Raw genomic sequence first — 130,312 nt, forward strand, 5'->3', positions numbered from 1 at the left:
TTGGTACTCTTACCGATATTGATTGACTAATATAACACATGAGTGTGTGCATGTAGCATTTTTATTGTGACTCAAAATAAAATTATAGGAGAATCTTCTTTTGTATTTACGGTTCTATGGTTTGATATCTATCTTTAGCTACCTTCAGAAAAGTAACAGATTGTATCATAAAAAAAGAAAAAGGTTGAAAACATTAAAAATTGTTGGTTTCTTCTAGACTTTATTTGTAATCATTGGAGACATCTTGTATACTTCTACCATGTATTATTTATTAAGTAAATATATATAGTATTGATAGTCAAAAAAGTGTTGCGTTTTTTTACCAAAATGAGCGGACATGTACATAAAACCTGTTTAGATATATTCAGACCACCGACACTTATTTTGAAATATAGGAAGGACAGCCCTAGCAAGAGAAACCAAACCTTCCAGCTTCCTGCTTCACATGATGACACGTGACCACTTTTAGGCAAAATCCTTAATTTGCTGCATCGCAGAAAAAAAAGCCCCACTTTTGCTTGATTGAAGCAAAAACGGTTCATCCAGAAAATAAAATTAAAAAGACTCGTCGAATACAGACCTCGCTGGAGACTTGTTGGAGACCTCACCGGAGATTGTAGCACAAGAATTATACTAAAGTAGTAGAACGACGTAACATCTGTAGCAAAAAAATTATACTATTGTAGTATCGAGAACGACCCCTCCCGGTGGACTGCTGCCAGCATTTCAACTCCTGCAGACAGCACCGATACGAACTTTTGGTAGCATCATTAGTGACCGTTTGTAGCACCGTTGCTGACCTTTTGTAGCATCACCACTAACTGTTGGCAGCACCATTCGTTTAATGTTTGAAGCACGCCGTTGGCAATTTGGAAGCACCAACGCTAACTATTTGCAGCAGCATAGCCCTTCTTTTGCAGCTCAACCGAGCACCATTCATAGCATCGCCACTCTTTCTTTGCAACTCTGCCGCCGCCCACCGCTCTCCCCACATCAACCCCCTTTTTGCAGCTTCACCGCCAACCACACACGACAGGACGGACCAGCCTTTGCAACACCATGCTGCCAGAAATCGATACCGGCAGGTGCTACCTCCTAGTGTGTGGGGAATGATCAGGATCCTGCCCAACACTCCGGGCAAGAGCTCCATCTCGTAGCCGGCATGGTCTCCAAGTGTCTAAGGTTGAAGGGAAGGGGTCATGAAAAAAAAGATAGAGGTTGGTGGTAGGACGTCGAAGAAGCCCGAGGCGAGTAGCAGTAGGCCATGTCCCCAAGGGAGGATCAACATGCATGAGGAGTCAGAGTAAGCGTGGCGGCTTCCGGGGAAGACGGTGGCCCGGCCTTTGGTCTCCTCCTCAGACCCGGCGATGTGACGTGCCACGCGGAGGTGCGCCCACTTCATAAAATTTATATAAAGTAGCAAACTTGTGGAACATTTGCAGCACCGTTGCCGAGTGTTTGCGGCACCGTTGTTGATGATTTGCAGCTCCAGCGAGCAGCCTTTGCAGCACCGCCAATGCTTATTTGTAGTAGCGCTGCAGAGGTTTTGTAGCATCATCGATGCCCATTTACAGCTAGCCTTTGCAGCTCCGGTGAGCAGCCTTTCGCAGCACCGACTTCCTTCATTTATAGCTCTAGCGAGCAGCGTTTATACCACCGCTGGCCACCCTTTGCAGCCCTGGTGATAGAGGACTGGCTGCTGCCTGAAAACCGCTAGACTGCTAGCGTAGTACCACGGGGCAAGCTCCATGCCTTATGAGGAGGTCGACGGTTGCCGGAGTGACGGGGTCGGAGCTCCAGGTGGCGGCGTCCTCGTCGGAGGCCGTGCGAGCAGGTGAGGACGAGGGTTGGAGGTGTGTGTGGAGCACCGGTGCCACTTGGTGGCGCGCGGCTTGAAAGGCAACAACGGAGCTCCGGGTGGCGGCGTCTTCGTCGGAGGTCGTACGAGCAAGAGATTGCGACGGTAGGAGGTACTTGTGGAGCACCGGTGTTTGATGACGCGTAAAGCACACGCTCGTTGGGAACCCCAAGTGGAAGGTGTGATGCGTACAGCAGCAAGTTTCCCTCAGTAAGAAACCAAGGTTTATCGAACCAGTAGGAGTCAAGAAGCACGTTGAAGGTTGATGGCGGCGAGATGTAGTGCGGCGCAACACCAGGGATTCCGGCGCCAACGTGGAACCTGCACAACACAACCAAAGTACTTTGCCCCAACGAAACAGTGAGGTTGTCAATCTCACCGGCTTGCTGTAACAAAGGATTAACCGTATTGTGTGGAAGATGATTGTTTGCAGAAAACAAGAGAACAAGTATTGCAAGAGATTGTATTTCAGTAAAGAGAATTGGACCGGGGTCCACAGTTCACTAGAGGTGTCTCTCCCATAAGATAAACAGCATGTTGGGTGAACAAATTACAGTTGGGCAATTGACAAATAAAGAGGGCATGACCATGCACATACATATCATGATGAGTATAGTGAGATTTAATTGGGCATTACGACAAAGTACATAGACCGCCATCCAGCATGCATCTATGCCTAAAAAGTCCACCTTCAGGTTATCATCCGAACCCCCTCCAGTATTAAGTTGCTAACAACAGACAATTGCATTAAGTATTGCGCGTAATGTAATCAGTGACTACATCCTTGAACATAGCACCAATGTTTTATCCCTAGTGGCAACAGCACATCCGTAACCTTAGTGGTTCTTGTCACTCCTCCAGATTCACGGAGACATGAACCCACTATCGAGCATAAATACTCCCTCTTGGAGTTACTAGCATCAACTTGGCCAGAGCATCTACTAATAACGGAGAGCATGCAAGATCATAAACAACACATAGATATAACTTTGATAATCAACATAACAAGTATTCTCTATTCATCGGATCCCAACAAACGCAACATATAGAATTACAGATAGATGATCTTGATCATGTTAGGCAGCTCACAAGATCCGACAATGATAGCACAATGGGGAGAAGACAACCATCTAGCTACTGCTATGGACCCATAGTCCAGGGGTAGACTACTCACACATCACACCGGAGGCGACCATGGCGGCGTAGAGTCCTCCGGGAGATGAATCCCCTCTCCGGCAGGGTGCCGGAGGCGATCTCCTGGATCCCCCGAGATGGGATCGGCGGCGGCGACGTCTCAGTAAGGTTTTCCGTATCGTGGCTCTCGGTACTGGGGGTTTCGCGACGGAGGCTTTAAGTAGGCGGAAGGGCAAGTCAGGAGGGGGCACGAGGGCCCCACACCCTAGGTCAGCGCGGCCAGGGCCTGGGCCGCGCCGCCCTATGGTGTGGCCCCCTCGTGGCCCCACTTCGTCTCCTCTTCGGTCTTCTGGAAACTTCGTGGCAAAATAGGACCCTGGGCGTTGATTTCGTCCAATTCCGAGAATATTTCGTTACTAGGATTTCTGAAACCAAAAACAGCAGAAAACAGCAACTGGCACTTCGGCATCTTGTTAATAGGTTAGTTCCAGAAAATGCACGAATATGACATAAAGTGTGCATAAAACATGTAGATAACATCAATAATGTGGCATAGAACATAAGAAATTATCGATACGTTGGAGACGTATCAGTGTTGCACGGAGACGTGCGGCTTGGAAGGTGGCGGCGAGCAGCTGGGAGGCGGCGGCAGCGAGAGGCATGGTCGCGGTGGTGGTAGCCCACCAACGATTCGGCATCGGCACCATGGCTGCACCTAGCGGCAGCGCGCGGAGTATTGGAGGGAAGCGCGTATTGGATCCTCTTCTCCGTCTCTGGGCGGAAGCGCCGGCCGGAGCAGCACCGGCGTCAAGTAAAACTCTATCTTCCCGCGTCAGTTACATCTAGCCACGATGGAGAAGAAGATAAGATTCCCAGAGGTGGGCCCTAGCCACACGTCGGTAACATCCCACCAACTCTATCTCCCCATGCACATGCGCGTGATCTTAATAACTAGGTGCGGGTGCGAGTCTCAGCCATTCCCTTGCACGACTCCGCGTGCCGCCCGGAGATCCTCCGACACCGAGCCCACCTCCCGCCCAATCTGCGGCGGTATCCGGTGTACACCGTCGACTCCCTGATGTGGAGCCGGTAGTTCGAGGCCATGCACGACGCTCGACGGTAGATGACCGAGGCGCACCTCGAGGGCCTCAACGACGACGATGTCAACTACGAGGCCTACGAGGCGTACCAACCACTACCACCACCGCTCGTGAAGGAGGAGGAGTATGTGCCAACGAAAGAGGATTGGTCGGGGTACACCTTCCCCATGCCGCGCCACAGACGATCCGACCGTTCGCAATGCCGCGGGGGAGACACCTACATGCATGCCTAGTCGTGGACCGGCCGAAGGACGACGACGCGGACTGCGAGCCCATGGAAGAGGATCCCGAGCTGACGAAGGAAGATGTCATCATGCACACCATGGCCATCTCCAAGGCCTTGGAGTGCGCCCGGTGGATTGGCCTCGAGGCGGCGATCCAGGCGTCGCCACCACCGTCATCTCATGCGTCGGAGAACCTACCTCCCTCTCGACCATTTTGCTCATGGACCTAGCGCGGGGATCTATTCCACTGTTCCAGAGGAGGGAGGCGACGACGATGGTCAGAGACGGAGATGGTGGCGGCGGGGTTGAACAGTAGGAAGAGTTACCGAAGTCCACGTATGTACTATCAGTGGGCTTATGGGCTAGTGATGTACCAAACGAGGTAATCATTCTACTTAGTGTTTTGTGCAACAATTACAATAATATATGCTGTTCTATGTAAAAATAAATCATAGTTGTAGTTTGTGAAAACATGTCCCAATATTTGGTGTTCCGTGCAATTTGTGAAGAAGATCGGAGGGCCACACACCCGGAGGCTCGCAGCGTCGCAGCCCCCGAAGGAATCAAAGCCTTTTCCATAGAGGAAGTGTTATTTACTAAAGGAATAATTTGTTGTCACGTGGTCGTATACCACACCTTGCCAAATGCCATCGACTCACCATGATTACGGCTCGACCGGCACGAGCTTGGTCGGTGTCTGCTCCGAGTCCAAATCGCAATCCAACCCGTGTCCGTGGAGGATTAGAATCCGTTTGGTGGGGCGATGTAAAACATCCATCACCTCTCGGAATCGGCAAGAGTTCCCGGCCGGGCCGGTCAATATAAGCACGCAAGATCTTGTGCAAGCTAGGTCTCGTTCACGATCACGAAAAAGGGCTACAGACTACAGGAGAGGCGATCGATCAATACCCCGCGCGCCTGCCGGTCGATCGAGGATCGATGGCCATGGCCATGGACATGGATGATGAGAAGCTGTTTCGCCAGGAGCACGGCTGGTCCTTGCAGCTCAAGTCCGGGCAGGAGATCACGCTAACCCCGGGCTCCAACGAGGCGAACGAGCCCCTCTGCGTCACCGACGTCTTCCTCGTCGACCCAGAGAGCGCCGCCGGCCAGGGCGTCGTGGCAGCCTTCGTCGAGATCGGCACGCGGAACATCTTGCTCGCGGCGCTGTCGTCGGAGAGGCCCCGCGTGGCGCTGCAGACCCCGGTGGTGCTCGTCCAAGAGGGGGTATTTATGCTCGATAGTGGGTTCATGTCTCCGTGAATCTGGGGGAGTGAGAAACCTCTAAGATTATGGATGTGCTGTTGCCACTAGGGATAAAACATTGGTGCTATGTTCAAGGATGTAGTTACCGATTACATTACGCGCAATACTTAATGCAATTGTCTCGTTGTTAGCAACTTAATACTGGAGGGGGTTCGGATGATAACCTGAAGGTGGACTTTTTAGGCATAGATGCATGCTGGATAGCGGTCTATGTACTTTGTCGTAATGCCCAATTAAATCTCACTATACTCATCATAATATGTATGTGCATGGTCATGCCCTCTTTATTTGTCAATTGCCCAACTGTAATTTGTTCACCCAACATGCTGTTTATCTTATGGGAGAGACACCTCTAGTGAACTGTGGACCCCGGTCCAATTCTCTTTACTGAAATACAATCTACTGCAATACTGTTCTACTGTTTTCTGCAAACAATCATCATCCACACTATACATCTAATTCTTTGTTACAGCAAGCCGGTGAGATTGACAACCTCGCTGTTTCGTTGGGGCAAAGTACTTGGTTTGTGTTGTGCAGGTTCCACGTTGGCGCCGGAATCCCTGGTGTTGCGCCGCACTACATCTCGCCGCCATCAACCTTCAACGTGCTTCTTGGCTCCTACTGGTTCGATAAACCTTGGTTTCATACTGAGGGAAAACTTGCCGCTGTACGCATCACACCTTCCTCTTGGGGTTCCCAACGGACGCGTGCTGTACGCGTATCAAGCTCTTTTTCTAGCGCCGTTGCCGGGGAGTGATGACATCTTCCAAAATAAGCGAGCGTTCATCGTGTGCTGGAAGATTTCAGTTGTCTAGGTATACACCGTGAAGGAAGATGGCACGGTCTCCTACGGTAGGCAGCGGACATGCACGACATCATCGGGTTTGGTTGGCGGCATCGACTCTCCGGCAGGGTGACACTTGCATGGATGACGGCTGTCGCCCTTGACTTCTAAGGTAGCATCATGGCAGCAGTTGATGGTCTATCAAGGCAGAACACGCTCATGAGTCGAACTGGATTTTACAAACACCTAATTGTCAGTTTATCCAAACTTGCAAAGCATATACAAATCTCAAATAATGTGTGGCTAAAATACACAGATATCTCCAATCGGCAAACATTCATTCAAAATTTAATTAACATTGGTATTATTTATCTAGAATAATCAAGCAACCGAAAAGGCTCCATTCCAACTAAGGATTTGTAAAACAAGATAGGAGAAGAGAAGTTCCCGTGTGTTGCATAGCCGATCTGATGCTGAAGCTTTAGAACTTCTAAGAAAATCCCAATACTAGATGTGCGGAAGCCATTTGAGTTGGCTTGAACCAGTGAGTGAAGGGGAATGAGAAATATAAGGCTAGGAATGGGGATTTTGGGGAAGAAAGAGAACCTAAGCTATCAGCTATGGGGAAATTTAGAAACGAATCGTGTTTTAGGCCATGACAAGAACAAGGGGATCAAGAGTATAAGAACTACGAAGGCATCGCCTACTTGCTGCTGCCCGGCTCGCAGTTTGGGTAATTTGTCCATTACAAGAACAAGGGAATCAAGAGTACCTGTTGCTGCCCGGCTCGCACGACTAGCGCTCCTTCCCTCCTAGCGTCAGGCAGGCAACATCTTCCTCTCCATCTCCTTCTCCGTTTCCTTGCACTTGGACGGCCGTGAGGGCGGAGCTCATTGGCGTTCAACACAGCCACACGGTCGCCTAAAGTCCTTGCCAACCCTCGCCTAGCTCGTTCTCCTTGACAAGCGTGGCTGGCCTCTCCTCTCCTCTCCTCTCCTCGACAAAGATCAAAGTCTAAGTCGGTCGGTCGCGGCTAGCCGCACGCGGCAGGCTCTCCCCTCCTCGTATTTATAGAAGGAAGGTTATGGTTTGAGGCTTGAATTTTGATGGAATGGAGGGAGTGGTATGGCGGGAAGAGGATAAATCAATTTTGGTTCTACTAGTCGCTTCCTGTTGTTAACGATGGGCATAGGCGAATGGCTAAGACGCAAGCTACAGTACCATGGATTCATGACAGTGGATGGTGGGGCTCATCTCGTGATACTAAACGCTCATATAAATTGATGCAAGGAGATCAATGCATTTTAATTAGGTGGTGGTATGGCAGCCAGGGAGCTGTGCATGCGTCAGAGGGCTCTTCTTATTCTGCATGGTAATCAATCATCACTAGTCCGGTGGACTCTCCTTATATATTCTGCATGGTTAGCATCACTGGTGCCCTCCGTATAAGATGGAGTGCCCATCCAGCTACACAATCGAGGAGGCACGGCCATGGCCTAATTTCTTTGGCTATTAATAAATGCATGGCCTGGAATCTGAGGAGTACTACTGCTTTTGCTCCCTCTCATGACCGCTTCAAAAACTCTCCATATCTCAAGGAAACTAGTAGCACCAAAATGATCCAGAAATATCTTCCATGTTTGTTTCAAATGCTAACAACTTCCAACGATGAGTGGATCGCTCAAGTATAAGCGAGATAATTGTGTAGTGGATCGCTCAAGTATAAACAACACAACTTTTATTTCATTGCCACATCTGAGTACTACAGAAAGCAATATTTCTGTCGACTCTCACTTTGCCCAAACAGCGCCGATGTCTTCCCCTAACCTCCAATTTGTCTAAGTCATAGTCACACGCGATGTGTCTCCAATGGCTTGTTCTTATAGAGAGACCATGAGGTTGGAGGGAAAAGTGAGGAACCGGGCTTTGAATCTTGATGCAGGAGGTGATTAGATTAGATGGCATGGTCGAGCTGATTATAGCAGAAAACGAGGTTGTGATTGTCTCTTGCTTGCGGGATACTATAGGTCACTATAATAACTGCTGCCTCAAGCCCTCAACTGATTTTGGGCTTCCCCTCCTAATTAATTGCTAGTTGTTTCCATCCATGAATCGCTTTGATTCATCCCTTTTCCTACAACTGTTTTTATCTTGTTTCTTAACAGTACGGCTGGAGTTCCTGCTCTACGTGTACTTCGGTTAGTTTTTTTTTTTTTTTGAGAAACACAGTACAAACGCAGACGCTCACATACACGCGCATACACTCACCCCTATGAACACACACACGCACACCCTACCCCTACGAGCACCTCCGGAAGACTGAGCCGGCGGATTAGATCTTGAAATTGACGAAGTCACCACAGGCGCCTCGCTGTCGACGGGAACGTCGCCTCCCACTGAATGAATATTCCGCCTTTATGAGACACACAGATGTCAAACCTGGGGTTTGAACTCTGGTGGGCTGGGGGTATAACCACCCTCCTAACCACCCAACCTCAGATTGGTTCTCTACTTCGGTTAGTTTGTTTTCTTCACTGATGGATAATTTTCATGTAATTGTTGAAGGCACAATTTCTCCCTAATGGGGTTGGTCATATAGACTTGCTTTGCCTCAATCGCTTCCTCTTTAATTATATGGTCAATTGCATGCATCTGGTAGGTTTCCTTTGAGCTGCAAGCTCTAATCGATCAGGATAAGTGCCACTTCTTAACTCTGCAAAGAATACAAGGCACAGTTCAAAAAAAAAAAGAATACATGGCAACTGGGGAATTTTCCTGTAACGTTCATCAGGCCAAACGTGAATAGGCAACTCGGGAATTTCTGAAACTAAGATTCATCATAACATATATTTCGAACTTTAAGATGTGCCCTTTTTATTCAAATTTTACTCATTGACTCGTTCAGTTTACAACATAGACACACGTGTAAACCTGGAGCAGCTAAGCTACTAGGAGCCAAGTGCAAGCTTCTTCATGCATGAGTAAGCCTTCTGAGATAACTGAAGCCGTTGCATGCATCCTTGCAGTACAGACCATCTCATCCATCGCAAGATCACCAGCCTGGAGCATAATCGAAGTCCCAAATTCCAGTCGCCACAAGCACGTTCACAAGCCGACTATCAGGGCACTAATATTACATGTTCCTTCCACTAGCTGCTTACCATTCAGAACAAGAGGAAACAAGCCTCAACTCAAATAATTGTAGCTGAACGCACAAGGCTGTTTATGCACAGCTAGCAAGGATCACCAAAAGATGGCACAGGTGGAACACAACCATTAACATGCAGCTTCTTCTTGGCTTTTCTCATGTGTACAAGACAGGCTCACAAGTGGCCATGCAAATTTTCAACTACTCTGCCTGTCTTCTCTATCGTCCTCCATCCTTTTCGATGTCCTTGACAATAAGAACAAATGATTGGTCAGAACATCATATTTAGCAAAAATAAATTTACATAGTTTCAACTTAATCCACAAGAGAGACAGCAACACCGCAAGGCTCAACCAAAAGAAAAAAATCTGCCACATGTTAGCATACTAGATATGCGAGCATGATTTCAACCGACACAACAGTAGGGACTTGCATGGACTTAAAAATACCACAACATATATCAGTCCTAAACAGTTTCAAGATTTACCATGGCAGCCAGAGCAACAAAAACTTCCAGAATATAATGGCTTTACTACCCACGATAAACCAAACATTGTTTTCTCACAGAAGGTCCTGGATCTAATATGGTCAAGTGACAGATGTATCAACTTTTTAAAAAGGAATCTTGAGGACTACATGCACGGCAAAATCATATAGAGCAACGCAGGATGCACCCAACACTACTTTCCTAAAATGTTGACAATAGTTTGGAGGGTCAATGACGCATCAACTAACAAGTATGAGCAGCCTTCCTCGGTCAACTTCCATCACCCTATAACTTGAACGCAGTGTAAGAGATAGTGAAAAGAAAAGGAGCATCAATCATATCAGGCACCTGCATGTCTCACCTAGGATTCTCGCAAGTTGAGGCACCTCGAATGCCGCCGAACGCCGAAGTCGAGCCCCTGGAAAGACATTGCCTCACCTAGGATGTTCGCCAAGTTGAGGCATCCAAAGATCCCGCTCTTCTGCAGCGAGCACCCACAATTGGCAATAGCTCTGTCTTCTTTTTCTTCAGCATATCCTACATATACACAGTGGATCAGTTTATTGACGGTAGGTAACAGAGCTATAGCGCACAAGGGAATGCAGCTGCCAGACAAGCTATTTGACATCACACCAGTAAATTCAAGATGAAAATTAGTACATGCAAAACTAAAGTAGATCCCTGCAAAGATACTGCCCTAACATATAGAATTCCACATGGATACTGCATCATCTTCTTCAGGACTCATAACCGAAATAGAGTGCACACTCATTTACTACTGCAATTTAGAAAATTTAGTGCTCATTTATGTGATGAAATAACATGTAAGTAGTATAGAAGTACTAGCATATATAAAATAGCAAGCAGTTGTGAAATGAAGACTAGTTCATCAAGGTAAGAAAAACAAAGACAACCAATAATGTTCTACATAAGAAATAGTAGAGGTTAATTTGTACATGAAAGCATTCCACCAAATTAAAGATGGAACCAAAACTGTTTGTGTCACCAGAATTATCAATTGCCAGCAGCGATTACATACACAAGAGCAAAGCCTATATTAGTATGACTCTAGCTAATATCATTGTTATTTCATTGTTAATGAGCACAAACAAGAACCACCTGATGGTCATAGAACAACATATTTGGCTACATTAACTACTCCATCCTATGGTATTGGACTGTCCCTATCCTCATCATGTTCTCTACCCCGTTTTGAGGACCAGTCCAGGTAATTTTGACAACAAGATCGTAGTGCTGGGGTTGCACGGTGAGCCGTCATCCCGCTGTCACGGTGAGTACAACAATGGGCTTCGACCACGCCATCGGGGCATAGACCAGTGGCGGACTCCAAGGGCTAGGAATGAAGGATTTATACCTCTCCTTTGGCAGAACCTAGTCAACATCCTGCAGCTAGGCTGGGATAGGGGTGCCTCTCATCATTGTTAACAGAGACAAGCTGGCGCATTTAACAGGACAAATAGCACATCATTGTTACCAGAGACAAATTCATGAAACTAAGACTCACTTGCACATCAACTAGATCAATATGGTTTCTACCAAATGTACACATGACGGAAAGACCAGCGGGTGTTAAATTCAAACAAAGGCAGGACACAGTAGAAAGAAAATTCCAACCTGAGAGTCTCAGTACAAGCAAGAGAGTTCACAGAGTTCACAAACTTGAGCGTTGTTGTTGACGCTCAGCATGAGCACAGACAAAGGCCCGTGCTGAACTCATCCTCCTTGTTTACCTATTGTCAGAAACGATAAACCAAGAACAAGAGGAGACACGTGTTAGTTACCACTGTTAAGCATGCATGCATACAACTAGCTGAGACAACAAGGCCTAAAAGCCAAACAAAAAGAGGGGAATTCTTTGCTGATTCTAGATTGTTCTATCTAATTATCTATGCCGACCATAACACAGTTCCAGCAAGATCATAACAAAAGAAATTCGATCTGAGACAACAAATATGCTTATAACCAGCTAAACACATGAGTAAGGGTAACAAGTACACACGAATTCCATGCTCCAGGGCTATCCATTGTTATTGCACCTAAGTCTAAAATAACATATTTTGTGCAACAATTACAATAATATATGCTGTTCTATGTAAAAATAAATCATAGTTGTAGTTTGTGAAAACATGTCCCAATATTTGGTGTTCCGTGCAATTTGTGAAGAAGATCGGAGGGCCACACACCCGGAGGCTCGCAGCGTCGCAGCCCCCGAAGGAATCAAAGCCTTTTCCATAGAGGAAGTGTTATTTACTAAAGGAATAATTTGTTGTCACGTGGTCGTATACCACACCTTGCCAAATGCCATCGACTCACCATGATTACGGCTCGACCGGCACGAGCTTGGTCGGTGTCTGCTCCGAGTCCAAATCGCAATCCAACCCGTGTCCGTGGAGGATTAGAATCCGTTTGGTGGGGCGATGTAAAACATCCATCACCTCTCGGAATCGGCAAGAGTTCCCGGCCGGGCCGGTCAATATAAGCACGCAAGATCTTGTGCAAGCTAGGTCTCGTTCACGATCACGAAAAAGGGCTACAGACTACAGGAGAGGCGATCGATCAATACCCCGCGCGCCTGCCGGTCGATCGAGGATCGATGGCCATGGCCATGGACATGGATGATGAGAAGCTGTTTCGCCAGGAGCACGGCTGGTCCTTGCAGCTCAAGTCCGGGCAGGAGATCACGCTAACCCCGGGCTCCAACGAGGCGAACGAGCCCCTCTGCGTCACCGACGTCTTCCTCGTCGACCCAGAGAGCGCCGCCGGCCAGGGCGTCGTGGCAGCCTTCGTCGAGATCGGCACGCGGAACATCTTGCTCGCGGCGCTGTCGTCGGAGAGGCCCCGCGTGGCGCTGCAGACCCCGGTGGTGCTCGTCCAAGAGGGGGTATTTATGCTCGATAGTGGGTTCATGTCTCCGTGAATCTGGGGGAGTGACAGAAACCTCTAAGATTATGGATGTGCTGTTGCCACTAGGGATAAAACATTGGTGCTATGTTCAAGGATGTAGTTACTGATTACATTACGCGCAATACTTAATGCAATTGTCTGTTGTTAGCAACTTAATACTGGAGGGGGTTCGGATGATAACCTGAAGGTGGACTTTTTAGGCATAGATGCATGCTGGATAGCGGTCTATGTACTTTGTCGTAATGCCCAATTAAATCTCACTATACTCATCATAATATGTATGTGCATGGTCATGCCCTCTTTATTTGTCAATTGCCCAACTGTAATTTGTTCACCCAACATGCTGTTTATCTTATGGGAGAGACACCTCTAGTGAACTGTGGACCCCGGTCCAATTCTCTTTACTGAAATACAATCTACTGCAATACTGTTCTACTGTTTTCTGCAAACAATCATCATCCACACTATACATCTAATTCTTTGTTACAGCAAGCCGGTGAGATTGACAACCTCGCTGTTTCGTTGGGGCAAAGTACTTGGTTTGTGTTGTGCAGGTTCCACGTTGGCGCCGGAATCCCTGGTGTTGCGCCGCACTACATCTCGCCGCCATCAACCTTCAACGTGCTTCTTGGCTCCTACTGGTTCGATAAACCTTGGTTTCATACTGAGGGAAAACTTGCCGCTGTACGCATCACACCTTCCTCTTGGGGTTCCCAACGGACGCGTGCTGTACGCGTATCAAGCTCTTTTTCTAGCGCCGTTGCCGGGGAGTGATGACATCTTCCAAAATAAGCGAGCGTTCATCGTGTGCTGGAAGATTTCAGTTGTCTAGGTATACACCGTGAAGGAAGATGGCACGGTCTCCTACGGTAGGCAGCGGACATGCACGACATCATCGGGTTTGGTTGGCGGCATCGACTCTCCGGCAGGGTGACACTTGCATGGATGACGGCTGTCGCCCTTGACTTCTAAGGTAGCATCATGGCAGCAGTTGATGGTCTATCAAGGCAGAACACGCTCATGAGTCGAACTGGATTTTACAAACACCTAATTGTCAGTTTATCCAAACTTGCAAAGCATATACAAATCTCAAATAATGTGTGGCTAAAATACACAGATATCTCCAATCGGCAAACATTCATTCAAAATTTAATTAACATTGGTATTATTTATCTAGAATAATCAAGCAACCGAAAAGGCTCCATTCCAACTAAGGATTTGTAAAACAAGATAGGAGAAGAGAAGTTCCCGTGTGTTGCATAGCCGATCTGATGCTGAAGCTTTAGAACTTCTAAGAAAATCCCAATACTAGATGTGCGGAAGCCATTTGAGTTGGCTTGAACCAGTGAGTGAAGGGGAATGAGAAATATAAGGCTAGGAATGGGGATTTTGGGGAAGAAAGAGAACCTAAGCTATCAGCTATGGGGAAATTTAGAAACGAATCGTGTTTTAGGCCATGACAAGAACAAGGGGATCAAGAGTATAAGAACTACGAAGGCATCGCCTACTTGCTGCTGCCCGGCTCGCAGTTTGGGTAATTTGTCCATTACAAGAACAAGGGAATCAAGAGTACCTGTTGCTGCCCGGCTCGCACGACTAGCGCTCCTTCCCTCCTAGCGTCAGGCAGGCAACATCTTCCTCTCCATCTCCTTCTCCGTTTCCTTGCACTTGGACGGCCGTGAGGGCGGAGCTCATTGGCGTTCAACACAGCCACACGGTCGCCTAAAGTCCTTGCCAACCCTCGCCTAGCTCGTTCTCCTTGACAAGCGTGGCTGGCCTCTCCTCTCCTCTCCTCTCCTCGACAAAGATCAAAGTCTAAGTCGGTCGGTCGCGGCTAGCCGCACGCGGCAGGCTCTCCCCTCCTCGTATTTATAGAAGGAAGGTTATGGTTTGAGGCTTGAATTTTGATGGAATGGAGGGAGTGGTATGGCGGGAAGAGGATAAATCAATTTTGGTTCTACTAGTCGCTTCCTGTTGTTAACGATGGGCATAGGCGAATGGCTAAGACGCAAGCTACAGTACCATGGATTCATGACAGTGGATGGTGGGGCTCATCTCGTGATACTAAACGCTCATATAAATTGATGCAAGGAGATCAATGCATTTTAATTAGGTGGTGGTATGGCAGCCAGGGAGCTGTGCATGCGTCAGAGGGCTCTTCTTATTCTGCATGGTAATCAATCATCACTAGTCCGGTGGACTCTCCTTATATATTCTGCATGGTTAGCATCACTGGTGCCCTCCGTATAAGATGGAGTGCCCATCCAGCTACACAATCGAGGAGGCACGGCCATGGCCTAATTTCTTTGGCTATTAATAAATGCATGGCCTGGAATCTGAGGAGTACTACTGCTTTTGCTCCCTCTCATGACCGCTTCAAAAACTCTCCATATCTCAAGGAAACTAGTAGCACCAAAATGATCCAGAAATATCTTCCATGTTTGTTTCAAATGCTAACAACTTCCAACGATGAGTGGATCGCTCAAGTATAAGCGAGATAATTGTGTAGTGGATCGCTCAAGTATAAACAACACAACTTTTATTTCATTGCCACATCTGAGTACTACAGAAAGCAATATTTCTGTCGACTCTCACTTTGCCCAAACAGCGCCGATGTCTTCCCCTAACCTCCAATTTGTCTAAGTCATAGTCACACGCGATGTGTCTCCAATGGCTTGTTCTTATAGAGAGACCATGAGGTTGGAGGGAAAAGTGAGGAACCGGGCTTTGAATCTTGATGCAGGAGGTGATTAGATTAGATGGCATGGTCGAGCTGATTATAGCAGAAAACGAGGTTGTGATTGTCTCTTGCTTGCGGGATACTATAGGTCACTATAATAACTGCTGCCTCAAGCCCTCAACTGATTTTGGGCTTCCCCTCCTAATTAATTGCTAGTTGTTTCCATCCATGAATCGCTTTGATTCATCCCTTTTCCTACAACTGTTTTTATCTTGTTTCTTAACAGTACGGCTGGAGTTCCTGCTCTACGTGTACTTCGGTTAGTTTTTTTTTTTTTTTGAGAAACACAGTACAAACGCAGACGCTCACATACACGCGCATACACTCACCCCTATGAACACACACACGCACACCCTACCCCTACGAGCACCTCCGGAAGACTGAGCCGGCGGATTAGATCTTGAAATTGACGAAGTCACCACAGGCGCCTCGCTGTCGACGGGAACGTCGCCTCCCACTGAATGAATATTCCGCCTTTATGAGACACACAGATGTCAAACCTGGGGTTTGAACTCTGGTGGGCTGGGGGTATAACCACCCTCCTAACCACCCAACCTCAGATTGGTTCTCTACTTCGGTTAGTTTGTTTTCTTCACTGATGGATAATTTTCATGTAATTGTTGAAGGCACAATTTCTCCCTAATGGGGTTGGTCATATAGACTTGCTTTGCCTCAATCGCTTCCTCTTTAATTATATGGTCAATTGCATGCATCTGGTAGGTTTCCTTTGAGCTGCAAGCTCTAATCGATCAGGATAAGTGCCACTTCTTAACTCTGCAAAGAATACAAGGCACAGTTCAAAAAAAAAAAGAATACATGGCAACTGGGGAATTTTCCTGTAACGTTCATCAGGCCAAACGTGAATAGGCAACTCGGGAATTTCTGAAACTAAGATTCATCATAACATATATTTCGAACTTTAAGATGTGCCCTTTTTATTCAAATTTTACTCATTGACTCGTTCAGTTTACAACATAGACACACGTGTAAACCTGGAGCAGCTAAGCTACTAGGAGCCAAGTGCAAGCTTCTTCATGCATGAGTAAGCCTTCTGAGATAACTGAAGCCGTTGCATGCATCCTTGCAGTACAGACCATCTCATCCATCGCAAGATCACCAGCCTGGAGCATAATCGAAGTCCCAAATTCCAGTCGCCACAAGCACGTTCACAAGCCGACTATCAGGGCACTAATATTACATGTTCCTTCCACTAGCTGCTTACCATTCAGAACAAGAGGAAACAAGCCTCAACTCAAATAATTGTAGCTGAACGCACAAGGCTGTTTATGCACAGCTAGCAAGGATCACCAAAAGATGGCACAGGTGGAACACAACCATTAACATGCAGCTTCTTCTTGGCTTTTCTCATGTGTACAAGACAGGCTCACAAGTGGCCATGCAAATTTTCAACTACTCTGCCTGTCTTCTCTATCGTCCTCCATCCTTTTCGATGTCCTTGACAATAAGAACAAATGATTGGTCAGAACATCATATTTAGCAAAAATAAATTTACATAGTTTCAACTTAATCCACAAGAGAGACAGCAACACCGCAAGGCTCAACCAAAAGAAAAAAATCTGCCACATGTTAGCATACTAGATATGCGAGCATGATTTCAACCGACACAACAGTAGGGACTTGCATGGACTTAAAAATACCACAACATATATCAGTCCTAAACAGTTTCAAGATTTACCATGGCAGCCAGAGCAACAAAAACTTCCAGAATATAATGGCTTTACTACCCACGATAAACCAAACATTGTTTTCTCACAGAAGGTCCTGGATCTAATATGGTCAAGTGACAGATGTATCAACTTTTTAAAAAGGAATCTTGAGGACTACATGCACGGCAAAATCATATAGAGCAACGCAGGATGCACCCAACACTACTTTCCTAAAATGTTGACAATAGTTTGGAGGGTCAATGACGCATCAACTAACAAGTATGAGCAGCCTTCCTCGGTCAACTTCCATCACCCTATAACTTGAACGCAGTGTAAGAGATAGTGAAAAGAAAAGGAGCATCAATCATATCAGGCACCTGCATGTCTCACCTAGGATTCTCGCAAGTTGAGGCACCTCGAATGCCGCCGAACGCCGAAGTCGAGCCCCTGGAAAGACATTGCCTCACCTAGGATGTTCGCCAAGTTGAGGCATCCAAAGATCCCGCTCTTCTGCAGCGAGCACCCACAATTGGCAATAGCTCTGTCTTCTTTTTCTTCAGCATATCCTACATATACACAGTGGATCAGTTTATTGACGGTAGGTAACAGAGCTATAGCGCACAAGGGAATGCAGCTGCCAGACAAGCTATTTGACATCACACCAGTAAATTCAAGATGAAAATTAGTACATGCAAAACTAAAGTAGATCCCTGCAAAGATACTGCCCTAACATATAGAATTCCACATGGATACTGCATCATCTTCTTCAGGACTCATAACCGAAATAGAGTGCACACTCATTTACTACTGCAATTTAGAAAATTTAGTGCTCATTTATGTGATGAAATAACATGTAAGTAGTATAGAAGTACTAGCATATATAAAATAGCAAGCAGTTGTGAAATGAAGACTAGTTCATCAAGGTAAGAAAAACAAAGACAACCAATAATGTTCTACATAAGAAATAGTAGAGGTTAATTTGTACATGAAAGCATTCCACCAAATTAAAGATGGAACCAAAACTGTTTGTGTCACCAGAATTATCAATTGCCAGCAGCGATTACATACACAAGAGCAAAGCCTATATTAGTATGACTCTAGCTAATATCATTGTTATTTCATTGTTAATGAGCACAAACAAGAACCACCTGATGGTCATAGAACAACATATTTGGCTACATTAACTACTCCATCCTATGGTATTGGACTGTCCCTATCCTCATCATGTTCTCTACCCCGTTTTGAGGACCAGTCCAGGTAATTTTGACGATCGATGTCGAGTGCTGGGGTTGCACGGTGAGCCGTCATCCCGCTGTCACGGTGAGTACAACAATGGGCTTCGACCACGCCATCGGGGCATAGACCAGTGGCGGACTCCAAGGGCTAGGAATGAAGGATTTATACCTCTCCTTTGGCAGAACCTAGTCAACATCCTGCAGCTAGGCTGGGATAGGGGTGCCTCTCATCATTGTTAACAGAGACAAGCTGGCGCATTTAACAGGACAAATAGCACATCATTGTTACCAGAGACAAATTCATGAAACTAAGACTCACTTGCACATCAACTAGATCAATATGGTTTCTACCAAATGTACACATGACGGAAAGACCAGCGGGTGTTAAATTCAAACAAAGGCAGGACACAGTAGAAAGAAAATTCCAACCTGAGAGTCTCAGTACAAGCAAGAGAGTTCACAGAGTTCACAAACTTGAGCGTTGTTGTTGACGCTCAGCATGAGCACAGACAAAGGCCCGTGCTGAACTCATCCTCCTTGTTTACCTATTGTCAGAAACGATAAACCAAGAACAAGAGGAGACACGTGTTAGTTACCACTGTTAAGCATGCATGCATACAACTAGCTGAGACAACAAGGCCTAAAAGCCAAACAAAAAGAGGGGAATTCTTTGCTGATTCTAGATTGTTCTATCTAATTATCTATGCCGACCATAACACAGTTCCAGCAAGATCATAACAAAAGAAATTCGATCTGAGACAACAAATATGCTTATAACCAGCTAAACACATGAGTAAGGGTAACAAGTACACACGAATTCCATGCTCCAGGGCTATCCATTGTTATTGCACCTAAGTCTAAAATAACATATTTTGTGCAACAATTACAATAATATATGCTGTTCTATGTAAAAATAAATCATAGTTGTAGTTTGTGAAAACATGTCCCAATATTTGGTGTTCCGTGCAATTTGTGAAGAAGATCGGAGGGCCACACACCCGGAGGCTCGCAGCGTCGCAGCCCCCGAAGGAATCAAAGCCTTTTCCATAGAGGAAGTGTTATTTACTAAAGGAATAATTTGTTGTCACGTGGTCGTATACCACACCTTGCCAAATGCCATCGACTCACCATGATTACGGCTCGACCGGCACGAGCTTGGTCGGTGTCTGCTCCGAGTCCAAATCGCAATCCAACCCGTGTCCGTGGAGGATTAGAATCCGTTTGGTGGGGCGATGTAAAACATCCATCACCTCTCGGAATCGGCAAGAGTTCCCGGCCGGGCCGGTCAATATAAGCACGCAAGATCTTGTGCAAGCTAGGTCTCGTTCACGATCACGAAAAAGGGCTACAGACTACAGGAGAGGCGATCGATCAATACCCCGCGCGCCTGCCGGTCGATCGAGGATCGATGGCCATGGCCATGGACATGGATGATGAGAAGCTGTTTCGCCAGGAGCACGGCTGGTCCTTGCAGCTCAAGTCCGGGCAGGAGATCACGCTAACCCCGGGCTCCAACGAGGCGAACGAGCCCCTCTGCGTCACCGACGTCTTCCTCGTCGACCCAGAGAGCGCCGCCGGCCAGGGCGTCGTGGCAGCCTTCGTCGAGATCGGCACGCGGAACATCTTGCTCGCGGCGCTGTCGTCGGAGAGGCCCCGCGTGGCGCTGCAGACCCCGGTGGTGCTCGTCCAAGAGGGGGTATTTATGCTCGATAGTGGGTTCATGTCTCCGTGAATGCAGGGAGTGTGAGAAACCTCTAAGATTATGGATGTCTTTGTTGCCACTAGGGATAAAACATTGGTGCTATGTTCAAGGATGTAGTTACCGATTACATTACGCGCAATACTTAATGCAATTGTCTGTTGTTAGCAACTTAATACTGGAGGGGGTTCGGATGATAACCTGAAGGTGGACTTTTTAGGCATAGATGCATGCTGGATAGCGGTCTATGTACTTTGTCGTAATGCCCAATTAAATCTCACTATACTCATCATAATATGTATGTGCATGGTCATGCCCTCTTTATTTGTCAATTGCCCAACTGTAATTTGTTCACCCAACATGCTGTTTATCTTATGGGAGAGACACCTCTAGTGAACTGTGGACCCCGGTCCAATTCTCTTTACTGAAATACAATCTCCTGCAATACTGTTCTACTGTTTTCTGCAAACAATCATCATCCACACTATACATCTAATTCTTTGTTACAGCAAGCCGGTGAGATTGACAACCTCGCTGTTTCGTTGGGGCAAAGTACTTGGTTTGTGTTGTGCAGGTTCCACGTTGGCGCCGGAATCCCTGGTGTTGCGCCGCACTACATCTCGCCGCCATCAACCTTCAACGTGCTTCTTGGCTCCTACTGGTTCGATAAACCTTGGTTTCATACTGAGGGAAAACTTGCCGCTGTACGCATCACACCTTCCTCTTGGGGTTCCCAACGGACGCGTGCTGTACGCGTATCAAGCTCTTTTTCTAGCGCCGTTGCCGGGGAGTGATGACATCTTCCAAAATAAGCGAGCGTTCATCGTGTGCTGGAAGATTTCAGTTGTCTAGGTATACACCGTGAAGGAAGATGGCACGGTCTCCTACGGTAGGCAGCGGACATGCACGACATCATCGGGTTTGGTTGGCGGCATCGACTCTCCGGCAGGGTGACACTTGCATGGATGACGGCTGTCGCCCTTGACTTCTAAGGTAGCATCATGGCAGCAGTTGATGGTCTATCAAGGCAGAACACGCTCATGAGTCGAACTGGATTTTACAAACACCTAATTGTCAGTTTATCCAAACTTGCAAAGCATATACAAATCTCAAATAATGTGTGGCTAAAATACACAGATATCTCCAATCGGCAAACATTCATTCAAAATTTAATTAACATTGGTATTATTTATCTAGAATAATCAAGCAACCGAAAAGGCTCCATTCCAACTAAGGATTTGTAAAACAAGATAGGAGAAGAGAAGTTCCCGTGTGTTGCATAGCCGATCTGATGCTGAAGCTTTAGAACTTCTAAGAAAATCCCAATACTAGATGTGCGGAAGCCATTTGAGTTGGCTTGAACCAAGAGTGAAGGGGAATGAGAAATATAAGGCTAGGAATGGGGATTTTGGGGAAGAAAGAGAACCTAAGCTATCAGCTATGGGGAAATTTAGAAACGAATCGTGTTTTAGGCCATGACAAGAACAAGGGGATCAAGAGTATAAGAACTACGAAGGCATCGCCTACTTGCTGCTGCCCGGCTCGCAGTTTGGGTAATTTGTCCATTACAAGAACAAGGGAATCAAGAGTACCTGTTGCTGCCCGGCTCGCACGACTAGCGCTCCTTCCCTCCTAGCGTCAGGCAGGCAACATCTTCCTCTCCATCTCCTTCTCCGTTTCCTTGCACTTGGACGGCCGTGAGGGCGGAGCTCATTGGCGTTCAACACAGCCACACGGTCGCCTAAAGTCCTTGCCAACCCTCGCCTAGCTCGTTCTCCTTGACAAGCGTGGCTGGCCTCTCCTCTCCTCTCCTCTCCTCGACAAAGATCAAAGTCTAAGTCGGTCGGTCGCGGCTAGCCGCACGCGGCAGGCTCTCCCCTCCTCGTATTTATAGAAGGAAGGTTATGGTTTGAGGCTTGAATTTTGATGGAATGGAGGGAGTGGTATGGCGGGAAGAGGATAAATCAATTTTGGTTCTACTAGTCGCTTCCTGTTGTTAACGATGGGCATAGGCGAATGGCTAAGACGCAAGCTACAGTACCATGGATTCATGACAGTGGATGGTGGGGCTCATCTCGTGATACTAAACGCTCATATAAATTGATGCAAGGAGATCAATGCATTTTAATTAGGTGGTGGTATGGCAGCCAGGGAGCTGTGCATGCGTCAGAGGGCTCTTCTTATTCTGCATGGTAATCAATCATCACTAGTCCGGTGGACTCTCCTTATATATTCTGCATGGTTAGCATCACTGGTGCCCTCCGTATAAGATGGAGTGCCCATCCAGCTACACAATCGAGGAGGCACGGCCATGGCCTAATTTCTTTGGCTATTAATAAATGCATGGCCTGGAATCTGAGGAGTACTACTGCTTTTGCTCCCTCTCATGACCGCTTCAAAAACTCTCCATATCTCAAGGAAACTAGTAGCACCAAAATGATCCAGAAATATCTTCCATGTTTGTTTCAAATGCTAACAACTTCCAACGATGAGTGGATCGCTCAAGTATAAGCGAGATAATTGTGTAGTGGATCGCTCAAGTATAAACAACACAACTTTTATTTCATTGCCACATCTGAGTACTACAGAAAGCAATATTTCTGTCGACTCTCACTTTGCCCAAACAGCGCCGATGTCTTCCCCTAACCTCCAATTTGTCTAAGTCATAGTCACACGCGATGTGTCTCCAATGGCTTGTTCTTATAGAGAGACCATGAGGTTGGAGGGAAAAGTGAGGAACCGGGCTTTGAATCTTGATGCAGGAGGTGATTAGATTAGATGGCATGGTCGAGCTGATTATAGCAGAAAACGAGGTTGTGATTGTCTCTTGCTTGCGGGATACTATAGGTCACTATAATAACTGCTGCCTCAAGCCCTCAACTGATTTTGGGCTTCCCCTCCTAATTAATTGCTAGTTGTTTCCATCCATGAATCGCTTTGATTCATCCCTTTTCCTACAACTGTTTTTATCTTGTTTCTTAACAGTACGGCTGGAGTTCCTGCTCTACGTGTACTTCGGTTAGTTTTTTTTTTTTTTTTGAGAAACACAGTACAAACGCAGACGCTCACATACACGCGCATACACTCACCCCTATGAACACACACACGCACACCCTACCCCTACGAGCACCTCCTAAGACCGAGCCGGCGGATTAGATCTTGAAATTGACGAAGTCACCACGAGCGCCTCGCTGTCGACGGGAACGTCGCCTCCCACTGAATGAATATTCCGCCTTTATGAGACACACAGATGTCAAACCTGGGGTTTGAACTCTGGTGGGCTGGGGGTATAACCACCCTCCTAACCACCCAACCTCAGATTGGTTCTCTACTTCGGTTAGTTTGTTTTCTTCACTGATGGATAATTTTCATGTAATTGTTGAAGGCACAATTTCTCCCTAATGGGGTTGGTCATATAGACTTGCTTTGCCTCAATCGCTTCCTCTTTAATTATATGGTCAATTGCATGCATCTGGTAGGTTTCCTTTGAGCTGCAAGCTCTAATCGATCAGGATAAGTGCCACTTCTTAACTCTGCAAAGAATACAAGGCACAGTTCAAAAAAAAAAGAATACATGGCAACTGGGGAATTTTCCTGTAACGTTCATCAGGCCAAACGTGAATAGGCAACTCGGGAATTTCTGAAACTAAGATTCATCATAACATATATTTCGAACTTTAAGATGTGCCCTTTTTATTCAAATTTTACTCATTGACTCGTTCAGTTTACAACATAGACACACGTGTAAACCTGGAGCAGCTAAGCTACTAGGAGCCAAGTGCAAGCTTCTTCATGCATGAGTAAGCCTTCTGAGATAACTGAAGCCGTTGCATGCATCCTTGCAGTACAGACCATCTCATCCATCGCAAGATCACCAGCCTGGAGCATAATCGAAGTCCCAAATTCCAGTCGCCACAAGCACGTTCACAAGCCGACTATCAGGGCACTAATATTACATGTTCCTTCCACTAGCTGCTTACCATTCAGAACAAGAGGAAACAAGCCTCAACTCAAATAATTGTAGCTGAACGCACAAGGCTGTTTATGCACAGCTAGCAAGGATCACCAAAAGATGGCACAGGTGGAACACAACCATTAACATGCAGCTTCTTCTTGGCTTTTCTCATGTGTACAAGACAGGCTCACAAGTGGCCATGCAAATTTTCAACTACTCTGCCTGTCTTCTCTATCGTCCTCCATCCTTTTCGATGTCCTTGACAATAAGAACAAATGATTGGTCAGAACATCATATTTAGCAAAAATAAATTTACATAGTTTCAACTTAATCCACAAGAGAGACAGCAACACCGCAAGGCTCAACCAAAAGAAAAAAATCTGCCACATGTTAGCATACTAGATATGCGAGCATGATTTCAACCGACACAACAGTAGGGACTTGCATGGACTTAAAAATACCACAACATATATCAGTCCTAAACAGTTTCAAGATTTACCATGGCAGCCAGAGCAACAAAAACTTCCAGAATATAATGGCTTTACTACCCACGATAAACCAAACATTGTTTTCTCACAGAAGGTCCTGGATCTAATATGGTCAAGTGACAGATGTATCAACTTTTTAAAAAGGAATCTTGAGGACTACATGCACGGCAAAATCATATAGAGCAACGCAGGATGCACCCAACACTACTTTCCTAAAATGTTGACAATAGTTTGGAGGGTCAATGACGCATCAACTAACAAGTATGAGCAGCCTTCCTCGGTCAACTTCCATCACCCTATAACTTGAACGCAGTGTAAGAGATAGTGAAAAGAAAAGGAGCATCAATCATATCAGGCACCTGCATGTCTCACCTAGGATTCTCGCAAGTTGAGGCACCTCGAATGCCGCCGAACGCCGAAGTCGAGCCCCTGGAAAGACATTGCCTCACCTAGGATGTTCGCCAAGTTGAGGCATCCAAAGATCCCGCTCTTCTGCAGCGAGCACCCACAATTGGCAATAGCTCTGTCTTCTTTTTCTTCAGCATATCCTACATATACACAGTGGATCAGTTTATTGACGGTAGGTAACAGAGCTATAGCGCACAAGGGAATGCAGCTGCCAGACAAGCTATTTGACATCACACCAGTAAATTCAAGATGAAAATTAGTACATGCAAAACTAAAGTAGATCCCTGCAAAGATACTGCCCTAACATATAGAATTCCACATGGATACTGCATCATCTTCTTCAGGACTCATAACCGAAATAGAGTGCACACTCATTTACTACTGCAATTTAGAAAATTTAGTGCTCATTTATGTGATGAAATAACATGTAAGTAGTATAGAAGTACTAGCATATATAAAATAGCAAGCAGTTGTGAAATGAAGACTAGTTCATCAAGGTAAGAAAAACAAAGACAACCAATAATGTTCTACATAAGAAATAGTAGAGGTTAATTTGTACATGAAAGCATTCCACCAAATTAAAGATGGAACCAAAACTGTTTGTGTCACCAGAATTATCAATTGCCAGCAGCGATTACATACACAAGAGCAAAGCCTATATTAGTATGACTCTAGCTAATATCATTGTTATTTCATTGTTAATGAGCACAAACAAGAACCACCTGATGGTCATAGAACAACATATTTGGCTACATTAACTACTCCATCCTATGGTATTGGACTGTCCCTATCCTCATCATGTTCTCTACCCCGTTTTGAGGACCAGTCCAGGTAATTTTGACAGTCGATGTCAGTGCTGGGGTTGCACGGTGAGCCGTCATCCCGCTGTCACGGTGAGTACAACAATGGGCTTCGACCACGCCATCGGGGCATAGACCAGTGGCGGACTCCAAGGGCTAGGAATGAAGGATTTATACCTCTCCTTTGGCAGAACCTAGTCAACATCCTGCAGCTAGGCTGGGATAGGGGTGCCTCTCATCATTGTTAACAGAGACAAGCTGGCGCATTTAACAGGACAAATAGCACATCATTGTTACCAGAGACAAATTCATGAAACTAAGACTCACTTGCACATCAACTAGATCAATATGGTTTCTACCAAATGTACACATGACGGAAAGACCAGCGGGTGTTAAATTCAAACAAAGGCAGGACACAGTAGAAAGAAAATTCCAACCTGAGAGTCTCAGTACAAGCAAGAGAGTTCACAGAGTTCACAAACTTGAGCGTTGTTGTTGACGCTCAGCATGAGCACAGACAAAGGCCCGTGCTGAACTCATCCTCCTTGTTTACCTATTGTCAGAAACGATAAACCAAGAACAAGAGGAGACACGTGTTAGTTACCACTGTTAAGCATGCATGCATACAACTAGCTGAGACAACAAGGCCTAAAAGCCAAACAAAAAGAGGGGAATTCTTTGCTGATTCTAGATTGTTCTATCTAATTATCTATGCCGACCATAACACAGTTCCAGCAAGATCATAACAAAAGAAATTCGATCTGAGACAACAAATATGCTTATAACCAGCTAAACACATGAGTAAGGGTAACAAGTACACACGAATTCCATGCTCCAGGGCTATCCATTGTTATTGCACCTAAGTCTAAAATAACATATTTCTGACCAGCAACAACCAGTCCCAGACATTTGATAGGAGGACACTTCTAAAATCAGTGGCACAACCCATGATTGATATATACACAGTACTGACCACACAATCAATTGAGCATAAAAAAGACAAACCCATTAGGCTATCAGTATCGAGGCAATGTACAGGTACAACATGGCCAATATCACCCACGCAAGGTGAACATACACAAACACCTTCAATTAACCACAATTACAAGAGTTCAACCATCACAGAGCAAACCAAGAGATATGGATTATGGAGAGACCTGGATGGACGACCTGGTCACAACATGCATGGAGAAGCCCAAGTCAAATGCCCTGAGTGGGGTGTCCTGCTTGTTGCCGATGAAAAGCTGCTGCATGAGGGTAGGTGCCGCCACTGCTGCATGACACATATATGGTTCGCCTCCTGGATTCGGTTGAACAGAAAGACGAATCAGTTGAACAGAACCATGCATGAATTGACTTGTGTGTTGGGCAACAACTAGCAGTTTGTCAAGTGACCAAACATCTTTCAGTGGCTAGTAACACTTCAAACTTTATAAATAAAAATATCAATGCAAACTCCTGCAACTCTTATGCAATCATCCAATCTCTACCAGATCAAGCTCGCAATCTAACACTTAAAACCACACGCACTAAATCTTTCAATACCTCAGCATAAAATACACTTGATTTCTTGAATGCATCACTGTGCATTCGGTTGCTCCATTCTAACCCGGGAACTTGAAAAAACTCTAAAGTCGGATCTAAGAAGAGGAAGAGGAGGGACTATACCTGCGAGAAGGACAACATCACAGGGGTGGAAACCATTACCATTGCCGCTGCCACAGGAAATCTCGACACACCCAAGGACAGGAATCCACTTCTTGATATACCCAAGGACCGTACATATAAACATCAACTTTGCACCTGACATGTAAAATCAAATATATTAAAGTATACCAATTTATGAAAGCTCCGACAATTTCATTCAATTTTTCAACAAGGCATGATGATGCATTCCATGACTCAACTGATATAGTAGAAGCAATATTATTGCATCTATGTCTGATGCAAAACATGAGAAAATGGAAGAACCAGAGACTCCCAAAACCACGGAGTCAAAGAAGAGGCCACCGTAACTTGTTATCATTCCAGGTGCCATCTTATCTCCATGGTTACATGAGATAAGAGATCTACATTTGATTATTTGAATGTACAGCATGTCCGTCCCAGGCTGAACCGTTCCCCACCCCAGGCGCCCGATTCTCCATGCCTGGGCCAGGCTAATATCTTGCCGGGGGTCTCATAACATGCTAATGATTGTTTCTAGCACTCCAGGTCAGGTCCCAGGAACTAATATCCCCTAACATCTACATGCAAGCAAGTATTCTCAAAAAAAGTGGCACCTATGTGGAATTACTTTGCATGTAAACATCATGGTTTGTTCTCTATCGGGAAACTAAATCTGGGTAAATTTCCCTTTTAGAAACCAAATCTGGGTAAATTTCCTTTTTAGAAACCCGACAACCAGGGTCTTCACCAACCAACATGAAAAGGCAAATCCGGCTTTTGTCCAACAAAGAGAGAGAAACTTGGCCAGGTACTAATAAAGTACATCTATAGTCACTGTCAAACCCCATGAAAGTAGTAGCAGCGCGCAAGTGCATATCAAGTCAGTGAACTATTTGAAGTCACATGAAACAATGCAAACAAAAAAAATTCGCATAATCATTCGATTGTCCAAGCTATAGATTCTCAAAACACAACCAGTCCACAAGCTCCAGAAACATTGCTACTACGGCAGTGAACAACAAAACAGTTGTTCTCCATGCATAAGTTGGTAAACAAATCTGGGAAGCAAATCACTTCAGTAATAGATACCAAATTTTATCAATGGACTAATCAATAATAGAAGAGAAAAAGTTATATGAAACTTCTTATCGAGAGTATGATTCCACAGAGATGGAAGATCCACTAGCACATTGTCCAATTATGAATAAGCAAGGCACTGTGGCCATGATATCACACATCAAGAGGACATAAAGGAAGAAGCAGATAACCATGCAGAACACTATTATTATTGGATAATAATGGTATACGAAAAATTTCAACAGGCAAGTATACTATCAGGCGCATTGTGTGTAAATGTAAGTAAAAGTCCATGCATCATGCTTCTTCATCAAAAAAGTTCTTTCTTGCAAGATGTACAAGCTAATGAAAATCAGGAGCATCCTTCAAAGAGAATGACACAACAAGAAATTTTTACTTGTGTTGTAACTTGTAATTCCCGCTGCTGCATCTATGAATGCATACTCCTGCAACCCTTATGCAATCATCCAATCTCAACCAGATCAAGCTCGCAATCTAACACTTAAAACCACATGCACTACATCTTTCAATACATCAGCATAAATACACTCGATTTCTTGAATGCACCGCTGTGCATGCGGTTGCTCCATTCTAAATTGGGAACTTCAATAAACCATAAAGTCGGAGCTAAGAAGAGGAAGACGAGGGACTTTACCTGCGAGAAGGACAACATCACAGGGGTGGACGCCATTGCCATTGCCACAGGAATTCTCGACACACCCAAGGACCGGAATCCACTTCTTGATATACCCAAGGACCACCTGACATGTAAAAAATAATATATTAAAGTATACCAATTTATGAAAGCTCCATCAATTACATTCATTTAATCAACAAGGCAAGATGTTGCATTCCGTGATTCAAGTGATATAGTAGAAGCAATATTATTGCATCTATTGTGTCATCAACTAGTCTATTACTTGTTTAATACGATCATCCACATGTCCCTATTTTCTACAGTAGCGCCTTTTCCAGAACATGAGAGATAAATTCTATACTCCTCGTGGTATTGCTTCTCTAGCAACTATGTTTGAAAGCATCATCTTGTAACTACAAACCTTAGACATAAGTATGTGAGGTAACATAGCTTAAGAAACCATATCATGTTTAACCTGAACAACTGCAAACATACGAGATAGGTTGTCTACAGGACATTGGGCACCAAATCAGGAAAAAAAACATCCATTTCTATTTATTTTTACTACCAACAGGATCAGTTCATTGTAATCCCCTAACTGAAAGAAAGCATCATATGCCAGCACTCATAAAATGCATTTTACATCCCACACAGATCAAAGAAGATGCAATCAAAATATCTGTGTTTCAGCTAAATGCATACCACATTTCAACGTATCCTAGAAGAGGAGTAGACCACAGAAGATATGAGGTTCTCGAGCACGCACCGGTGCCAGGGCTGGAGCAGCGGAGGACAAGCGAAAGGCATTGTTGTAGAAGAGCGTGGAAGTGTATCTGACACTTGCCGTTGCAAGTACTCCATGTAGAAGTACCAGACTGTTCACCTAATTATTGTGGATACACTTCTTCTTGCGATAGTTGACACTAGACAGCCCTCGGATGGCAGGAGTACATACTACATAGCACCTGAATTGACATGCAAAATGCAAAATCAGGTTTATTCCCTCGAATTAACATGAATGCATCCATATTTCCTGAGAAAATCATGAACCCTAGCATCAACTACCAAAACATTTTAGACTCAATGTTTTGATCGCTGTGACGCAAAAGAGGTTATTAGCGTAAGAATAACAATATTCTGTTCTTATCATCGTATTCTTAAGCCTAAACCAAGTAAGGAAAATAAGCAAGCAGTCCATAAAAGTGTCCCCTACTCATAATCAAATAATCAGGACTAAACAAGCAGACTAATAACAACTAGACAATGCATCTGGTGGGAATTTAAGCAAAACCAGAAGCAAAAATTGAGTTAAGCTAGATAGATAAGAAGTACCCCCACAGAATGTCCATGGCTCCAGGATGTGGTACCACAGAGAAGAGGCGGACGGAGGTAACCTGAAGAGCTCACAGGAGTGGGGTGTTGCCGAGGCTGAGAATGTCATCACCACCACCGCGGCCGCACAGCGGCAAGAGGAAAGGAGGCAGTAGAAGCCGGTTGGAAAGCCGAGCATAGCATCCACCCCACTGGAATCTGTGGCCTGCACACCGATATTGCTTTGAACCTGAAAATATATAGGGTTCAGCACTGCCTATGCCTATTTAAGCAAGACACAACTAGGAAAAAAAGCATCCTAAAAGTCCACTTGCATTGACAAATGTAGCTCTGTTTTATTAATTAAGTGATAAAAGACGTACATTTAAAGATAGTTGCATTAACAAGTGCTAACCACACAAAGAACGCAACAAAGCTCAGTACGCAGCCACCAAACAAGCAAGAGGCAAACCGAGCTTACATGACAATACAGATAATTTTGATTCTTGGAACTATACAGTGCATCATTGGATTGGCTCATATATAAAAGAGCTACATTATGTAGCTATCTAACAAATTTTGGATAGATGAAAAGATGGCAAATCTGACATGAAAACAAGGTCCGGTGCTACAGAGATTATACATTTATACTAAACATGGTGAGAATGGAAACACAAAATAGTTTACTTCGAGGTCTTCAGATCCAATGGGCAATGAGGCAACATCTACATTACAGAAGGGAAAGCTTAAACAAGAACATACATTCATTTCTGCATATCGCCTTGAACCGCACATCATATACAAAAAATTACACACCAATCAACAAGCACTACACACAGATTCAGAGCTCATCAGCAAGTAATAGGAGAAAGAAGATCTGGGTGAGTGAAGTTACCCAGAAGCGCTTGGAGAGGACAAAGGGCGTGATCAGCTTGTACTTGGGAAACTCGGCAATGAGCTTGTCGTGGGTGGCTTGGTAGAACAACACCGTGTTGTTCACCTTCTCCCTTTGCTTCCCGTTGCTCCAATTCTGCAACCCCAGCCAATACAAACTCAATGAGAAGACAACACTAATAGTCAAATCAAACAAGCAGGGAAATGGGCCAGGGTGGGATTCAACCTTCCACTGCTTGGCGATCAATGCTGAGATTGATCCTTGGGTCATTCTGTCTTAGTAAGCAGGTCATTGACGATGGCAACGACCCTGGCCTTATCGACCGTCCATGCCACATTGGTCGGTCCACACATTCTCCAAGTTGAACCTGCAGCACCAGTTTGTTTTTTGCAAACAGCAAAGTGGTGTCAGCACCAATCTCTGAATGATGAAATCCGAGAATTAGAAGGAAAAGTGCTGGTCAATGAATTGCATAATATCACATGTGGACTTGTAAATTTTACTCCAGCAATTTAAGAATGGTGAAGAGATTCAGAATAGTTTGAATCGGACCAGGGAATCAAAGGATCATCAACTTTTAGTCTTTTGCCTTCCGAAGGGAAGACATGAGGGGTCAGCTACTACTAGTAACCATCCATCTCAGTAAAAAAAAGATTCAGAACAAGAAGAAGATCAATAAACTACACGAGAAAAAAATATGTGTATTTTTTATTACGCCATGGTCACATGTCGACAAACAGATGATTACTATACACGAACATGAATAGATTCAGTGGAGCAAGAATAATAGCATGCAGCTATCATCAGAATCAAATCACAGGAAATAAACGGATGATTCCCCCTAAAAAAATTGATCAAGATTACACAACACCAGTCCAGTAACAACAAGATGACTCCAATCGAAAATTCTTGAATTACATAGCCCTGGAGCTCAAGTCACCAGACCTCCTTAGTAGTTAAAACTTAAAACCTACAAACCACATATATAGATAGTCATTATATCACCCATATGGGGGGTCATCGAACAGAACAGATGCTACCACAAAGCACTTAGAGGAGAAGGAAGGGAGAAATCGAGGCTCACCAGAGGGCAATTGTATACAAGGCCAAGACTTCACCACCCTAGTGGTTGTGACACGGTGAACTCGTCGTCATCACACTAGAAGTCATGTCCATCCAGGACTGAGCAGCATGACAGAGGATGGCGGCAAGGCCGGAGGTAAGCAGTCAAAGCCGCGGGCATATTGTGCATCTATATCTGGCTGTCACTCACAAGACTATTCACCCTCTTGTTGTAAGATATCTACATGCAAAAAAGAAGTGTTAACACGATAATCAAACTCAGAAAGTTCATACTTGGAAGAATATAAGTAATCTAGCTACTTGACTATGATTTCAAAATCTGGAAAAGTTCCACTTGTAGCTCTCATTAAACTCCAACAAAAATAATGACGCTTGATGTCACATGCGTCTGGTGGTCTGAGATGCCAACGTAACATAACAGTGCATCTAGTGACACAAAGAAAGAAACCCATAACGGAGGGGCTTCATGTTGGCATGCTATATGTTTAAAGTTGAACCCCAATGGATGATATTAGTGGCTTCATTTGTATAAAGTGCACTCGGACTTGTGCGATTTTCCTAAATCGGAGGAGGATTTGACCTTTTCATGCCCGGTGCTAAACATAGCAATTGAGCGATAATTAAATGGGATAGTTTTTTCTTATAAATAGCACGTGTGAGGAAGTAAACTAATGTTACAGAACTGATATGAACCATTTGAAGGAATGAAATACAAAAACATGTTTTCTGCTCTATTTTTGCCACCAACATTTCGCAACACAAGCCATTGATCATTTTTTTGACCCAACACAACCACAAATACAAGTTGGCCTTGCATGTTGTTGTCCATTTCAGCAAGTACAAAAACAGGAAGAAATTGGATAGCATGGCAGCAAAATAGATGCTAGCGCAAGAATATATTTTTTGACCTTTTGGTGTCGATGTCAACGTGTTAGAAATGGTGGCAGTAACACCGCCACGGTTGGGCTTGGGCCTCGTGAAGGACAGCCTCCCTGTAGCAGCACAACCAAAACCAGAACGGGCGGGTCACCCAAAACCAAAGCAGCTAGCCGTGCCGTCTGTAACATACTCAGTTGATGGAGTGTTGGTAATGATTTCTAATGAGTAATGACCACAACAAACTACATTGTCCCCTAACTTTCTTCCCTCAAAACTTATTCCGTCCATACAAGAAAGGAACCAGGAACTCAAAGACAATGGCAAAGGACATAAGAGGAACACAAAGTATATTACAAATCATGAAAGAGGGTAAAAGCTCTTGCCCGGGTATCATGAACAAGATTAATACACTACGCAGCAACAAAAATATGTATTTTTAATACACCAAACAGATGATTATTATACACGGAAATGAATAGATTCAATGAAGCAAGAATAGTAGCATGCAGTTATCATCAGAATCAAACCACAGAAAACAAACATGCTATGGTCCCACAAAATTTGATCAAGATTACACAACCAGCCAAGTAACAAGAAAAAATGACTTTAACAGAAAGTTCATGAATTACATATCCCTAGAACTCGAATCACCAAACCTTCTTTGTAGTAAAAAAATAGCAATAAATTAGCCAAATAGTCATCCTATCCTATCACCACAAACCAATATGGGGGGTCATCGGCTCAATGAACAGAGCAGATACTACAACAGAGTAGGTAGAGGAGATGTAATACATCAAAGCTCACCAGAGGGAAATTGGATCCATGGTCGAGACATCACCGCCCCCTGGTTGTGGCACGGTGAACCACCACCATCACACCAGTAGTCATGTCCGTCCACGGCTGAGCAGCGGGATGGGAGTACGGGAGCAAGGGCGGAGGTAAGCAGTCGAGGCCGAGGGCATTGTGTACATCTATATCTGGCTGTCACTCACAAGACTTTTCACCCTCTTGGTGTCAGATATCTACACGCAAAAAAAGAAATGTGAACACAATAATCAAATTCGAAAAGTTCATGCTTGGAAGAATGTAAGTAATCTAGCTACTTGACCAATATGATTTCCAAAACTGGAACCTATAACTCCCACAAAAATGACGATGCTTGATGGCAAGTGCATCTAGTGATGTAAGATGCCAGTGCAACATAACAGTGCATCTAGTGAGACAGAAGAAAGTGACTCATAACAACAGAGGGGCTTCATGTTGGCTCGGTAGTATGTTTTAAGTTGAACCCCAATGGATGATATTAGTGGCTTCATTTGAATATAAAGTGGGCTCGGACTTATGCCTTTTTCCTAAAATGGAGGACTTGGCATTTGAATGCCTGGTGCTAAACATGGCAATTGAGCGACAAGTAAATGTGGCAGTTTTTATCTTCTAACAATGTGGGTAAGGGAAAAAAAACTAATGTCACAGAACTGATATGAACCATTTTGCAGGTTTTGAAATACACAAATGTGTTTCTGGCTCTATTTTGCCACCAAAAGTTTGCAACACAAGCCATCATTCATTTTTCTGACTCAACACAGACACAAATACCAGTTGCCCTTGTGTGCCGGTGCCCATTTCAGCAAGTACAAAAAATAAAATAGGAGGAAATTGAATAGCGTGGATGCAATCGATCCGAGCTCAAGCAAATAAAAAAAAATTGACCTTCTGGTGACAATGTCAACGTGTTCTGAATGGTGGCGGCGAGATAGCTATGGTTGGGCTTTGGGCCAAGCAGCTAGACCTCTCTGCAGCAGGACCACCAGAGCAGGAATGGGTTGGCCACACCGGACCGAAGGAGCTAGAGGCAAGCCATGCCGCGTGTAACATGTTCTGTTGATTGAGAGTTGGTAATGACCATTGATGACCACATCAAATTACATTTTCCCCTGACTTTCTTCCCTCAAAACAAATTCAGTCCCTACAAGAAAGGAACCCAGAAGTCAAACACAATGGCAAAGGACATAAGAGGAACACAAAGTGGTCAGTACCAATCTCTGAATGATGAATCACGAGAAATAGAAGGAATAATGATGGTCAATGAACTGCATAATATCACATGTGGACTTGCAAATTTTACTCCAGAAATTTAATAATGGTAAAGAGATTCAGCATAGTGTGAGGAGGACCAAAGTATCAAAGGATCAACAACTATTAGTCTTTTTCCAGCCAAAGACATGAGGGGTCAGCTAGTACTAGTAAAAAAAGATTCAGAGCATGAAAAAGATCAATAAACTATGCAAAAAAAATGTATTTTCGTTACACCACGGTCACATGTCGCAAAATAGATGATTATTATACACGGACAGTAATTGATTCAGTGAAGCAAGAACAATACCATGAACCTATCATCAGAATCAAACCACGGGAAATAAACGGATTATTGTCCCTACACAAAAATTGATCATGATTACACAACACCAGTCCAGTAACAACAAGAAAATGACTTTAACAGAAAATTCATGAATTACATAGCCCCAAGGTTTTGGATTTCGTTTTGCAAATTTTACCGCCCCTGGACAAAATGGGCGAATTTCGTCTTTTTGGAAACTCTCGGACGAAAAGCACAATCCAAATTTTGAATTTCTGAATGAAAACTGCGCGAAAAATGAACGAAAAATAAACGAAATTGTACAAACAAATTGAAATCCTGTAGCAATAGAACTAATCTGAGTAAAACTGAAGAACTAAGATCTGTTGCTTGCTTATACACTCACGAATCGCTCGAGTTACAACAATAGGACACCAATCAGCAATTCGAGTTAGCTCGTTGACTCACAAATACTCACTGGAATAGTTCTACTAGGTGGAATCTCACACGCGTTTGCAGGGACGAGCGCGCGCATGGCCATGGCCGCAGGGACGGGCGCGCACGAACGCCCTTTGGCCAATGACCGCTCCAGGGGCTTTCGGGCACTTCTCGATTTGCACCGAGCTGCCACGCAGGCATGTCCAGCACCATGAGGCCGTAGCCGGAGAGAGGATGGGCTGCACGGACCACGGCTCCAGGAGGAGGCGGCGGGGCAGAGGAGAGTTTGGGGAATTTTCGTGTAATTTAGGGTTTGGGGGGTCTGTTTTGACCCTTTAAGTCACGGAATAGCAACACTGGCTTGGGCCGGAGACTGGGTCGGCCCAAGATTTCAAATAAGGCCGAAATTATTTGTCCGGCAAGCAAATCTACCGGGCCTGAACGAAATGGGCGAATTTCGTACGAAATTATGTTTTTTCGGGCGAAATTCGAAACCTTGCATAGCTCTGGACCTCGAACCACCAAAACCTTTTTAGTAGTTAAGATCTACCAACTAAATAGCCAGATAATCATCCTATCACAACAAACCAATATGGGGCGGGGGGTGTGTGGAGGGGACACTTAAGAGGGGATGGAAGGGATGAATTGGGCTCACCAGAGGGCAATTGCAGCCGAGGATGAGACATCACCACCCCTGTGGTTGTGGCACGGTGAACTCGGTGTCATCACACGAGTAGTCATGTTCGTCCACAGCCGAGCAGCATGACACGATGACGGCGGCGAGGGCAGAGGTAAGCAGTCAAAGCCGTGGGCATATTGTGCACCTACATGTGGCTCACACGCAAAACTCAGCCAAAGCCACAGGCATATTGTGCGTCCATATCTGGCTGTCACTCACAAGACTATTCACCCTCTTGGTGTCAGATATCTACACGGAAAAACAAAATGTTAACACGATAATCAAACTCAGAATGTTCATGCTTGGAAGAATGTAAGTAACCTAGCTACTTGACTAATATGATTTCTAAATCTGGAAACAAATACAGAAAAGGTTCACTTGTAGCTCTCATCGCAAATAACACATATGTCAAAATCCCAGTTATTCTACGCTCTGCCGATCATACCAGAGAAGTAAAAAAGAAGTAAATATAGCAGTTATACAAACATTATTGAGGACATCAGAGCCAAAGGCAGAAGAATCAAATGATATTGCAAGCCCCTTGGTACCAAAACATCCAGCCTTTCCAACATGTGGAGGTGAATATGTTACCCAGATATAATAGCACCAACCATGAATAGTAGGGAAAAGTTATAATTACCCTGTGCAAGTATGTACATCAGCGTAATCATGTATGTCATAGTTTATGACAGTATTGACACGCTAAATATCAATTCCCCAGCCAACTAAATATGTCGCCACAAGAGTCTTCTTGTGATCTTCCTTGAAGTTCTTGTACTGGCACAACCTATACAAGCACCACTATTAGATATGAAAAATGGCTAAAAACTGAGCAATAAAGCAAATTGCAGATGTACATAGTACTACCAATGTTTTACAACTCATAAAGTCAAGTGAGTTGCCAGGGGTACAAACTCAAAGAATATTTAAGTATGCGTTACTAGTCAGATCCATGTTGCTAGGTAGTAGCTAAAATACGCAGGAAGAGCTTCATTCTATCCAACCGGACATCGCCTAATAACTAGGTATACTAAATCACACAGCATGGTAACAGCTCGCGATAATTGATAACAAAGACTAGATCAAGTAGTTAGTAGTTCATATCAGTAGAACAAGTAAAAAAACAGTTTTCATACAGAAGCTTGGTTCTGGACATGAAAAGAACACAAAAACTTATTTTTCCAACTCAACAGCCACAAATAAAAGTTGCCCTGGCATGCTGGTGCCCATTTCAGCAAATACGAAAATGGGAAGAAATTGGATAGCATCGGAGGAATCAATTCAAGCACGGGCGAGGAAAAAAATTGACCTTTGGGGGCCGATGTCGACATGTTCTAAACGGAGGCGTCGAGCTCGCCGCAATTGGCCATTGGGGCCAAGCAGCTTGACCTCGTGCAGGACGGCCTCCTTGCGGCGGCAGCAGCAGCACCACCACCACCACAGCCAGAAAGTCTGTGTTATGCCAGACAGAAGCATTAGAGGCAAACTGTGTCACGTGTACTATATGTAGGTCATGGAGTATTGGTAGTGATCATCGATGACCACAGAAAACTACATTGTCCCCTCACTTTCTTCCAGCAAAACATATTCAATCCCTACAAAAAAGGAACCGGGAAGTCAAACACAATGGCAAAGGGCGTAAGAGGAGCACAAAGTATTAAACCGGGAAAACGCTGTTGCCACATCATCCTCCAAAAAAGAGTGTGACCATCTTCTTCATGGGTATTTTATTTGGTAATAGTAGCTAGACATGTTATTTCAACATTATCAGAAGCTATTACAAGTGAAAATCAAAACCAGAACATTCAAGATTTATAGACCTTGGTGTGGCAGGGAAGAAGCGTGAGCTCCTCGGAGCCACGGGGAGAACAGCATCATCATACGGTTGAGGCTTTGGTGGCCTGGTCTCTCCTCCCTGGTGAGAGGCATGGCACTAAACTTTATTACTGGATACAAGGAACAGGGTGTGATACAACTCTGAACAATAGCAAAACAATAAAAGGACCATGTATATATTAACAACCCCATGCCTAGAGCTAAATGTACCCAAAAATTGTTTAAGAAGAGTAATTGAAAACTGAGGATCTAAAAGGTTGTCAACTTTTCACATACAAGCATTACTGGCTCATTGCAAGATAATAAATGGCAACATCGACCCAGAGCAAAGAAAGGCCGCTCGACAGCATCCAGCAAGCGCAAGGCCACGGAAGACCCGAGGCGGCCTGGGGTTAGCCTTTCGGCAACGGGAGTCGTTGTTTCAGTTCGGATTGGATCGTGTTTTGGATTGCGGCAGTAGCAAGGAATTCAGACGACGCGTAGGAGTAAGAGGAATTCAGACGAAGCAGATGATGTATGTACCATCTGCAGGTGGAGGAAGCTGGTTCTTGTCGGCGGCGGCCTCTTGCTTGGGTGACATGAGCAGGGGGACAGGTCGTGGCCGTGGTCGTGGCCGCTCGACATGTCCATCATCTTTCCACAGCTTTGCTGGCCCTGATCTCTCCTTCCTGGTTAAGGACGTGGCACCAAGTTAGTACAGAATTGGCTGGATACAAGGAACAGGGTGTGGATAACTCTGAACAGCAGCAAAACAACAAATAGCACCATGTATATATTAAGCCAGTGCCAGAGAAATGTACAGAAAAATAAATAGTTGAAGATTTACGTCAAAGTTCCAGAGTGCAAGCCAGTGATGTTATTTAATTGAGAGCACGGCTGATTGTGGAAATGGGGAGCAGAAGGGTGTGTGTGTGTGTGTGTAATATAGCAGATTGCAATACATGTGATGTGGAGGACATTAGCAGAAGTAGCGTGTTTCACTCCAGCAAGACTAATTGTTGTCTAAATTAGCTCACATTGTGACAGAGCAGAGCAAAACACGAGCAGAGTGGAGGTAATAATGCACGAAGCAGAGGATGTAGGTACCATCTGCAGGTGGAGGAAGCTAGTTGGCCCTCTCGGGTGACATGAGCAGGGGGGGACAGGTCGTGGCCGTGGTCGCCTCCAGGAGAGGCGTTGGTGGCGTCGCGCGAGAGGGCGCAGCCCGCCGTGGTGAGCTGAAAAGACAACGGAGAAGCAGATGAGTTTGCTGCTGCTCCCCAGACCCCAGACTAGGGAGGCATGGCGTCCATGGCAGGGGGGGTTAGCGGAAGGAAAGACGGCCCCTTGCCGAAGCATACTTACCAGGACGTTGAGGAGTTGGACGGCGGCCGCGTCGTGGTAGCCGCTCCAAGGCGCTGTCTCGGTAGACGGAGGCCCGGCGGAAAATCAGGAGGACCGGCGGCGCCCCGCGGGAGTTGGTTGCCTCCGACCCCTAGCAGGTGGAGCTGGGGAAATGGTTGGGGGCGCCGCGCAGGTCCATGGCGGCGTGTACGGGGTGGACTGGAGGGCGGCGGTGGAGGTGGTTGGGGCGAGAGAAGAGGGCCGGCGTTGGGTAGGCGGCGGCGCTGGTATTGAATGGTGAGAGAGAGAGAGGGGCTGCGGCGTGGAAGGAAGGAAGGAAGGAAATAGGGGCGGGCGTCGACGCCGGTGAGGGGCGCGGTCTAGGGTGGCCGGCGAGTGAGGAGGAGCATCAGCGACAGCGAGCGGCGGCGCGGCGTTGTCTTGTTTTTCTGGGTCTGATTTGGAAGTGGAAGGGGATTTCCTCTGATTTCGATTTCTGTATTTTTGGTTCACGCTTTTACCGTGCGCGGTGCGGTGCGGTGAGATGAGATGAGATGAGACATGGGTACATGCGCCGGGGAGTCGGATCGACCCACGCATTTTTATTCGTGCATTGAATTGAATTTACGCAGCGGCGACGCAGGCCGAGGCGACGGGTTCCACTTGAAGCAGCTCTATCTGATGGTTTTTCTTCGTGTTTGTCTATCTGATGACAGCTCCGTGCCGATCGTGCAACACCATCCCAGCGGCACGGTTCGGCCGCACTTTCACCACTCATTTCGGTTGTCACGATGTGTCAGCGACACTCTAAAACTCTCCGATTCCTCTCAGAGCAGGAGTCGGAGTCGGCAAGTCCCCGATCAATATAAGCAGGGCAAGCACCGCGTTCCACGGCGCAAAAGCAAGCGCTCCGTCCGGCCTCGTTCACGAAGAGCTCAACAAGAACATCTTCGTGCTCGCGATTTGGACCAGGTCGCATGGCCATGGACGAGCAGCAGCGAGTCACAGCGTACCGGGGCTCAGGTGGCCAAGAGCGGCCATCGCGGGCACAGCCGACCCCGAGAGCCGATGAGCCCGTCTGGGTCGACGAGGTCTCCCTCGTCGGCCAGGCTGACGACGGCCAGTGCGCCGTGGACGCCCGCATCGAGATCGGCACGCGGGACCTTCTACTGGCGACGCTGTCGGCTGAGAAGCCCGAGGTGGTGCTGCATACCCCGGTGTTGCTCGACGAGGAGTTCTGTTTCTACGTGACGCCGCACGGAGGCTACTCCGACTCCGACTCCGGCGCTGATGATGCTGACACCGAGAGCGACGACACCAACGATGGGGTCGCCGTCTACTTCGGGGGTATTGTGTCTCCTCTGGAGCCTCTGGACACGGAGGAGGACGAAGAGGCCGGGAGTTCGGAGTATAGCGATGATGACGAGGAGGAACACGAGAAGGGGAGCCAGGACACTAACACGGAGGACGATGGCGATGCGGTGAGTTCAGGCAACAAAGACATCGCTAGCTGCTACGAGGAGGACAAGAGAAGCGACGGCGAGGTGGGCCGGCGCTCGGGAATTTTTGCGTTTCTCTGTCTACTGACGTTCCTCGTATTGGTGATGTCACTCATGTATTGTTAGTTCATGATGATGATGCTCGTCTATGGTTAAATTGTTGATTTTACTTGATTTGGAGATAGTACTGTAACAGATCGGTTGTGTTCAATAAAAGGGAAATTTGTAAGTTGCCCTATCCATTTGTTCAATAAAAGATTTGGTGAATAAAATTAGGTACGAATTGAAGATATTACTTACTACATCTGTTTTTCCAGGCTTAGGTAGCATTAGGAAGCACTTCAAAATTTTGTCTCAAGCATCTAGAGCCCCTAGGTTTTTTCCAAAATAGTATGCACTAATGTGTTGTTAGTTCCTGAAGCAATATGATACAAATTTATTGCTATTTTTCCTCGCTACCAAGACTCCTAGGTAAGAAAGATACTCCACCTGTTTCAAATGAAGTGTTAGGAAACCTAGCGCCGCCTCCACCTCCATGTTTTTCATAGATCGGTTCCCCGCCCCCTCATGCGACATCTCTCGCCACATTGGGAGTGGTGGGGAACCCGATCTATTCGTGATGTTTTTAATAAAAGTAGTGTTTTCAATAGATTAGGTTATGGTTTTGGTAGCCGTTTTCTTTTTGGCTCCACCTCAATAGAGATGACATCCTCCAAAATAAGCGAGATCTCCATTCCGACGTTCATGGTGTGCCGGAAGATTACAATTGTCCAGGTATGAGCCTTGAGATTGTGCTTCGTCACATCGATTTTAAATTTTATTCTCATGGTTGTCGCGAACGGAATTTACCTCGCAATATTTTTTTCCCGCGGCTACATCCTCGATAATGGTGATTTGTGCTCTCGTTCGATTGGTTTTCCATGGCATGCTCGTGTTGGTACTCTTACCGATATTGATTGACTAATATAACACATGAGTGTGTGCATGTAGCCTTTTTATTGTGACTCAAAATAAAATTATAGGAGAATCTTCTTTTGTATTTACGGTTCTATGATTTGATATCTATTTTTAGCTACCTTCAGGAAAGTAACAGATTCTGTCATGAAAAAAGAAAAAGGTTGAAAACATTAAAAAATTGTTGGTTTCTTCTAGACTTTATTTGTAATCACTGGAGACATCTTGTATATTTCTACCATGTATTATTTGTTAAGTAAATATATATAGTATTGATAGTCAAAAAAGTGTTGCGTTTTTTTACCAAAATGAGCGGACATGTACATAAAACCTGTTTAGATATATTCAGACCACCGACACTTATTTTGAAATATAGGAAGGACAGCCCTAGCAAGAGAAACCAGACCTTCCAGCCTCCTGCTTCACATGATGACACGTGTACATTTTTAGGCAAAATCCTTAATTTGCTGCATCGCAGAAAAAAAAAGCCCAACTTTTGCTTGATTGAAGCAAAAACGGTTCATCCAGAAAATAAAATAAAAAAGACTCGTCGAACACAGACCTCGCTGGAGACTTGTTGGAGACCTCACCGGAGACCTCGCCGGAGAGATTGTAGCACAAGAATTATACTAAAGTAGTAGAACGACGTAACATCTATAGCAAAAAAATTATACTATTGTATCGAGAACTACCCCTCCCGGTGGACTGCTGCCAGCATTTCAACTCCTGCAGAGAGCACCGATACGAACTTTTGGTAGCACCATTAGTGACCGTTTGTGGCACCGTTGCTGACCTTTTGTAGCATCACCACTAACTGTTGGCAGCACCGTTCGTTTAATGTTTGAAGCACGCCGTTGGAAATTTGAAGCACCAGCGCTAACTATTTGCAGCAACATAGCCCTTCTTTTGCAGCTCAACCGAGCACCATTCATAGCATCGCCACTCTTTCTTTGCAACTCTTGCCGCCGCCCACCGCTCTCCCCACATCAACCCCCTTTTTGCAGCTTCGCCGCCAACCACACACGACAGGACGGACCAGCCTTTGCAACACCATGCCGCCAGAAATTGATACCGGCAGGTGCTACCTCCTAGTGTGTGGGGAATGATCAGGATCCTGCCCAACACTCCGGGCAAGAGCTCCATATCGTAGCCGGCTTGGTCTCCAAGTGTCTAAGGTTGAAGGGAAGGGGTCATGAAAAAAAAGATAGAGGTTGGTGGTAGGACGTCGAAGAAGCCCGAGACGAGTAACAGTAGGCCATGTCCCCCAGGGAGGATCCGCATGCATGAGGAGTCAGAGTAAGTGTGGCGGCTTCCGGGAAGACGGTGGCCCGGCCTTTGGTCTCCTACTCAGACCCGGCGATGCAACGTGCCACGCGGAGGTGCGCCCACTTCATAAAATTTATATAAAGTAGCAAACTCGTGGAACATTTGCAGCACCGCTGCCGAGTGTTTGCAGCACCGTTGTTGATGATTTGCAGCTCCAGCGAGCAGCCTTTGCAGCACCGCCAATGCTTATTTGTAGTAGCGCTGCAGAGGTTTTGTAGCATCATCGATGCCCATTTACAACTAGCCTTTGCAGCTCCGGTGAGCAGCCTTTTGCAGCACCGACTTCCTTCATTTATAGCTCTAGCGAGCAGCGTTTATACCACCGCTGGCCACCCTTTGCAGCCCTGGCGATAGAGGACTGGCTGCTGCCTGAAAACCGCTAGACTGCTAGCGTAGTACCGCGGGGCAAGCTCCATACCTTATGAGGAGGTCGACGGTTGCCGGAGTGACGGGGTCGGAGCTCCAGGTGTTGGCGTCCACGTCGGTGGCCGTGCGAGCAGGTGAGGACGAGGGTTGGAGGTGCATGTGGAGCACCGGTGCCACTCGGTGGCGCGCGGCTGGAAAGGCAACAACGGAGCTCCAAGTGGCGGCGTCTTCGTCGGAGGTCGTACGAGCAAGAGATTGCGACGGTAGGAGGTACTTGTGGAGCACCGGTGTTGCACGGAGACGTGCGGCTTGGAAGGCGGCGGCGAGCAGCTGGGAGGCGGCGGCAGCGAGAGGCATGGTCGCGGTGGTGGCAGCCCACCAACGATTCGGCATCGGCACCATGGCTGCACCTAGCGGCAGCACGCGGAGTATTGGAGGGAAGCGCGTATTGGATCCTCTTCTCCGTCTCTGGGCGGAAGCGCCGGCCGGAGCAGCACCGGCGTCAAGTAAAACTCTATCTCCCCGCGTCAGTAACATTTAGCCGCCGCCGCCGCCGGTAGCGCTGCCGGGGCAAAGTCCCTCGGGGCGTGGCGGCGGCGGGGGCCCTTCCTCGTCGCCGCGTGGAGATCGGCGGCCGGATCCCCACCTCCTCGATGCTTGGCGGAGGACGCGCGTGGGATGGGCGACGGCGGTGGCGGCCCTCCTCCCGTCGGCTGTCCCCTGACGGACCGGTCGGCGTGGGCGGGATGGGCGGCGCTGCGGTCTCCCTCTTCTCGTTGGCTTCCCGCAGCACTCCGGCAGGGGTTGGTGGTGGGCGGCGGCCAAACCCTCGGTCCGCGCCATGCCATCCATCCCCGCCTCTCGTTGGTGCGTGGAGGCGATCTCGGGCATCTTCCGCGACACGAGGGCGCCCGGGGCAGCAGCCTTGGGTTTGACGGAGGAGGTGGCCTCTTCTTTGCCGGAGAGGGTCGGCCTGCGGTTGGTGGTGGTGGATTTTTGATCTATCATCACCATCCGGCGGCGAGATGGAGGTGCATGGAAGCCGGCGATGGTGTCGCCGGTGGAGGGTTGGGTTGGCCAGCCCGGGATGGTCGCCGACGTGGGGGTCCGGCCTGAATAAAGACGGCGGTCCTAGGGCCTCTCTTGCGTGAAGAGGAGGAACTACCGGAGGCCTGGACTCGTGATCTGGCCAGAGGGTTGAGTTCCGGAAGGCTCCGCCGGCGAATGTAACAGTGCTTTGCCTGGAGTTTGCTGGATCGGAGGTATTCGGTCGTGCGCACTGATGTCTACGTTCCCCCTCCTTTCCTGTAGACAGTGTTGGGCCTCCAAGAGCAGAGGTTTGTAGAACAGCAGCAAGTTTCCCTTAAGTAGATACCCAAGGTTCACGATCACGAAAAAGGGCTACAGACTACAGGAGAGGCGATCGATCAATACCCCGCGCGCCTGCCGGTCGATCGAGGATCGATGGCCATGGCCATGGACATGGATGATGAGAAGCTGTTTCGCCAGGAGCACGGCTGGTCCTTGCAGCTCAAGTCCGGGCAGGAGATCACGCTAACCCCGGGCTCCAACGAGGCGAACGAGCCCCTCTGCGTCACCGACGTCTTCCTCGTCGACCCAGAGAGCGCCGCCGGCCAGGGCGTCGTGGCAGCCTTCGTCGAGATCGGCACGCGGAACATCTTGCTCGCGGCGCTGTCGTCGGAGAGGCCCCGCGTGGCGCTGCAGACCCCGGTGGTGCTCGTCCAAGAGGGGGTATTTATGCTCGATAGTGGGTTCATGTCTCCGTGAATCTGGGGGAGTGACAGAAACCTCTAAGATTATGGATGTGCTGTTGCCACTAGGGATAAAACATTGGTGCTATGTTCAAGGATGTAGTTACTGATTACATTACGCGCAATACTTAATGCAATTGTCTGTTGTTAGCAACTTAATACTGGAGGGGGTTCGGATGATAACCTGAAGGTGGACTTTTTAGGCATAGATGCATGCTGGATAGCGGTCTATGTACTTTGTCGTAATGCCCAATTAAATCTCACTATACTCATCATAATATGTATGTGCATGGTCATGCCCTCTTTATTTGTCAATTGCCCAACTGTAATTTGTTCACCCAACATGCTGTTTATCTTATGGGAGAGACACCTCTAGTGAACTGTGGACCCCGGTCCAATTCTCTTTCATCAAATACAATCTACTGCACATCGTTTCTACTGTTTTTTTACGCAAACAATCATCATCCACACTATACATCTAATTCTTTGTTACAGCAAGCCGGTGAGATTGACAACCTCGCTGTTTCGTTGGGGCAAAGTACTTGGTTTGTGTTGTGCAGGTTCCACGTTGGCGCCGGAATCCCTGGTGTTGCGCCGCACTACATCTCGCCGCCATCAACCTTCAACGTGCTTCTTGGCTCCTACTGGTTCGATAAACCTTGGTTTCATACTGAGGGAAAACTTGCCATTGTACGCATCACACCTGCCTCTTGGGGTGCCCAACGGACGCGTGCTGTACGCGTATCAAGCTCTTTTTCTAGCGCCGTTGCCGGGGAGTGATGACATCTTCCAAAATAAGCGAGCGTTCATCGTGTGCTGGAAGATTTCAGTTGTCTAGGTATACACCGTGAAGGAAGATGGCACGGTCTCCTACGGTAGGCAGCGGACATGCACGACATCATCGGGTTTGGTTGGCGGCATCGACTCTCCGGCAGGTGACACTTGCATGGATGACGGCTGTCGCCCTTGACTTCTAAGGTAGCATCATGGCAGCAGCTTGATGGTCTATCAAGGCGTAACACGCTCATGAGTCGAACTGGATTTTACAAACACCTAATTGTCGGCTTATCCAAACTTGCAAAGCATATACAAATCTCAAATAATGTGTGGCTAAAATACACAGATATCTCCAATCGGCAAACATTCATTCAAAATTTAATTAACATTGGTATTATTTATCTAGAATAATCAAGCAACCGAAAAGGCTCCATTCCAACTAAGGATTTGTAAAACAAGATAGGAGAAGAGAAGTTCCCGTGTGTTGCATAGCCGATCTGATGCTGAAGCTTTAGAACTTCTAAGAAAATCCCAATACTAGATGTGCGGAAGCCATTTGAGTTGGCTTGAACCAAATGAGTGAAGGGGAATGAGAAATATAAGGCTAGGAATGGGGATTTTGGGGAAGAAAGAGAACCTAAGCTATCAGCTATGGGGAAATTTAGAAACGAATCGTGTTTTAGGCCATGACAAGAACAAGGGGATCAAGAGTATAAGAACTACGAAGGCATCGCCTACTTGCTGCTGCCCGGCTCGCAGTTTGGGTAATTTGTCCATTACAAGAACAAGGGAATCAAGAGTACCTGTTGCTGCCCGGCTCGCACGACTAGCGCTCCTTCCCTCCTAGCGTCAGGCAGGCAACATCTTCCTCTCCATCTCCTTCTCCGTTTCCTTGCACTTGGACGGCCGTGAGGGCGGAGCTCATTGGCGTTCAACACAGCCCACACGGTCGCCTAAAGTCCTTGCCAACCCTCGCCTAGCTCGTTCTCCTTGACAAGCGTGGCTGGCCTCTCCTCTCCTCTCCTCTCCTCGACAAAGATCAAAGTCTAAGTCGGTCGGTCGCGGCTAGCCGCACGCGGCAGGCTCTCCCCTCCTCGTATTTATAGAAGGAAGGTTATGGTTTGAGGCTTGAATTTTGATGGAATGGAGGGAGTGGTATGGCGGGAAGAGGATAAATCAATTTTGGTTCTACTAGTCGCTCTGTTGTTAACGATGGGCATAGGCGAATGGCTAAGACGCAAGCTACGTACCATGGATTCATGACAAAGGATGGTGGGGCTCATCTCGTGATACTAAACGCTCATATAAATTGATGCAAGGAGATCAATGCATTTTAATTAGGTGGTGGTATGGCAGCCAGGGAGCTGTGCATGCGTCGAGAGGGCTCTTCTTATTCGCATGGTAATCAATCATCACTAGTCCGGTGGACTCTCCTTATATATTCTCGCATGGTTAGCATCACTGGTGCCCTCCGTATAAGATGGAGTGCCCATCCAGCTACACAATCGAGGAGGCACGGCCATGGCCTAATTTCTTTGGCTATTAATAAATGCATGGCCTGGAATCTGAGGAGTACTACTGCTTTTGCTCCCTCTCATGACCGCTTCAAAAACTCTCCATATCTCAAGGAAACTAGTAGCACCAAAATGATCCAGAAATATCTTCCATGTTTGTTTCAAATGCTAACAACTTCCAACGATGAGTGGATCGCTCAAGTATAAGCGAGATAATTGTGTAGTGGATCGCTCAAGTATAAACAACACAACTTTTATTTCATTGCCACATCTGAGTACTACAGAAAGCAATATTTCTGTCGACTCTCACTTTGCCCAAACAGCGCCGATGTCTTCCCCTAACCTCCAATTTGTCTAAGTCATAGTCACACGCGATGTGTCTCCAATGGCTTGTTCTTATAGAGAGACCATGAGGTTGGAGGGAAAAGTGAGGAACCGGGCTTTGAATCTTGATGCAGGAGGTGATTAGATTAGATGGCATGGTCGAGCTGATTATAGCAGAAAACGAGGTTGTGATTGTCTCTTGCTTGCGGGATACTATAGGTCACTATAATAACTGCTGCCTCAAGCCCTCAACTGATTTTGGGCTTCCCCTCCTAATTAATTGCTAGTTGTTTCCATCCATGAATCGCTTTGATTCATCCCTTTTCCTACAACTGTTTTTATCTTGTTTCTTAACAGTACGGCTGGAGTTCCTGCTCTACGTGTACTTCGGTTAGTTTTTTTTTTTTTTGAGAAACACAGTACAAACGCAGACGCTCACATACACGCGCATACACTCACCCCTATGAACACACACACGCACACCCTACCCCTACGAGCACCTCCTAAGACTGAGCCGGCGGATTAGATCTTGAAATTGACGAAGTCACCACAGGCGCCTCGCTGTCGACGGGAACGTCGCCTCCCACTGAATGAATATTCCGCCTTTATGAGACACACAGATGTCAAACCTGGGGTTTGAACTCTGGTGGGCTGGGGGTATAACCACCCTCCTAACCACCCAACCTCAGATTGGTTCTCTACTTCGGTTAGTTTGTTTTCTTCACTGATGGATAATTTTCATGTAATTGTTGAAGGCACAATTTCTCCCTAATGGGGTTGGTCATATAGACTTGCTTTGCCTCAATCGCTTCCTCTTTAATTATATGGTCAATTGCATGCATCTGGTAGGTTTCCTTTGAGCTGCAAGCTCTAATCGATCAGGATAAGTGCCACTTCTTAACTCGCAAAGAATACAAGGCACAGCTAAAAAAAAAGAATACATGGCAACTGGGAATTTTCCCGTAACGTTCATCGTGCCAAACGTGAATAGGCAACTCGGGAATTTCTGAAACTAAGATTCATCATAACATATATTTCGAACTTTAAGATGTGCCCTTTTATTCAAATTTTACTCATTGACTCGTTCAGTTTACAACATAGACACACGTGTAAACCTGGAGCAGCTAAGCTACTAGGAGCCAAGTGCAAGCTTCTTCATGCATGAGTAAGCCTTCTGAGATAACTGAAGCCGTTGCATGCATCCTTGCAGTACAGACCATCTCATCCATCGCAAGATCACCAGCCTGGAGCATAATCGAAGTCCCAAATTCCAGTCGCCACAAGCACGTTCACAAGCCGACTATCAGGGCACTAATATTACATGTTCCTTCCACTAGCTGCTTACCATTCAGAACAAGAGGAAACAAGCCTCAACTCAAATAATTGTAGCTGAACGCACAAGGCTGTTTATGCACAGCTAGCAAGGATCACCAAAAGATGGCACAGTGGAACACAACCATTAACATGCAGCTTCTTCTTGGCTTTTCTCATGTGTACCCGACAGGCTCACAAGTGGCCATGCAAATTTTCAACTACTCGCCCTGTCTTCTCTATCGTCCTCCATCCTTTTCGATGTCCTTGACAATAAGAACAAATGATTGGTCAGAACATCATATTTAGCAAAAATAAATTTACATAGTTTCAACTTAATCCACAAGAGAGACAGCAACACCGCAAGGCTCAACCAAAAGAAAAATCTGCCACATGTTAGCATACTAGATATGCGAGCATGATTTCAACCGACACAACACGGTAGGGACTTGCATGGACTTAAAAATACCACAACATATATCAGTCCTAAACAGTTTCAAGATTTACCATGGCAGCCAGAGCAACAAAAACTTCCGTAATATAATGGCTTTACTACCCACGATAAACCAAACATTGTTTTCTCACGAGAAGGTCCTGGATCTAATATGGTCAAGTGACAGATGTATCAACTTTTTAAAAAGGAATCTTGAGGACTACATGCACGGCAAAATCATATAGAGCAACGCAGGATGCACCCAACACTACTTTCCTAAAATGTTGACAATAGTTTGGAGGGTCAATGACGCATCAACTAACAAGTATGAGCAGCCTTCCTCGGTCAACTTCCATCACCCTATAACTTGAACGCAGTGTAAGAGATAGTGAAAAGAAAAGGAGCATCAATCATATCAGCACCTGCATGTCTCACCTAGGATTCTCGCAAGTTGAGGCACCTCGAATGCCGCCGAACGCCGAAGTCGAGCCCCTGGAAAGACATTGCCTCACCTAGGATGTTCGCCAAGTTGAGGCATCCAAAGATCCCGCTCTTCTGCAGCGAGCACCCACAATTGGCAATAGCTCTGTCTTCTTTTTCTTCAGCATATCCTACATATACACAGTGGATCAGTTTATTGACGGTAGGTAACAGAGCTATAGCGCACAAGGGAATGCAAATGCCGGACAAGCTATTTGACATCACACCAGTAAATTCAAGATGAAAATTAGTACATGCAAAACTAAAGTAGATCCCTCGCAAAGATACTGCCCTAACATATAGAATTCCACATGGATACCGCATCATCTTCTTCAGGACTCATAACCGAAATAGAGTGCACACTCATTTACTACCGCAATTTAGAAAATTTAGTGCTCATTTATGTGATGAAATAACATGTAAGTAGTATAGAAGTACTAGCATATATAAAATAGCAAGCAGTTGTGAAATGAAGACTAGTTCATCAAGGTAAGAAAAACAAAGACAACCAATAATGTTCTACATAAGAAATAGTAGAGGTTAATTTGTACATGAAAGCATTCCACCAAATTAAAGATGGAACCAAAACTGTTTGTGTCACCAGAATTATCAATTGCCAGAAAGCGATTACATACACAAGAGCAAAGCCTATATTAGTATGACTCTAGCTAATATCATTGTTATTTCATTGTTAATGAGCACAAACAAGAACCACCTGATGGTCATAGAACAACATATTTGGCTACATTAACTACTCCATCCTATGGTATTGGACTGTCCCTATCCTCATCATGTTCTCTACCCCGCTTTGAGGACCAGTCCAGGTAATTTTGACAGATCGATCGTGTCGGGGTTGCACGGTGAGTCGTCATCCCGCTGTCACGGTGAGTACAACAATGGGCTTCACCACGCCATCGGGGCATAGACCAGTGGCGGACTCCAAGGGCTAGGAATGAAGGATTTATACCTCTCCTTTGGCGTAACCTAGTCAACATCCTGCAGCCTAGGCTGGGATAGGGGTGCCTCTCATCATTGTTAACAGAGACAAGTCGGCGCATTTAACAGACAAATAGCACATCATTGTTACCAGAGACAAATTCATGAAACTAAGACTCACTTGCACATCAACTAGATCAATATGGTTTCTACCAAATGTACACATGACGGAAAGACCAGCGGGTGTTAAATTCAAACAAAGGCAGGACACAGTAGAAAGAAAATTCCAACCTGAGAGTCTCAAGATAAGCAAGAGAGTTCACAGAGTTCACAAACTTGAGCGTTGTTGTTGACGCTCGCATGAGCACAGTACAAAGGCCCGTGCTGAACTCATCCTCCTTGTTTACCTATTGTCGAAACGATAAACCAAGAACAAGAGGAGACACGTGTTAGTTACCACCGTTAAGCATGCATGCATACAACTAGCTGAGACAACAAGGCCTAAAAGCCAAACAAAAAGAGGGGAATTCTTTGCTGATTCTAGATTGTTCTATCTAATTATCTATGCCGACCATAACACAGCCCAAAGAAGATCATAACAAAAGAAATTCGATCCGAGACAACAAATATGCTTATAACCAGCTAAACACATGAGTAAGGGTAACAAGTACACACGAATTCCATGCTCCAGGGCTATCCATTGTTATTGCACCTAAGTCTAAAATAACATATTTCTGACCAGCAACAACCAGTCCCAGACATTTGATAGGAGGACACTTCTAAAATCAGTGGCACAACCCATGATTGATATATACACAGGTACTGACCACACAATCAATTGAGCATAAAAAAGACAAACCCATTAGGCTATCAAGATTTGAGGCAATGTACAGGTACAACATGGCCAATATCACCCACGCAAGGTGAACATACACAAACACCTTCAATTAACCACAATTACAAGAGTTCAACCATCACAGAGCAAACCAAGAGATATGGATTATGGAGAGACCTGGATGGACGACCTGGTCACAACATGCATGGAGAAGCCCAAGTCAAATGCCCTGAGTGGGGTGTCCTGCTTGTTGCCGATGAAAAGCTGCTGCATGAGGGTAGGTGCCGCCACTGCTGCATGACACATATATGGTTCGCCTCCCGGATTCGGTTGAATGTAAAGACGAATCAGTTGAACAGAACCATGCATGAATTGACTTGTGTGTTGGGCAACAACTAGCAGTTTGTCAAGTGACCAAACATCTTTCGTGGCTAGTAACACTTCAAACTTTATAAATAAAAATATCAATGCAAACTCCTGCAACTCTTATGCAATCATCCAATCTCTACCAGATCAAGCTCGCAATCTAACACTTAAAACCACACGCACTAAATCTTTCAATACCTCAAAGATAAAATACACTTGATTTCTTGAATGCATCACCGTGCATTCGGTTGCTCCATTCTAACCCGGAACTTGAAAAACTCTAAAGTCGGATCTAATAAGAGGAAGAGGAGGGAATATACCTTCGAGAATGACAACATCAGAGGGTTGGAAACCATTACCATTGCCGCTGCCACATGAAATCTCTAAACACCAAAGGACAGGAATCCACTTCTTGATATACCCAAGGACCGTACATATAAACATCAACTTTGCACCTGACATGTAAAATCAAATATATTAAAGTATACCAATTTATGAAAGCTCCGACAATTTCATTCAATTTTTCAACAAGGCATGATGATGCATTCCATGACTCAACTGATATAGTAGAAGCAATATTATTGCATCTATGTCTGATGCAAAACATGAGAAAATGGAAGAACCAGAGACTCCCAAAACCACGGAGTCAAAGAAGAGGCCACCGTAACTTGTTATCATTCCAGTGCCATCTTATCTCCATGGTTACATGAGATAAGAGATCTACATTTGATTATTTGAATGTACAAGCATGTCCGTCCCAGGCTGAACCGTTCCCCACCCCAGGCGCCCGATTCTCCATGCTCGGGCCAGGCTAATATCTTGCCGGGGTCTCATAACATGCTAATGATTGTTTCTAGCACTCCAGGTCAGGTCCCAGAACTAATATCCCCTAACATCTACATGCAAGCAAGTATTCTCAAAAAAGTGGCACCTATGTGGAATTACTTTGCATGTAAACATCATGGTTTGTTCTCTATCGAAACTAACTCTGGGTAAATTTCCCTTTTAGAAACCAAATCTGGGTAAATTTCCTTTTTAGAAACCCGACAACCAGGGTCTTCACCAACCAACATGAAAAGGCAAATCCGGCTTTTGTCCAACAAAGAGAGAGAAACTTGGCCAGGTACTAATAAAGTACATCTATAGTCACTCACAAACCCCATGAAAGTAGTAGCAGCGCGCAAGTGCATATCAAGTCAGTGAACTATTTGAAGTCACATGAAACAATGCAAACAAAAAAAATTCGCATAATCATTCGATTGTCCAAGCTATAGATTCTCAAAACACAACCAGTCCACAAGCTCCAGAAACATTGCTACTACGGCAGTGAACAACAAAACAGTTGTTCTCCATGCATAAGTTGGTAAACAAATCTGGGAAGCAAATCACTTGATAATAGATACCAAATTTTATCAATGGACTAATCAATAATAGAAGAGAAAAAGTTATATGAAACTTCTTATCGAGAGTATGATTCCACAGAGATGGAAGATCCACTAGCACATTGTCCAATTATGAATAAGCAAGGCACTGTGGCCATGATATCACACATCAAGAGGACATAAAGGAAGAAGCAGATAACCATGCGTAACACTATTATTATTGGATAATAATGGTATACGAAAAATTTCAACAGGCAAGTATACTATCAAAGCATTGTGTGTAAATGTAAGTAAAAGTCCATGCATCATGCTTCTTCATCAAAAAAGTTCTTTCTTGCAAGATGTACAAGCTAATGAAAATCAGGAGCATCCTTCAAAGAGAATGACACAACAAGAAATTTTTACTTGTGTTGTAACTTGTAATTCCCGCTGCTGCATCTATGAATGCATACTCCTGCAACCCTTATGCAATCATCCAATCTCAACCAGATCAAGCTCGCAATCTAACACTTAAAACCACATGCACTACATCTTTCAATACATCAGCATAAATACACTCGATTTCTTGAATGCACCGCTGTGCATGCGGTTGCTCCATTCTAAATTGGGAACTTCAATAAACCATAAAGTCGGAGCTAAGAAGAGGAAGACGAGGGACTTTACCTGCGAGAAGGACAACATCACAGGGGTGGACGCCATTGCCATTGCCACAGGAATTCTCGACACACCCAAGGACCGGAATCCACTTCTTGATATACCCAAGGACCACCTGACATGTAAAAAATAATATATTAAAGTATACCAATTTATGAAAGCTCCATCAATTACATTCATTTAATCAACAAGGCAAGATGTTGCATTCCGTGATTCAAGTGATATAGTAGAAGCAATATTATTGCATCTATTGTGTCATCAACTAGTCTATTACTTGTTTAATACGATCATCCACATGTCCCTCTTTTCTACGAGAGCGCCTTTTCCAGAACATGAGAGATAAATTCTATACTCCTCGTGGTATTGCTTCTCTAGCAACTATGTTTGAAAGCATCATCTTGTAACTACAAACCTTAGACATAAGTATGTGAGGTAACATAGCTTAAGAAACCATATCATGTTTAACCTGAACAACAGCCAACATACAGATAGGTTGTCTACAGGACATTGGGCACCAAATCAGGAAAAAAAACATCCATTTCTATTTATTTTTACTACCAACAGGATCAGTTCATTGTAATCCCCTAACTGAAAGAAAGCATCATATGCCAGCACTCATAAAATGCATTTTACATCCCACACAGATCAAAGAAGATGCAATCAAAATATCTGTGTTTCAGCTAAATGCATACCACATTTCAACGTATCCTAGAAGAGGAGTAGACCACAGAAGATATGAGGTTCTCGAGCACGCACCGGTGCCAGGGCTGGAGCAGCGGAGGACAAGCAGAAAGGCATTGTTGTAGAAGAGCGTGGAAGTGTATCTGACACTTGCCGTTGCAAGTACTCCATGTAGAAGTACCAGACTGTTCACCTAATTATTGTGGATACACTTCTTCTTGCGATAGTTGACACTAGACAGCCCTCGGATGGCAGGAGTACATACTACATAGCACCTGAATTGACATGCAAAATGCAAAATCAGGTTTATTCCCTCGAATTAACATGAATGCATCCATATTTCCTGAGAAAATCATGAACCCTAGCATCAACTACCAAAACATTTTAGACTCAATGTTTTGATCGCTGTGACGCAAAAGAGGTTATTAGCGTAAGAATAACAATATTCTGTTCTTATCATCGTATTCTTAAGCCTAAACCAAGTAAGGAAAATAAGCAAGCAGTCCATAAAAGTGTCCCCTACTCATAATCAAATAATCAGGACTAAACAAGCAGACTAATAACAACTAGACAATGCATCTGGTGGGAATTTAAGCAAAACCAGAAGCAAAAATTGAGTTAAGCTAGATAGATAAGAAGTACCCCCACAGAATGTCCATGGCTCCAGGATGTGGTACCACAGAGAAGAGGCGGACGGAGGTAACCTGAAGAGCTCACAGAGTGGGGTGTTGCCGAGGCTGAGAATGTCATCACCACCACCACGGCCGCACAGCGGCAAGAGGAAAGGAGGCGATAGAAGCCGGTTGGAAAGCCGAGCATAGCATCCACCCCACTGGAATCTGTGGCCTGCACACCGATATTGCTTTGAACCTGAAAATATATAGGGTTCAGCACTGCCTATGCCTATTTAAGCAAGACACAACTAGGAAAAAAAGCATCCTAAAAGTCCACTTGCATTGACAAATGTAGCTCTGTTTTATTAATTAAGTGATAAAAGACGTACATTTAAAGATAGTTGCATTAACAAGTGCTAACCACACAAAGAACGCAACAAAGCTCAGTACGCAGCCACCAAACAAGCAAGAGGCAAACCGAGCTTACATGACAATACAGATAATTTTGATTCTTGGAACTATACAAAGGCATCATTGGATTGGCTCATATATAAAAGAGCTACATTATGTAGCTATCTAACAAATTTTGGATAGATGAAAAGATGGCAAATCTGACATGAAAACAAGGTCCGGTGCTACAGAGATTATACATTTATACTAAACATGGTGAGAATGGAAACACAAAATAGTTTACTTCGAGGTCTTCAGATCCAATGGGCAATGAGGCAACATCTACATTACAGAAGGGAAAGCTTAAACAAGAACATACATTCATTTCTGCATATCGCCTTGAACCGCACATCATATACAAAAAATTACACACCAATCAACAAGCACTACACACAGATTCAGAGCTCATCAGCAAGTAATAGGAGAAAGAAGATCTGGGTGAGTGAAGTTACCCAGAAGCGCTTGGAGAGGACAAAGGGCGTGATCAGCTTGTACTTGGGAAACTCGGCAATGAGCTTGTCGTGGGTGGCTTGGTAGAACAACACCGTGTTGTTCACCTTCTCCCTTTGCTTCCCGTTGCTCCAATTCTGCAACCCCAGCCAATACAAACTCAATGAGAAGACAACACTAATAGTCAAATCAAACAAGCAGGGAAATGGGCCAGGGTGGGATTCAACCTTCCATCGCTTGGCGATCAATGCTGAGATTGATCCTTGGGTCATTCTGTCTTAGTAAGCAGGTCATTGACGATGGCAACGACCACGCCTTATCGACCGTCCATGCCACATTGGTCGGTCCACACATTCTCCAAGTTGAACCTGCAGCACCAGTTTGTTTTTTGCAAACAGCAAAGTGGTGTCAGCACCAATCTCTGAATGATGAAATCCGAGAATTAGAAGGAAAAGTGCTGGTCAATGAATTGCATAATATCACATGTGGACTTGTAAATTTTACTCCAGCAATTTAAGAATGGTGAAGAGATTCAGAATAGTTTGAATCGGACCAGGGAATCAAAGGATCATCAACTTTTAGTCTTTTGCCTTCCGAAGGAAGACATGAGGGGTCAGCTACTACTAGTAACCATCCATCTCAGTAAAAAGATTCAGAACAAGAAGAAGATCAATAAACTACACGAGAAAAAAATATGTGTATTTTTTATTACGCCATGGTCACATGTCGACAAACAGATGATTACTATACACGAACATGAATAGATTCAGTGGAGCAAGAATAATAGCATGCAGCTATCATCAGAATCAAATCACAGGAAATAAACGGATGATTCCCCCTAAAAAAATTGATCAAGATTACACAACACCAGTCCAAAGAACAACAAGATGACTCCAATCGAAAATTCTTGAATTACATAGCCCTGGAGCTCAAGTCACCAGACCTCCTTAGTAGTTAAAACTTAAAACCTACAAACCACATATATAGATAGTCATTATATCACCCATATGGGGGGTCATCGAACAGAACAGATGCTACCACAAAGCACTTAGAGGAGAAGGAAGGGAGAAATCGAGGCTCACCAGAGGGCAATTGTATACAAGGCCAAGACTTCACCACCCTAGTGGTTGTGACACGGTGAACTCGTCGTCATCACACTAGAAGTCATGTCCATCCAGGACTGAGCAGCATGACAGAGGATGGCGGCAAGGCCGGAGGTAAGCAATCAAAGCCGCGGGCATATTGTGCATCTATATCTGGCTGTCACTCACAAGACTATTCACCCTCTTGTTGTAAGATATCTACATGCAAAAAAGAAGTGTTAACACGATAATCAAACTCAGAAAGTTCATACTTGGAAGAATATAAGTAATCTAGCTACTTGACTATGATTTCAAAATCTGGAAAAGTTCCACTTGTAGCTCTCATTAAACTCCAACAAAAATAATGACGCTTGATGTCACATGCGTCGTGGTCTCGAGATGCCAACGTAACATAACAAGGCATCTAGTGACACAAAGAAAGAAACCCATAACGGAGGGGCTTCATGTTGGCATGCTATATGTTTAAAGTTGAACCCCAATGGATGATATTAGTGGCTTCATTTGTATAAAGTGCACTCGGACTTGTGCGATTTTCCTAAATCGGAGGAGGATTTGACCTTTTCATGCCCGGTGCTAAACATAGCAATTGAGCGATAATTAAATGGGATAGTTTTTTCTTATAAATAGCACGTGTGAGGAAGTAAACTAATGTTACAGAACTGATATGAACCATTTGAAGGAATGAAATACAAAAACATGTTTTCTGCTCTATTTTTGCCACCAACATTTCGCAACACAAGCCATTGATCATTTTTTTGACCCAACACAACCACAAATACAAGTTGGCCTTGCATGTTGTTGTCCATTTCAGCAAGTACAAAAACAGAAGAAATTGGATAGCATGGCAGCAAAATAGATGCTAGCGCAAGAATATATTTTTTGACCTTTTGGTGTCGATGTCAACGTGTTAGAAATGGTGGCAGTAACACCGCCACGGTTGGGCTTGGGCCTCGTGAAGGACAGCCTCCCTGTAGCAGCACAACCAAAACCAGAACGGGCGGGTCACCCAAAACCAAAGCAGCTAGCCGTGCCGTCTCGTAACATACTCAGTTGATGGAGTGTTGGTAATGATTTCTAATGAGTAATGACCACAACAAACTACATTGTCCCCTAACTTTCTTCCCTCAAAACTTATTCCGTCCATACAAGAAAGGAACCAGAACTCAAAGACAATGGCAAAGGACATAAGAGGAACACAAAGTATATTACAAATCATGAAAGAGGGTAAAAAGCTCTTGCCCGGTATCATGAACAAGATTAATACACTACGCAGCAACAAAAATATGTATTTTTAATACACCAAACAGATGATTATTATACACGGAAATGAATAGATTCAATGAAGCAAGAATAGTAGCATGCAAATATCATCAATCAAACCACAGAAAACAAACATGCTATGGTCCCACAAAATTTGATCAAGATTACACAACCAGCCAAGTAACAAGAAAAAATGACTTTAACAGAAAGTTCATGAATTACATATCCCTAGAACTCGAATCACCAAACCTTCTTTGTAGTAAAAAAATAGCAATAAATTAGCCAAATAGTCATCCTATCCTATCACCACAAACCAATATGGGGGGTCATCGGCTCAATGAACAGAGCAGATACTACAACAGAGTAGGTAGAGGAGATGTAATACATCAAAGCTCACCAGAGGGAAATTGGATCCATGGTCGAGACATCACCGCCCCCTGGTTGTGGCACGGTGAACCACCACCATCACACCAGTAGTCATGTCCGTCCACGGCTGAGCAGCGGGATGGGAGTACGGGAGCAAGGGCGGAGGTAAGCAATGAGGCCGAGGGCATTGTGTACATCTATATCTGGCTGTCACTCACAAGACTTTTCACCCTCTTGGTGTCAGATATCTACACGCAAAAAAAGAAATGTGAACACAATAATCAAATTCGAAAAGTTCATGCTTGGAAGAATGTAAGTAATCTAGCTACTTGACCAATATGATTTCCAAAACTGGAACCTATAACTCCCACAAAAATGACGATGCTTGATGGCAAGTGCATCTAGTGATGTAAGATGCCAGCAACATAACAAAGGCATCTAGTGAGACAGAAGAAAGTGACTCATAACAACAGAGGGGCTTCATGTTGGCTCGGTAGTATGTTTTAAGTTGAACCCCAATGGATGATATTAGTGGCTTCATTTGAATATAAAGTGGGCTCGGACTTATGCCTTTTTCCTAAAATGGAGGACTTGGCATTTGAATGCCTGGTGCTAAACATGGCAATTGAGCGACAAGTAAATGTGGCAGTTTTTATCTTCTAACAATGTGGGTAAGGGAAAAAAAACTAATGTCACAGAACTGATATGAACCATTTTGCAGGTTTTGAAATACACAAATGTGTTTCGGCTCTATTTTGCCACCAAAAGTTTGCAACACAAGCCATCATTCATTTTTCGACTCAACAAATACAAAAATACCAGTTGCCCTTGTGTGCCGGTGCCCATTTCAGCAAGTACAAAAAATAAAATAGGAGGAAATTGAATAGCGTGGATGCAATCGATCCGAGCTCAAGCAAATAAAAAAAAATTGACCTTCTGGTGACAATGTCAACGTGTTCTGAATGGTGGCGGCGAGATAGCTATGGTTGGGCTTTGGGCCAAGCAGCTAGACCTCTCTGCAGCAGGACCACCAGAGCAGGAATGGGTTGGCCACACCGGACCGAAGGAGCTAGAGGCAAGCCATGCCGCGTGTAACATGTTCTGTTGATTGAGAGTTGGTAATGACCATTGATGACCACATCAAATTACATTTTCCCCTGACTTTCTTCCCTCAAAACAAATTCAGTCCCTACAAGAAAGGAACCTAAGTCAAACACAATGGCAAAGGACATAAGAGGAACACAAAGTGGTCAGCACCAATCTCTGAATGATGAATCACGAGAAATAGAAGGAATAATGATGGTCAATGAACTGCATAATATCACATGTGGACTTGCAAATTTTACTCCAGAAATTTAATAATGGTAAAGAGATTCAGCATAGTGTGAGGAGGACCAAAGTATCAAAGGATCAACAACTATTAGTCTTTTTCCAGCCAAAGACATGAGGGGTCAGCTAGTACTAGTAAAAAAAGATTCAGAGCATGAAAAAGATCAATAAACTATGCAAAAAAAATGTATTTTCGTTACACCACGGTCACATGTCGCAAAATAGATGATTATTATACACGGACAGTAATTGATTCAGTGAAGCAAGAACAATACCATGAACCTATCATCAGAATCAAACCACGGGAAATAAACGGATTATTGTCCCTACACAAAAATTGATCATGATTACACAACACCAGTCCAGTAACAACAAGAAAATGACTTTAACAGAAAATTCATGAATTACATAGCCCCAAGGTTTTGGATTTCGTTTTGCAAATTTTACCGCCCCTGGACAAAATGGGCGAATTTCGTCTTTTTGGAAACTCTCGGACGAAAAGCACAATCCAAATTTTGAATTTCTGAATGAAAACTGCGCGAAAAATGAACGAAAAATAAACGAAATTGTACAAACAAATTGAAATCCTGTAGCAATAGAACTAATCTGAGTAAAACTGAAGAACTAAGATCTGTTGCTTGCTTATACACTCACGAATCGCTCGAGTTACAACAATAGGACACCAATCAGCAATTCGAGTTAGCTCGTTGACTCACAAATACTCACTGGAATAGTTCTACTAGGTGGAATCTCACACGCGTTTGCAGGGACGAGCGCGCGCATGGCCATGGCCGCAGGGACGGGCGCGCACGAACGCCCTTTGGCCAATGACCGCTCCAGGGGCTTTCGGGCACTTCTCGATTTGCACCGAGCTGCCACGCAGGCATGTCCAGCACCATGAGGCCGTAGCCGGAGAGAGGATGGGCTGCACGGACCACGGCTCCAGGAGGAGGCGGCGGGGCAGAGGAGAGTTTGGGGAATTTTCGTGTAATTTAGGGTTTGGGGGGTCTGTTTTGACCCTTTAAGTCACGGAATAGCAACACTGGCTTGGGCCGGAGACTGGGTCGGCCCAAGATTTCAAATAAGGCCGAAATTATTTGTCCGGCAAGCAAATCTACCGGGCCTGAACGAAATGGGCGAATTTCGTACGAAATTATGTTTTTCGGGCGAAATTCAAACCTTGCATAGCTCGACCTCGAACCACCAAAACCTTTTTAGTAGTTAAGATCTACCAACTAAATAGCCGTATAATCATCCTATCACAACAAACCAATATGGGGCGGGGGGTGTGTGGAGGGGACACTTAAGAGGGGATGGAAGGGATGAATTGGGCTCACCAGAGGGCAATTGCAGCCGAGGATGAGACATCACCACCCCTGTGGTTGTGGCACGGTGAACTCGGTGTCATCACACGAGTAGTCATGTTCGTCCACAGCCGAGCAGCATGACACGATGACGGCGGCGAGGGCAGAGGTAAGCAGTCAAAGCCGTGGGCATATTGTGCACCTACATGTGGCTCACACGCAAAACTCAGCCAAAGCCACAGGCATATTGTGCGTCCATATCTGGCTGTCACTCACAAGACTATTCACCCTCTTGGTGTCAGATATCTACACGGAAAAACAAAATGTTAACACGATAATCAAACTCAGAATGTTCATGCTTGGAAGAATGTAAGTAACCTAGCTACTTGACTAATATGATTTCTAAATCTGGAAACAAATACAGAAAAGGTTCACTTGTAGCTCTCATCGCAAATAACACATATGTCAAAATCCCGCTTATTCTACGCTCTGCCGATCATACCAGAGAAGTAAAAAAGAAGTAAATATAGCAGTTATACAAACATTATTGAGGACATCAGAGCCAAAGGCAGAAGAATCAAATGATATTGCAAGCCCCTTGGTACCAAAACATCCAGCCTTTCCAACATGTGGAGGTGAATATGTTACCCAGATATAATAGCACCAACCATGAATAGTAGGGAAAAGTTATAATTACCTGTGCAAGTATGTACATCAGCGTAATCATGTATGTCATAGTTTATGACAGTATTGACACGCTAAATATCAATTCCCCAGCCAACTAAATATGTCGCCACAAGAGTCTTCTTGTGATCTTCCTTGAAGTTCTTGTACTGGCACAACCTATACAAGCACCACTATTAGATATGAAAAATGGCTAAAAACTGAGCAATAAAGCAAATTGCAGATGTACATAGTACTACCAATGTTTTACAACTCATAAAGTCAAGTGAGTTGCCAGGGGTACAAACTCAAAGAATATTTAAGTATGCGTTACTAGTCAGATCCATGTTGCTAGGTAGTAGCTAAAATACGCAGGAAGAGCTTCATTCTATCCAACCGGACATCGCCTAATAACTAGGTATACTAAATCACACAGCATGGTAACAGCTCGCGATAATTGATAACAAAGACTAGATCAAGTAGTTAGTAGTTCATATCAGTAGAACAAGTAAAAAAACAGTTTTCATACAGAAGCTTGGTTCTGGACATGAAAAGAACACAAAAACTTATTTTTCCAACTCAACAGCCACAAATAAAAGTTGCCCTGGCATGCTGGTGCCCATTTCAGCAAATACGAAAATGGGAAGAAATTGGATAGCATCGGAGGAATCAATTCAAGCACGGGCGAGGAAAAAAATTGACCTTTGGGGGCCGATGTCGACATGTTCTAAACGGAGGCGTCGAGCTCGCCGCAATTGGCCATTGGGGCCAAGCAGCTTGACCTCGTGCAGGACGGCCTCCTTGCGGCGGCAGCAGCAGCACCACCACCACCACAGCCAGAAAGTCTGTGTTATGCCAGACAGAAGCATTAGAGGCAAACTGTGTCACGTGTACTATATGTAGGTCATGGAGTATTGGTAGTGATCATCGATGACCACAGAAAACTACATTGTCCCCTCACTTTCTTCCAGCAAAACATATTCAATCCCTACAAAAAAGGAACCGGGAAGTCAAACACAATGGCAAAGGGCGTAAGAGGAGCACAAAGTATTAAACCGGGAAAACGCTGTTGCCACATCATCCTCCAAAAAAGAGTGTGACCATCTTCTTCATGGGTATTTTATTTGGTAATAGTAGCTAGACATGTTATTTCAACATTATCAGAAGCTATTACAAGTGAAAATCAAAACCAGAACATTCAAGATTTATAGACCTTGGTGTGGCAGGGAAGAAGCGTGAGCTCCTCGGAGCCACGGGGAGAACAGCATCATCATACGGTTGAGGCTTTGGTGGCCTGGTCTCTCCTCCCTGGTGAGAGGCATGGCACTAAACTTTATTACTGGATACAAGGAACAGGGTGTGATACAACTCTGAACAATAGCAAAACAATAAAAGGACCATGTATATATTAACAACCCCATGCCTAGAGCTAAATGTACCCAAAAATTGTTTAAGAAGAGTAATTGAAAACTGAGGATCTAAAAGGTTGTCAACTTTTCACATACAAGCATTACTGGCTCATTGCAAGATAATAAATGGCAACATCGACCCAGAGCAAAGAAAGGCCGCTCGACAGCATCCAGCAAGCGCAAGGCCACGGAAGACCCGAGGCGGCCTGGGGTTAGCCTTTCGGCAACGGGAGTCGTTGTTTCAGTTCGGATTGGATCGTGTTTTGGATTGCGGCAGTAGCAAGGAATTCAGACGACGCGTAGGAGTAAGAGGAATTCAGACGAAGCAGATGATGTATGTACCATCTGCAGGTGGAGGAAGCTGGTTCTTGTCGGCGGCGGCCTCTTGCTTGGGTGACATGAGCAGGGGGACAGGTCGTGGCCGTGGTCGTGGCCGCCGACATGTCCATCATCTTTCCACAGCTTTGCTGGCCCTGATCTCTCCTTCCTGGTTAAGGACGTGGCACCAAGTTAGTACAGAATTGGCTGGATACAAGGAACAGGGTGTGGATAACTCTGAACAGCAGCAAAACAACAAATAGCACCATGTATATATTAAGCCAGTGCCAGAGAAATGTACAGAAAAATAAATAGTTGAAGATTTACGTCAAAGTTCCAGAGTGCAAGCCAGTGATGTTATTTAATTGAGAGCACGGCTGATTGTGGAAATGGGGAGCAGAAGGGTGTGTGTGTGTGTGTGTAATATAGCAGATTGCAATACATGTGATGTGGAGGACATTAGCAGAAGTAGCGTGTTTCACTCCAGCAAGACTAATTGTTGTCTAAATTAGCTCACATTGTGACAGAGCAGAGCAAAACACGAGCAGAGTGGAGGTAATAATGCACGAAGCAGAGGATGTAGGTACCATCTGCAGGTGGAGGAAGCTAGTTGGCCCTCTCGGGTGACATGAGCAGGGGGGGACAGGTCGTGGCCGTGGTCGCCTCCAGGAGAGGCGTTGGTGGCGTCGCGCGAGAGGGCGCAGCCCGCCGTGGTGAGCTGAAAAGACAACGGAGAAGCAGATGAGTTTGCTGCTGCTCCCCAGACCCCAGACTAGGGAGGCATGGCGTCCATGGCAGGGGGGGTTAGCGGAAGGAAAGACGGCCCCTTGCCGAAGCATACTTACCAGGACGTTGAGGAGTTGGACGGCGGCCGCGTCGTGGTAGCCGCTCCAAGGCGCTGTCTCGGTAGACGGAGGCCCGGCGGAAAATCAGGAGGACCGGCGGCGCCCCGCGGGAGTTGGTTGCCTCCGACCCCTAGCAGGTGGAGCTGGGGAAATGGTTGGGGGCGCCGCGCAGGTCCATGGCGGCGTGTACGGGGTGGACTGGAGGGCGGCGGTGGAGGTGGTTGGGGCGAGAGAAGAGGGCCGGCGTTGGGTAGGCGGCGGCGCTGGTATTGAATGGTGAGAGAGAGAGAGGGGCTGCGGCGTGGAAGGAAGGAAGGAAGGAAATAGGGGCGGGCGTCGACGCCGGTGAGGGGCGCGGTCTAGGGTGGCCGGCGAGTGAGGAGGAGCATCAGCGACAGCGAGCGGCGGCGCGGCGTTGTCTTGTTTTTCTGGGTCTGATTTGGAAGTGGAAGGGGATTTCCTCTGATTTCGATTTCTGTATTTTTGGTTCACGCTTTTACCGTGCGCGGTGCGGTGCGGTGAGATGAGATGAGATGAGACATGGGTACATGCGCCGGGGAGTCGGATCGACCCACGCATTTTTATTCGTGCATTGAATTGAATTTACGCAGCGGCGACGCAGGCCGAGGCGACGGGTTCCACTTGAAGCAGCTCTATCTGATGGTTTTTCTTCGTGTTTGTCTATCTGATGACAGCTCCGTGCCGATCGTGCAACACCATCCCAGCGGCACGGTTCGGCCGCACTTTCACCACTCATTTCGGTTGTCACGATGTGTCAGCGACACTCTAAAACTCTCCGATTCCTCTCAGAGCAGGAGTCGGAGTCGGCAAGTCCCCGATCAATATAAGCAGGGCAAGCACCGCGTTCCACGGCGCAAAAGCAAGCGCTCCGTCCGGCCTCGTTCACGAAGAGCTCAACAAGAACATCTTCGTGCTCGCGATTTGGACCAGGTCGCATGGCCATGGACGAGCAGCGGCCGAGCCGCGCATCGTCGGGGCCTGGTGGCCAAGAGCGGCCATCGCGGGCACAGTCGACCCCCAGAGCCGATGAGCCCGTCTGGTCGACGAGGTCTCCTCGTCGGCCAGGCCGACGACGGCCGCTGCGCGCCGTGGACGCCCGCATCGAGATCGGCACGCGGGACCTTCTACCGGCGACGCCGTCGGCCGCGAAGCCCGAGGTGGTGCTGCATACCCCGGTGTTGCTCGACGAGGAGTTCTGTTTCTACGTGACGCCGCACGGAGGCTACTCCGACTCCGACTCCGGCGCTGATGATGCTGACACCGAGAGCGACGACACCAACGATGGGGTCGCCGTCTACTTCGGGGGTATTGTGTCTCCTCTGGAGCCTCTGGACACGGAGGAGGACGAAGAGGCCGGGAGTTCGGAGTATAGCGATGATGACGAGGAGGAACACGAGAAGGGGAGCCAGGACACTAACACGGAGGACGATGGCGATGCGGTGAGTTCAGGCAACAAAGACATCGCTAGCTGCTACGAGGAGGACAAGAGAAGCGACGGCGAGGTGGGCCGGCGCTCGGGAATTTTTGCGTTTCTCTGTCTACTGACGTTCCTCGTATTGGTGATGTCACTCATGTATTGTTAGTTCATGATGATGATGCTCGTCTATGGTTAAATTGTTGATTTTACTTGATTTGGAGATAGTACTGTAACAGATCGGTTGTGTTCAATAAAAGGGAAATTTGTAAGTTGCCCTATCCATTTGTTCAATAAAAGATTTGGTGAATAAAATTAGGTACGAATTGAAGATATTACTTACTACATCTGTTTTTCCAGGCTTAGGTAGCATTAGGAAGCACTTCAAAATTTTGTCTCAAGCATCTAGAGCCCCTAGGTTTTTTCCAAAATAGTATGCACTAATGTGTTGTTAGTTCCTGAAGCAATATGATACAAATTTATTGCTATTTTTCCTCGCTACCAAGACTCCTAGGTAAGAAAGATACTCCACCTGTTTCAAATGAAGTGTTAGGAAACCTAGCGCCGCCTCCACCTCCATGTTTTTCATAGATCGGTTCCCCGCCCCCTCATGCGACATCTCTCGCCACATTGGGAGTGGTGGGGAACCCGATCTATTCGTGATGTTTTTAATAAAAGTAGTGTTTTCAATAGATTAGGTTATGGTTTTGGTAGCCGTTTTCTTTTTGGCTCCACCTCAATAGAGATGACATCCTCCAAAATAAGCGAGATCTCCATTCCGACGTTCATGGTGTGCCGGAAGATTACAATTGTCCAGGTATGAGCCTTGAGATTGTGCTTCGTCACATCGATTTTAAATTTTATTCTCATGGTTGTCGCGAACGGAATTTACCTCGCAATATTTTTTTCCCGCGGCTACATCCTCGATAATGGTGATTTGTGCTCTCGTTCGATTGGTTTTCCATGGCATGCTCGTGTTGGTACTCTTACCGATATTGATTGACTAATATAACACATGAGTGTGTGCATGTAGCCTTTTTATTGTGACTCAAAATAAAATTATAGGAGAATCTTCTTTTGTATTTACGGTTCTATGATTTGATATCTATTTTTAGCTACCTTCAGGAAAGTAACAGATTCTGTCATGAAAAAAGAAAAAGGTTGAAAACATTAAAAAATTGTTGGTTTCTTCTAGACTTTATTTGTAATCACTGGAGACATCTTGTATATTTCTACCATGTATTATTTGTTAAGTAAATATATATAGTATTGATAGTCAAAAAAGTGTTGCGTTTTTTTACCAAAATGAGCGGACATGTACATAAAACCTGTTTAGATATATTCAGACCACCGACACTTATTTTGAAATATAGGAAGGACAGCCCTAGCAAGAGAAACCAGACCTTCCAGCCTCCTGCTTCACATGATGACACGTGTACATTTTTAGGCAAAATCCTTAATTTGCTGCATCGCAGAAAAAGCCCAACTTTTGCTTGTTTGAAGCAAAAACGGTTCATACATAAAATAAAATAAAAAAGACTCGTCGAACACAGACCTCGCTGGAGACTTGTTGGAGACCTCACCGGAGACCTCGCCGGAGAGATTGTAGCACAAGAATTATACTAAAGTAGTAGAACGACGTAACATCTATAGCAAAAAAATTATACTATTGTATCGAGAACTACCCCTCCCGGTGGACTGCTGCCAGCATTTCAACTCCTGCAGAGAGCACCGATACGAACTTTTGGTAGCACCATTAGTGACCGTTTGTGGCACCGTTGCTGACCTTTTGTAGCATCACCACTAACTGTTGGCAGCACCGTTCGTTTAATGTTTGAAGCACGCCGTTGGAAATTTGAAGCACCAGCGCTAACTATTTGCAGCAACATAGCCCTTCTTTTGCAGCTCAACCGAGCACCATTCATAGCATCGCCACTCTTTCTTTGCAACTCTTGCCGCCGCCCACCGCTCTCCCCACATCAACCCCCTTTTTGCAGCTTCGCCGCCAACCACACACGACAGGACGGACCAGCCTTTGCAACACCATGCCGCCAGAAATTGATACCGGCAGGTGCTACCTCCTAGTGTGTGGGGAATGATCAGGATCCTGCCCAACACTCCGGGCAAGAGCTCCATATCGTAGCCGGCTTGGTCTCCAAGTGTCTAAGGTTGAAGGGAAGGGGTCATGAAAAAAAAGATAGAGGTTGGTGGTAGGACGTCGAAGAAGCCCGAGACGAGTAACAGTAGGCCATGTCCCCCAGGGAGGATCAGCATGCATGAGGAGTCAGAGTAAGTGTGGCGGCTTCCGGGGAAGACGGTGGCCCGGCCTTTGGTCTCCTACTCAGACCCGGCGATGCAACGTGCCACGCGGAGGTGCGCCCACTTCATAAAATTTATATAAAGTAGCAAACTCGTGGAACATTTGCAGCACCGCTGCCGAGTGTTTGCAGCACCGTTGTTGATGATTTGCAGCTCCAGCGAGCAGCCTTTGCAGCACCGCCAATGCTTATTTGTAGTAGCGCTGCAGAGGTTTTGTAGCATCATCGATGCCCATTTACAACTAGCCTTTGCAGCTCCGGTGAGCAGCCTTTTGCAGCACCGACTTCCTTCATTTATAGCTCTAGCGAGCAGCGTTTATACCACCGCTGGCCACCCTTTGCAGCCCTGGCGATAGAGGACTGGCTGCTGCCTGAAAACCGCTAGACTGCTAGCGTAGTACCGCGGGGCAAGCTCCATACCTTATGAGGAGGTCGACGGTTGCCGGAGTGACGGGGTCGGAGCTCCAGGTGTTGGCGTCCACGTCGGTGGCCGTGCGAGCAGGTGAGGACGAGGGTTGGAGGTGCATGTGGAGCACCGGTGCCACTCGGTGGCGCGCGGCTGGAAAGGCAACAACGGAGCTCCAAGTGGCGGCGTCTTCGTCGGAGGTCGTACGAGCAAGAGATTGCGACGGTAGGAGGTACTTGTGGAGCACCGGTGTTGCACGGAGACGTGCGGCTTGGAAGGCGGCGGCGAGCAGCTGGGAGGCGGCGGCAGCGAGAGGCATGGTCGCGGTGGTGGCAGCCCACCAACGATTCGGCATCGGCACCATGGCTGCACCTAGCGGCAGCACGCGGAGTATTGGAGGGAAGCGCGTATTGGATCCTCTTCTCCGTCTCTGGGCGGAAGCGCCGGCCGGAGCAGCACCGGCGTCAAGTAAAACTCTATCTCCCCGCGTCAGTAACATTTAGCCACGATGGAGAAGAAGATAAAATTCCCAGAGGTGGGGCCTAGCCACACGTCGGTAACATCCCACCAACTCTATCTCCCCATGCACATGTGCGTGATCTTAATAACTAGGTGCGGGTGCGAGTCTCAACCATCCCCTTGCACGATTCCGCGTGCCGCCCGGAGATCCTCCGACGCCGAGCCCACGTCCCGCCCAATCTGCGGCGGTATCCGGTGTACACCGTCGACTCCCTGATGTGGAGCCGGTAGTTCGAGGCCATGCACGACTCTCGACGGTAGATGACCGAGGCGCACCTCGAGGGCCTCAACGACGACGATGTCAACTACGAGGCCTACGAGGCGTACCAACCACTACCACCACCGCTCGTGAAGGAGGAGGAGTATGTGCCAACGAAAGAGGATTGGTCGGGGTATACCTTCCCCATGCCGCGCCACAGACGATCCGACCGTTCGCAATACCGCGGGGGAGACACCTACATGCATGCCTAGTCGAGGACCAGCTGGAGGACGACGACGCGGACTACGAGCCCATGGAAGAGGATCCCGAGCTGATGAAGGAAAATGTCATCGTGCACACCACGGCCATCTCAAAGGCCGAAGAGCGCACCCGGTGGATTGGCCTCGAGGCGGCCATACATGCATCGCAACAGGCGTCGCCACCACCGTTGTCGCATGCGCCGGAGAACCTACCTCCCTCTCGACCATTTTGCTCATGGACCTAGGGTGGGGATCTATTCACTGTTCCAGAGGAGGGAGGCGACGACGATGGTCAGAGACCAAGATGGTGGCGGCGGGGTCAAACAGTAGGAAGAGTTATGCAGCAAGTCCTGTTCGGGGTCCACACCGGAGTCCACGTATCTTATGGGACTAGTTATGTATCAAACGAGAATGATCTTAATTAGTAAAAACAGTCATGGTTGTAGTTCCGTGCAAAACATGTCCCAATATATGGTGTTACTTACAATTTCCTCCAGAGCGAAGAAGATCGGAGGGCCAAGGTCGAAGCCTCCGAAGGAATCAAAGCCTCTTTTTTTTCGAAATCAAAGCCTTTTCCATGGAGGAAGTATTATTTACAAAATGAATAATTTGTTGTCACGTGGTCGTATATACCAAACCTTGCCAAATGCCATCGACTCACCATGGTTACGGCTCGACCGGCACGAGCTTGGTCGGTGTCTGCTCCGAGTCCAAATCGCAATCCAACCCGTGTCCGTGGAGGATTAGAATCCGTTTGGTGGGGCGATGTAAAACATCCATCACCTCTCGGAATCGGCAAGAGTTCCCGGCCGGGCCGGTCAATATATAAGCACGCAAGATCTTGTGCAAGCTAGGTCTCGTTCACGATCACGAAAAAGGGCTACAGACTACAGGAGAGGCGATCGATCAACACCCCGCGCGCCTGCCGGTCGATCGAGGATCGATGGCCATGGCCATGGACATGGATGATGAGAAGCTGTTCCGCCAAGAGCACGGCTGGTCCTTGCAGCTCAAGTCCGGCCAGGAGATCACGCTAACCCCGGGCGCCAACGAGGCGAACGAGCCCCTCTGCGTCACCGACGTCTTCCTCGTCCACCCGGAGAGCGCCGCCGACCAGGGCGTCGTGGCCGCCTTCGTCGAGATCGGCACGCGGAACATCTTGCTCGCGGCGCTGTCGTCGGAGAGGCCCCGCGTGACGCTGCAGACCCCGGTGGTGCTCGACGAGCAGTTCTGCTTCTACCTGATGCGGCCTGGAACCGACGCAGACGCCGAAGCCGACGCGGTCGTCGTTCAGTTCCAAGGTTACGCTGTGCCGTCTGCGGACGCGAAGGGGGAGATAGAGGAGGACGAAGAAGAGGATGACATGATCGACGATGAGAACCACGAAGAGGAGCAGGAGGAGGAGGAGGAGGAGGACGGCAATGGCACGGAGGACGACGAGGATGCGAGGGGTTCCGACGACTCCCATTACGAATACGACAGCAGGGATGACGGGGAGGTGTGCGGCCTCCCGCTCGGCGTCGAGCTCAACTACGCCTACGCGCCAAGAAGGGACGACAGCGAGGAGGAGTTCGTCGACCGCAAGGTGCACGCGCAAGCGGTTAGGGAGAGACGCGCCAGCCACAAGGCGCAGCGGCGACGCAGGAGGTTCGCCACCGAGGCCGAGGGGCGGTCCCTCGGAGGGCCGGCGCCGCCGGGGCTCGCTTTCCCCGCGGAGCGCCGTCGACGGGTTCCACTTGAAGCAGCACTCCTGGGTATCTTTGTGTTTGTCTATCTGATGGCGATGGTCGCACTGTACATCAGTGGATGAACTGCGTCGTGTTTGTTTTCAAGACGTGATCAATTGTATCAAAATCACTGTTTTCAATAGATCGATGGGGAAAATTTGCATGTTGAAACTAGTCACGTTTGGATATGCAGTTCAGCAGTTGTATATCATGGTTTCTTGTTATTAATACTGATAATATATAGCTCAGCTGTGCATCAACAATTGAAATTTCAGATAAGGTGTAGCACTCACTGGTCAGATCATATCATGTCATACGTACACGTACGCCACCACAAACCAAATGTCATATACAGCTTGATGCAACACAAGTTCCTTCTCCAGCCAACAGCCGACGCATCGCCCATCAGCGCCGATGGATCACCCGGAGCAACAGAACCACCGTTCCCCGCCGCGCCGTTCGTGCAGGACCATCCCGGCGGGACGGTTCGGCCGCACTTTCACCAGTCTCTCGGCTGCCGATCAAGACACACACACAGACATCACATGCAGTCAGTCGACGTTGTTTACACAGATTATTTCAGCACCGAATCAGAATTCAGAAGTCTATCAGCCACCTAGCTCGTAGAAGAGCTCGCCGACGTTCTGCGCCGTCTTCGCTGACGTCTCCAGGAAGAAGAGGCCGTTTCGTTCGGCGTACTCCAACGCTTCCTGCGATCAGAGAAGAAAAAAAACAGAGATGAGATGTAGCATTGAGCCTCTGAATTTTCGTTTCCCTCTCCTGCAGAAATGTTTGGAAATTCTCATGCATGCATGTACCTGTGTCCTGACCTTCCTCTTCTCTTCTAAATCAACCTTGTTGCCCACTAGCGCCATAACCAAGTGTGGATCCCCTGTTTGGACATGCGCAAGATCTAAGCACTGAGATCCAGTTCGGTTACGCTAGGTGATGACAGTTTCAGAGACAGAAAGAAAGCAGAAGTGTGTTGTTGGAACCAAACTGAAGCAGGGTGTACAGCAACGTACCTTGCCTCTGAAGCTCGTCTACCCACTTCTTTGCACGGATGTACGAATCCTGACACAAACGCAAAAAACATATCGAACAAGTGAACGATCAGTTTCAATTTCCATTATTGAAAACAATCAAATCATCCGGTGAAACTAGATGTGCTTCATAACATATTCAGATAATGTTTCTTTCTTTTTTGATGATTCAGAGAACATCCATAACTGAACGAGGAGAAGATGTCCCTCTCACCATGCTGGATATGTCGTAGACGACAACGGCGGCCGCAGCGCCGCGGTAGTACATGGGGGCGAGGCTATGGTACCGCTCCTGGCCGGCAGTGTCCCAGATGTCGAACCTGACGGTGGCGTCTCCCTCGCCGCCACGGCCGCTCACCGGCAGCAGCTGCGAGAAGAAGGCCGCCCCGATGGTCGACTCCTGGCACTCGTAGTAGAGCCCCTTGGCGAACCGGACCACGATGCTGGTCTTCCCGGCGCCCAGGTCTCCCAGAAGCACCTGAAAGCACGACACGCACGCAATTAGTTTCACCATGAAAAGCAAGCGACGTGATCAGCTAGCGAAACTGTACGAGTGTGCGACGTACCCACCAGTTTGGCCTGGATGACGCTGCTCGGAGTTGGAGCCATCATGGATGATCGTTGTATCTCGCTGGTGGTCGGCTTCGTCGCCGGCAATTCAGACTGATGATCAAAGTTGCTTGGCACGTTCGGAGAGAAATGACAGTAACGTTTTCTCACATGCCCTTCGTCGTGTGTACGGCGAAGAAGACCGGTAGTTGCAAGCTTTTAGCTTCTCCGGCATCCGCCGGACAAAACCTGGTAGGTTCAGGTTCTTGACCGTTAGGTCTTTGCCTTGGCCGAGTCCTCGAACTAGTGGTTCCTTAAGAGCATCTCTAGCAGATCTTCACATCATCCTACAAATTCCACTTCGGGTTAATATGGGGGCTTCTACCATTTTTTGGACCAGACCAGACCCTGCATCGGTAGTCTGGCCTGGAAAACAGATCCAAACCGCAGCTTAAAATCGCGAAATGCCCCCATATATGGTGGTCGGCTAGGCAGATGGAGGCCTCCCCATCCGCTCCTCTGCCTCTCCGCCTCTCGCCGACGTAAAATTGAACCCCCACCGGCGAGCAATCGAGCGAGCCCGCGCGAAGATCAACCATCCCGAGCTCCTGTCGACGACGATGGTGGCGGGGCAGCGCTCCAACGGGCATGGGGGCTGCCAGATTGGCCGCGGCGGGAGCTCCACCGAGCGCGGCGAAAGTTCCACCCCTCCTCCCGCTTAGCGAGAAGGAGAACAACGGGGCGGAGAAGGTAAAGTTCGACGCCGCGCGCATCCACGGTAGCTACCATCGCCGCAACTACGGCGTCGCGGTGCCACCCGCTGCTGAAGTGGGAGTTGGACTGCTACCACCGCCGCGCCTCTGTAACATCCCAAATTTTCAAACAAAGAAGAAATTAAATTTCCATTTTTCCAAATTTTGGAAACCAACAAAAACTTTTATTAAGTTAAGTTTGAGGCATAGTGATCATGCTTATATGTTGTATTATTGCCATTAATTGATTGTTAAAGTATTTTGAAATAACCTAAAACCCTAAACCCTAACTTTCTCAAAACCAAATAAGATCAAATATGAAGAAACTAAAAGAAAATAAAAAGACATATGTGGGCATGCGGCCCTAATATGCAAATCTTGACTAATACCCTTTTTACATTTCTAAATGATGGTGAACCATTGTTAAACCCCACTAAACCCTAAACCTCACCCCTCTTCTCACCATCCATTATAATCAAAATTGAAAAGAAAGTAAATTAAAAAGAAAAGGCCTATGTGCCTATAGCTATTGTTTGGATGCGACCCCAGTTCTTTCTAATCTCTCTATCAGGGACATCCGCCATGTTTGCAAACCTGTTTCGAGATTCTCTCGGCAGCAACATGTCATCTCCGTACTTTATGTACTCCTGCATCTGAAGGATGGCGTACCACGCGTCCATCCCATTGTCGGGCGTCGATCGCCTCGAGGCAGGGAAGTTGGTTGTGTGGGTTAAGACCAAGCCTCCTCGGGATTTCCTCTCTACTTTGAGGGGGCCTGCCTTGTTGGCGAAGCCGGTGAGAGCATCATTGAGAAGGGCCCTGATGTGGGAGTAGTCTTTCTTGCGGTCCCTACCCGAGTCGAGATAGACTGCATGCGAGTGTTGCGGGTGCACGACGATGAGGGTGATGTTTTTAATAAAAGTAGTGTTTTCAATAGATTAGGTTATGGTTTTGGTAGCCATTTTCTTTTTGGCTACGCCTCAATAGAGATGACATCCAAAATAAGCGAGATCTCCATTCCAACGTTCATGGTGTGCTGGAAGATTACAATTGTCCAGGTATGAGCCTTGAGATCTTGCTTCGTTACATCGATTTTAATTTTTTTTCCTCATGGTTGTCGCGAACAGAATTTACCTCGCAATATTTTTCCCCGCGGCTACATCCTCGACAATGGTGATTTGTTCTCTCGCTCGATTGGTTTTCCATGGCATGCTCGTGTTGGTACTCTTACCGATATTGATTGACTAATATAACACATGAGTGTGTGCATGTAGCCTTTTTATTGTGACTCAAAATAAAATTATAGGAAAATCTTCTTGTGTACTTACGGTTCTATGGTTTGATATCTATCTTTAGCTACCTTCAGGAAAGTACCAGATTATGTCATGAAAAAAGAAAAAGGTTGAAAACATTAAAAAATTGTTGGTTTCTTCTAGACTTTATTTTATAATCACCGGAGACATCTTGTATATTTCTACCATGTATTATTTATTAAGTAAATATATATAGAATTGATAGTCAAAAAAGTGTTGCGTTTTTTACCAAAAAGAGCGGACATGTACATAAAACCTGTTTAGATATATTCAGACCACCGACACTTATTTTGAAATATAGGAAGGACAGCCCTAGCAAACCTTCCGGACTCCTGCTTCACATGATGACACGATGTCCGCTTAAAGGCAAAATCCTTAATTTGCTGCATTGCAGAAAAAAAGCCCCACTTTTGCTTGATTAAATAAAAAACGGTTCATCTAGAAAATAAAATAAAAATACTCGTCGAATACACCTAGCAGCCCACCAACGATTCGGCATCGGCACCATGGCTACACCTAGCAGCGGCGCGGAGTATTGGAGAGAAGCGCGTATTGGATCCTCTTCTCCGCCTCTGGGTGGAAGCGGCGGCCGGAGCAGCACCGGCGTCAAATAAAACTGAACATCCACTCGAAAGAAAATCTGAAGCTACACCTGTGGACCACAAGCAGAAAGTGGAAGCAGAACCGAAACCAAAAGATGTTCAGGCTGCTCGGGCTGTTGATAACAGCCTTGGTCGATTGAATGATAATACTGGAGGGAAGAATTCTGATAAATCTCATTGCAGGGAAAACTTGGAGAAATCAGTGTCTCCTATTGAAACTAAAAGGGGGGAGTCTCAAAAGCAAGTTCAGAAATTGAAGAAGAAAGACGCCCGCCCTTCTGAAAAAGAGCTGATGGAAGCTATCGAGCTAGATATTGATGGCCTGCCGAAACATGAATCTGGTGCAGTGAAATTTCTTGAGGAAGAAAGTAACAAGGTCAGCGGGAGCCGGAGGCGTGGCCAGAGAGACGCGGCACGGGGCATATCCATCCAGCTGACTCGCGATGATGCACCCTAAATCGCGTCGCCGCCGTCCATGCATAGACACAAGGTCGTCTCCGGCCGGCCCGCCCCTCAACCAAAACCAAACGACGGCAAAACAGATGGAGAAGAAAAACAAGAGCTAGCGCTTCGATTGAATTGGGCTGAAGAGCTCAGCACGCTGACCGGCCGACCTTCTCTTCGACCATAGACGACAGGGACGGAGCTACCGCTCCTCGCCTCGCCTCGCCTCGCCAAAGTCCAAAGTCACAAGTCACGCGATAGCCGACGCGCGGCTGCGTGGCCATAGCTTTCTACTTATAGAGCTAGATGTGAAGAGATGGGGTGCTAATGTTTGGATTATCACGCATGCAACATGCACATGGATCGCTGACATGGCTTGGCAAAATGAGCCCAGACCGTAAAACGAGGCGTTGGTGTTAATTAACTTGTCTCATTCCCGATGGGTCATCTGTATTCATTCTCTAACCAAGTATTCATTTTCCTTCCGAGTCATGGACCTGATGGATGTGTTTGTTTATACTCCCTCCGAGAGAAAGCTACAATGTCTTCTAGCTTACGCCTACGCCACGCTCACGACACACAACACATATTTACAAGGTTGTACATGTACCACAACTATCCATTATTTTTAATACTTCCTCCGATCTATACTACTTACCACTGAATCGCATATATGTAGTACACATTCTAGTGTGCCTATTCACTCATTTCCGCAATAAGTATTATGGACCAAAGGGAGTAATGGTTTTCACTAATAACATATAAATGTACCATGATTTTATTATACAGGTCTATTGAGTTCTCATGATAAGTTCTTTTGATCTTTATTCACAAAACATAGCTCTTGATGATTCATGGGAGCAAAATGCCACCTCTATTCAAGCATCAGGCAAGAAAATATTTATTGATTGTCACAGTTTACATTTGGGCGTCAAAATATTCTGCACCAACATCGCACAGCAGAACACTTGAATTGTTCAAATCAACAGCAGGCCATATGCTGCACCGATCCAACATGCATGCTCATTTTTCAAGACAAAGGCAAATATATATCTCCACTTCAAAAAACCAACCAACAGATAGGAAGCAGCAATTCATGTAACCTGGTGTTGTTTTCATTTGCTACTTTCATGTTTTCAAAAAAAAAATGAATGAATAAATCACCTAGACAATACAGCCCTATGTATGCATGTCCATGCTCAGGTTTTCTACTTGACTACCATGCAGCTTGCATGTCCGCACCAAGTTCCTCTCTCACAACAACACAAGCAAGTTCTCGATAAGTTATAGACCAGCCAACTCTCTATAAGTTGCAGACTGGCCAGCTCATCTCCAGGCTCGTCCTTGCTCATGCGCCACCGCCTGATCCTCCTACTACCCAAATGCCGTCTGCTGGCAGGTTCCTGGATTAGAGTGGTGCCACTGACCAAATACCATATGCCGAGCCGCTTGGCATCCGTTCTCTATCAGCCACAGCAGCTACATGCAAACGTCAAAGGAATGAATGCACAAGGAATACATAAGAAAAAGGAATCCTAATTCAGAAGGTAATGCCTGGATGGCTGTTTTAAACCATCTTGTGGTGATTTCCCTGTACAACACAATCTGCACGCACAGAATCCTTTTCTTTGCAGAGAAAGACCATGTGGCGGTGGACCAGAGCCGTGCCCGTCATCCTCAACACGTCAACCTCCCAAGCACTAGACCAACCCTGCAAATAACAAAGAGGAAGTTATAGGTACAGGTAGTAGGGCAAAGGGCTACAGTAATGTGATCAAGTAGCTTAAGCGAAAAAGCTGAAACTGTTTTCTCCAACATGTACAGCCAGTACATGAATAATCTAAAACAAATGGCAGCGTAACAAATACAATGTGGCTAATTTCCAGCATACCAAACTAGTCACGTCATCACTCCTCAATCATGTAGTACAAAATTAACACAACAATCTGAACCATCAAGGAAACTAATCTCCAGGAGTAGCGCGATACATAAAGGAGGTCCATTGCTAGCTAACTGGTGTTTTCATACACGGATAGCAGATGTCCAGATACTATCTATCAGTAACCAAATGAAAAGAAGTTCACTTCCAAGACAACATAAAATTAAGAAACTACTATGATTATGTACTGACCCACACGGCATGGCAGCACAGTGCATCTACATGCAAACAAGTATTCTCAAAAATGTGGCACCTATGTGGAATTACTTTGCATGTAAACATCATGGTTTGTTCTCTATCGGGAAACTAAATCTGGGTAAATTTCCCTTTTAGAAACCAAATCTTGGTAAATTTCATCGAGTCAAAACCCGACAACCAGGGTCTTCACCAACCAACATGAAAAGGCAAATCTGGCTTTTGTCCAACAAAGAGAGAACGAAACTTGGCCAGGTACTAATAAAGTACGTCTATAGTCACTGACAAACCCCATGAAAGTAGTAGCAACACGGAAGCGCATATCAAGTTAGTGAACTATTTGAAGTCACATGAAACAATGCAAACAAAAAAATTACACATAATCATTTGGTTGTCCAGGCTATAGATTATCAGAACACAACCTGTCCAGAAGCGCCATAAACAGATAACCATGCAGAACATTATTGGCTAACAATGGTATACGACAAACTTCAACAGCCAGGTATACTATCGGCGCACTATGTGTATGCAAAGGCAAAAATGTAAGTAAAAGTTCACGCATCATGCTTCTTCATCAAAAAGCTCTTTCTTGCAAGATGTACAGGCTAATGAAAATCAGGAGCATCCTTCAAAGAGAATAACACAGCAAGCAATTTTTACTTGTGCTGTAACTTGTAATTCTCGCTGCTGCATATATTAATGCATACTTCTGCAACCCTTATGCAATCATCCAATCTCAAGCAGATCAACCTCACAATCCAAAACTTAAAACCAGATGCACTACATATTTCAATACCTCAGCATAAATACACTCGATTTCTTGAATGCATCACTGTGCATATGGTTGTTCCATTCTAAATCAGGAACTTGAAAAACCCTAAAGTCGGAGCTAAGAAGAGGAAGAGGAGGGATTTTACCTTCGAGAAGGACAACATCAGAGGGGTGGACACCATTGCCATTGCCGCTGCCGCAGGAATTCTCGACACACCAAGGACCGGAATCCACTTCTTGATATACCCAAGGACCGGGCATATAAACATCAACTTTGCACCTGACATGTAAAATCAAATAGATTAAAGTATACCAATCTATGAAAGCTCCAGCAATTTCATTCATTTAATCAACAGGGCAAGATGTTGCATTCCATGACTCAAGTGATATAGTAGAGGCAATATTATTGCATCTTAGTCTGATGCAAAACAGAAATCACAAAACTAACAGTATTTGATCTATCAAAATCAACCAGTCAATAGTGTTTCAGACAAACCAACTACCCATAGACATTTTCTGTATTGTGTCATCAGCTAGTCTACTACTTGTTTAATAAGATCAACCACATGTCCCTATTTTCTACAGTAGCACCCTTTCTACTTATAAGAGATAAATTCTATACTCCTTGTGGTATTGCTTCTCTAGCAACTATGTCTGAAAGCATCATCTCGAAACTTGATGAAATGGTTAGAACAACCTTACTTAAAACCTTGGACATAAGTATGTGGCGAAACATAGATGAAGAAACAATATCTTGTTTAACCTGAACATTAGCAAACATATAGATAGGTTGTCTACAGGACATTGGGTACCAAATTGATTAAATGGTTTCAGGAATAAACAAAAACATACATTTCTAATTTTTTATTGTAGCTACTACCAACAGCATCAGTTCATTGTAATCCCCAAACTGAATAAGCATCCTATGCCAGCATTCATAAAATGCATTTGACATCCCGCACAACTAGGATCGAAGCAGATGCACTCAAAATATCTATGTTTCAGCTAAATACAGACCACATTTCAATGTCTCCTAGAAGAGGAGTAGAACAGAGAAGATAGGAGGTTCTCGAGCACACACCGATGCCAGGGCTGGAGCAGCGGAGGACAAGCAAAAATGCATTGTTGTAGAAGAGCACGGAAGTGTACCTGACGCTGGCCGTTGCAAGTAGTCCATGTAGAAGTACCAGACTGCTCACCTAATTATTGTGGCCACACTTCTTCTCGCGACAGTTGACAACCCTCGGATGGCAGACGTGCATAGCACCTGAATTGAAGAGAAAATTAGAACGAAATAGGTAATGCAATTTGGGGTTAAATAGTACTAATTAGAAGATTGGCCGGGTCAGATAGAATAAATGCCTCAAAATGTTTTAGCTCATAAGGTGACCTCATACATCTAATTGGTTAATCATTCCAGCCAATCCATTATGATTCAAAAATATACAACACCATAACTAACTACATGCAACTTGAAGAAACAAAGAACGGATCAGCTACTGACAGTAGAGAAATGTATGTGAAGTGTGTGCTTAGAGATATGGTCACTGAACATATCCTCTGCAAATGAAGGAAGATTGGCTTGGTCAGACAGAATATATGCCTCAGAAGGTTTCAGCTCACAAGGTGACTTCGTACATCTAATTGGTTCATCATTCCAGCCAAGCAACGATGTTCCAAAACTACACTCACAAAAATAACTACATGCAAATAGGAGGAAACAGGCCAAGATCGGCTAGCGACAGTAGGTAAATGTATATATGGAAATGTGTATCTTGGTAATGTTGTCAGTGAACATAACAACAGCAAAAACAGGCAACCACCACTTCTAGAGATTTGTGATGTAGCAGATTGTTCAAGGCCATCACAGCAGAGTAAATCTGTGTGGCACGGAGAACTGTGTATTGTTATCGCCAACCTTCAATGCAAATAATCACCACTATACCAGAGCACTTAGCTCTGCAAATTGGCTATCCGTTTCCACATAGATGAAAGGATACTAGTTTATGGTTCATTTAATCAACAAAGCAAAAGTTGCACTCCACGATTGAAGTGACACAGATGCAAAAATATTGTTGCATCTACGTCTTATGCAAAACAGCAATCACAAACCTAATATTATTTGATCAAAAAAAGCCAACAGTATTTCAAACAAGCCAACAAGCCATAGGCATTTTCTGTAATGAGCACGTACATGACAGAATGGAAGAACCAGAGACTCACCAAAACCACGCAGTCAAAGATGAGGCCACCATTGCCACGGTTGCGTAGCGGTAAACTTGCCTCCTTCGCACGGTAGGGAGAGCGGAAGTAGTGAAACTAGTGGAAGCCTGCAAAGGTAGCTCCAAAGTTAACAACAATTCAAACAAAACCGTGTGCCTTATACTCTAAGGGCACTCAGTAAATAATGATGTGGAAATATGAAGTCATTTATCCTCACTAGATCCGTACTCCAACTATATAAGATATAAAAGGTCTCCACATCTAGATGTAAAAGTTTATGCATTCCAACAAGTACGTGGGTTGTTGATGTCTAAAATGGCTGATTATATCAACCAAGATCGGTATGTCACAAATGTTAGCAAACGACATGCAATTTTGCGAGCATGGACCACTTAAGTAACTCGTTATCATTCCATTTGACATCTTATCTCCATGGTTACATGAGATAACAGAACTTGATTTGATTATTTGAATGCACAACATGTCCGCGGCTTCAATTATTAAGTTAAGCTAATCTTATAAAATAGAGATATAGAAAAATAGGTCTGATAATCACTTTAAACCAAACAAATTGCTTCCCCATCAGCTAGTCATTAATGATTAATCAACTCTATAACAATTTAACACAACCGATTATAGAAAACTTAGCAGGAAAAAATCTTGACTATTGGTGAGGATGTGCTATTAACTCAGAGAAATATAAATGTTAGGAAAGGCCTAACAAGAATTTTGACACCAGAAATGGATCGGCAGTTCTTGCGCATACATTTTTGGAATATATTCTTGTGCACGATATTTGAAAGTGAACTGAGGACTTGAGGAGTGCATACATATGGGTAACTGACGGTAATTCTGAAAGTGGTGTTTGTGTTCAGTGTAAATGCATGGCTTCCAATCTTCATTTTTACAAGTGTATACCGAATTGCATGCAGTTATAGTTAGCTCCTGCCAAGAGAAAAAATAGTCACGATACACGCAAGTACCTGAACAACCAAGAAAATCACATTTCCAGTTCGATATGAAGAAAACCTATGTATGATGTTTAACTCTGACAAACTTGTTGCCCCCCTGTACACTAAATACTCAAGTAGCCCAACGACAAAGAAAATAATGAGAAGAACAAGTTTGGTGGCGACCTTCTGGTACTATGGCGGTCTTTCTCTCGGTGGAGAAGAACCGGAGTCAAGGGGGTGGTGGTGACGTGTTGATGGGGGCAAGCCAAGCGTGGGAGGATCAGGTGTGCCCATCAGAAGCAGCACCACCACCGCCAAGAGCCTTCACCATCAGCAACAACTCCGGGTTGCGCGGAGAGGCTCTGTCCGAGACAACCGCCACCAGTGGTAAGCTCATCATTGACCTGAAAATATGTGCAAAATGATCAAGTAGCTGATGCAAGTCTATTTAGGCACAACTAACTAGCTAGCGAACCACATAACGATCCATGGCAGCGAGTCTGTGCAGACGAAATCAACCCGATAGATGAGAAAAGCAACCTTTTTTCTACTAATATTTAATGTATATAACTGTACACCCGTCGAGTTGCAATTAGTATCCAACATGACAATACTGAACAAATTTGGTAGATGCAAAGGAAAAATATCCCAGCAAGCTAACATGCATTACTTAACAAAACATCCATTATGTATTACCAATTACCAAGTTTACATAACAGTATAAATGCAAAATCAGGTTTATTCCCTCGAATTAACATGAATGCATCCATATTTCCTGAGAAAATCATGAATCCTAGCATCAACTACCAAAACATTTTAGACTCAACGTTTTGATCCTCTGTGACGCAAAAGAGGTTATTAGCATAAGAATATTCTGTTCTTATCATCTTATGCTTAAGCCTAAACCAAGGAAAATAAGCAAGCAGTCCTTAAAAATGTCCCCTACTCCTAATCAAACAATCACGATTAAGCAAGCAGACTAATAAGTAATAACAACTAGACAATGCATCTGGTAGAAATTTAAGCAAAACCAGAAACGAAAATTGAGTTAAGCTAGATAGATAGGAGGTACCCCGCACAAAGGCGGGGCACAGAATATCCATGCCTCCAGGCCATGGTACCACAAAGAAGAGGCGGAAGGAGGTAACCTGAAGAGCTCACCGGAGTGGGGTGTCGCCGAGGCTGAATGTCATCACCACCACCGCGGCCGCACGGCGGCAAGAGGAAAGGAGGTAGTGGAAGCCGGTTGGAAAGCCGAGCATAGCATCCACCCCACTGGAATCTGTAGCCTGCACACCGATATTGCTTTGAACCTGAAAATACATAGGGTTAAGCACTGCCTATGCATAATTAAGCAAGACACAACTGGGAAAAAAAGCTTTCTAAAAGTCCACTTGCATTGACAAATGTAGTTCTGTTTTATTAATTAAGTGAGAAAAGACATACATTTAAAGATAGTTGCATTAACAAGTGCTAACCACACAAAGAATGCAACAAAGCTGAGTATGCAGCCACCAAACAAGCAAGAGGGAAACCGAGCTTACATGAATATACAGATATTTTTTATTCCTGGAACTATATACAGTACATCATTGGATTGGGTCATATATAAAAGAGCTACATGATGTAGCTATCTAACAAGTTCTGGATAGATGAAAAGATGGCAAAGCTGACATGAAAACAAGGTCTGGTGCTACAGAAATTATACTAAACATGGTCAGAAGAGAAACACAAAATAGTTTAAACTACGACCACATCAAATACTTCGAGGTCTTCAGATCCACTGGGGAAGGAGGCAACATCTACATTACAGAAGGGAAAGCTTAAACAAGAACATACATTCATTTCTGCATATCGCCTCAAACCGCACATCATAAACAAAAGATTACACACCAATCAACAAGCACCACACACAGATTCAGAGCTCATCAGCAAGTAATAGGAGAAAGAAGATCTGGGTCAGTGAAGTTACCCAGAAGCGCTTGGGAAACTCGGCAATGAGCTTGTCGTGGTGTTGTTCACCTTCTCCTTTTGCTTCACGTTGCTCCAATTCTGCAACCCCAGCCAATACAAACTCCATGAGAAGACAACACTAAGTCAAATCAAACAAGCAGGGAAAGGGGCCGGGGTGGGATTAAACCTTCCTCTGCTTAGCGATCAATGCTGAGATGGATCCTTGGGTCATTCTGTCTTAGTAAGCAGGTCCTTGACGATGGCAACGACCCTAGCCTTATCGACCGTCCATGCCACATAGGTCGGTCAACACGTTTTCCAAGTTGAAGCTGCAACGCCAGTTTGTTTTATGCAAACAGCAAAGTGGTCAGCACCAATCTCTGAATGATGAAATCCGAGAATTAAGAGGACCAGCAAAAGTGCTGGTCAACATGTGGACTTGTAAATTTTACTCCAGCAATTTAAGAATGGTAAAGAGATTCAGCATAGTTTGAATAGGACCAGGGAATCGAGGATCATCAACTATTAGTCTTTTGCCTTCCAAAGGAAAGACTTGAGGGGTCAGCTACTACTAGTAACCATCCATCTCAGTAAAAAAGATTCAGAACGAGAACAGGATCAATAAACTACACGAGAAATAAAAATCTATGTAATTTTTATTACGCCATGGTCACACGTCGCCAAACAGATGATTGCTATAGACGGACAGGAATAGATTCAGTGGAGCAAGAATAATAGCATGCAGCTATCTTCAGAATCAAATCACAGGAAATAAACGTATTATTCCCCCTAAATAAAATTTGATCAAGATTACACAACACCAGTCCAGTAACAACAAGAAGATGACTCCAACAGAAAATTCATGAATTACATAGCCCTGGACCTCAAGTCACCAGACCTTCTTAGTAGTTAAAACCTAGCAACCACATATCTATATAGTCATTGTATCACCACAAACCCATATGGGGGTCATCGGACAGAACAGATGCTACCACAAACCACTTAGAGGAGAAGGAAGGGAGAAATCGATGCTCACCAGAGGGCAATTGTATACAAGGCCAAGACTTCACCGCCCCAGTGGTTGTGACACGGTGAACTCGTCGCCATCACACCAGAAGTCATGTCCGTCCAGGACTGAGCAGCATGACAGAGCATGGCAGCAAGGCCGGAGGTAAGGAGTCAAAGCCGCGGGTATATTGTGCATATATATCTGGCTGTCACTCACAAGACTATTCACCCTCTTGCTGACAGATATCTACATGCAAAAAGAAGTGTTAACACGATAATCAAACTCAGAAAGTTCATGCTTAGAAGAATGTAAGTAATCTAGCTACTTGACCATGATTTCAAAATCTGGAACCTAATACAGTAAAGTTCCACCTGTAGCTCTCATTAAACTCCAACAAAAATAACGATGCTTGATGTCACATGCATCTAGTGATCTAAGATGCCAAGTAACATAACAGTGCATCTAGTGACACAAAGAAAGTAACCCATAACGGAGGGGCGTCATGTTGGTGTGCTATATGTTTAAAGTTGAACCCCAATCAGAGTCCATCTTGACCTTTTCATGCCCGGTGCTAAACATGGCAATTGAGCAATAATTAAATGGGGCAGTTTTTTCTTATAACAAGCACGTGTAAGGAAGTAAACTAATGTTACAGAACTGATATGAACCATTTGAAGGAATGAATTACAAAAACATGTTTTCTGCTCTACTTTTGCCACCAACATTTTGCGACACAAGCCATCGATTTTTTTTTGACCCAACACAACCACAAATACAAGTTGGCCTTGCATGTTGTTGTCCATTTCAGCAAGTACAAAAACAGGAAGAAATTGGATAGCATGGCAGCAGAAAGAGGGGAAAAGCTCTTGCCCGGGTATCATGAAAAAGATCAATACACTACGCGGCAACAAAAATATGTATTTTTAATACACCAAACAAATGAGTATTATACACGGAAATGAATAGATTCAATGAAGCAAGAATAATAGCATGCAGTTATCATCAGAATCAAACCACAGAAAATAAACGTGATATTGTCCCACAAAATTTGATCAAGATTACACAACACCAGCCAAGTAACAAGAAAATGACTTTAATAGAAAGTTCATGAATTACATATCCCTAGAACTCGTATCACCAAACCTTCTTTGTAGTAAAAACCTAGCAATAAAATAGCCAAATAGTCATCCTATCCTATCAACACAAACCAATATGGGGGGTCATCGGCTAAATGAACAGAGCAAATACTACACCAGAGTGGGTAGAGGAGATGGAATACATCAGAGCTCACCAAAGGGCAATTGGATCCAAGGTCGAGACATCACCACCCCCTGGTTGGGGCACGGTGAACCACCACCATCACACCAGTAGTCATGTCCGTCCACTGCCGAGCAGCGGGATGGGAGTACAGCAGCAAGGGCGGAGGTAAGCAGTTCAGGCCGAGGTCATAGTGTACATCTATATCTGGCTGTCACTCACAAGACTTTTCACCCTCTTGGTGTCAGATATCAACACGCAAAAAAGAAATGTGAACACAGTAATCAAATTCAAAAAGTTCATGCTTGGAAGAATGCAAGTAATCTAGCTACTTGACCAATATGATTTCCAAAACTGGAACCTAATACAAGAAAGTTCCACTTGTAGCTCTCATTAAACTCCCACAGAAATGACAACGCTTGATGGCAAGTGCATCTAGTGATGTAAGATGCCAATGCAACATAACAGTGCATCTAGTGAGACAGAAGAAAGTGACTCATAACAACATAGGCGCTTCATGCTGGCTCGGTCGTATGTTTTAAGTTGAACCCCAATGGATGATATTAGTGGCTTCATTTGAATATAAAGTGGGCTCGGACTTATTTTTTTTCCTAAAATCGAGGACTTGGCATTTGAATGCCTGGTGCTAAACATGGCAATTGAGCGACAAGTAAATGTGGTAGTTTTTATCTTCTAACAATATGGGTAAGGGAAAAAAACTAATGTTACAGAACTGATATGAACAATTTTGCAGTTTTTGAAATACACAAATGTGTTTCTGGCTCTATTTTGCCACCAACATTTTGCAACACAAGCCATCGATCATTTTTCTGACTCAACAGACACAAATACCAGTTGCCCTGTGCCCATTTCAGCAAGTACAAAAATAGGAGGAAATTGAATAACGTGGAAGCCAACGATCCGAGTTCAAGCAAATTAAAAAATTGACCTTCTGGTGCCAATGCCAACGTGTTCTGAATGGGCGAGATAGCCATTGTTGGGCTTTGGGCCAAGCAGCTTGACCTCGTGCAGAACGGCCTCTGCAGCAGGACCGCCAGAGCAGGAATGGGTTGGTCACACCAGACCGAAGGAGCTAGACTGCTAGAGGCAAGCCATGCCACGTGTAACACATTCTGTTGATGGAGAGTTGGTAATGACTATTGATGACCACATCAAATTACATTGTCCCCTGAATTTCTTCCCTCAAAACATATTCAGTCCCTACAAGAAAGGAACCCAGAAGTCAAACACAATGGCAAAGGACATAAGAGGAACACAAAGTGGTCAGCACCAATCTCTGAATGATGAAACACGAGAAATAGAAGGAATAATGATGGTCAATGAATTGCATAATATCACATGTGGACTTGTAAATTTTACTCCAGAAATTTAATAATGGTGAAGAGATTCAGCATAGTGTGAGGAGGACCAAAGAATCAAGGATCAGCAACTATTAGTCTTTTTCCAGCCAAAGACATGAGGGGTCAGCTACTACTAGTAACCATCATCCCAGTAAAAAAAGATTCAGGGCATGAACAAGATCAATAAACTACGCAAAAAAAAAGATACGTATTTTCATTACACCACAGCCACGCGTCGCAAAATAGATGATTATTACACAGACGGGAATTGATTCAGTGAAGCAAGAACAATATCATGCATCTATCATCAGAATCAAACCACGGGAAATAAACGGGCTATTCTCCCTACACAAAATTTGATCAAGATTACACAACACCAGTCCAGTAACAACAAGAAAATGACTTTAACAGAAAATTCATGAATTACATAGCCCTAGACCTCGAATCACCAAACCGTTTTAGTATTTAAGACCTATCAACTAAATAGCCAGATAAGCATCCTATCACAACATACCAATATGGGGGAGGGGGGTCATCAGCTCGATGGACAGTGCAGATGCTAGCACAAAGCACTTAGGAGATGGAAGGGATGAATTGGGCTCACCAGAGGGCAATTGTAGCCAAGGACGAGACATCACCACCCTCGTGGTTGTGGCACAGTGAAATCGCTGCCATCACACGAGCAGTCATGTTCCTCCACGACCGAGCAGCATGACACAAGGACGGCGGCGAGGGCAGAGGTAAGCAGTCGTAGCCGCTTGCATATTGTGCACCTACATGTGGCTCACTCACAAGACTCAGCCGAAGCCACGGGCATATTGTGCGTCTATATCTGGCTGCCACTCACAAGACTATTCACCCTCTTGGTCAGATATCTGCCACTCACAAGAATGTAAGTAATCTAGCTACTTGACTAATATGATTTCTAAATCTGGAAACAAATACAGAAAAGGTCCACTTGTAGCTCTCATTGCAAATAATACATATGTGAAAATCCTAGTTATTCTACGCCCTGCCGATCATACCAGAGAAGTAAAAAAGAAGTAAATATAGCAGTTATACAAACATTATTGAGAACATCAGAGCCAGAGGCAAAAGAATCAAATACTGTTGCAAGCCCCTTGGTACCAAAACATCCAGCCCTTCCAACATGTGGAGGTGAATATGTTACCCAGATATAATACCACCAACCACGAATAGTAGGGCAAAGTTATAATTACCCTGTGCAAGTATGTACATCAGCATAATCATGTATGTCATAGTTTATGACAGTATTGACACGCTAAATATCAATTCCCCAGCCAACTAAATATGTAGCCACAAGAGTCCTCTTGTGTCCTTCCTTGAAGTTCTTGTACTGGCACAACCTATACAAGCACCACTATTAGATATGAAAAATGGCTAAAAACTGAGCAATAAAGCAAATTGCAGATGTACATAGTACTACCAATGTTTTACAACTCATAAAGTCAAGTGAGTTGCCAGGGGTACAAACTCAAAGACTAGTATATTTAAGTATGTGTTACTAGTCAGATCCATGTTGCTAGGTAGTAGCTAAAATACGCAGGAAGAGCTTCATTCTATCCAACCGGACATCGCCTAATAACTAGGCATACTAAATCACACAGCATGGTAACAGCTCGCGATAATTGATAACAAAGACTAGATCAAGTAGTTAGTAGTTCATATCAGTAGAACAAGTAAAAGAACAGTTTTCATACAGAAGCTTGGTTCTGGACATGAAAAAGAACACAAAAATTTATTTTTCCGACTCAACAGCCACAAATAAAAGTTGCCCTGGCATGCTGGTGCCCATTTCAGCAAATACGAAAATGGGAAGAAATTGGATAGCATCGGAGGAATCAATTCAAGCACGGGCGAGGAAAAAAATTGACCTTTGGGGGCCGATGTCGACATGTTCTAAACGGAGGCGTCAAGCTCGCCGCAATTGGCCATTGGGGCCAAGCAGCTTGACCTCGTGCAGGACGGCCTCCTTGCGGCGGCAGCAGCAGCAGCACCACCACCACAGCCCGAAAGTATGTGTTACACCAGACAGAAGCATTAGAGGCAAACTGTGTCACGTGGACTATATGTAGGTCATGGAGTATTGGTAGTGATCATCGATGACCACAGAAAACTACATTGTCCCCTCACTTTCTTCCAGCAAAACATATTCAATCCCTACAAAAAAGGAACCGGGAAGTCAAACACAATGGCAAAGGGCATAAGAGGAGCACAAAGTATTAAACCGGGAAAACGCTCTTGCCACATCATCCTCCAAAAAATAGTGTGGCCATCTTCTTCATGGGTATTTTATTTGGTAATAGTAACTAGACATGTTATTTCAACATTATCAGAAGCTATTACAAGTGAAAATCAAAACCAGAACATTCAAGATTTATAGACCTTGGTGTGGCAGGGAAGAACCGTGAGCTCCTCGGAGCCACGGGGAGAACACCATCATCATACCGTTGAGGCTTTGGTGGCCTGGTCTCTCCTCCCTGGTGAGAGGCATGGCACAAAAATTTATTACTGGATACAAGGAACAGGGTGTGATACAACTGTGAACAATAGCAAAACAATAAAAGGACCATCTATATATTAACAACCCCATGCCAGAGCTAAATGTACCCCAAAATTGTTTAAGAAGAGTATTTGAAAACTGAGGATCTAAAAGGTTCTCAACTTTTCACATACAAGCATTACTGGCTCATTGCAAGATAATAAATGGCAACATCGACCCAGAGCAAAGAAAGGCCGCTCGACAGCATCCAGCAAGCGCAAGGCCACGGAAGACCCGAGGCGGCCTGGGGTTAGCCTTTCGGCAACGGGAGTCGTTGTTTCAGTTCGGATTGGATCGTGTTTTGGATTACGGCAGTAGCAAGGAATTCAGACGACGCGTAGGAGTAAGAGGAATTCGGACGAAGCAGATGATGTATGTACCATCTGCAGGTGGAGGAAGCTGGTTCTTGTCGGCGGCGGTCTCTTGCTTGGGTGACATGAGCAGGGGGACAGGTCGTGGCCGTGGTCGGCGGAATACGGCCCCATGTCCATCATCTTTCCACAGCTTTGCTGGCCCTGATCTCTCCTTCCTGGTTAAGGACGTGGCACCAAGTTAGTACAGAATTGGGTGGATACAAGGAACAGGGTGTGGATAACTCTGAACAGCAGCAAAACAACAAATAGCACCATGTATATATTAAGCCAGTGCCAGAGAAATGTACACAAAAATAAATAGTTGAAGATTTACGTCAAAGTTCCAGAGTGCAAGCCTGTGATGTTATTTAATTTAGAGCACGGCTGATTGTGGAAATGGGGAGCAGAAGGGTGTGTGTGTGTGTGTAATATAGCAGATTGCAATACATGTGACCTATAGGACGTTAGAACATCTACCATGGAACAATCATTCCACTCCACCGAGACTATTCGTTGTCAACAATTATAATTAGCTCTTGGTCAGAGAGCACAGCCAAGAGCAGAGCCAAACATCGGATATCAAGTGAAGCCATACTTACTAAGAAAAACATTCAAGCCTATACAGATTCTCAACGGAAGCCATCCGAAGGGGGGTACCGGCCGCTCTACAGCATCAAGCAACCTCAACGCCACGGACGGACCCGAGCCTGCCTGGGGTTAGCCTTTCGGCAACGGGAGTCGTTGTTTCAGTTGAGATTGAATAGGATTGTTTTTTGGATTGCGGCAGTAGCAAGGAATTCAGACGACGCGTAGGAGTACGTAAGAGGAAGTGACGATTCGAAGCCTAGCAATCTTTGTGATGGAACTATATTACTCTTCCCTTGAGCTAATAATCCCTGGCATTTGGGTTATTATAGGTAATAATGCACGAAGCAGCCGATGTATGTACCATCTGCAGGTGGAGGAAGCTGGTTCTTGTCGGCGGCGGCCTCTTGCTTGGGTGACATGAGCAGGGGGACAGGTCGTGGCAAGACGGCTCCAGCAGGTCCACTCGGGAAGCGGTGCTCTGTGAGACCACCATGACCAGTTAGCTGTGAGCTGCAAAAGACAGAGATGCAGATGAGATTGTTGTTGCTGCTCCCCAGACTAGGGAGGGAACCACGCATGGCGTCCATGGCAGTGGGGATTAGCGGAAGGAAAGGCGGGCCCTTGCCAAACCATACTTAATTACCAGGTCGTTGCCGAGTTGGACGGCTGCAGCGGCGTGCCTTGCTCCCCCCTTGGCGCCGCCTCGGTAGACGCAGGTCCGGCTGGAATCAGGACGGCCGGAGAGGGTGCTACCAGCCGCTCCTTGGCGCTGGCTCGGTAGACGGAGGACCGGCGGCCGGCGCCGCCCCGCGGGAGTTGGTTGCCTCCGAACCCTAGCAGGTGAGGCTGGGGAAATGGTTGGGGCGGCGCGGAGGTCCATGGCGGCGTGTACGGGGTGGATTGGAGGGCGGAGGGCGGCGGTGGTGGAGGGTGGAGGTGGTGCGAGAGAAGAGGGGCGGCGTTGGGTAGGCGGCGGCGCTGGTACTGAATGGTTAGAGAAGGAGAAAGGGTGGGTGCGGCGTGGAAGGAAGGGGGAATAGGGCTGGCGTCGACGCCGGCGAGGGGCGCGGTATAGGGTGGCCGGCGAGCGAGGAGCAGCATCAGCGAGCGGCGGCGCGGCGTTGTCTTGTTTTTCTCGACCTCGAGGGGATGAAATGGGGGAAAGTGGAAGGGGCCGGCGTTTGGTTTGGGGGATTTCCTCTGATTTCGATTTCTCGGGAGGATGGATTTTTTTTGGTTCACGCTTTTATGCGCCGCGCCGCCAGCCCGGGGAGTCGGATCGACCCACGCATTTTTATTCGTGCTGTGCTGCCACGCATTGAATTTACTCTCAGAGCACCAATTCAATTCACCGCTGTGCGAGAAGAAGGCCGCCCCGATGGTCGCGCCCCTTGACGAACCGGACCACGATGCTGGTCTTCCCGGCGCACCTGAAAGCACCACACGCACGTTGTGACCGACGATATATTCCTCTCAGAGCAGGAGTCGGACTCGGCAAGCCCTCCCTCCCGAGATCAATATAAGCAGGGCAAGCACCGCGTTCCACGGCGCACAAAGCAAGCGCTCCGTCCGGCCTCGTTCGATCACGAAGAGCACATCACAGGAACGTCTTCGTGCTCGGCGATTTGGACCAGGGCATGGCCATGGACGAGCAGCAGCGAGCCGCGTACCGCTGGGGCCTGGTGGCCAAGAGCGCGCGGCTGCTGCGGGCACAGGCTGACCCCGAGGCCCGATGAGCCCGTCTGGGTCGACGAGGTCTCCCTCGTCGGCCAGGCTGACGCCGGCCAGGGCGCCGTGGACGCCCGCGTCGAGATCGGCACGCGGGACCTTCTACTCGCGACGCTGTCGGCTGAGAAGCCCGAGGTGGTGCTGCATACCCCGGTGTTGCTCGACGAGGAGTTCTGTTTCTACGTGACGCCGCACGGAGGCTACTCCGACTCCGACTCCGGCGCTGATGATGCTGACACCGAGAGCGACGACACCAACGATGGGGTCGCCGTCTACTTCGGGGGTATTGTGTCTCCTCTGGAGCCTCTGGACACGGAGGAGGACGAAGAGGCCGGGAGTTCGGAGTATAGCGATGATGACGAGGAGGAACACGAGAAGGGGAGCCAGGACACTAACACGGAGGACGATGGCGATGCGGTGAGTTCAGGCAACAAAGACATCGCTAGCTGCTACGAGGAGGACAAGAGAAGCGACGGCGAGGTGGGCCGGCGCTCGGGAATTTTTGCGTTTCTCTGTCTACTGACGTTCCTCGTATTGGTGATGTCACTCATGTATTGTTAGTTCATGATGATGATGCTCGTCTATGGCTAAACTGTGTTGTTGATTTTACTTGATTTGGAGATAGTAGTGTAACAGATTGGTTGTGTTCAATAAAAGGGAAATTTGTAAGTTGGGTCATCCATTTGTTCAATAAAAGATTTGATGAATAAAATTAGGTACTAATTGAAGATATTACTTACTACATCTGTTATTCCAGAGTTAAGTAGAATTAGGAAACCCTTCGAAATTTTATCTCGAGCATCTAGAGCGCCTAGGTTTTTTCCAAAATATTATGCTGTTTTGCTAGTTCGTGAAGCAATATGATAAAAATTTATTGCCATTTTGCCTCACTACCAAGACTCCTAGGTAAGAAAGATTTTTTTCGATAAAGGAAATATATTAATATCAAAAGTTACCAATTACATCCAGTCTCTGCAACAACGCACATCCTAATGGCAGTACGGATGCACACAACCAAAAAAAACTAAGAAACAAAAGTCCCGCTATAGCATCCTAGGCTTAGAAACAACAATACAACCACCAGCGAGACAACACCTGAAAATACAACATCTCCAAAAACAACGCCTCCAAGAAGGAAACGGTGCACCAGCGCCGTCGTCGCCCGACCAAAGATCGTAGGTTTTCACCCTGAAAATAGTCTCCGCTCTCAAAACAATGCCTCCAACAAGATCATTGTCAGGCACAACCAGTTAAGGCCAGACCTTGGGTTTTCACCTGAAAGGTAGGACGCCGAACTTCACATGTGCTGCCGCCCCACTTCCATATCACTGTTGCGAATCCTGGGACACCAAGCAAGTCTCTCAACAACGCGGAGACTTGAACCTCCCTTAGCTAGTCCTCCATTCCGGCATTCATGTTATTCTCTTCATCTGACTGCATCCTGGACCAAAATGTCACTTGATGCTAACACGGACCAGAGCTTCGCGCCGCTCCCTCCAAATCCAATCGGCCGGAATAAAAGCATGGGTGCGCACGACCGAATACCACCGATCCAGCAAACTCCAGGCAAAAAAAAAGCACTGTTATATTTGCCAGCGGCGCCTTCCAGAACTCAACACTCCTGCCGAATCGAGAAGAGCAAACCTCAGGACAGTCTTCATCTTCGCCCAAGAGAGACCCGAGGACTGCCGCCTTTATTCAGGTCGGGCCCCCTTGCCGGCGACCATCCCAAGCTGGCCACGGCTGCCACCGGAGACACCAAGCGCAAATTGCTATGTCCGGAGACACCGCACACGCCCTGGGCAACGCCGCAACCGAACGCCAGCCCTCCACCTGCGATATCAGCCATCGCCGGCTTCCATGCCTCTCTACCTCACCGCCGGTTCACGGTGACAGATCAAAAAGACCCGGCACCACCATCCGCAGACCGGCCATCTCCGGTGAAAAGAGGGCCGCCTCCACCGTCGAACCCAAGGTTGCTGCCCCGGGCGACCTCGTGCCGCGGTAGAATCCCGAGATCATCACCACACACCGGCGAGAGGTGGAGGGGATGGCGCAGAACGCCGCCCACCACCAACCACCACCGGTGTGCCGCCGCCGGGAGGCGGGGAGCCGCAGCACAGATCAAGTCTAGCCGTCGTCACCCAGCCATCCGCGTCCGACCGCCGCCGCCCAGCCATCCACACGGGAGTCGGGGAGGCCGCTGCCGCAGTGTCGAGGGAAGATCCCGGCCGCCGTCCGCTGCGCCCCACGAGGTAAGGCCACCGCCACACACCGCGGTCTTTGCCCAGCGGTGCCACCGGCGGCGGCGGGAGGCGGGAGCCGGTTAGGGTTTCGGGAGGGAGGGGGTGCGGCCTAACATACAAGGTTTTTCCGGAAAAGAAAAATTAATAAATGGGGAGAATTTCACTTCCCAGCCTCTGCACCAACCAGGAATGCACATAGCCATTTGGCATGAGTACTAAGATTTTTAGTCTTGGTTAAGATTAAAGCATAATCCTCAAGATAAATTGCATGAGTACCACGACCAGCCTGGGCCTCAAATAAAAATAGGAACCTAAATCGCAATCCAACCCGTGTCCGTGGAGGATTAGAATCCGTGTGGTGGGGCCATGTAAAACATCCATCACCTCTCGGAATCGGCAAGAGTTCCCGGCCGGGCCGGTCAATATAAGCACGCAAGATCTTGTGCAGCTGATGCGCAAAGCAAAGCTAGGTCTCGTTCACGATCGAGAAAAAGGGCTACAGACTACAGGAGAGGCGATCGATCAGCACCCCGCGCGCCTGCCGGTCGATCGAAGATGGCCATGGCCATGGACATGGATGATGAGAAGCTGTTTCGCCAAGAGCACGGCTGGTCCTTGCAGCTCAAATCCGGCAAGGAGATCACGCTAACCCCGGGCGCCAACGAGGCGAACGAGCCCCTCTGCGTCACCGACGTCTTCCTCGTCCACCCGGAGAGCGCCGCCGACCAGGGCGTCGTGGCCGCCTTCGTCGAGATCGGCACGCGGAACATCTTGCTCGCGGCGCTTTCGTCGGAGAGGCCCCGCGTGACGCTGCAGACCCCGGTGGTGCTGGACGAGCAGTTCTGCTTCTACCTGATGCGGCCTGGAACCGACGCAGACGCAGACGCCGACGCCGAAGCCGACGCGGTCGTCGTTCAGTTCCAAGGTTACGCTGTGCCGTCTGCGGACACCAAGGGGGAGATAGAGGAGGACGAAGAAGAGGATGACATGATCGACGATGAGAACCACGAAGAGGAGCAGGAGGAGGAGGAGGGTGACGGCAATGGCACGGAGGACGACGAGGATGCAAGAGATTCCGACTCCCACTACGAATACGACAGCAGGGATGACGGGGAGGTGTGCGGCCTCCCGCTCGGCGTCGAGCTCAACTACGCCTACGCGCCAAGAAGGGACGACAGCGAGGAGGAGTTCGTCGACCGCAAGGTGCGCGCGCAAGCGGTCAGGGAGAGGCGCGCCAGCCACAAGGCGCAGCGGCGACGCAGGAGGTTCGCCACCGAGGCTGAGGGGCGGTCCCTCGGAGGGCCGGCGCCGCCGGGGTTCGCTTTCGGCGCGGAGCGCCGTCGACGGGTTCCACTTGAAGCAGCTCTCCTGGGTATCTTTGTGTTTGTCTATCTGATGGCGATGGTCGCACTGTACATCAGTGGATGAACTGCGTCGTGTTTGTTTTCAAGACGTGATCAACTGTATCAAAATCACTGTTTTCAATAGATCGAAGGGGAAAATTTGCATGTAGAAACTAGTCACGTTTGGATATGCAGTTCAGCAGTTGTAGATCATTGTTTCTTGTTATTACTGAAAATATATAGCTCTGCTGTGCATCAACAATTGAAATTTCAGATAAGGTGTAGCACTCACTGGTCAGATCCCTGTGAATCATATCCTATCATCTCGTACGTACACGTGCGCCACCACAAACCAAATGTCATATACAGATTGACACAACACAAGTTCCTTCGTCCGCCAACACCCGACGCATCGGCCATCTGCGCCGATGGATCACCCGAACAACAGAACCACCGTCCCCCGCCGCCACCGCCGTGCTGATCGTGCAAGACCATCCCGGCGGGACGGTTCGGCCGCACTTTCACCAGTCTCTCGGCTGCCAATCAACACACACACATCACAGTCGACGTTGTTTACACAGATTATTTCAAGACGTGATCAATTATAACAAAATCATTGTTGTCAATACTTGATCGAAGGGGAATTTGCATGTTGAAACTAGTTACGTGTTTGGATATTCAGTTCAGCAGTTGTATATCATTTGTTTCTTGTTATTAATACTGAAAATATATAGCTTAGCTGTGCATCAACAATTGGAATTTCAGATAAGGTGTAGCACTCACTGGTCAGATCCCTGTGAATCATATCATATCATACGCACACGTACACCACCACAAACCAAACCAAATGTCATATACAGCTTGACAGAGCCGCCCCCAACCCAGCGGCCCCCAACCCTAACCCTCCGCCCCCAACCCTCCGCCGCCGCCGCCGCCGGTAGCGCTGCCGGGGCAAAGTCCCTCGGGGCGTGGCGGCGGCGGGGGCCCTTCCTCGTCGCCGCGTGGAGATCGGCGGCCGGATCCCCACCTCCTCGATGCTTGGCGGAGGACGCGCGTGGGATGGGCGACGGCGGTGGCGGCCCTCCTCCCGTCGGCTGTCCCCTGACGGACCGGTCGGCGTGGGCGGGATGGGCGGCGCTGCGGTCTCCCTCTTCTCGTTGGCTTCCCGCAGCACTCCGGCAGGGGTTGGTGGTGGGCGGCGGCCAAACCCTCGGTCCGCGCCATGCCATCCATCCCCGCCTCTCGTTGGTGCGTGGAGGCGATCTCGGGCATCTTCCGCGACACGAGGGCGCCCGGGGCAGCAGCCTTGGGTTTGACGGAGGAGGTGGCCTCTTCTTTGCCGGAGAGGGTCGGCCTGCGGTTGGTGGTGGTGGATTTTTGATCTATCATCACCATCCGGCGGCGAGATGGAGGTGCATGGAAGCCGGCGATGGTGTCGCCGGTGGAGGGTTGGGTTGGCCAGCCCGGGATGGTCGCCGACGTGGGGGTCCGGCCTGAATAAAGACGGCGGTCCTAGGGCCTCTCTTGCGTGAAGAGGAGGAACTACCGGAGGCCTGGACTCGTGATCTGGCCAGAGGGTTGAGTTCCGGAAGGCTCCGCCGGCGAATGTAACAGTGCTTTGCCTGGAGTTTGCTGGATCGGAGGTATTCGGTCGTGCGCACTGATGTCTACGTTCCCCCTCCTTTCCTGTAGACAGTGTTGGGCCTCCAAGAGCAGAGGTTTGTAGAACAGCAGCAAGTTTCCCTTAAGTAGATACCCAAGGTTCACGATCACGAAAAAGGGCTACAGACTACAGGAGAGGCGATCGATCAATACCCCGCGCGCCTGCCGGTCGATCGAGGATCGATGGCCATGGCCATGGACATGGATGATGAGAAGCTGTTTCGCCAGGAGCACGGCTGGTCCTTGCAGCTCAAGTCCGGGCAGGAGATCACGCTAACCCCGGGCTCCAACGAGGCGAACGAGCCCCTCTGCGTCACCGACGTCTTCCTCGTCGACCCAGAGAGCGCCGCCGGCCAGGGCGTCGTGGCAGCCTTCGTCGAGATCGGCACGCGGAACATCTTGCTCGCGGCGCTGTCGTCGGAGAGGCCCCGCGTGGCGCTGCAGACCCCGGTGGTGCTCGTCCAAGAGGGGGTATTTATGCTCGATAGTGGGTTCATGTCTCCGTGAATCTGGGGGAGTGACAGAAACCTCTAAGATTATGGATGTCTTTGTTGCCACTAGGGATAAAACATTGGTGCTATGTTCAAGGATGTAGTTACTGATTACATTACGCGCAATACTTAATGCAATTGTCTGTTGTTAGCAACTTAATACTGGAGGGGGTTCGGATGATAACCTGAAGGTGGACTTTTTAGGCATAGATGCATGCTGGATAGCGGTCTATGTACTTTGTCGTAATGCCCAATTAAATCTCACTATACTCATCATAATATGTATGTGCATGGTCATGCCCTCTTTATTTGTCAATTGCCCAACTGTAATTTGTTCACCCAACATGCTGTTTATCTTATGGGAGAGACACCTCTAGTGAACTGTGGACCCCGGTCCAATTCTCTTTACTGAAATACAATCTCTTGCATAATCTTTGTTCTACTTTTTTTTATGCAAACAATCATCATCCACACTATACATCTAATTCTTTGTTACAGCAAGCCGGTGAGATTGACAACCTCGCTGTTTCGTTGGGGCAAAGTACTTGGTTTGTGTTGTGCAGGTTCCACGTTGGCGCCGGAATCCCTGGTGTTGCGCCGCACTACATCTCGCCGCCATCAACCTTCAACGTGCTTCTTGGCTCCCTCTGGTTCGATAAACCTTGGTTTCATACTGAGGAAAACTTGCCGCTGTACGCATCACACCTTCCTCTTGGGGTTCCCAATCTGACGCGTCTTTGTACGCGTATCAAGCTCTTTTTCTAGCGCCGTTGTCGGGGAGTGATGACATCTTCCAAAATAAGCGAGCGTTCATCGTGTGCTGGAAGATTTCAGTTGTCTAGGTATACACCGTGAAGGAAGATGGCACGGTCTCCTACGGTAGGCAGCGGACATGCACGACATCATCGGGTTTGGTTGGCGGCATCGACTCTCCGGCAGGGTGACACTTGCATGGATGACGGTCGCCCTTGACTTCTAAGGTAGCATCATGGCAGCAGTTGATGGTCTATCAAGGCAGAACACGCTCATGAGTCGAACTGGATTTTACAAACACCTAATTGTCAGTTTATCCAAACTTGCAAAGCATATACAAATCTCAAATAATGTGTGGCTAAAATACACAGATATCTCCAATCGGCAAACATTCATTCAAAATTTAATTAACATTGGTATTATTTATCTAGAATAATCAAGCAACCGAAAAGGCTCCATTCCAACTAAGGATTTGTAAAACAAGATAGGAGAAGAGAAGTTCCCGTGTGTTGCATAGCCGATCTGATGCTGAAGCTTTAGAACTTCTAAGAAAATCCCAATACTAGATGTGCGGAAGCCATTTGAGTTGGCTTGAACCAAATGAGTGAAGGGGAATGAGAAATATAAGGCTAGGAATGGGGATTTTGGGGAAGAAAGAGAACCTAAGCTATCAGCTATGGGGAAATTTAGAAACGAATCGTGTTTTAGGCCATGACAAGAACAAGGGGATCAAGAGTATAAGAACTACGAAGGCATCGCCTACTTGCTGCTGCCCGGCTCGCAGCTTTGGGTAATTTGTCCATTACAAGAACAAGGGAATCAAGAGTACCCGTTGCTGCCCGGCTCGCACGACTAGCGCTCCTTCCCTCCTAGCGTCGGCAGCAACATCTTCCTCTCCATCTCCTTCTCCGTTTCCTTGCACTTGGACGGCCGTGAGGGCGGAGCTCATTGGCGTTCAACACAGCCACACGGTCGCCTAAAGTCCTTGCCAACCCTCGCCTAGCTCGTTCTCCTTGACAAGCGTGGCTGGCCTCTCCTCTCCTCTCCTCTCCTCGACAAAGATCAAAGTCTAAGTCGGTCGGTCGCGGCTAGCCGCACGCGGCGACTCTCCTCCTCGTATTTATAGAAGGAAGGTTATGGTTTGAGGCTTGAATTTTGATGGAATGGAGGGAGTGGTATGGCGGGAAGAGGATAAATCAATTTTGGTTCTACTAGTCGCTTCCTGTTGTTAACGATGGGCATAGGCGAATGGCTAAGACGCAAGCTACAGTACCATGGATTCATGACAGTGGATGGTGGGGCTCATCTCGTGATACTAAACGCTCATATAAATTGATGCAAGGAGATCAATGCATTTTAATTAGGTGGTGGTATGGCAGCCAGGGAGCTGTGCATGCGTCAGAGGGCTCTTCTTATTCTGCATGGTAATCAATCATCACTAGTCCGGTGGACTCTCCTTATATATTCTGCATGGTTAGCATCACTGGTGCCCTCCGTATAAGATGGAGTGCCCATCCAGCTACACAATCGAGGAGGCACGGCCATGGCCTAATTTCTTTGGCTATTAATAAATGCATGGCCTGGAATCTGAGGAGTACTACTGCTTTTGCTCCCTCTCATGACCGCTTCAAAAACTCTCCATATCTCAAGGAAACTAGTAGCACCAAAATGATCCAGAAATATCTTCCATGTTTGTTTCAAATGCTAACAACTTCCAACGATGAGTGGATCGCTCAAGTATAAGCGAGATAATTGTGTAGTGGATCGCTCAAGTATAAACAACACAACTTTTATTTCATTGCCACATCTGAGTACTACAGAAAGCAATATTTCGTCGAGCTCTCACTTTGCCCAAACAGCGCCGATGTCTTCCACTAACCTCCAATTTGTCTAAGTCATAGTCACACGCGATGTGTCTCCAATGGCTTGTTCTTATAGAGAGACCATGAGGTTGGAGGGAAAAGTGAGGAACCGGGCTTTGAATCTTGATGCAGGAGGTGATTAGATTAGATGGCATGGTCGAGCTGATTATAGCAGAAAACGAGGTTGTGATTGTCTCTTGCTTGCGGGATACTATAGGTCACTATAATAACTGCTGCCTCAAGCCCTCAACTGATTTTGGGCTTCCCCTCCTAATTAATTGCTAGTTGTTTCCATCCATGAATCGCTTTGATTCATCCCTTTTCCTACAACTGTTTTTATCTTGTTTCTTAACAAGATTGGAGTTCCTGCTCTACGTGTACTTCGGTTAGTTTTTTTTTTTTTTTGAGAAACACAGTACAAACGCAGACGCTCACATACACGCGCATACACTCACCCCTATGAACACACACACGCACACCCTACCCCTACGAGCACCTCCGGAAGACTGAGCCGGCGGATTAGATCTTGAAATTGACGAAGTCACCACAGGCGCCTCGCTGTCGACGGGAACGTCGCCTCCCACTGAATGAATATTCCGCCTTTATGAGACACACAGATGTCAAACCTGGGGTTTGAACTCTGGTGGGCTGGGGGTATAACCACCCTCCTAACCACCCAACCTCAGATTGGTTCTCTACTTCGGTTAGTTTGTTTTCTTCACTGATGGATAATTTTCATGTAATTGTTGAAGGCACAATTTCTCCCTAATGGGGTTGGTCATATAGACTTGCTTTGCCTCAATCGCTTCCTCTTTAATTATATGGTCAATTGCATGCATCTGGTAGGTTTCCTTTGAGCTGCAAGCTCTAATCGATCAGGATAAGTGCCACTTCTTAACTCTGCAAAGAATACAAGGCACAGTTCAAAAAAAAAAGAATACATGGCAACTGGGGAATTTTCCTGTAACGTTCATCAGGCCAAACGTGAATAGGCAACTCGGGAATTTCTGAAACTAAGATTCATCATAACATATATTTCGAACTTTAAGATGTGCCCTTTTTATTCAAATTTTACTCATTGACTCGTTCAGTTTACAACATAGACACACGTGTAAACCTGGAGCAGCTAAGCTACTAGGAGCCAAGTGCAAGCTTCTTCATGCATGAGTAAGCCTTCTGAGATAACTGAAGCCGTTGCATGCATCCTTGCAGTACAGACCATCTCATCCATCGCAAGATCACCAGCCTGGAGCATAATCGAAGTCCCAAATTCCAGTCGCCACAAGCACGTTCACAAGCCGACTATCAGGGCACTAATATTACATGTTCCTTCCACTAGCTGCTTACCATTCAGAACAAGAGGAAACAAGCCTCAACTCAAATAATTGTAGCTGAACGCACAAGGCTGTTTATGCACAGCTAGCAAGGATCACCAAAAGATGGCACGGGTGGAACACAACCATTAACATGCGGCTTCTTCTTGGCTTTTCTCATGTGTACAAGACAGGCTCACAAGTGGCCATGCAAATTTTCAACTACTCTGCTGTCTTCTCTATCGTCCTCCATCCTTTTCGATGTCCTTGACAATAAGAACAAATGATTGGTCAGAACATCATATTTAGCAAAAATAAATTTACATAGTTTCAACTTAATCCACAAGAGAGACAAAGCAACACCGCAAGGCTCAACCAAAAGAAAAAATCTGCCACATGTTAGCATACTAGATATGCGAGCATGATTTCAACCGACACAACAGTAGGGACTTGCATGGACTTAAAAATACCACAACATATATCAGTCCTAAACAGTTTCAAGATTTACCATGGCAGCCAGAGCAACAAAAACTTCCAGAATATAATGGCTTTACTACCCACGATAAACCAAACATTGTTTTCTCACAGAAGGTCCTGGATCTAATATGGTCAAGTGACAGATGTATCAACTTTTTAAAAAGGAATCTTGAGGACTACATGCACGGCAAAATCATATAGAGCAACGCAGGATGCACCCAACACTACTTTCCTAAAATGTTGACAATAGTTTGGAGGGTCAATGACGCATCAACTAACAAGTATGAGCAGCCTTCCTCGGTCAACTTCCATCACCCTATAACTTGAACGCAGTGTAAGAGATAGTGAAAAGAAAAGGAGCATCAATCATATCAGGCACCTGCATGTCTCACCTAGGATTCTCGCAAGTTGAGGCACCTCGAATGCCGCCGAACGCCGAAGTCGAGCCCCTGGAAAGACATTGCCTCACCTAGGATGTTCGCCAAGTTGAGGCATCCAAAGATCCCGCTCTTCTGCAGCGAGCACCCACAATTGGCAATAGCTCTGTCTTCTTTTTCTTCAGCATATCCTACATATACACAGTGGATCAGTTTATTGACGGTAGGTAACAGAGCTATAGCGCACAAGGGAATGCAACTGCCAGACAAGCTATTTGACATCACACCAAGTAAATTCAAGATGAAAATTAGTACATGCAAAACTAAAGTAGATCCCTGCAAAGATACTGCCTAACATATAGAATTCCACATGGATACCTGCATCATCTTCTTCAGGACTCATAACCGAAATAGAGTGCACACTCATTTACTACTGCAATTTAGAAAATTTAGTGCTCATTTATGTGATGAAATAACATGTAAGTAGTATAGAAGTACTAGCATATATAAAATAGCAAGCAGTTGTGAAATGAAGACTAGTTCATCAAGGTAAGAAAAACAAAGACAACCAATAATGTTCTACATAAGAAATAGTAGAGGTTAATTTGTACATGAAAGCATTCCACCAAATTAAAGATGGAACCAAAACTGTTTGTGTCACCAGAATTATCAATTGCCAGCAGCGATTACATACACAAGAGCAAAGCCTATATTAGTATGACTCTAGCTAATATCATTGTTATTTCATTGTTAATGAGCACAAACAAGAACCACCTGATGGTCATAGAACAACATATTTGGCTACATTAACTACTCCATCCTATGGTATTGGACTGTCCCTATCCTCATCATGTTCTCTACCCCGTTTTGAGGACCAGTCCAGGTAATTTTGACGATCAGTATCAGTGCTGAGGTTGCACGGTGAGCTGTCATCCCGCTGTCACGGTGAGTACAACAATGGGCTTCGACCACGCCATCGGGGCATAGACCAGTGGCGGACTCCAAGGGCTAGGAATGAAGGATTTATACCTCTCCTTTGGCAGAACCTAGTCAACATCCTGCAGCTAGGCTGGGATAGGGGTGCCTCTCATCATTGTTAACAGAGACAAGCTGGCGCATTTAACAGGACAAATAGCACATCATTGTTACCAGAGACAAATTCATGAAACTAAGACTCACTTGCACATCAACTAGATCAATATGGTTTCTACCAAATGTACACATGACGGAAAGACCAGCGGGTGTTAAATTCAAACAAAGGCAGGACACAGTAGAAAGAAAATTCCAACCTGAGAGTCTCAGTACAAGCAAGAGAGTTCACAGAGTTCACAAACTTGAGCGTTGTTGTTGACGCTCAGCATGAGCACAGACAAAGGCCCGTGCTGAACTCATCCTCCTTGTTTACCTATTGTCAGAAACGATAAACCAAGAACAAGAGGAGACACGTGTTAGTTACCACTGTTAAGCATGCATGCATACAACTAGCTGAGACAACAAGGCCTAAAAGCCAAACAAAAAGAGGGGAATTCTTTGCTGATTCTAGATTGTTCTATCTAATTATCTATGCCGACCATAACACAGTTCCAGCAAGATCATAACAAAAGAAATTCGATCTGAGACAACAAATATGCTTATAACCAGCTAAACACATGAGTAAGGGTAACAAGTACACACGAATTCCATGCTCCAGGGCTATCCATTGTTATTGCACCTAAGTCTAAAATAACATATTTCTGACCAGCAACAACCAGTCCCAGACATTTGATAGGAGGACACTTCTAAAATCAGTGGCACAACCCATGATTGATATATACACAGGTACTGACCACACAATCAATTGAGCATAAAAAAGACAAACCCATTAGGCTATCAGTATCGAGGCAATGTACAGGTACAACATGGCCAATATCACCCACGCAAGGTGAACATACACAAACACCTTCAATTAACCACAATTACAAGAGTTCAACCATCACAGAGCAAACCAAGAGATATGGATTATGGAGAGACCTGGATGGACGACCTGGTCACAACATGCATGGAGAAGCCCAAGTCAAATGCCCTGAGTGGGGTGTCCTGCTTGTTGCCGATGAAAAGCTGCTGCATGAGGGTAGGTGCCGCCACTGCTGCATGACACATATATGGTTCGCCTCCTGGATTCGGTTGAACAGAAAGACGAATCAGTTGAACAGAACCATGCATGAATTGACTTGTGTGTTGGGCAACAACTAGCAGTTTGTCAAGTGACCAAACATCTTTCAGTGGCTAGTAACACTTCAAACTTTATAAATAAAAATATCAATGCAAACTCCTGCAACTCTTATGCAATCATCCAATCTCTACCAGATCAAGCTCGCAATCTAACACTTAAAACCACACGCACTAAATCTTTCAATACCTCAGCATAAAATACACTTGATTTCTTGAATGCATCACTGTGCATTCGGTTGCTCCATTCTAACCCGGGAACTTGAAAAAACTCTAAAGTCGGATCTAAGAAGAGGAAGAGGAGGGACTATACCTGCGAGAAGGACAACATCACAGGGGTGGAAACCATTACCATTGCCGCTGCCACAGGAAATCTCGACACACCCAAGGACAGGAATCCACTTCTTGATATACCCAAGGACCGTACATATAAACATCAACTTTGCACCTGACATGTAAAATCAAATATATTAAAGTATACCAATTTATGAAAGCTCCGACAATTTCATTCAATTTTTCAACAAGGCATGATGATGCATTCCATGACTCAACTGATATAGTAGAAGCAATATTATTGCATCTATGTCTGATGCAAAACATGAGAAAATGGAAGAACCAGAGACTCCCAAAACCACGGAGTCAAAGAAGAGGCCACCGTAACTTGTTATCATTCCAGGTGCCATCTTATCTCCATGGTTACATGAGATAAGAGATCTACATTTGATTATTTGAATGTACAGCATGTCCGTCCCAGGCTGAACCGTTCCCCACCCCAGGCGCCCGATTCTCCATGCCTGGGCCAGGCTAATATCTTGCCGGGGGTCTCATAACATGCTAATGATTGTTTCTAGCACTCCAGGTCAGGTCCCAGGAACTAATATCCCCTAACATCTACATGCAAGCAAGTATTCTCAAAAAAAGTGGCACCTATGTGGAATTACTTTGCATGTAAACATCATGGTTTGTTCTCTATCGGGAAACTAAATCTGGGTAAATTTCCCTTTTAGAAACCAAATCTGGGTAAATTTCCTTTTTAGAAACCCGACAACCAGGGTCTTCACCAACCAACATGAAAAGGCAAATCCGGCTTTTGTCCAACAAAGAGAGAGAAACTTGGCCAGGTACTAATAAAGTACATCTATAGTCACTGTCAAACCCCATGAAAGTAGTAGCAGCGCGCAAGTGCATATCAAGTCAGTGAACTATTTGAAGTCACATGAAACAATGCAAACAAAAAAAATTCGCATAATCATTCGATTGTCCAAGCTATAGATTCTCAAAACACAACCAGTCCACAAGCTCCAGAAACATTGCTACTACGGCAGTGAACAACAAAACAGTTGTTCTCCATGCATAAGTTGGTAAACAAATCTGGGAAGCAAATCACTTCAGTAATAGATACCAAATTTTATCAATGGACTAATCAATAATAGAAGAGAAAAAGTTATATGAAACTTCTTATCGAGAGTATGATTCCACAGAGATGGAAGATCCACTAGCACATTGTCCAATTATGAATAAGCAAGGCACTGTGGCCATGATATCACACATCAAGAGGACATAAAGGAAGAAGCAGATAACCATGCAGAACACTATTATTATTGGATAATAATGGTATACGAAAAATTTCAACGAGGCAAGTATACTATCAAAGCGCATTGTGTGTAAATGTAAGTAAAAGTCCATGCATCATGCTTCTTCATCAAAAAGTTCTTTCTTGCAAGATGTACAAGCTAATGAAAATCAGGAGCATCCTTCAAAGAGAATGACACAACAAGAAATTTTTACTTGTGTTGTAACTTGTAATTCCCATTCTTTGCATCTATGAATGCATACTCCTGCAACCCTGATGCAATCATCCAATCTCAACCAGATCAAGCTCGCAATCTAACACTTAAAACCACATGCACTACATCTTTCAATACATCAGCATAAATACACTCGATTTCTTGAATGCACCGCTGTGCATGCGGTTGCTCCATTCTAAATTGGGAACTTCAATAAACCATAAAGTCGGAGCTAAGAAGAGGAAGACGAGGGACTTTACCTGCGAGAAGGACAACATCACAGGGGTGGACGCCATTGCCATTGCCACAGGAATTCTCGACACACCCAAGGACCGGAATCCACTTCTTGATATACCCAAGGACCACATGTAATGTAAAAAATAATATATTAAAGTATACCAATTTATGAAAGCTCCATCAATTACATTCATTTAATCAACAAGGCAAGATGTTGCATTCCGTGATTCAAGTGATATAGTAGAAGCAATATTATTGCATCTATTGTGTCATCAACTAGTCTATTACTTGTTTAATACGATCATCCACATGTCCCTATTTTCTACAAAGCGCCTTTTCCGAACATGAGAGATAAATTCTATACTCCTCGTGGTATTGCTTCTCTAGCAACTATGTTTGAAAGCATCATCTTGTAACTACAAACCTTAGACATAAGTATGTGAGGTAACATAGCTTAAGAAACCATATCATGTTTAACCTGAACAACTGCAAACATACAGATAGGTTGTCTACAGGACATTGGGCACCAAATCAGGAAAAAAAACATCCATTTCTATTTATTTTTACTACCAACAGGATCAGTTCATTGTAATCCCCTAACTGAAAGAAAGCATCATATGCCAGCACTCATAAAATGCATTTTACATCCCACACAGATCAAAGAAGATGCAATCAAAATATCTGTGTTTCAGCTAAATGCATACCACAATTAAACGTAACCTAGAAGAGGAGTAGACCACGAGAAGATATGAGGTTCTCGAGCACGCACCGGTGCAGGCTGGAGCAGCGGAGGACAAGCAGAAAGGCATTGTTGTAGAAGAGCGTGGAAGTGTATCTGACACTTGCCGTTGCAAGTACTCCATGTAGAAGTACCAGACTGTTCACCTAATTATTGTGGATACACTTCTTCTTGCGATAGTTGACACTAGACAGCCCTCGGATGGCAGGAGTACATACTACATAGCACCTGAATTGACATGCAAAATGCAAAATCAGGTTTATTCCCTCGAATTAACATGAATGCATCCATATTTCCTGAGAAAATCATGAACCCTAGCATCAACTACCAAAACATTTTAGACTCAATGTTTTGATCGCTGTGACGCAAAAGAGGTTATTAGCGTAAGAATAACAATATTCTGTTCTTATCATCGTATTCTTAAGCCTAAACCAAGTAAGGAAAATAAGCAAGCAGTCCATAAAAGTGTCCCCTACTCATAATCAAATAATCAGGACTAAACAAGCAGACTAATAACAACTAGACAATGCATCTGGTGGGAATTTAAGCAAAACCAGAAGCAAAAATTGAGTTAAGCTAGATAGATAAGAAGTACCCCCACAGAATGTCCATGGCTCCAGGATGTGGTACCACAGAGAAGAGGCGGACGGAGGTAACCTGAAGAGCTCACAGGAGTGGGGTGTTGCCGAGGCTGAGAATGTCATCACCACCACCGCGGCCGCACAGCGGCAAGAGGAAAGGAGGCGATGAAGCCGGTTGGAAAGCCGAGCATAGCATCCACCCCACTGGAATCTGTGGCCTGCACACCGATATTGCTTTGAACCTGAAAATATATAGGGTTCAGCACTGCCTATGCCTATTTAAGCAAGACACAACTAGGAAAAAAAGCATCCTAAAAGTCCACTTGCATTGACAAATGTAGCTCTGTTTTATTAATTAAGTGATAAAAGACGTACATTTAAAGATAGTTGCATTAACAAGTGCTAACCACACAAAGAACGCAACAAAGCTCAGTACGCAGCCACCAAACAAGCAAGAGGCAAACCGAGCTTACATGACAATACAGATAATTTTGATTCTTGGAACTATACAGTGCATCATTGGATTGGCTCATATATAAAAGAGCTACATTATGTAGCTATCTAACAAATTTTGGATAGATGAAAAGATGGCAAATCTGACATGAAAACAAGGTCCGGTGCTACGAGAGATTATACATTTATACTAAACATGGTGAGAATGGAAACACAAAATAGTTTACTTCGAGGTCTTCAGATCCAATGGGCAATGAGGCAACATCTACATTACAGAAGGGAAAGCTTAAACAAGAACATACATTCATTTCTGCATATCGCCTTGAACCGCACATCATATACAAAAAATTACACACCAATCAACAAGCACTACACACAGATTCGTAGCTCATCGGCAAGTCAGAGGAGAAAGAAGATCTGGGTGAGTGAAGTTACCCAGAAGCGCTTGGAGAGGACAAAGGGCGTGATCAGCTTGTACTTGGGAAACTCGGCAATGAGCTTGTCGTGGGTGGCTTGGTAGAACAACACCGTGTTGTTCACCTTCTCCCTTTGCTTCCCGTTGCTCCAATTCTGCAACCCCAGCCAATACAAACTCAATGAGAAGACAACACTAATAGTCAAATCAAACAAGCGAGGAAATGGGCCAGGGTGGGATTCAACCTTCCACTGCTTGGCGATCAATGCTGAGATTGATCCTTGGGTCATTCTGTCTTAGTAAGCAGGTCATTGACGATGGCAACGACCCTGGCCTTATCGACCGTCCATGCCACATTGGTCGGTCCACACATTCTCCAAGTTGAACCTGCAGCACCAGTTTGTTTTTTGCAAACAGCAAAGTGGTGTCAGCACCAATCTCTGAATGATGAAATCCGAGAATTAGAAGGAAAAGTGCTGGTCAATGAATTGCATAATATCACATGTGGACTTGTAAATTTTACTCCAGCAATTTAAGAATGGTGAAGAGATTCAGAATAGTTTGAATCGGACCAGGGAATCAAAGGATCATCAACTTTTAGTCTTTTGCCTTCCGAAGGGAAGACATGAGGGGTCAGCTACTACTAGTAACCATCCATCTCAGTAAAAAAAGATTCAGAACAAGAAGAAGATCAATAAACTACACGAGAAAAAAATATGTGTATTTTTTATTACGCCATGGTCACATGTCGACAAACAGATGATTACTATACACGAACATGAATAGATTCAGTGGAGCAAGAATAATAGCATGCAGCTATCATCAGAATCAAATCACAGGAAATAAACGGATGATTCCCCTAAAAAAATTGATCAAGATTACACAACACCAGTCCATTAACAACAAGATGACTCCAATCGAAAATTCTTGAATTACATAGCCCTGGAGCTCAAGTCACCAGACCTCCTTAGTAGTTAAAACTTAAAACCTACAAACCACATATATAGATAGTCATTATATCACCCATATGGGGGGTCATCGAACAGAACGGATGCTACCACAAAGCACTTAGAGGAGAAGGAAGGGAGAAATCGAGGCTCACCGAGAGGGCAATTGTATACAAGGCCAAGACTTCACCACCCTAGTGGTTGTGACACGGTGAACTCGTCGTCATCACACTAGAAGTCATGTCCATCCAGGACTGAGCAGCATGACAGAGGATGGCGGCAAGGCCGGAGGTAAGCGATCAAAGCCGCGGGCATATTGTGCATCTATATCATTTGTCACTCACAAGACTATTCACCCTCTTGTTGTAAGATATCTACATGCAAAAAAGAAGTGTTAACACGATAATCAAACTCGTGAAAGTTCATACTTGGAAGAATATAAGTAATCTAGCTACTTGACTATGATTTCAAAATCTGGAAAAGTTCCACTTGTAGCTCTCATTAAACTCCAACAAAAATAATGACGCTTGATGTCACATGCGTCTGGTGGTCTGAGATGCCAACGTAACATAACAGTGCATCTAGTGACACAAAGAAAGAAACCCATAACGGAGGGCTTCATGTTGGCATGCTATATGTTTAAAGTTGAACCCCAATGGATGATATTAGTGGCTTCATTTGTATAAAGTGCACTCGGACTTGTGCGATTTTCCTAAATCGGAGGAGGATTTGACCTTTTCATGCCCGGTGCTAAACATAGCAATTGAGCGATAATTAAATGGGATAGTTTTTTCTTATAAATAGCACGTGTGAGGAAGTAAACTAATGTTACGGAACTGATATGAACCATTTGAAGGAATGAAATACAAAAACATGTTTTCTGCTCTATTTTTGCCACCAACATTTCGCAACACAAGCCATTGATCATTTTTTTGACCCAACACAACCACAAATACAAGTTGGCCTTGCATGTTGTTGTCCATTTCAGCAAGTACAAAAACAGGAAGAAATTGGATAGCATGGCAGCAAAATAGATGCTAGCGCAAGAATATATTTTTTGACCTTTTGGTGTCGATGTCAACGTGTTAGAAATGGTGGCGATAACACCGCCACGGTTGGGCTTGGGCCTCGTGAAGGACAGCCTCCCCTGTAGCAGCACAACCAAAACCAGAACGGGCGGGTCACCCAAAACCAAAGCAGCTAGCCGTGTCGTCCGTAACATACTCGCTTGATGGAGTGTTGGTAATGATTTCTAATGAGTAATGACCACAACAAACTACATTGTCCCTAACTTTCTTCCCTCAAAACTTATTCCGTCCATACAAGAAAGGAACCAGGAACTCAAAGACAATGGCAAAGGACATAAGAGGAACACAAAGTATATTACAAATCATGAAAGAGGGTAAAAGCTCTTGCCGGGTATCATGAACAAGATTAATACACTACGCAGCAACAAAAATATGTATTTTTAATACACCAAACAGAGATGATTATTATACACGGAAATGAATAGATTCAATGAAGCAAGAATAGTAGCATGCGATTATCATCGTAATCAAACCACAGAAAACAAACATGCTATGGTCCCACAAAATTTGATCAAGATTACACAACCAGCCAAGTAACAAGAAAAAATGACTTTAACAGAAAGTTCATGAATTACATATCCCTAGAACTCGAATCACCAAACCTTCTTTGTAGTAAAAAAATAGCAATAAATTAGCCAAATAGTCATCCTATCCTATCACCACAAACCAATATGGGGGGTCATCGGCTCAATGAACAGAGCGAGATACTACAACAGAGTAGGTAGAGGAGATGTAATACATCAAAGCTCACCGAGAGGGAAATTGGATCCATGGTCGAGACATCACCGCCCCCTGGTTGTGGCACGGTGAACCACCACCATCACACCGATAGTCATGTCCGTCCACGAGTGAGCAGCGGGATGGGAGTACGGGAGCAAGGGCGGAGGTAAGCGATCGAGGCCGAGGGCATTGTGTACATCTATATCATTTGTCACTCACAAGACTTTTTCACCCTCTTGGTGTCGAGATATCTACACGCAAAAAAAGAAATGTGAACACAATAATCAAATTCGAAAAGTTCATGCTTGGAAGAATGTAAGTAATCTAGCTACTTGACCAATATGATTTCCAAAACTGGAACCTATAACTCCCACAAAAATGACGATGCTTGATGGCAAGTGCATCTAGTGATGTAAGATGCCGAGTGCAACATAACAAAGTGCATCTAGTGAGACAGAAGAAAGTGACTCATAACAACGAGAGGGGCTTCATGTTGGCTCGGTAGTATGTTTTAAGTTGAACCCCAATGGATGATATTAGTGGCTTCATTTGAATATAAAGTGGGCTCGGACTTATGCCTTTTTCCTAAAATGGAGGACTTGGCATTTGAATGCCTGGTGCTAAACATGGCAATTGAGCGACAAGTAAATGTGGCAGTTTTTATCTTCTAACAATGTGGGTAAGGGAAAAAAAACTAATGTCACAGAACTGATATGAACCATTTTGCAGGTTTTGAAATACACAAATGTGTTTACGGCTCTATTTTGCCACCAAAAGTTTGCAACACAAGCCATCATTCATTTTTCGACTCAACACGGACACAAATACCAGTTGCCCTTGTGTGCCGGTGCCCATTTCAAACAAGTACAAAAAATAAAATAGGAGGAAATTGAATAGCGTGGATGCAATCGATCCGAGCTCAAGCAAATAAAAAATTGACCTTCTCGGTGACAATGTCAACGTGTTACGAATGGTGGCGGCGAGATAGCTATGGTTGGGCTTTGGGCCAAGCAGCTAGACCTCTCTGCAGCAGGACCACCAGAGCAGGAATGGGTTGGCCACACCGGACCGAAGGAGCTAGAGGCAAGCCATGCCGCGTGTAACATGTTCTGTTGATTGAGAGTTGGTAATGACCATTGATGACCACATCAAATTACATTTTCCCCGACTTTCTTCCTCAAAACAAATTCGGTCCCTACAAGAAAGGAACCCGAAGTCAAACACAATGGCAAAGGACATAAGAGGAACACAAAGTGGTCGGTACCAATCTCTGAATGATGAATCACGAGAAATAGAAGGAATAATGATGGTCAATGAACCGCATAATATCACATGTGGACTTGCAAATTTTACTCCGGAAATTTAATAATGGTAAAGAGATTCAAAGATAGTGTGAGGAGGACCAAAGTATCAAAGGATCAACAACTATTAGTCTTTTTCCAGCCAAAGACATGAGGGGTCAGCTAGTACTAGTAAAAAAAGATTCAGAGCATGAAAAAGATCAATAAACTATGCAAAAAAAATGTATTTTCGTTACACCACGGTCACATGTCGCAAAATAGATGATTATTATACACGGACGATAATTGATTCGAAGAAGCAAGAACAATACCATGAACCTATCATCAGAATCAAACCACGGGAAATAAACGGATTATTGTCCCTACACAAAAATTGATCATGATTACACAACACCAGTCCAGTAACAACAAGAAAATGACTTTAACAGAAAATTCATGAATTACATAGCCCCAAGGTTTTGGATTTCGTTTTGCAAATTTTACCGCCCCTGGACAAAATGGGCGAATTTCGTCTTTTTGGAAACTCTCGGACGAAAAGCACAATCCAAATTTTGAATTTCTGAATGAAAACTGCGCGAAAAATGAACGAAAAATAAACGAAATTGTACAAACAAATTGAAATCCTGTAGCAATAGAACTAATCTGAGTAAAACTGAAGAACTAAGATCTGTTGCTTGCTTATACACTCACGAATCGCTCGAGTTACAACAATAGGACACCAATCAGCAATTCGAGTTAGCTCGTTGACTCACAAATACTCACTGGAATAGTTCTACTAGGTGGAATCTCACACGCGTTTGCAGGGACGAGCGCGCGCATGGCCATGGCCGCAGGGACGGGCGCGCACGAACGCCCTTTGGCCAATGACCGCTCCAGGGGCTTTCGGGCACTTCTCGATTTGCACCGAGCTGCCACGCAGGCATGTCCAGCACCATGAGGCCGTAGCGGAGAGAGGATGGGCTGCACGGACCACGGCTCCAGGAGGAGGCGGCGGGCGAAGGAGAGTTTGGGGAATTTTCGTGTAATTTAGGGTTTGGGGGTCTGTTTTGACCCTTTAAGTCACGGAATAGCAACACTGGCTTGGGCCGAGGACTGGGTCGGCCCAAGATTTCAAATAAGGCCGAAATTATTTGTCCGCAAGCAAATCTAGGGCCTGAACGAAATGGGCGAATTTAGAATGAAATTATGTTTTTTCTGCGAAATTCGAAACCTTGCATAGCTCTGGACCTCGAACCACCAAAACCTTTTTAGTAGTTAAGATCTACCAACTAAATAGCCATATAATCATCCTATCACAACAAACCAATATGGGGCGGGGGGTGTGTGGAGGGGACACTTAAGAGGGGATGGAAGAGGATGAATTGGGCTCACCGTAGGGCAATTGCAGCCGAGGATGAGACATCACCACCCCTGTGGTTGTGGCACGGTGAACTCGGTGTCATCACACGAGTAGTCATGTTCGTCCACAGCCGAGCAGCATGACACGATGACGGCGGCGAGGGCAGAGGTAAGCAGTCAAAGCCGTGGGCATATTGTGCACCTACATGTGGCTCACACGCAAAACTCAGCCAAAGCCACGGGCATATTGTGCGTCCATATCTGGCTGTCACTCACAAGACTATTCACCCTCTTGGTGTCGAGATATCTACACGGAAAAACAAAATGTTAACACGATAATCAAACTCAGAATGTTCATGCTTGGAAGAATGTAAGTAACCTAGCTACTTGACTAATATGATTTCTAAATCTGGAAACAAATACGTAAAAGGTTCACTTGTAGCTCTCATCGCAAATAACACATATGTCAAAATCCCAGTTATTCTACGCTCTGCCGATCATACCAGAGAAGTAAAAAAGAAGTAAATATAGCAGTTATACAAACATTATTGAGGACATCAGAGCCAAAGGCAGAAGAATCAAATGATATTGCAAGCCCCTTGGTACCAAAACATCCAGCCTTTCCAACATGTGGAGGTGAATATGTTACCCAGATATAATAGCACCAACCATGAATAGTAGGGAAAAGTTATAATTACCCTGTGCAAGTATGTACATCAGCGTAATCATGTATGTCATAGTTTATGACAGTATTGACACGCTAAATATCAATTCCCCAGCCAACTAAATATGTCGCCACAAGAGTCTTCTTGTGATCTTCCTTGAAGTTCTTGTACTGGCACAACCTATACAAGCACCACTATTAGATATGAAAAATGGCTAAAAACTGAGCAATAAAGCAAATTGCAGATGTACATAGTACTACCAATGTTTTACAACTCATAAAGTCAAGTGAGTTGCCAGGGGTACAAACTCAAAGAATATTTAAGTATGCGTTACTAGTCAGATCCATGTTGCTAGGTAGTAGCTAAAATACGCAGGAAGAGCTTCATTCTATCCAACCGGACATCGCCTAATAACTAGGTATACTAAATCACACAGCATGGTAACAGCTCGCGATAATTGATAACAAAGACTAGATCAAGTAGTTAGTAGTTCATATCAGTAGAACAAGTAAAAAAACAGTTTTCATACAGAAGCTTGGTTCTGGACATGAAAAGAACACAAAAACTTATTTTTCCAACTCAACAGCCACAAATAAAAGTTGCCCTGGCATGCTGGTGCCCATTTCAGCAAATACGAAAATGGGAAGAAATTGGATAGCATCGGAGGAATCAATTCAAGCACGGGCGAGGAAAAAAATTGACCTTTGGGGGCCGATGTCGACATGTTCTAAACGGAGGCGTCGAGCTCGCCGCAATTGGCCATTGGGGCCAAGCAGCTTGACCTCGTGCAGGACGGCCTCCTTGCGGCGGCAGCAGCAGCACCACCACCACCACAGCCAGAAAGTGCTGTGTTATGCCAGACAGAAGCATTAGAGGCAAACTGTGTCACGTGTACTATATGTAGGTCATGGAGTATTGGTAGTGATCATCGATGACCACAGAAAACTACATTGTCCCCTCACTTTCTTCCAGCAAAACATATTCAATCCCTACAAAAAAGGAACCGGGAAGTCAAACACAATGGCAAAGGGCGTAAGAGGAGCACAAAGTATTAAACCGGAAAACGCTGTTGCCACATCATCCTCCAAAAAGAGTGTGACCATCTTCTTCATGGGTATTTTATTTGGTAATAGTAGCTAGACATGTTATTTCAACATTATCAGAAGCTATTACAAGTGAAAATCAAAACCAGAACATTCAAGATTTATAGACCTTGGTGTGGCAGGGAAGAAGCGTGAGCTCCTCGGAGCCACGGGGAGAACAGCATCATCATACGGTTGAGGCTTTGGTGGCCTGGTCTCTCCTCCCTGGTGAGAGGCATGGCACTAAACTTTATTACTGGATACAAGGAACAGGGTGTGATACAACTCTGAACAATAGCAAAACAATAAAAGGACCATGTATATATTAACAACCCCATGCCTAGAGCTAAATGTACCCAAAAATTGTTTAAGAAGAGTAATTGAAAACTGAGGATCTAAAAGGTTGTCAACTTTTCACATACAAGCATTACTGGCTCATTGCAAGATAATAAATGGCAACATCGACCCAGAGCAAAGAAAGGCCGCTCGACAGCATCCAGCAAGCGCAAGGCCACGGAAGACCCGAGGCGGCCTGGGGTTAGCCTTTCGGCAACGGGAGTCGTTGTTTCAGTTCGGATTGGATCGTGTTTTGGATTGCGGCAGTAGCAAGGAATTCAGACGACGCGTAGGAGTAAGAGGAATTCAGACGAAGCAGATGATGTATGTACCATCTGCAGGTGGAGGAAGCTGGTTCTTGTCGGCGGCGGCCTCTTGCTTGGGTGACATGAGCAGGGGGACAGGTCGTGGCCGTGGTCGTGGCCGCTCGACATGTCCATCATCTTTCCACAGCTTTGCTGGCCCTGATCTCTCCTTCCTGGTTAAGGACGTGGCACCAAGTTAGTACAGAATTGGCTGGATACAAGGAACAGGGTGTGGATAACTCTGAACAGCAGCAAAACAACAAATAGCACCATGTATATATTAAGCCAGTGCCAGAGAAATGTACAGAAAAATAAATAGTTGAAGATTTACGTCAAAGTTCCAGAGTGCAAGCCAGTGATGTTATTTAATTGAGAGCACGGCTGATTGTGGAAATGGGGAGCAGAAGGGTGTGTGTGTGTGTGTGTAATATAGCAGATTGCAATACATGTGATGTGGAGGACATTAGCAGAAGTAGCGTGTTTCACTCCAGCAAGACTAATTGTTGTCTAAATTAGCTCACATTGTGACAGAGCAGAGCAAAACACGAGCAGAGTGGAGGTAATAATGCACGAAGCAGAGGATGTAGGTACCATCTGCAGGTGGAGGAAGCTAGTTGGCCCTCTCGGGTGACATGAGCAGGGGGGGACAGGTCGTGGCCGTGGTCGCCTCCAGGAGAGGCGTTGGTGGCGTCGCGCGAGAGGGCGCAGCCCGCCGTGGTGAGCTGAAAAGACAACGGAGAAGCAGATGAGTTTGCTGCTGCTCCCCAGACCCCAGACTAGGGAGGCATGGCGTCCATGGCAGGGGGGGTTAGCGGAAGGAAAGACGGCCCCTTGCCGAAGCATACTTACCAGGACGTTGAGGAGTTGGACGGCGGCCGCGTCGTGGTAGCCGCTCCAAGGCGCTGTCTCGGTAGACGGAGGCCCGGCGGAAAATCAGGAGGACCGGCGGCGCCCCGCGGGAGTTGGTTGCCTCCGACCCCTAGCAGGTGGAGCTGGGGAAATGGTTGGGGGCGCCGCGCAGGTCCATGGCGGCGTGTACGGGGTGGACTGGAGGGCGGCGGTGGAGGTGGTTGGGGCGAGAGAAGAGGGCCGGCGTTGGGTAGGCGGCGGCGCTGGTATTGAATGGTGAGAGAGAGAGAGGGGCTGCGGCGTGGAAGGAAGGAAGGAAGGAAATAGGGGCGGGCGTCGACGCCGGTGAGGGGCGCGGTCTAGGGTGGCCGGCGAGTGAGGAGGAGCATCAGCGACAGCGAGCGGCGGCGCGGCGTTGTCTTGTTTTTCTGGGTCTGATTTGGAAGTGGAAGGGGATTTCCTCTGATTTCGATTTCTGTATTTTTGGTTCACGCTTTTACCGTGCGCGGTGCGGTGCGGTGAGATGAGATGAGATGAGACATGGGTACATGCGCCGGGGAGTCGGATCGACCCACGCATTTTTATTCGTGCATTGAATTGAATTTACGCAGCGGCGACGCAGGCCGAGGCGACGGGTTCCACTTGAAGCAGCTCTATCTGATGGTTTTTCTTCGTGTTTGTCTATCTGATGACAGCTCCGTGCCGATCGTGCAACACCATCCCAGCGGCACGGTTCGGCCGCACTTTCACCACTCATTTCGGTTGTCACGATGTGTCAGCGACACTCTAAAACTCTCCGATTCCTCTCAGAGCAGGAGTCGGAGTCGGCAAGTCCCCGATCAATATAAGCAGGGCAAGCACCGCGTTCCACGGCGCAAAAGCAAGCGCTCCGTCCGGCCTCGTTCACGAAGAGCTCAACAAGAACATCTTCGTGCTCGCGATTTGGACCAGGTCGCATGGCCATGGACGAGCAGCAGCGAGCCGCGTACCGCTGGGGCCTGGTGGCCAAGAGCGGCTACTGCGGGCACAGGCTGACCCCCAGAGCCGATGAGCCCGTCTGGGTCGACGAGGTCTCCCTCGTCGGCCAGGCTGACGACGGCCAGTGCGCCGTGGACGCCCGCATCGAGATCGGCACGCGGGACCTTCTACTGGCGACGCTGTCGGCTGAGAAGCCCGAGGTGGTCTTGCATACCCCGGTGTTGCTCGACGAGGAGTTCTGTTTCTACGTGACGCCGCACGGAGGCTACTCCGACTCCGACTCCGGCGCTGATGATGCTGACACCGAGAGCGACGACACCAACGATGGGGTCGCCGTCTACTTCGGGGGTATTGTGTCTCCTCTGGAGCCTCTGGACACGGAGGAGGACGAAGAGGCCGGGAGTTCGGAGTATAGCGATGATGACGAGGAGGAACACGAGAAGGGGAGCCAGGACACTAACACGGAGGACGATGGCGATGCGGTGAGTTCAGGCAACAAAGACATCGCTAGCTGCTACGAGGAGGACAAGAGAAGCGACGGCGAGGTGGGCCGGCGCTCGGGAATTTTTGCGTTTCTCTGTCTACTGACGTTCCTCGTATTGGTGATGTCACTCATGTATTGTTAGTTCATGATGATGATGCTCGTCTATGGTTAAATTGTTGATTTTACTTGATTTGGAGATAGTACTGTAACAGATCGGTTGTGTTCAATAAAAGGGAAATTTGTAAGTTGCCCTATCCATTTGTTCAATAAAAGATTTGGTGAATAAAATTAGGTACGAATTGAAGATATTACTTACTACATCTGTTTTTCCAGGCTTAGGTAGCATTAGGAAGCACTTCAAAATTTTGTCTCAAGCATCTAGAGCCCCTAGGTTTTTTCCAAAATAGTATGCACTAATGTGTTGTTAGTTCCTGAAGCAATATGATACAAATTTATTGCTATTTTTCCTCGCTACCAAGACTCCTAGGTAAGAAAGATACTCCACCTGTTTCAAATGAAGTGTTAGGAAACCTAGCGCCGCCTCCACCTCCATGTTTTTCATAGATCGGTTCCCCGCCCCCTCATGCGACATCTCTCGCCACATTGGGAGTGGTGGGGAACCCGATCTATTCGTGATGTTTTTAATAAAAGTAGTGTTTTCAATAGATTAGGTTATGGTTTTGGTAGCCGTTTTCTTTTTGGCTCCACCTCAATAGAGATGACATCCTCCAAAATAAGCGAGATCTCCATTCCGACGTTCATGGTGTGCCGGAAGATTACAATTGTCCAGGTATGAGCCTTGAGATTGTGCTTCGTCACATCGATTTTAAATTTTATTCTCATGGTTGTCGCGAACGGAATTTACCTCGCAATATTTTTTTCCCGCGGCTACATCCTCGATAATGGTGATTTGTGCTCTCGTTCGATTGGTTTTCCATGGCATGCTCGTGTTGGTACTCTTACCGATATTGATTGACTAATATAACACATGAGTGTGTGCATGTAGCCTTTTTATTGTGACTCAAAATAAAATTATAGGAGAATCTTCTTTTGTATTTACGGTTCTATGATTTGATATCTATTTTTAGCTACCTTCAGGAAAGTAACAGATTCTGTCATGAAAAAAGAAAAAGGTTGAAAACATTAAAAAATTGTTGGTTTCTTCTAGACTTTATTTGTAATCACTGGAGACATCTTGTATATTTCTACCATGTATTATTTGTTAAGTAAATATATATAGTATTGATAGTCAAAAAAGTGTTGCGATATTTTACCAAAATGAGCGGACATGTACATAAAACCTGTTTAGATATATTCAGACCACCGACACTTCTTTTGAAATATAGGACGGACAGCCCTAGCAAGAGAAACCAGACCTTCCGGCCTCCCCGCTTCACATGATGACACGTGTACATTTTTAGGCAAAATCCTTAATTTGCTGCATCGCAGAAAAAAAAAGCCCAACTTTTGCTTGATTGAAGCAAAAACGGTTCATCCAGAAAATAAAATAAAAAAGACTCGTCGAACACAGACCTCGCTGGAGACTTGTTGGAGACCTCACCGGAGACCTCGCCGGAGAGATTGTAGCACAAGAATTATACTAAAGTAGTAGAACGACGTAACATCTATAGCAAAAAAATTATACTATTGTATCGAGAACTACCCCTCCCGGTGGACTGCTGCCAGCATTTCAACTCCTGCAGAGAGCACCGATACGAACTTTTGGTAGCACCATTAGTGACCGTTTGTGGCACCGTTGCTGACCTTTTGTAGCATCACCACTAACTGTTGGCAGCACCGTTCGTTTAATGTTTGAAGCACGCCGTTGGAAATTTGAAGCACCAGCGCTAACTATTTGCAGCAACATAGCCCTTCTTTTGCAGCTCAACCGAGCACCATTCATAGCATCGCCACTCTTTCTTTGCAACTCTTGCCGCCGCCCACCGCTCTCCCCACATCAACCCCCTTTTTGCAGCTTCGCCGCCAACCACACACGACAGGACGGACCAGCCTTTGCAACACCATGCCGCCAGAAATTGATACCGGCAGGTGCTACCTCCTAGTGTGTGGGGAATGATCAGGATCCTGCCCAACACTCCGGGCAAGAGCTCCATATCGTAGCCGGCTTGGTCTCCAAGTGTCTAAGGTTGAAGGGAAGGGGTCATGAAAAAAAAGATAGAGGTTGGTGGTAGGACGTCGAAGAAGCCCGAGACGAGTAACAGTAGGCCATGTCCCCCAGGGAGGATCAGCATGCATGAGGAGTCAGAGTAAGTGTGGCGGCTTCCGGGGAAGACGGTGGCCCGGCCTTTGGTCTCCTACTCAGACCCGGCGATGCAACGTGCCACGCGGAGGTGCGCCCACTTCATAAAATTTATATAAAGTAGCAAACTCGTGGAACATTTGCAGCACCGCTGCCGAGTGTTTGCAGCACCGTTGTTGATGATTTGCAGCTCCAGCGAGCAGCCTTTGCAGCACCGCCAATGCTTATTTGTAGTAGCGCTGCAGAGGTTTTGTAGCATCATCGATGCCCATTTACAACTAGCCTTTGCAGCTCCGGTGAGCAGCCTTTTGCAGCACCGACTTCCTTCATTTATAGCTCTAGCGAGCAGCGTTTATACCACCGCTGGCCACCCTTTGCAGCCACGGCGATAGAGGACTGGCTGCTGCCTGAAAACCGCTAGACTGCTAGCGTAGTACCGCGGGGCAAGCTCCATACCTTATGAGGAGGTCGACGGTTGCCGGAGTGACGGGGTCGGAGCTCCAGGTGTTGGCGTCCACGTCGGTGGCCGTGCGAGCAGGTGAGGACGAGGGTTGGAGGTGCATGTGGAGCACCGGTGCCACTCGGTGGCGCGCGGCTGGAAAGGCAACAACGGAGCTCCAAGTGGCGGCGTCTTCGTCGGAGGTCGTACGAGCAAGAGATTGCGACGGTAGGAGGTACTTGTGGAGCACCGGTGTTGCACGGAGACGTGCGGCTTGGAAGGCGGCGGCGAGCAGCTGGGAGGCGGCGGCAGCGAGAGGCATGGTCGCGGTGGTGGCAGCCCACCAACGATTCGGCATCGGCACCATGGCTGCACCTAGCGGCAGCACGCGGAGTATTGGAGGGAAGCGCGTATTGGATCCTCTTCTCCGTCTCTGGGCGGAAGCGCCGGCCGGAGCAGCACCGGCGTCAAGTAAAACTCTATCTCCCCGCGTCAGTAACATTTAGCCACGATGGAGAAGAAGATAAAATTCCCAGAGGTGGGGCCTAGCCACACGTCGGTAACATCCCACCAACTCTATCTCCCCATGCACATGTGCGTGATCTTAATAACTAGGTGCGGGTGCGAGTCTCAACCATCCCCTTGCACGATTCCGCGTGCGCCCCTGTGGAGATCCTCCGACGCCGAGCCCACGTCCCGCCCAATCTGCGGCGGTATCCGGTGTACACCGTCGACTCCCTGATGTGGAGCCGGTAGTTCGAGGCCATGCACGACTCTCGACGGTAGATGACCGAGGCGCACCTCGAGGGCCTCAACGACGACGATGTCAACTACGAGGCCTACGAGGCGTACCAACCACTACCACCACCGCTCGTGAAGGAGGAGGAGTATGTGCCAACGAAAGAGGATTGGTCGGGTATACCTTCCCCATGCCGCGCCACAGACGATCCGACCGTTCGCAATACCGCGGGGGAGACACCTACATGCATGCCTAGTCGAGGACCAGCTGGAGGACGACGACGCGGACTACGAGCCCATGGAAGAGGATCCCGAGCTGATGAAGGAAAATGTCATCGTGCACACCACGGCCATCTCAAAGGCCGAAGAGCGCACCCGGTGGATTGGCCTCGAGGCGGCCATACATGCATCGCAACAGGCGTCGCCACCACCGTTGTCGCATGCGCCGGAGAACCTACCTCCCTCTCGACCATTTTGCTCATGGACCTAGGGTGGGGATCTATTCACTGTTCCAGAGGAGGGAGGCGACGACGATGGTCAGAGACCAAGATGGTGGCGGCGGGGTCAAACAGTAGGAAGAGTTATGCAGCAAGTCCTGTTCGGGGTCCACACCGGAGTCCACGTATCTTATGGGACTAGTTATGTATCAAACGAGAATGATCTTAATTAGTAAAAACAGTCATGGTTGTAGTTCCGTGCAAAACATGTCCCAATATATGGTGTTACTTACAATTTCCTCCAGAGCGAAGAAGATCGGAGGGCCAAGGTCGAAGCCTCCGAAGGAATCAAAGCCTCTTTTTTTTCGAAATCAAAGCCTTTTCCATGGAGGAAGTATTATTTACAAAATGAATAATTTGTTGTCACGTGGTCGTATATACCAAACCTTGCCAAATGCCATCGACTCACCATGGTTACGGCTCGACCGGCACGAGCTTGGTCGGTGTCTGCTCCGAGTCCAAATCGCAATCCAACCCGTGTCCGTGGAGGATTAGAATCCGTTTGGTGGGGCGATGTAAAACATCCATCACCTCTCGGAATCGGCAAGAGTTCCCGGCCGGGCAGTCAATATATAAGCACGCAAGATCTTGTGCAAGCTAGGTCTCGTTCACGATCACGAAAAAGGGCTACAGACTACAGGAGAGGCGATCGATCAACACCCCGCGCGCCTGCCGGTCGATCGAGGATCGATGGCCATGGCCATGGACATGGATGATGAGAAGCTGTTCCGCCAAGAGCACGGCTGGTCCTTGCAGCTCAAGTCCGGCCAGGAGATCACGCTAACCCCGGGCGCCAACGAGGCGAACGAGCCCCTCTGCGTCACCGACGTCTTCCTCGTCCACCCGGAGAGCGCCGCCGACCAGGGCGTCGTGGCCGCCTTCGTCGAGATCGGCACGCGGAACATCTTGCTCGCGGCGCTGTCGTCGGAGAGGCCCCGCGTGACGCTGCAGACCCCGGTGGTGCTCGACGAGCAGTTCTGCTTCTACGATGCGGCCCTGGAACCGACGCGAGGCAGCCGAAGCCGACGCGGTCGTCGTTCAGTTCAAGGTTACGCTGTGCCGTCTGCGGACGCGAAGGGGGAGATAGAGGAGGACGAAGAAGAGGATGACATGATCGACGATGAGAACCACGAAGAGGAGCAGGAGGAGGAGGAGGAGGAGGACGGCAATGGCACGGAGGACGACGAGGATGCGAGGGGTTCCGACGACTCCCATTACGAATACGACGGCAGGGATGACGGGAGGTGTGCGGCCTCCCGCTCGGCGTCGAGCTCAACTACGCCTACGCGCCAAGAAGGGACGACAGCGAGGAGGAGTTCGTCGACCGCAAGGTGCACGCGCAAGCGGTTAGGGAGAGACGCGCCAGCCACAAGGCGCAGCGGCGACGCAGGAGGTTCGCCACCGAGGCCGAGGGGCGGTCCCTCGGAGGGCCGGCGCCGCCGGGGCTCGCTTTCCCCGCGGAGCGCCGTCGACGGGTTCCACTTGAAGCAGCACTCCTGGGTATCTTTGTGTTTGTCTATCTGATGGCGATGGTCGCACTGTACATCAGTGGATGAACTGCGTCGTGTTTGTTTTCAAGACGTGATCAATTGTATCAAAATCACTGTTTTCAATAGATCGATGGGGAAAATTTGCATGTTGAAACTAGTCACGTTTGGATATGCAGTTCAGCAGTTGTATATCATGGTTTCTTGTTATTAATACTGATAATATATAGCTCAGCTGTGCATCAACAATTGAAATTTCAGATAAGGTGTAGCACTCACTGGTCAGATCATATCATGTCATACGTACACGTACGCCACCACAAACCAAATGTCATATACAGCTTGATGCAACACAAGTTCCTTCTCCAGCCAACAGCCGACGCATCGCCCATCAGCGCCGATGGATCACCCGGAGCAACAGAACCACCGTTCCCCGCCGCGCCGTTCGTGCAGGACCATCCCGGCGGGACGGTTCGGCCGCACTTTCACCAGTCTCTCGGCTGCCGATCAAGACACACACACAGACATCACATGCAGTCAGTCGACGTTGTTTACACAGATTATTTCAGCACCGAATCAGAATTCAGAAGTCTATCAGCCACCTAGCTCGTAGAAGAGCTCGCCGACGTTCTGCGCCGTCTTCGCTGACGTCTCCAGGAAGAAGAGGCCGTTTCGTTCGGCGTACTCCAACGCTTCCTGCGATCAGAGAAGAAAAAAACAGAGATGAGATGTAGCATTGAGCCTCTGAATTTTCGTTTCCCTCTCCTGCAGAAATGTTTGGAAATTCTCATGCATGCATGTACCTGTGTCCTGACCTTCCTCTTCTCTTCTAAATCAACCTTGTTGCCCACTAGCGCCATAACCAAGTGTGGATCCCCTGTTTGGACATGCGCAAGATCTAAGCACTGAGATCCAGTTCGGTTACGCTAGGTGATGACAGTTTCAGAGACAGAAAGAAAGCAGAAGTGTGTTGTTGGAACCAAACTGAAGCAGGGTGTACAGCAACGTACCTTGCCTCTGAAGCTCGTCTACCCACTTCTTTGCACGGATGTACGAATCCTGACACAAACGCAAAAAACATATCGAACAAGTGAACGATCAGTTTCAATTTCCATTATTGAAAACAATCAAATCATCCGGTGAAACTAGATGTGCTTCATAACATATTCAGATAATGTTTCTTTCTTTTTTTGATGATTCAGAGAACATCCATAACTGAACGAGGAGAAGATGTCCCTCTCACCATGCTGGATATGTCGTAGACGACAACGGCGGCCGCAGCGCCGCGGTAGTACATGGGGGCGAGGCTATGGTACCGCTCCTGGCCGGCAGTGTCCCAGATGTCGAACCTGACGGTGGCGTCTCCCTCGCCGCCACGGCCGCTCACCGGCAGCAGCTGCGAGAAGAAGGCCGCCCCGATGGTCGACTCCTGGCACTCGTAGTAGAGCCCCTTGGCGAACCGGACCACGATGCTGGTCTTCCCGGCGCCCAGGTCTCCCAGAAGCACCTGAAAGCACGACACGCACGCAATTAGTTTCACCATGAAAAGCAAGCGACGTGATCAGCTAGCGAAACTGTACGAGTGTGCGACGTACCCACCAGTTTGGCCTGGATGACGCTGCTCGGAGTTGGAGCCATCATGGATGATCGTTGTATCTCGCTGGTGGTCGGCTTCGTCGCCGGCAATTCAGACTGATGATCAAAGTTGCTTGGCACGTTCGGAGAGAAATGACAGTAACGTTTTCTCACATGCCCTTCGTCGTGTGTACGGCGAAGAAGACCGGTAGTTGCAAGCTTTTAGCTTCTCCGGCATCCGCCGGACAAAACCTGGTAGGTTCAGGTTCTTGACCGTTAGGTCTTTGCCTTGGCCGAGTCCTCGAACTAGTGGTTCCTTAAGAGCATCTCTAGCAGATCTTCACATCATCCTACAAATTCCACTTCGGGTTAATATGGGGGCTTCTACCATTTTTTGGACCAGACCAGACCCTGCATCGGTAGTCTGGCCTGGAAAACAGATCCAAACCGCAGCTTAAAATCGCGAAATGCCCCCATATATGGTGGTCGGCTAGGCAGATGGAGGCCTCCCCATCCGCTCCTCTGCCTCTCCGCCTCTCGCCGACGTAAAATTGAACCCCCACCGGCGAGCAATCGAGCGAGCCCGCGCGAAGATCAACCATCCCGAGCTCCTGTCGACGACGATGGTGGCGGGGCAGCGCTCCAACGGGCATGGGGGCTGCCAGATTGGCCGCGGCGGGAGCTCCACCGAGCGCGGCGAAAGTTCCACCCCTCCTCCCGCTAGCGAGAAGGAGAACAACGGGGCGGAGAAGGTAAAGTTCGACGCCGCGCGCATCCACGGTAGCTACCACTGCCGCAACTACGGCGTCGCGGTGCCACCCGCTTTCGCGAAGTGGGAGTTGGACTGCTACCACCGCCGCGCCTCTGTAACATCCCAAATTTTCAAACAAAGAAGAAATTAAATTTCCATTTTTCCAAATTTTGGAAACCAACAAAAACTTTTATTAAGTTAAGTTTGAGGCATAGTGATCATGCTTATATGTTGTATTATTGCCATTAATTGATTGTTAAAGTATTTTGAAATAACCTAAAACCCTAAACCCTAACTTTCTCAAAACCAAATAAGATCAAATATGAAGAAACTAAAAGAAAATAAAAAGACATATGTGGGCATGCGGCCCTAATATGCAAATCTTGACTAATACCCTTTTTACATTTCTAAATGATGGTGAACCATTGTTAAACCCCACTAAACCCTAAACCTCACCCCTCTTCTCACCATCCATTATAATCAAAATTGAAAAGAAAGTAAATTAAAAAGAAAAGGCCTATGTGCCTATAGCTATTGTTTGGATGCGACCCCAGTTCTTTCTAATCTCTCTATCAGGGACATCCGCCATGTTTGCAAACCTGTTTCTGAGATTCTCTGGCAGCAACATGTCATCTCCGTACTTTATGTACTCCTGCATCTGAAGGATGGCGTACCACGCGTCCATCCCATTGTCGGGCGTCGACTGCCTGAGGCAGGGGAAGTTGGTTGTGTGGGTTAAGACCAAGCCTCCTCGGGATTTCCTCTCTACTTTGAGGGGGCCTGCCTTGTTGGCGAAGCCGGTGAGAGCATCATTGAGAAGGGCCCTGATGTGGGAGTAGTCTTTCTTGCGGTCCCTACCCGAGTCGAGATAGACTGCATGCGAGTGTTGCGGGTGCACGACGATGAGGGTGATGTTTTTAATAAAAGTAGTGTTTTCAATAGATTAGGTTATGGTTTTGGTAGCCATTTTCTTTTTGGCTACGCCTCAATAGAGATGACATCCAAAATAAGCGAGATCTCCATTCCAACGTTCATGGTGTGCTGGAAGATTACAATTGTCCAGGTATGAGCCTTGAGATCTTGCTTCGTTACATCGATTTTAATTTTTTTTCCTCATGGTTGTCGCGAACAGAATTTACCTCGCAATATTTTTCCCCGCGGCTACATCCTCGACAATGGTGATTTGTTCTCTCGCTCGATTGGTTTTCCATGGCATGCTCGTGTTGGTACTCTTACCGATATTGATT

General features: G+C 46.3%; 5 protein-coding genes, 5 long non-coding RNA genes and 3 other non-coding genes across 14 annotated transcripts; all 13 read right to left on the reverse strand.

The window, feature by feature from the left end:
• Positions 1-9,223: 9,223 nt before the first annotated feature.
• Positions 9,224-11,779, reverse strand: LOC139833239 (uncharacterized). The gene is made up of 3 exons (XR_011748634.1): positions 11,637-11,779; positions 10,363-10,538; positions 9,224-9,760 (listed from the first exon to the last, which is right to left on the reverse strand). It is a non-coding gene; the product is annotated as an uncharacterized lncRNA (long non-coding RNA).
• A 4,805-nt stretch (positions 11,780-16,584) lies between these two features.
• On the reverse strand, positions 16,585-19,140 carry LOC139833236 (uncharacterized). The gene is made up of 3 exons (XR_011748633.1): positions 18,998-19,140; positions 17,724-17,899; positions 16,585-17,121 (listed from the first exon to the last, which is right to left on the reverse strand). It is a non-coding gene; the product is annotated as an uncharacterized lncRNA (long non-coding RNA).
• Positions 19,141-29,916: 10,776 nt separating this feature from the next.
• LOC139833228 (uncharacterized) lies at positions 29,917-38,875 on the reverse strand. 2 transcript variants are annotated; one of them, XM_071823438.1, is made up of 11 exons: positions 38,762-38,875; positions 38,251-38,536; positions 37,582-37,728; positions 36,918-37,190; positions 35,179-35,434; positions 34,273-34,490; positions 31,732-31,873; positions 31,507-31,641; positions 30,695-30,861; positions 30,178-30,265; positions 29,917-30,145 (listed from the first exon to the last, which is right to left on the reverse strand). In XM_071823438.1, the coding sequence occupies exons 7-10, from the start codon at positions 31,774-31,776 to the stop codon at positions 30,184-30,186; spliced, it is 429 nt and encodes a 142-aa protein (XP_071679539.1). In that variant the 5' UTR covers positions 31,777-31,873; positions 34,273-34,490; positions 35,179-35,434; positions 36,918-37,190; positions 37,582-37,728; positions 38,251-38,536; positions 38,762-38,875; the 3' UTR covers positions 29,917-30,145; positions 30,178-30,183. The 2 variants fall into 2 exon arrangements, with proteins under 2 accessions (XP_071679539.1, XP_071679540.1); XM_071823439.1 differs by having other exon boundaries at positions 30,125-30,145; positions 30,633-30,861.
• A 14,526-nt stretch (positions 38,876-53,401) lies between these two features.
• LOC139832998 (uncharacterized) lies at positions 53,402-56,430 on the reverse strand. The gene is made up of 4 exons (XR_011747955.1): positions 56,353-56,430; positions 55,786-55,985; positions 55,039-55,144; positions 53,402-53,448 (listed from the first exon to the last, which is right to left on the reverse strand). It is a non-coding gene; the product is annotated as an uncharacterized lncRNA (long non-coding RNA).
• Positions 56,431-57,471: 1,041 nt separating this feature from the next.
• On the reverse strand, positions 57,472-120,297 carry LOC127326668 (uncharacterized). The gene is made up of 10 exons (XM_071823011.1): positions 120,057-120,297; positions 93,197-93,462; positions 92,915-93,063; positions 91,456-91,550; positions 90,945-91,230; positions 90,270-90,416; positions 62,620-62,892; positions 60,887-61,142; positions 59,985-60,201; positions 57,472-57,592 (listed from the first exon to the last, which is right to left on the reverse strand). Exons 2-5 carry the CDS (start codon positions 93,431-93,433, stop codon positions 91,187-91,189), a joined length of 525 nt encoding a protein of 174 aa, XP_071679112.1. The 5' UTR covers positions 93,434-93,462; positions 120,057-120,297; the 3' UTR covers positions 57,472-57,592; positions 59,985-60,201; positions 60,887-61,142; positions 62,620-62,892; positions 90,270-90,416; positions 90,945-91,186.
• Positions 63,289-64,555, reverse strand: LOC139833186 (uncharacterized). Its single transcript, XR_011748460.1, has 3 exons — positions 64,463-64,555; positions 63,952-64,237; positions 63,289-63,429 (listed from the first exon to the last, which is right to left on the reverse strand). It is a non-coding gene; the product is annotated as an uncharacterized lncRNA (long non-coding RNA).
• On the reverse strand, positions 73,105-74,457 carry LOC139833969 (ras-related protein RHN1-like). The gene is made up of 6 exons (XM_071824348.1): positions 74,299-74,457; positions 73,943-74,206; positions 73,711-73,759; positions 73,504-73,577; positions 73,302-73,395; positions 73,105-73,199 (listed from the first exon to the last, which is right to left on the reverse strand). The coding sequence occupies exons 1-6, from the start codon at positions 74,338-74,340 to the stop codon at positions 73,105-73,107; spliced, it is 618 nt and encodes a 205-aa protein (XP_071680449.1). The 5' UTR covers positions 74,341-74,457.
• LOC139832997 (uncharacterized) lies at positions 78,415-113,318 on the reverse strand. Its single transcript, XR_011747954.1, has 10 exons — positions 113,235-113,318; positions 86,459-86,677; positions 85,610-85,751; positions 85,442-85,521; positions 84,631-84,782; positions 83,653-83,873; positions 82,488-82,623; positions 81,375-81,560; positions 80,440-80,573; positions 78,415-79,099 (listed from the first exon to the last, which is right to left on the reverse strand). It is a non-coding gene; the product is annotated as an uncharacterized lncRNA (long non-coding RNA).
• LOC127326687 (small nucleolar RNA Z266) lies at positions 81,628-81,719 on the reverse strand. The gene has a single exon (XR_007868064.1). It is a non-coding gene; the product is annotated as a small nucleolar RNA Z266 (small nucleolar RNA).
• Positions 81,869-81,960, reverse strand: LOC127326688 (small nucleolar RNA Z266). Its single transcript, XR_007868065.1, has one exon. It is a non-coding gene; the product is annotated as a small nucleolar RNA Z266 (small nucleolar RNA).
• LOC127326686 (small nucleolar RNA snoR86) lies at positions 82,134-82,253 on the reverse strand. The gene has a single exon (XR_007868063.1). It is a non-coding gene; the product is annotated as a small nucleolar RNA snoR86 (small nucleolar RNA).
• LOC139833085 (uncharacterized) lies at positions 104,184-111,652 on the reverse strand. The gene is made up of 9 exons (XM_071823244.1): positions 111,471-111,652; positions 111,246-111,380; positions 110,501-110,599; positions 109,061-109,145; positions 107,327-107,461; positions 106,816-106,958; positions 106,095-106,210; positions 104,821-104,996; positions 104,184-104,217 (listed from the first exon to the last, which is right to left on the reverse strand). Exons 1-7 carry the CDS (start codon positions 111,513-111,515, stop codon positions 106,160-106,162), a joined length of 693 nt encoding a protein of 230 aa, XP_071679345.1. The 5' UTR covers positions 111,516-111,652; the 3' UTR covers positions 104,184-104,217; positions 104,821-104,996; positions 106,095-106,159.
• A 6,847-nt stretch (positions 120,298-127,144) lies between the features above and the next one.
• LOC139833970 (ras-related protein RHN1-like) lies at positions 127,145-128,497 on the reverse strand. The gene is made up of 6 exons (XM_071824349.1): positions 128,339-128,497; positions 127,983-128,246; positions 127,750-127,798; positions 127,543-127,616; positions 127,342-127,435; positions 127,145-127,239 (listed from the first exon to the last, which is right to left on the reverse strand). The coding sequence occupies exons 1-6, from the start codon at positions 128,378-128,380 to the stop codon at positions 127,145-127,147; spliced, it is 618 nt and encodes a 205-aa protein (XP_071680450.1). The 5' UTR covers positions 128,381-128,497.
• Between the last annotated feature and the right edge of the window lie 1,815 nt (positions 128,498-130,312).

This window comes from Lolium perenne, chromosome 7, assembly GCF_019359855.2.
Source record: "Lolium perenne isolate Kyuss_39 chromosome 7, Kyuss_2.0, whole genome shotgun sequence".
Taxonomy (NCBI): Eukaryota; Viridiplantae; Streptophyta; class Magnoliopsida; order Poales; family Poaceae; genus Lolium; species Lolium perenne.

Bases quoted from the DNA above. Each gene is read 5' to 3' on its own strand.
- LOC139833228 (XM_071823438.1), bottom strand. From the start codon at position 31,776: ATGACCCAAGGATCAATCTCAGCATTGATCGCCAAGCAGTGGAAG. The intron at 31,642-31,731 runs GTTGAATCCCAC...CTGGGGTTGCAG, and splicing joins TGATCGCCAAGCAGTGGAAG to AATTGGAGCAACGGGAAGCA. The intron at 30,266-30,694 runs GTTACCTCCGTC...ATGTCAATTCAG, and splicing joins CACTCCTGTGAGCTCTTCAG to GTGCTATGTAGTATGTACTC.
- LOC139833969 (XM_071824348.1), bottom strand. From the start codon at position 74,340: ATGATGGCTCCAACTCCGAGCAGCGTCATCCAGGCCAAACTG. The intron at 74,207-74,298 runs GTGGGTACGTCG...TCGTGCTTTCAG, and splicing joins GCGTCATCCAGGCCAAACTG to GTGCTTCTGGGAGACCTGGG. The intron at 73,578-73,710 runs GTACGTTGCTGT...ATGTCCAAACAG, and splicing joins AGACGAGCTTCAGAGGCAAG to GGGATCCACACTTGGTTATG.
- LOC127326668 (XM_071823011.1), bottom strand. From the start codon at position 93,433: ATGGACCTCCGCGCCGCCCCAACCATTTCCCCAGCCTCACCTGCTAGG. The intron at 93,064-93,196 runs GTAATTAAGTAT...TGTCTTTTGCAG, and splicing joins TCCAACTCGGCAACGACCTG to CTCACAGCTAACTGGTCATG. The intron at 91,231-91,455 runs GTCTATAAATCT...CCTTTTTTGTAG, and splicing joins TTCTTCCCTGCCACACCAAG to GGATTGAATATGTTTTGCTG.
- LOC139833085 (XM_071823244.1), bottom strand. From the start codon at position 111,515: ATGACCCAAGGATCAATCTCAGCATTGATCGCCAAGCAGTGGAAG. The intron at 107,462-109,060 runs GTAAAGTCCCTC...TTTACATGTCAG, and splicing joins TGATGTTGTCCTTCTCGCAG to GTGCAAAGTTGATGTTTATA. The intron at 106,211-106,815 runs GTCTCTCCATAA...TTCTGACAATAG, and splicing joins TGACCAGGTCGTCCATCCAG to GTAAACAAGGAGGATGAGTT.
- LOC139833970 (XM_071824349.1), bottom strand. From the start codon at position 128,380: ATGATGGCTCCAACTCCGAGCAGCGTCATCCAGGCCAAACTG. The intron at 127,617-127,749 runs GTACGTTGCTGT...ATGTCCAAACAG, and splicing joins AGACGAGCTTCAGAGGCAAG to GGGATCCACACTTGGTTATG. The intron at 127,436-127,542 runs GTACATGCATGC...CTCTGATCGCAG, and splicing joins AGAGGAAGGTCAGGACACAG to GAAGCGTTGGAGTACGCCGA.